The sequence below is a fragment of the Trachurus trachurus genome (genome assembly GCF_905171665.1).
Source record: "Trachurus trachurus genome assembly, chromosome: 9".
NCBI classification, from domain to species: Eukaryota; Metazoa; Chordata; class Actinopteri; order Carangiformes; family Carangidae; genus Trachurus; species Trachurus trachurus.
The window spans coordinates 35,692,240-35,836,418 of record NC_139895.1 but is presented as its reverse complement, the minus strand read 5'-3'; the positions used below and the strand labels follow the sequence as shown (position 1 = coordinate 35,836,418).

At 42.9% G+C, this 144,179-nt stretch overlaps 2 protein-coding genes across 4 annotated transcripts in view; both read left to right on the top strand.

Moving 5' to 3' along the window:
• The first annotated feature begins 25,964 nt into the window (after positions 1 to 25,964).
• Positions 25,965 to 127,449, top strand: sema4c (sema domain, immunoglobulin domain (Ig), transmembrane domain (TM) and short cytoplasmic domain, (semaphorin) 4C). Of its 3 annotated transcripts, none has more exons than XM_083978658.1 (17): positions 25,965 to 26,439; positions 60,903 to 61,039; positions 78,851 to 79,061; positions 95,772 to 95,926; positions 102,179 to 102,241; positions 104,216 to 104,314; positions 104,756 to 104,852; positions 105,344 to 105,463; positions 107,768 to 107,919; positions 111,015 to 111,190; positions 113,557 to 113,701; positions 114,295 to 114,508; positions 117,986 to 118,101; positions 119,831 to 119,988; positions 121,086 to 121,177; positions 121,428 to 124,010; positions 126,310 to 127,449. In XM_083978658.1, the coding sequence occupies exons 3-16, from the start codon at positions 78,938 to 78,940 to the stop codon at positions 122,324 to 122,326; spliced, it is 2,610 nt and encodes an 869-aa protein (XP_083834784.1). In that variant the 5' UTR covers positions 25,965 to 26,439; positions 60,903 to 61,039; positions 78,851 to 78,937; the 3' UTR covers positions 122,327 to 124,010; positions 126,310 to 127,449. The 3 variants fall into 3 exon arrangements, with proteins under 3 accessions (XP_083834784.1, XP_083834783.1, XP_083834785.1); XM_083978657.1 differs by having other exon boundaries at positions 78,847 to 79,061; XM_083978659.1 differs by lacking the exon at positions 60,903 to 61,039 and having other exon boundaries at positions 78,847 to 79,061.
• Positions 127,450 to 133,705: 6,256 nt separating this feature from the next.
• The window catches only part of cdca2 (cell division cycle associated 2), a gene marked incomplete at its 5' end in the record, with an annotated part of 16,162 nt that continues 5,688 nt past the window's right edge, over positions 133,706 to 144,179 (top strand). Inside the window, 7 exons of the mRNA XM_083978649.1 lie at positions 133,706 to 133,844; positions 134,190 to 134,326; positions 136,952 to 137,117; positions 137,472 to 137,626; positions 138,072 to 138,200; positions 142,759 to 142,888; positions 143,557 to 143,876. Coding sequence (XP_083834775.1) covers positions 133,706 to 133,844; positions 134,190 to 134,326; positions 136,952 to 137,117; positions 137,472 to 137,626; positions 138,072 to 138,200; positions 142,759 to 142,888; positions 143,557 to 143,876 — 1,176 coding nt within the window. The remainder of the gene's footprint in view (positions 133,845 to 134,189; positions 134,327 to 136,951; positions 137,118 to 137,471; positions 137,627 to 138,071; positions 138,201 to 142,758; positions 142,889 to 143,556; positions 143,877 to 144,179) is intronic.

Here is a 144,179-nt window from a genome sequence, read left to right as displayed (position 1 = left end):
GATTTTTGCTTTTTTCATATTGTGTATTTATAGTGTTAGAAACCTACAACCAAAGTCACAGTCACACTGTCTGTTATTGTGCTTCTTATGGATAGGACCGCAGTATAAAGTTTAGTTTTACTTGTTTTGACAGCCATTTACAGTTTTGCTTTTTGGATTCTCGAATGAACATTAACATCCCTGAATAATTACTGTAGCTTTTGACAATCACAACAGATTACAATTCCTTGTTCATTTAAGATAATTGCATTGTATTGGTAGATATGAGAAAAAAAGTAAATACAATTCTCCACGAATCTGCACAGAAACCACTGGCTTACTGATCAAACCCTCCGACTCTTCACAGCTCATAAACATTCTTTTGTTGTTTGAGCAACACACGCAAAATGCCAGATGAGCTTTTCCGAAAATGACCGAAAACTGTAATTCCAACATACCCCAAACAAAGACATCCATATAATCCACAATCTGTAAAGTTACCAATAACATGTGTGATGCTTTTTATATACTAAACCCATGCTAACAACTAACAGCACATAAATACACAGGCATAACCACACATTCACTCACAGGGGAATCAAAAGAATCAAACAAGTAAAAACAAAAAAAATCTCTGTGCAGTCATCCACACAAAACATACATTTAAACATGCTTACACACACTCACTCACCCACACACACACACACACACACACACACACACACACACACACACACACACACACACACACACACATACATAGTCTGAGTGTGTAGCCCACAGCCACAGCCCCGCCTACAGTATGTATCCACATCTCGGGGTGCCATTGTGCGCAGCCACTCAAGCAGGTAATTCACTGACAATGAATAAAATGAGATGTAATTATTTTCAAGCAGTCACTTGTTGAGCAAGACTGAATGGGCCTAGAAACATGTGTTGCTCCCAGACTCCATTATGATCGCGCTGCCGTGCGTTTTACAGTAGCCAGACAGAGGTTAAAGCTCCGCAATCAAATTGTATGCCAGCGTGTGCGAGCGTGTGAGTGTGTTTTCGAGGCGCAGTTAGATGGCAGTGTGGTGGAGTTAGCGAGGGGGAGTTAGTGGGGGGGCAGGGGGGGCTGGTGTGGTGATTGGAGGGGGGAGAAAGAAAGCCTCATGGCTACCATCACAGGAAATGGCCTGAGACATCCACTTCTCCGTCTCTCTGCCACCCACCCTCCATCTCTCTCACACTGTTGCTATCTCTTCTCTTATTCAACCCTTTCTCCTTCTCTGCCTCTTGAGCTTTCTCTCCCTCTCTATCTCCCCCTCTAAGCTTTTCTAAGATAGCTTTCTCATTCACTACCCATCTCTGTGCAGCTATTATCTGTTTTTGCCGCTCTTTTCCCCCCGTGGCCTCGCTTCTCGTTCTCCAGACCACAGATTTCTTCTCTCTCTGCCTCCCTCCTCGTGAGTCTGTTTTATTCTTCCTCTCCTTACACCAGTTCCTCACTCCTTCTATCCCCTATTCTCTCATTCTCCCTCTTTCTGAATTGCCTGTGCTGGCTCTCTCTCAGTCTGCTCCCTCCGGTGTGCCAGAACAGGTGGAGGACAAGCTGATAAGTCTCAGTTTGACACTTTTTCACCGGCAGCCATCGCTTGCTCCCTGATCCTGTGTTACTTGAAACACACCTTTACTGTTATCTGTGTGTATACATGGATCACACCATATCTATGTATATATATATGGCTGCATTACAGCCCGGAGAGATATATCCGCCGCCTTTGAACCGTTCACACAAAGACAGCTCTGCCTCGCTCACCACACCAAAGGAGCAATTCCACTTGATTTCATCCAGTTCTGTCTTGGTAATTTGCATCCTTTTTCCTCAGCTGCTCTCTTTTTTTTCTCTCTCTTTCTTGGCTTAGTGTCTTTCATCTGAAGGCAGTGCTCATAATACCCACGCATGCACAGAACTCCCGTCGCAGGGACACGCACAAGCGCACACACATCACGCTCTCGTATCTCTTATTGCATAGGCTGGATAAGGTTGAGCAGGACTGGAGTCAGATCATTTAACATATTACCAGCTCCCCGGGGTTCCTGTTTATGCCAGCTCACTCCAGAGCAGATGAGTGGGATTCCAGTAGCTGGTGTGCATTAAGCAGATCGGTGCATCTCCGGAGGGCCCCTGAGGACCTCTAGACGAGACAAATGCTCAAAGCGCGCAAAACACACTCAAAATATATTCACAAATTTAGGCTGCGGTAGGCTAGACACATGCAGATGGTGTGTAAACAACATGAATACTCAAGAAACACAGAAACACACATGCAAAGATGATTAAATCAGCATGTTCGTTAGCTGCCGACATAAAAGTTTAGAAGTAACATGAGCTCAGCAACAAACTTTTATCCTTTTACCCACCGTCAGCTGTCTCCAGCAGTGGAAGGCACATCTTGTCTCCGACTGAAGTTACCATGCCAACTAGCTAGCCCATCTCGTTACACTCGGTAGAGACTCGCTGCAGCCTCCAATCTGCCCTGAAGACGTAGCGCTGCTCAGAGGGCATATTAAAAACTCTTGTCTCGAAAATGCAATGATGGCTGAGGCTCTCATCAACTGACAGTCACCACCTGCTCCCGACGATAAATATAGTCTAGATATATCAGTGAGGGTGAGCCAGACTGACATATAAACATGTTTGAAGTCTACAGACATATTAGAAGCCCATGAGATTATAAAAGGCTCCTCTGTAATGAAGACATAAAGGCAGTGAAGCGCAAGTGTTCACTGGACAGTTGTAATGCGCCATGAATCATCTGCTATTGTCTTTGAACCCAGCTGAACACCTGTGGGAAATTTGGTTGGGAAATCATGTTGGACAGCGATCACTGCCACCATCCAAACAGCAAATGAGAAAATAATTTTTGGAAGAATGGTCCTCATCCCTCTGGTAAAGATCAGAGACTCAAAGCCAAGGAGAAGTGAGGCTGCACTGGTGGCTCAACACCTAACTAACCAATTTGTGTTGCTTTTTTATTTCAATTTGTCACCATTTGTGTTGTAGATACTCACAGAGATGTCATTATCTATATCTGTCTTTATCTGGTTGGCCCAAAAATGATCTGGATCAGTATTTGCATCCAGATTTAAAGGGGAACTATATGCAAAGCCATGGTTGTGTTTCCGCTGTTTTGCTAACCCTCCTCCTGGCCATGTGCATTTGTTTTCAACAAAGCCAGTTTGAAAGCAATCCATGGAGTGGTGGGATAATGTTATTTATCATAGCCTATGCGTTATGATGTGTATATATTTGTGTAGTTTTATCTGTCATAAACAAGAGATCAAGGGCGTTTGTGTTGCGGTGCCGCCGAGACAAGATCTGGGACACCGGAGCTGTGGTAATGCTCTTGCAAGGTTGGTTTTCAGCCAAGAGACGCTAGGAGGAAGGCAGAGAACCTCCATTCTCCCTTTAACAAGTTACAAGTCATTTATTTAACTATCACAATTAAAGCTGTTTAATTAAGGTAAACATGTAGCATAGTTAAGGTGGAAATCCTGCATAGTTCCTTTTTTAAATAGGAATTGTGCGTGGCCTATATAGAAATGGGTATATTCCACAGGAAGTTGATTAATTTCACTATCCTTGCAAGTTTCATTGTTTCTAGATGAGAAGGGATGCAATGGAATCACAAAGGAACGTTAGATTAAAGGGAATTATGTTAATTCCAGCAATACAGACATCTTCAAAGCATTAAATTGATATACCATTGCCATATAAATAATTATGAGATATACTTTCTACCTTTGCATACTCTACTTTTCATTTGTATCTCTCTCTCTTTCATCATCTTTATTTGAACTTAAGTTTTATGATTCATTTCAATAAGAAGTGAAACCAGTTTCTTTTCAATGGTAGAATGTACCACATGCAGCTAAAACAACAAGTTCTGGGTCGCTCAGGTGTCACATGATGGAGGATGTGCCATGAGGGCTTAGTCCTGGCTTCTAGATCAGAGCCAGTGACACTGCTCTGTCTGAGGAAACTCGGCCGCCTACTCTCTTCTCAACAGAGGAGCTAGAGGAAGCATATGACATCATTTTCTTCACTTTATTTTCCAAATAATAACAAGAGTATTTGGATGTGAAACTGATTTAGATCCATTTAGATATATTTCATTATTCTGAATACACATTTCCATCCATCCATCCATCCATTTTCATCCGCTTGATCCGGAGTCGGGTCGCGGGGGCAGCAGTCGGAGCAGGGATCCCCAAACTTCCCTCTCCCCGGACACTTCCTCCAGCTCTTCCGGGGGGACCCCAAGGCGTTCCCAGGCCAGCCGAGTGACGTAGTCACTCCAGCGTGTCCTGGGTCTTCCACGGGGCCTCCTCCCGGTGGGACATGCCCGGAACACCTCACGAGGGAGGCGTCCAGGGGGCATCCTATACAGGTGCCCGAGCCACCTCAGCTGGCTCCTCTCGATGTGGAGGAGCAGCGGCTCTACTCCGAGCTCCTCCCGGGTGACAGAGCTCCTCACCCTATCTCTAAGGGAGCGCCCCGCCACCCTGCGGAGGAAACTCATTTCGGCCGCTTGTATCCGGGATCCCGTTCTTTCGGTCATGACCCAGAGTTCATGACCATAGGTGAGGGTGGGAACGTAGATCGACCGGTAAATCGAGAGCTTTGCCTTTCGGCTCAGCTCCTTCTTCACCACGACGGACCGATACAATGACCGCATTACTGCGGCCGCCGCACCGATCCGCCTGTCGATCTCGCGCTCCGTTCTCCCCTCACTCGTGAACAGGACCCCAAGATACTTAAACTCCTCCACCTGAGGCAGGAACTCTCCCCCGACCTGGAGGGTGCAAGCCACCTTTTTCCGGTCGAGAACCATGGCCTCGGACTTAGAGGTGCTGATTCTCATCCCAGCTGCTTCACACTCGGCTGCAAACCGCCCCAGTGCATGCTGAAGGTCCTGGCTCGAGGGAGCCAACAAGACCACATCATCTGCAAAAAGCAGAGATGAAATCAAGTGGCTCCCGAACCGTACCCCCTCCGGCACTTGGCTGCGCCTAGAAATTCTGTCCATATAAATAATGAACAGAACCGGTGACAAAGGGCAGCCCTGCCGGAGTCCAACACGCACCGGGAACAGGTCTGACTTACTGCCGGCAATGCGAACCAAGCTCCTGCTCCGGTCATACAGGGACCGTACAGCCCTCAGCAGAGGGCCTCCGACCCCATACTCTCGGAGCACCTCCCACAGGATGCCACGTGGGACACGGTCGAAAGCCTTCTCCAAGTCCACAAAACACATGTGGACTGGTTGGGCAAACTCCCATGCACCCTCGAGCACCCTGCGGAGGGTGTAGAGCTGGTCCAGCGTTCCACGGCCAGGACGAAAACCGCATTGTTCCTCCTGAATCCGAGGTTCGACTATCGGCCGAATTCTCCTCTCCAGCACCCTGGAATAGACTTTCCCCGGGAGGCTGAGGAGTGTGATCCCCCGGTAGTTGGGACACACCCTCCGGTCCCCCTTTTTGAAGAGAGGGACCACCACCCCGGTCTGCCAGTCCAGAGGCACTGTCCCCGACTGCCACGCGATGCTGCAGAGGCGTGTCAGCCACGACAGCCCCGCAACATCCAGAGACTTGAGGTACTCAGGGCGGATCTCATCCACCCCCGGTGCCTTGCCACTGAGGAGCTTCCGGACTACCTCAGTGACTTCAGCTTGGGTGATGAATGCATCAACCTCTGAATCCTCAGCCTCTGCTTCCTCGACGGAAGGCGTGTCAGTGGGATTGAGGAGATCCTCGAAGTATTCCTTCCACCGTCCGACGATATCCCCAGTCGAGGTCAACAGCTCCCCTCCTCCACTGTAAACAGTGTTGGCGGAGCACTGCTTCCCCCTCCTGAGGCGTCGGATGGTTTGCCAGAATTTCCTCGAGGCCGACCGGTAGTCCTCCTCCATGACCTCCCCGAACTTTTCCCAGACCCGAGTTTTTGCTTCCGTGACCGCCCGGGCTGCAGTCCGCTTGGCCTGCCGGTACCCGTCAGCTGCCTCGGGAGTCCCCCGAGCTAGCCAGGCTCGGTAGGACTCCTTCTTCAGCTTGACGGCATCCCTTACTTCTGGTGTCCACCACCGGGTTCGGGGATTACCGCCGCGACAAGCGCCGGAGACCTTACGGCCACAGCTCCGGACGGCCGCGTCAACAATGGAAGTGGAGAACATGGTCCATTCAGACTCAATGTCTCCGGCTTCCCTCGGAATCCGGTCAAAGCTCTCCCGGAGGTGGGAGTTGAAGACCTCCCTGACAGGGGATTCTGCCAGACGTTCCCAGCAGACCCTCACGATACGCTTGGGTCTGCCAAGTCTGACCAGCTTCCTCCCCTGCCAGCGGATCCAGCTCACCACCAGGTGGTGATCAGTTGACAGCTCAGCCCCTCTCTTCACCCGAGTGTCCAAGACATACGGCCGGAGATCAGATGACACGACTACAAAGTCGATCATTGACCTCCGGCCTAGGGTGTCCTGGTGCCACGTGCACTGATGGACACCCTTATGCCTGAACATGGTGTTCGTTATGGACAAACTGTGGCTAGCACAGAAGTCCAATAACAAAACACCGCTCGGGTTCAGATCGGGGAGGCCGTTCCTCCCAATCACACCTCTCCAGGTAACACTGTCGCTGCCCACGTGGGCATTGAAGTCCCCCAGCAGAACGATGGAGTCCCCAGTTGGAGCGCTTTCCAGCACCCCTCCCAGGGCCTCCAGGAAGGCCGGGTACTCTGCACTGCCGTTCGGCCCGTAGGCCGAGACAACAGTGAGAGACCTATCCCCGACCCGAAGGCGCAGGGAAACGACCCTCTCGTTCAGTGGGGAGAACTCCAACACATGGCGGCTGAGCTGGGGGGCTATGAGCAAGCCCACACCAGCTCGCCGCCTCTCACCATGGGCAACTCCAGAGTGGAAGAGAGTCCAGCCTCTCTCAAGGAGTTGGGTTCCAGAGCCCAGGCTGTGCGTGGAGGTGAGCCCGACTATCTCTAGTCGATACCTCTCAGCCTCCCGCACGAGCTCAGGCTCTTTCCCCGCCAGCGAGGTGACATTCCATGTCCCTAAAGCCAGAGTCGTTGTCCGGGGATTGGGTCGCCGGGGCCCCCGCCCACGGCTGCCACCCAAAACACACGGCACCGGCCCCTCATGGTCCTTCCTGCGGGTGGTGGGCCTACTGGAAGGCGGGCCCACGTCGCTCCTTCGGGCTGGGCCCGGCCGGGTCCCGTGGGCGGAGACCCGGCCACCAGGCGCTCGCCTGCGAGCCCCAACCCCAGGCCTGGCTCCAGGGTGGGGCCCCGGTGACGCCGATCCGGGCGACGTGAACGTCCTCGATATTGTTCCACTCATGAGGGGTTTTGGAACCGCTCTTAGTCTGACCCGTCACCTAGGACCTGTTTGCCTTGGGAGACCCTACCAGGGGCATTAAGCCCCGGACAACATAGCTCCCAGGATCATTCGGGTGCTCAAACCCCTCCACCACGGTAAGGTGGCGGTTCAAGGAGGGGGTAAGGTGGCGGTTCAAGGAGGGGCATTATTCTGAATACACATTTCTATTTTAGAAATTAGCATCCACCTGGAGACGTCCGCAAGAGGAGTTACAGAGCTTGTCAAATATGCTAATAAGCAAATAAGCATCTAGCTTAATGCAGGTTGACATGTTTCATGCGCTAGTGCACTAGAGCAGAGTCAAAACACGCATAGATACTGATAATAACACAATGTTAAACAGCGGCGCAGAGTAACATTTGATTTTTTTTTTTTTTTCTGTATTCAAATCATTTTGAAAGATTTTTTCTATTGCAAAATACAGTATGATGCGAAGCAGAGACACACTATAGTACAGTTTTTTATACAATACAATCCCCTTACATCAAAACCTGCCTTTGTGAGTGTAGTTTCTACTTGTGCCTGAGAAGAACTGATTCTATATTATTATCTGAGACCATAATTTGCGATGCTGTTATGTCAGTAGAAGGTTGCAGATGTAGAGCTATTCACTGAAGAAACTCTCGTGGGATACACTAAACATTATACACACTCAACAAAAAATTGTGACAAAAAAAAAAGTGTAGGGGTCTGAATAATTAGTGAATGCACTTTGTCCACGGCTGCCTACGCAGAGACGTACCAACATGTGCATATACGCACCCCAACTCCACTCAGTTCTGTCAGCGTAGCTTGACCTTGTTACAGTAACAAGTCACATTGCTCGCCACACTCCAGTCAGCAGTGCGTTCACATGCTCCTCAGCACAACAAGGTCTCTATGCTGCTGCGTCCATGGGGAGGAGAAGTTCAAAATGTATCCAAAGGGCTCCGGCTGAGACAACAGAGGCCCGTGTTCTCCTGCTGCTGCTGCCGCTCTGCTCCCCTCCCCACCGGCCTGCTGGAGGGGAGCAGGGACACCGCTCTCAGGTTTCAAAAGGATTTTTTTCCCCCTCTTTTCTACCCAACTGGATCGAGGAAAATACAAACACTACACAAGGGTGTGTGTGTGCGGTAGGGCTGGGCCGATATGCTTTTGTGCCGATTCGATTCTCTAACGATTTTTGGGTCCCGATTCGATTTAAATCGCGATTCTGATTAAACAAGTATTGCGATTCGATTTTACCAAGTATTGCGATTTTATATTTCAATTATTGTGATTTTCTTTCCTTAAACAAGAGCAGGTTGAACCAAACACTTGACAATACATCATAAGTCATATTTACAAAAAACAATACACACATCACATCAGTTTGTCTGTTGTGTTCGTTTGTTCACATAGATATCTGTGAACAAACGAACACAACAGGCCGGTTTGACTTTGTTGAGTGTAATGGCACAGAATACATGATCGTACAATAAAGATTGGTCGTCCCAAAAAAAAAAAAAAAAAAAAGGTAAAACAAATAATAATAAAAAATCACCAGAAAAAAATTGTGATTAATATAAAAAGTGGCTGTGTTATAGCATTTGGAACAGATTTTGGAACAGTTCACAAAGCGCCCAGTGTGTGTGTGTGTGTGTGTGTGTGTGTGTGTGTTCAGGTCGCCAGTGGAGAGTCGCATGCTCTGTTCTCATCACCACCTGATCCCACCAGAGTCAGTGCAACACCACATGTGTGTGTGATTACGTGTACACATTATGAAAATGTGTATATAAAACAGTGGGGAGAAAAAAAAAAGTCACATGGAGTGGTTATGTCACAACAGTCACAGTCACAGTTGCCTCCATATGTGCCGTGTTATCCCGGCCTCCCTCCACTCACTCAGCTACAATAATGGCCGTGCCTTTTTCAAAACACCAGCACAATGTGTGTCCGTCACGTGGTGAAACCGAGCCCAGTCAGGGGATACCACCCTTGGGAATGACGGAGGGGGGATTTCAGTTCAGAACCAGGAAGTGTTTTGATGAAAGCTGCAGGGCTTTGGGGGAAGTTTCTCCACCCCTCCTCCTCCTCCTCCCTCTCCCTCTCCATTTTGCTTTCCCTGCCAGCTTAAACACATCTGTCCTGGCCTGACCACCGCCCGCCCCACCCCCCCTCAGCCCTGCAGCTGGAGCAGCTAGTCTGTGCCACCTTTAAGAAACATGTGAAGTGGATTTAAGCGCAGTGGAAGAGCACAAAGCATAAATATGATTAGAAAACATTAACCAGATTGCATATGAAAATTGAAAAGTGGGGGATTAGGGAAAGTAAAGTCTTAAAGCGAACATGATGTACAATGGTTGGGAGGTGTAGAAACCATAGCAACAACTGAAGGTAAGAGTGATTAATTAAGTTACCACAGATGCGTCTGTGGTTTGTGGTTAGTTATTATATAGGTTCCATGTAGATTTTAGTAAACAAACTGTCTGACAGAATCCCTCTGTTGGAACAAAACACTCTTTGTTAGAAGCTGCATTGACCACTGGAGGAGAAATCAGATGTGGCTGCTGCAAATGTATGTGCTTCAACTAACTACAGTCCTGCAAATATTAGGAGTTGGCTTGTAAAAAGGCATAGGTTAAGATCTTCCTTAAAACCACTGAAAAAAAAACATTAAAGAAGATGAGGACACCGCAAAATTAAGAGAAAAAGAAGATGGAAATGACACATTTCTGTTTGTCCATGATCTAACTGTGTATATTTTTTATTCCTTCCACATGCTAATAGAGAGCAGGTACTGTATATTCAACCGTCTTAAAGTCTAAATGTATTCACCACATATTCCATAGCCTCACCAGTGAAGACGTAAGCTTCTGACTACCACTAGCAAGGAAAATAATCTCTGGCAGCGAGTTGGGAATCAAGCAGAAAACCTCTGGTCCAGTGCCTCACCACCGACTACCCAACTCCTATCAAAATTATGCACGCCCCCCCGGCTGTAGAAAGTGGGACAGGTCTGGCTTTAAAGGAGGGCAAATGTAATGTACCTTCAGATGCCCCACATAAACCCTTCCTTCCAGTCATAAATATGACTTACAGTTTAACAGCAATCAGGTTGTTGTGGTTGAAAAATATCCAACGCTGTAACTGAAATCTGTTTTTTTATTTTATTTTTTTATTTTCAAACAGCATGCATTTCCTCAACAGCACGGACGATATCATGTATCAAAAACACAATTGATTGAAAAAATAAGATGTAAAAAGAAAAAAAAAACTGGCACTGTCAGAGATTAAAAAATGAAAATAAAAAAGCTCCCTCTTATTTGCAGCAGATATTGGTGCAGCTTCCCCGCTCCTAAAGATCATGTCTCTGCACTTCAGGCTACCACATTTAATATTGTTCGTATGTGCTCATCTTAGAATTACAATATTCCCATCAGAGTTTAAAGGCAGCATGACTATTGAAGCGCTGCTGCTGCTGCTGCTGCTGCTGCTGCTGCTGCTGCTGCTGCTGGTGACCCTCCTCTTCCCATTTCCACCCCCCATCCTCCCACCGCCCTCCCCTCTCAGGGTCTTACTGGGAGGGTTGTTAGAGAGCTGGTTGTGTTTTCTTTGTGCGGCCAGGCCTTGCTATCACATTACTGCACACATGCTGATGCAGCAGCTCCTGCAGTCGTCTCTCTCTCTCTCTCTCTCTCCACGCCTCCGCCCCAAACCCCTGTCCAAGCCCTTTTCATTGAGCGATACCAAACTATGGGAGTGAAACAAATTACTATTTCAATTTGAGTAATGCCACATTACAGTTTCTGATCACACAAAAAATAAGTTGTTACTTTTGTTATCGCCACTTCTAAATATAAGATTAAAGCTGAATTATCCAGGAAATACAGGCACCCTGATTAATTTTCACAGAATTAGTCATCATCTCCTCGCACATCGCGCTGAGCTCAGATGAGAAATGGCAGAAAAGTTGGCTTCGCCTGGAGGAAATTTTCTCTCAACTTTGATTTTATCAAGCAGCGCGGAGAGGATGAGAAATTAAGTCGAGTCCCAATTTTAGAGGATAAGAGGACGCAACTGGCAAATTTTACAGCTATAATAGCAAGGTCATTTAGTGGTGTACTTTTCTGAGGCAGTAATAAGCAGGCTTTTTTTAGCCTCTTGAAAGGAGTCCAAGTAATTGTAAGTTACATTACCTGGCAGATTAATCATGTCCTTCTTTGGCAGTTGCTTGGTCTTTTTGCAGTCAGAATCCTCAATGAATCAAGTGCCTCTCTTGTCAATGAGCAGGCAGAACAAACAGTTGTTCTAGGTTCACTCAACAAAATTAGAAACTGCTCAGAAATTACTGGTTGAGGGAAGGGTGCCGAGTCCTGAAGTTTTGAAAGATGCAAGACCGTCCTCAGGTTTAGTCATGTTTATGTTGGTGCAAAACCCCTTAAAGCAGAAGTAAGCGATCCGGTCGTTTGGGCTAATGCTGCGTTCCAGGCAGGCTTTTGAAACCGTAAGTTACAGCTTCAAGTCACAACTTACGACTTTGTAGCGTTCCAGGCAACCCGTAACTCGTGTTTTTCCGACCTGTTGCACCTGAAAGTCACTATAACGGCCACTCGTAACTTCCGACCCGTGAACTCGTACCAGATCGAACTGGTACGACTTCACAGGTCGGAAAAACACGAGTTACGGGTTGCCTTGAACGCACCATAACGTCTTGTCAGCTGATGGAGTTAGCAGCCCCCGCCCTCGTCATGGATCTATTGGTCCTCGTCCCTACGTCACCACATTCTCGCGCATCCCTTGGCTGCACACACAGAGAGGACCGCCCCTTTATGCCGTTCTCTCTCCTCATTGGATAAAACTTGTAGGATATGAGAAAAGTTTTCTCCTCGACTTACAGCAGAGCAGAGTGACTGACAGACCCGTGTTTCAGACCAAACACTCTATATATAAGTGATTGCTGTCGGAAGATAGAACTATTTAAGACTTATATTAACACAAAAATATCGCTTACTTCTGCTTTAACAATAAGTAACAGCAGAGACACATTATACATTTACCATGGTGATAACCGATGATGCCTCAGGTCTCCTCCACAACAAGATCTAGCTAATTAACCCAAGGCTAATTGATTTAGGAGCTAAGCTAACAAGACAAGCATTATGAGCACTAACACCTGCTAATCATTCCATATCAAAAACATGAACACAGACCCCTCAGTCTATTAACTGCACAGTGAACCAGATTATGTCTGATCCTCAAAGACAGCACCAACACCACAGATATGGCCTGGAGGTCATGTTCAACGACTCAAACTATATTTGTCACGAGGGAGGAGACGGGAGGCTAAAACATGAAACTGTCACATGTTTATTTCTACTGTTTGGTTTTAACATGGGAGGGGGGATGGGGATTAACTCGCTCCATTAACACGGTTTTGGAACCAGTCTCAGGAGGAAAATCAAGGAACTGCACTTTTTGGCTTTGCTTTCTGCTTGGATCAGACCACCCTCAAGTCCCCTCTGTGATTGTTGGGGTCCTTAGTGTTAGGGTCAGCTGAGTAGAACAGTTTGCAGCATTTGATGCTCAACCTCCATGTTTGTGTATTTTCCATCAGCTCTTTCTGCTTGGTGCAAACAAAGGCAAGTAAGGATAAAAGTCCATCACAGATATACAGTACTACTCCTGTGCATACTTACTGTAACTCTTTGTTTGATTTGTACACAGCTCTGATACAGAGACAGAACCTCTGCATATGGAAAATGCACTTTTGATATAAAAGTATTCTTAGTAAACCTCTCAAGGGTAAGCTCAATTTATAGCTACATTTTGGGAAACACAAAAAATACAATATGCAATAAACGATACAATTTTACAGCCCCCACAGATTTGGAAGTGCTTTCACAAGGTAAACACTTCTAATGTACAGTACAGAGTGAGAGCAAATATGTTGAACAGCTGTTAGCGAGAGTTTTTGGGTAATTTAATGAGAGGCTCTAATAACAAATCCAGTTTTTTTCTATGGTAACTGCAGTAGTTCAGCTAAAATCAACACAACGCTGGATTTATGACCAGCCAGGAAAAAAAAGATCCTAAGCTCCTTTTTTTCTCCTTTTTTTTTTGCCACCGGAGCTGTTTAACTGTACAAATACATCTAAAGCAGAAGGTCAAAAGAGATTTTCATATGATAAAGACGATGAAAGTGGGCGGGACAGGAAAGCTAGCAGCTTTGGTAGGCAGCCGCACAGCTACAGTAGTGTCCTCTGTAGCAGCAGACTGAAGCAAAAGCAAAAGGAAAAGGTTCAGTCAGAGTGTTTATTTTTCCTCCCAGCAGAAAAGGCCTTCATTGATGGTTTTGGATATGCTGCCCTTTTGGAGACATGGAGCGGTTTTGACCTGGCCTTTCTTTCCTTTTTCCTCACTTTCCTCCCCCTCCCTCTCTATCACCCAGGGGCTGGAGGGGAGCTTGTAAAGTCAGCAGCCATACATTGTGTTATAAAAATAATCCAAGTTTTATTGGCATTGCCATGGGAGGGTGGCATAGGAGGGAGGGGGGGTGAGGGTTAAGTGGTTATACAGCACAATTCACCTTTCTTAGCAGAGAGAAGTGCACTGTTACACTGCACTGACTCTGACTGCCCCACATGCACACACTGGAAGACAGAGGAGCTATTGGAAGTAACAGTGCTAATGTCTTGGAGATAGAGCACAAAGGTGGGAGTGTATTGACGTGTATGTGCGTTTCCGTGTGCATGCGAGGAGGCAGTATGTGTGAATCAGTGTGTGGGGGTATTAACAACATGCTGGTATTTAAACTGGTCCTCTAACAATGGGCCTTAAGTCTTTAGCCGGTGCCCACAGTCTGTCTACTAATGGTACCAGTCCACTCACTTACCCAGCAGGATGGAGACACTCCAGTGGCTTCACAAAGTGCCAGGAAACACTAAATATCACTAAGCAATGCTATAGACCCCTGTCTAAATGGCACAGCCACCAGTGCACTGCAAAAACTCAAAATCTTTCCAAGAATATCTGTCTTATTTCTTGTCAAAATGTCTGATTTCTAGTCAAAACTAAACTCTTTTCACTTTAAATAAGACTCATCACCTAAAAATTAACTTGTTTTTAGATCATTTTCACTTGTTTCAAACATAGGTTTCAAACTAATTTTCACTTGAAATAAGTATAGAAAAATCTCCCAGTGAAAGGAAGTTTTTTTGTGCTTGTAATAAGGAAGAAAAACTTGCTCAACTATCAGATTATATTATATTTTATTATCTAATTTGTGAATTAATTCTTTGTAACAAGGGGTAGACAATATAAGTTTGCTTCTTTCTGCCCCCTTTCATTCAAGAGTTACAGTATTGTCATTATTTTTATGAGTTTTATTTAATTTTTTTTTGTTTTTATGCTCGATAAATGAATGAAATAAATAAATAAACTAAACTAACTAAGATTTTCTACTTATTTCAAATGAAAATATGCTTGAAAGAAGTAAAGAGTGTCTAAAAACAAGCTACTTTTTAAATGTGATGAGTCTTATTTTAGGTATAATGAGATTTGTTTGACTAGAAATTGCATTTTGACTAGAAATAAGACAAATATTCTTGGTAAGACTTTGAGTTTTTGCAGTGTAAAGATTCCAGTTTTCTTTGTGTAGTAGGGTTTGATAAAGATTTACAGAAAGTTTTAAAGACCTATATTTTCCGTGAGGGAAGTAGATGTGTCAGACTAAACTCTGGGACCGTAGCAGCCGAGGTGTCTCGGGCTAAAGGCCATCATACAAGATGTGTCTGAGCAAGTTCAAACATCGTCCAAGGCATTTTGGTAGTGATATAATCACAGCCGTGCACAGCCAGGCCCACATGCGGCAGCTCCGCTTGAAGGACGAAAAGGCTCTAGAAGAAATTGATAGATTAGAAAAGGCCACGGTCAGTCATTTGTCTTTTGTTTTCCCTATCAGAGGCCTTCAGTGTTGCCGTGTTACTGGAGACAACATTATAAAGCATGAAAGATTGCCCAGCTTATGGGCATTTATGGCAAGTGTAAGTATTTTGACTGTTTTTCACGGCTGAGCGACTTGCCCTTTAGGATTGCTTAGATGCCTCGCAAAGGCATTGTGACGCCCATGACTCCAGAGAATGCAAGACATGGCGTAATGCAGGGGGCTTTTTCTTTTGGCTGAGAGAAAGAGGTTCAGTGTCCTCCTGTCATTGTCTGAGGGGCCATCCGGGGTCGCAGCAGTGGAAAATGCCCCCAGTGGGATGGGCAAGGTGTGGGAGGCATCAGCGGCTGTCTCTAGAATTCAAGCACCGTCAACCCTTCATATCTGTCTCATCCCCTAACAAGATGAACCTGTAAAATTAGCCCGCTGAAATGGATAGTTGTTACGGTGACAGAGGGAGCGCCGTGACAGGGATATTTGTCAGGAATTGGATTAAAGCAGATGGCTTTCTGAAACCTCAAACCAGTGTGATTAGATTTTCACTGTTGAACACTGACTGAAGGATGATTGCATTAGATGATACCACGAGGGGAGGTGTGGGGGGGGGGTTGGGGGATAGGCTACATACAACAACAAACTAGATTTGAGCAATGTGGCAGGACCGTAATCCTCTCTGCCCCCCATGCCCACATGGACGTCCTGTCAAACCATTGTCATCAGCGATTAAAAATATGCAGCAGATCAATGCCATCTGTAGATGTTGCATTATATTTAATCCACTGGGTCTTATATTTGGGTTTTTAGCCATGCTTGCAGCATTTTTCAAAGAATGCTAATGTCTGTCCACTATTTGTCCCCGGCTGAAATATAAATGTAAAACAAAAAAACAAAAAAACTAAATGGCTTGCACTCAACAAACTTGTATTATCTCATAGTTCAAAATGATGACTTCTGGCTCACATCTGCTGTTTTGAACGTCTCATATTGTCTCAACAACAGTTGGATGGATCGCCATGACATCTGGTGCAAACTGATAATATCAACCATGAGCCATGTTTGAGCTGAGCACTAATTGTTACCATGCTAACACTGGGCAAGACTGTCAACATGATATACATGCTAACATGTTAACTTCCTGATTACAAGCATGTTAGCATGCTAATGTTAGCATTGGGCCTCACAGTCTCATCGTCATTCCAAATGAACTACATCAAAATGTGACACAAACCAGTACATTCAATTAGAGTTGATACTTCTATAACAATGTGATCACACAACTGAATTTGGTACTTTTATTGGCACCCAGGGCTGTTGCTAGGAATTCTGGGCGCCCTGAAAGAATACTAAAGTGGGCCCCTGCCCCCTGACTTTTCCATTTTTTTTCTTAGACTACCTACGTATTATCTTTTTTTTTTATTTACCCTACTTTGTTTTGATGCTAATGCAACATTACTATGAGTATTAGTCAGGGTCTAATGCAGAATCATTCAGTCATACAAAGATTAGACTACTAGGGGTTTTTTGGGCCCTATGGTCGCTGGGCCCCTAGAATTATCATCACCTTTCTCCCCTATACAATGGCCCTGTTGGCACCAACCAAATTCCCACAGTAATCCAGATAACTGATTCACGTAAAATCAAACGGTAACACATTTTAGTACCCGAATGCACCCTCTTGTCCGTGAGAGAGTAGAGGAGTGTCTGGCTGATGCGAACACAGTGTTGGACGCACAAGAGCGTGATTGTGTAGCTTGATCGATTGTGATGGAGGAGGAGTCACCACTTCCTGTTAGTGAAGCTCATCAACATGTCAGACAAAGTCGAAGGTATGGCTACATTTTTCAAAATTCAATGCAGACTACGTTCGTTGCAATATTTGCGACGTTTAACTAAACACTAAATAATTCTCAAGGCTGATGACTACACAATTTTTGACAGCCTCAATGCAAAGGCTACGACTTCTGCAGCAGGCACCGTTGGCACGCCTGCAGCAGCCAGCGGCTCGTCACCTGCAGTCAGTATTATTGGAGAAGAAGTGGCGTTAGTATTTGATGAAGATGGCGGCAGTGACGATGACCATGCTTTACGCAAGGCAGCGTCAACTTCGTCAGCTCCAGGTAATTAATCAGGCTCAAATGTTTGGCGCTTTGTTCTTGTCATGGCTAACGTTAACTTGGCATTCTGACTTAATGCCTTAGTAGTTATTATTGGCTCGGTTCCACATATTCTCTAACAGTAATGTTAATGTTCCAGTCTTGTTTTGATTTACAGGTCTGTCTGTCCTATTGTCGACCTGCTCAGAAGTTACAGTGAGAGCTGCAACAGTGACCCTGTTTACTAAAGCTAAGGAGACTGCTTTACCTCGCCAGAGGCAAGGCATTTGTGGATAAAGGGATGATGTTGTGTTTCAAACAACAATAGTGTTTTGATATTGAGAAATAAATATTAAAAATTCTGAAATTTTTACTATTTCTTTTAACAAACAAAATAACTTAAACTAGCAGACAAAAAAAGTACCGAAAACAGGTACTGGTTCCCAGGAACCTGGTATCAGTACCATATTGGTAAAGCGCACCATATATTCATTCTTTAGATCTTGTATGTGTGGATTTTGGGACACAGCTTTAGTCTTGTTCAAATCGATCATGCATCCAATGTGAAATTCAGCTGCAGATAGAAAATGCATGGTCACAGAAACACACTCTCAGTGCTGGGGCTGGTACATCTCGCTGTATTCAACATTCGTGGCAGCTTTCTCTGAGCAAACAAGTGGATGCGAATGATGTGCATTCATAGCCAGCTACCAACAAGCCTGGGGCAAAAATTGGCCTTTTAAAAAGTGGCTCCATTTTGTTAAACCAAGGATTGTTTTCATTCACACCCCGGCCAAACTTTTGGCATCCCAAATGAGAATATCTGATATCTGCAGGCACAACCAGAGTCTATTCCTATGTATCTCCCTGCAAAAAAAAGAACAGAACAGTGTAGGAGTTAAGCTGCCCATGTATAATTTCTCTCATGTTTGCCAGCGTGTTTGCATATGCATAGTTCCCGAAGAAGATTCATCAACTAGACTTTGCGGCGAGGAGAGTGATGGAGCCGAGGGGAGGGAAGGGCACTCGCTGGCTGTTTATTATAGCCAGCAAGGGTCCAGGGGCGTAGCAGAAGATGGAGAGAAGAGGAGAGATGCAGGGGTCCCAGGGGCCCCAACCCTGCCTCCCACTGCAGTTTTTTTTCCCTCTGCACTGACAGACGGCGCGCTCTCACTTGGGGACTGTAGAAATCCCACTAATACAGTTTCCAGTGGAATTTAATAACCCCCTGAAACTATTCCTCTTTACATTAAGACAGTACATTAGCATAGTGTTATGCCATCAAGAGAGACAGAGCAGCAGTGAGGCAAACTAGATATCCAAATTAAGCTGAGATCCAGCACTGATTTATAGGCCTGGAGACTCTGTGAAATTAAGTGAAAGAAACCCGGGGCTGAACTAGTGGTTTATCTCTGTCATCAAGCTGATCTATCACCTCGACTTTTAAGAAAATTAAACTTCTTTCTAGTGTTGGAAAAACACCCTCCTTCACTGAACTGCCTTATTTTGGTGAAACCTGGCCTTATTGCTTCCTTACTAATCAAACGCCACAATTTTGAACTGCAGGTCAGAGCGGTAAGAAGAGCCATGTTTATGAAGCCGTAATGAAAAGCAGTTCCAAGGCGCTTCTTCTTTTTTTCTTCCCTCCCTAAAAATGCTCTGATTAAAACTTCTCTTGTCGCTTCCCATCTCCCTTTAATGAATATACAAGCCGAATGAAATAATGTTCTCTAGAGCTGTAATTTCCTTCTTTTGTGGAGGGGGGAGGAGGGAGCCGCTCATCACATGGGGCATGTTTTAATACACTTGTCTCAATAGATATTAACCACCAGGCAACTGCAGAGGCACTGAAACATTTGGGCCATTCGTTTCAAATGAAGACAGGAGATTTCTCCACTTCGTTCCACAAATGTTTACCCATGAAATTGCAATGAGATGAAATGTGACAGATCAGCAGCGGCTGAAAGCGGTTTTCTGTCAAAAAGCTAACGTTGCGAAAAGACCTTTAGATTGATTATGACAACTTTGGTTCTCCGCCGCTTAGAATCAAACTGCTACTGCTGGATGTTAAAACCATTCATTACTTTTCATTTCCATCTCTTTATGATCCAGATTATAGTCTAGGATCCTAATTCTGTTATAAGGTCAGTTCTGTCGACTTTAATAGGACTCGTGTCCGTCAAGCAGAGAATATGATACATATCTATTAAAGAGGTTGAAGTGTTTGGTTCCTCTTGTGCCTACATTCTTCAGCGTCACACATGTATTGACAGCTGTGTGATCCATCGTGCTGGTAAAGCCTCCCATTGACAATGGAAGGTAACACCAGGTAATGGAGGTAACAATTGTTTCCCATCTCTAACTATTCCCCAGGATGAATCTCAGCCAAAGTAAACCCAAAGTCTCATTGTGATGGAAAAGTCCAAACAGAGCAGAATGAGAGGAGCGATGTAAAGAGAGCAGAGGCTCTCGGGAGGTGACCTGTGCTCTGCCTCGTAATGAGACTTTACCCCACTTCTTCACCGCCTGGCCTGCTTTGCTTTCTACATTTGCCAGACTGTGTGCTAAAAAATGTTCCTGCGGCGGCTCGTCACTCTTTCAACCTTGGTACCACCAGTTCTGGGACATGTGAGATCTGGAAAATGGAGGAAAACAATGACACTGCATTTTGAATCAGCCAGTTAGGAATGGATAAAACCAAGATCTTTTTTTTTTTTTTTTTTCTCTCCTGCCTTGATGCTGAAGCTCTTTAGGGTTTAGTTCCCATCAATACCAGCAAAATCTCTTTCTCTGTTGTTGCTGGGGAAGATTGACCTGAATTGTGAATCACTAGAGTTAATCCCTCCTACGTTCACTATACGAAGAGCTGGATTTCTCGAGCCAGCCTCAAACAGACCATCCTAACAGTGTGGATTAAGTTGCATTCTGCATCAGGTTGGTGGCAGCTTGTACACTATAGATATTGTATGCCTTTTACTCTGAGTCTTGTTGCTTTCCTCTAAGTGATATAGGGAACATGAACATTCAGCAGCAGATAAACATGTAGTTTAAATGAAAAAGTCACATATTTTACATGTTTTCTGTATTTTATTGAAAACACCAAAGACTGGCGGATTTCAGGTTAACACATGAACCAAATCCTGCCAGGTTGGAGGTGGGGCCAGTTGGGTGGGGCATGGGGCCTGGGGCCTGGGGCATGGGGCCTGGGGCATGGCAGCCACTGACTGATTTGCTGTGACATCACAAAGTCCTGATGGATTGTTTTAATGCTTAGTATCTAAATAAAGGCTGTGTGCATCTTCTGTTGACTGAGGCTTTGACACTTTCACAGTATTAATATAGAATATATATAATATAGAACACTTTCCTGCTTTATAATCAAACAATAGGTGGACCGCTCGGCGCTCGCTTTATACAATATGAGATTTATCCAAGCAAATATCACATGTAATGACCTTTCACTGTAAAGAGCAGATATAATGTACTGAATATACCAACATAAAAATAAAGTAGACGAATAAAGTCACATAAAATGAAGTTGTGATGAGAAAAGTTTAATTCTTCCCCGGCTGTTCAGAATGCAGTCGTTGCACTTGTTGAAGCAAAACCGAAGTGTGTGGGGTTGGTGTCTGATTCAGTGAGACAGTCGTGAAAAGGTTAGAGCTGGCAGTGTGACTGACTCCTGGTCCAGTAGATGTTTTAGTCTGACAACAGCACTGAGGAGTCTGACAGCAGCAGGGACAAAGGACTTGTAGGAGCGCTCTTTTACACAGCGCAGGTGGAGCAGCCTGTCACTGACGGAGCTGCCCACAGCATTTAGAGTTTCCTGTTCTAGCCATCTCCTCCATGGACTCCGCAGAGGATCGTGGAACAGAGTCAGCACTCCTTATCAATCTCGTAGCGACCAAACAGCCGGACAGAGACAGATTGCCTCTTATCTGGAATAGTAAACAGTCTGAATGTTGGATTTAATATGTGATTTTAGCATCAGAAGTTCAACTCCCATTAAGTCTGTCTGCTGACTGGGAGCTGTTCAGAAAGCAATCTGAAAATTGATCTGTGCATTTTAATAGCCTATGCAGTAACCATGACAACATGTATGCACATCAGCCCATGAGTGCAGAGATTAGTTTGTCTTGGTGTCCTAAAAACATAAAGATGTGAAATCCTGTCATCCTTAGCTGTCAGTATTGAGAACATGCGGTCTAATCCTCCTCATAATCACTTCACTGACTCTTTATGACACCACAGAACATAAACATACACAGAAGAAGCAAGAAGTGCACTGATGGACAGCTGATAACACTTGGACCACACCTAAACAATGTAGGCTGTCTGTTTATTTCAGGGATTTTAAGCACCCAAAATGGAGACTTTTGGAAATTCTGCTGACATTGGTTTAGTTTGAGAAGTCAGGGGTTGTGCTGATATCTGATAGGGTAAATACACCAACCTTTGATATGATGATGCAGACACCTATGTCCACTTCTATTTTAGAAACCTGTACCCTGTTTACACAGCATGCACAGCTTTTGTACATGAGAAGTTTTTAATATAGACGTCAAAAAACAAAACAAAAATAACCATCTGCATGGAGAGTATTTTAATTTTATGATGTGACATGAAAGAAAACTTGTGTGACTACAGAAATAAATCCTAAAATAAATCCTGCAGACCAGCGAGTCCAGTGCGTTCTGCTGCAGATGTGACATACAGATGCAGTCTGAGCCACACAGACTGAACTTTATTTGATTTATTTAAGGACTTTCTAATCTGAAGATGATCTATTAAAGCTCCTCTACAGGAAAAATGCAAATCTGTATCTTTTTATCCTCTCGTATTAATTTCTGCAAGAAAAAAAACACATAACTACTGCAGCGCTGTAATTACATGCATATCCTTGTTATTATTGTTTATCAAATGCTGTAAAAACCCCGAGTAAGCGAGAGCTCTGAGCTGCTGACTCGCTATCAGCCGCTATCTCTCTCTGCCGCTCTGTCAGCCATTAGCCTATAATTTATGCTTTCACGCTCTCGAGGCCTCATGCGTGATGCAATGGCATTGCTTTATGCCAGAAAGTTTGTGCTTTCAGTCTATTGATGGCTGTACATTGACTGATAAACAGGAACGCTGACAAATTTGAGTGTTCCCTCACGCCCACTGCAGGTGTTCGAACAAAAAAAAGGAAAATGGGTATCAAAAAGCTCCCGCTAGAAAAGAGATGTAAATTAAACTCCAGAGCAGTTGGTATGAAATGTTATACACTTTTAAGTATTTGAAAAAAATAGAAAAAAAATAAGAGAGTGAGCCAGGCAGGCAGGCTTTGAAAGTGCTCTCACAGAGACAGTTCAAACAGCCATCCCTGACCATCTAACTAGAAGACTGAAGCCAAAGAATGAATATAATAGTGATAAAACCGGATCTGCCTTTTGGAAGAATTTAAATATTTCAAGCCGAGCAGAAAGAGTCAGTGCTGTCAGATTGGCACTGTGGATTCCTCAAGTATCTGAATGGCTTTTACAGGCCTGGGGGCCATGAAACTGTCTCTGCGTATAGGAAATTGAGAAAGAGCACGAGTTAAAAAAAAAAAAAGAAAAACACCCTATAAAGTTGTTCCGTATACTAAAATTTATTCCACGCCGTCTGCTGAATAGGCAGCACAGTACATCAATAACAAATTGAACCTGAGGTCAGGCGTGGAACTTCACACATGACTGCTCCCTCACATAATACATCTGAAGTCTATCTTATCCAACCTTGGGTGCAAATAATCCCTGCAAATTAATTTTCATCATAGTCTTTTATTTTGAAATGCTTTTGAAAAGCGCAGCACAAGAGAGAAGGTCAAGGTCTACGTAGGGTTTCTTGTGCTTTTATTTAAATTCCTAGAAGACCATATTTACCATACTGAGCATAACTTTCTAGCATGAAACCCACATTTTCTCATCAGTGTCTCTTGATGTGGCCCGAGGCCGCGCTGCTTCTCCTTTTCATCACTGAGCTGTTTTTAACACACTGTGGAATGAGAGTCGGACTCCAAATTAGTGTCCTAAATCCAAACTCATTAACTCTCAAAGCAAATAAATCTGTGCCAGAGCGTCTACAATCTAATGTGTGCTTGAGATTATGAGCGTTATAATTCAGCCTTGTTTATTTGGTAATCTGTCTGTGCGAGGATTTGGGGAACATTCTTTGCAGCGTCTCCGTACGGCGGCAAGTGAATTCAGCCAGTGAAGCATCAGCAGAGATGTGCAGACTGGTGAACACTGGTGAAATGCCGAATATTTTCTGCAGTGAACACACAGATGAGGTTCCCTTCACCTTTCCTTTGGGAAATCGCCATCTTCTCATCAGTTTATTGATTTGTGTTTGTGAGTTAACAGGCCCCATCGTGTCTGCAGCCACATCAATACTGACGGAGACAAAAATAATTTGTCATATTTTCTGTGCTAATGCATAGAGATTATCATTCTAATCTGTGCACTTAATCTTTAGATCATAATCCAAACTCTTGCCTGTTAATTTCTTGTTTTTGTTGTCTGCTCAGGATTATTTGTATTATTTAAAAATTCACAATTCCAACATGCAGCTGTTAACTCAGTACATTTTGTTTTATGTTTGTTTGCAGTGTAAATCAATTGAAAATGAGTCATTTGACACAGTTTACACTGACGCTTCCAGAGGAAGGCATGAGGGAAACCTCCCAGCATGCACTGGGCCAACAGACCGATCGCTATTCAGCCTTATGTGTGGCCCAGGTGAAAACAATGCAGGTTGGTGTGTTTGTTGGTTTGAAGCTGGTTTAGCCCTATGAATATGAATATCTGAAACTGACTGAGTGATAGTGAAGTTAACTGAGCATCTCATTGGTCAACACCTAGTGAGAAATAAACCTCTGTCTGTTCAGTATGCAAGATACATATGTCTAATTTTCTCTCTAAATGATCATTTTACAGGTAAATATAGCTCCAATCCTCAGTTCACAGCTCAGTTCTTGTCTTTAATTTATGCGACTGGTGATTTTTGTCAGATGACATCAGTGTTAGAAAACCAGGATTTTAGCAGAAGCAGAGCTGCTGCTTGCAAGTTAACGTGGGTGTTTCAGTTCAGCGACAAGAGAAAAAGAAAAAAAGATGTAAATGAGAACAGCTTTAATGGGAATTCAGCTGTATTAAAATACTTTATATCCAAGCACAGAGAGAGAAGGAGAGGTGCAGAAAGAGACAGGCTGACACTGGGCAGAGTGGAAATATGATGCGATGTCTATAGTGTTTACAGCAGCGGTCCTCCTATGTTTTGATCTAGTCTTATTTATCTGTTTTGAGTCTCAAACATTTGTTAAATTGGCAGAGTTACAAATTCAAACTCATTAACAGGCTACAACTTACAAAACATTCTCTACAAGTTCACATAATGGATATTCTGATTTGATTTGGGAGTATGCCTCTAATCTGCTTCTCCACAAAAGAAATGTTAAATTATATTATTGTAACAACTTCTAAAAACTGACATCTTTATTATTTTAACAATGTGTCTTGGTGCTTTCATACAGTATACATATCCATGCTCAACTTTGATTGTCGTAGCAGCTGATAAATAGAAATTCCTGCCTTGAGAGCGATCAATAATTGAAAGAAGCAGATAGATTCCCAATGTTGTCATGTGGAGACACATCAGACCCCAAAGTGTCTATTTCATAGAATCAATTATTGATTTTTATTTTGATTATTTTTTTAGATGAGACAAAAAAAATGGAATAGACAAGAAACTATGTTGGATTTGGTGCAAAGGGATCAAAGTGTCAAACACAGCAGATCATTTATATCTCCCTGTAACACCAGAGGATCTAATAATAACATCACTGTATTGATTCTGTATCGATCAACAGTGAAATATTGCTTTGGTCTATTTTCTTCTATAGAGAGAATTAAAATCAGGCTCAACTGCAGAGCAGGTTTGGAGTTAATGCCTTGCTCATTGGTTACAGGAGCAGGGCAGGAAGAGGAGCTTGAACCAGACCCTCCAGTACAACAATGGTCTCTTTAACCGCCATGCAGGCCACCCCACGCTCCACTTCATGCTCATTTGGCTGTGGGAGCCCGTTAACCAGGACCTCTGGGTGTCTGGGGTCAGACCCCAGGTTGGGAAGCACTTTGCAAAAAAACAGACCCTCCACTTTCCGCACAATGAACCGGTCTTAATCAAGCAGTGTAAATGGCTGCTGGGGGCCCCTCTTCTGTGTCGGGGCCCTTATTCTGGAGAGGCTAATGGGCGGAGACCTGTTTGTGTGCCTTTTTTGAAATCCTCCCCGGTCCCCGCTGTGATGCGTACTGCAGAAGTAGGCTGGGGGCGCACACACACACGCTGCAGCGCCACGCACCGCACACACACACACACACACATTTACACACACACATCAGTCGAGATTGGCACAGAGACGCAGCGCCACGACCACTCCGATCTAGCTGCTGGGTACGGACTGCTGAAACTTGAGCACAGAGACAGAGAGAGACAGAGAGAGAGAGAGGGGAACAGATCCATCCAGCTCGTCCTAGATAGTGGATTAAATTCACGCTCTCTTTTTTTCTTTCTTTCTTCCCCCTTTTCCCTTCCTCCTCCTCCTCCTCCTCCTCTGGTTTCGCGTTACAAAGCCTTGGGAGGGGAGTTACGCGGAGAGCCAGTTCCTCTGTGTAGAAACTGAATGACAGGATCATATGGCTCGATTTTTGCCTCAGCGTCGTAACATTTGAAATTTCTGAGGAAGGAAGACAAGAGAAGTGAAGAAACCGAGGGCGAATTCGTCCGAAAATTGATGAGGATGGACGTGGAATAATTTATAACTCTCGATTTAACAAACAAAAAAACAAAAAAAAAACAACAAACCCGAGATAACGGAAAAAGAAGAGAGGGACAGAGAGTGAGAGAGAGAAAGAGGGGAGGAAAGGATACTGGATCTGTCGTCAGAGGAAAAGCCGGAGAGGAAAGCGCAGGACGCGTTGGCTGCGATCATCCCCACCATCATCACCGTGATCAGAAGGTAAGTTTGGAGCCGTTCTTTAATTATCGCGATGGTGGCTGCGGTGCTGCGAGGTGGCTGGACGGATTAAAAGTAGACGAAGGAGGCAGAGGAGGTAGAAAAACATCCTCATCCCCGCGACGACTCTCCGGATCTCCAACTGTTGCCACGAAGCCCTCCCGTGTTTTTTCCTCTTTCTTTTCTTTTCCCCTTTCCTTGGAAATCAAGACGCTTTAAGGTAACAGTGCATGCGTTTTGCGTGGACAGATTATTGGAGGTGTTGCGTGGGGAGGGGAGGGAGGGGGGGTCGGTTCGTGGAGGTGGGGGGGCTCAGTGTGGTGCAACTTTATCTCCCCCTTTTTTTTTTTCGCGCAGTGTAAACACAGCGCACTGCGGTCAGGAGCTGCTGGAAGGGAATCAAGTCCGGGCTTTCACTCTAGTCTGTGTATATCTATATTATACTGCTCCATCTACACCGTCTTCATCTATGTACGCTATAATCTGCTTATTATGCACTGCCTGAGCCAGGGACACCACTTCATATGGCAGTATAGCCTGTGTGGGGCAATGTCTGTAAGTCTGGGGTGTGTGTGTGTATGTGTGTGTGTGTGTGTGTTGTGTCCTGTGATGAACTTTTAGGCTTCTTTTCTCTGCTTGGTCGTGTTTAGTATTTTCTGTGACATGATCCAATCAGTTTCCTGTCATGCTCCCTGCCCATGTTGTCTCCCTGGACAGAGTTTTTACAGTGTGTAGTTGAAGCACTTCCACAGCTGTATGGTTTGTATGGAGTTGTGCAGCATCCCACTGAAATAATGTGGAGTTTTTATTTTATTTTTTTCATGGAGTTCATTTTCATAGAGAGGTTGTACAGTAGTTGTCATATGTGTGACAGCCCTCATCCACTCCCAGAGCCATAAAAGCAATGAGTCCCTGCCTCTGTATTTCCTACTTGCTCAGCTGACACTCAAAAATTAAGCTCTTATGGTGACAATAATCCACTGACTTGAGATATTACTTTGGAGAGCTTTTTCCTTCTTATTCCCCTCCGCCTGATTTTTTTTCTTTTTTTTTTTGTTGCCTTAATGAAGTAAGCATTAGTTTCACTTGAGTGGGTATTGTAATTACTGAGGAGGAAGAGGGGGCAGGCGGTCACACTGGACAGTGAGCATGGGGAGGTGCTGGTGGGGTCCGCCTGTTTCCCTGCCTGTTTTTTTATTTTTTACAAGCTGAATATGGTGCCAGTGCCAGTTAACTAACAGACAGTACAGGGGGGAGCACAGCCCTACAAAGTGAAGACAGTAAAGGTTGTGGGTGAGTCAGTGGAGGCATGTTATTGCCATGTGGGAGGAGGAGGGGATTTATATGAGCGTCATTGTGTTTGAGGATCCACTGGCTGCTGTGATATTTGTATAGTTTTCCTCCTGAAGTTTGTCTTGGGATTTCTTTTCTTTTTTTTTATATACATATAATATTCATGAGCAGGTCGCTCTGTGTAGCCGCGTGTGTGTGTGTTTGTGTCACTATGTCATTTGCACAGATTAATGAAAGTGACATCCTGGTAAAAATTCTGCGTTAGCACAGAGCTGCAAGTTGACATTTGCAGTGTGGCGGGATGTAGCGGAGGATAATCCTTCCGAAATTCACTTGACTCACTTTTTAATTTGTGAAATCAAGTTCACAGACCTTTAAGAATACACATAATCCTTCCTATAAACACACAGAGTAGATTATACAAAACTGAAGCAGGATACAAGAAGAGATGTTTGGAAACCAATTTGGTTGTTTGAAGGATTCCTCCTGATCTGCTTTATTCTGAGTCGGGGGGGGGGCATTGAAAATCCAGTTTTATCCAGGGCAGTCGCAACAAAGACACACACACACACACAGACACACACATGCACACACACACACTTCCAGCCCTCTGGCCCCAGATGTTAATACCTCCATTGAGAGAGCCACAGGACTCCTGCCGACTCGATCTCTTCATTGTCGGACAGACAATGGACTCCACATCCTGATGGCCAGCCTCCTTCCCATCTTCCCTCACACACACACACTCCTCATGCTCCTTACACACACACATACACACACTCACTTAATCAGCACACAGTCAAGGCAGACAAAGAACCACATGCATCGCATACACATGCAAACAGGCGTGCTTTTACAGTCAGGCTTCAGGCATGCATGCGTGTGCCGGCTCACGTTATATATACAATGTACAGTGTTTTAGCGTTATTATTTTTGGTATTTGAACCTAAGTAGGGTGCATCATGGTGTTGTGCGTGTTTTCCTGCAGCTGTTCATTTCACTACAGGGCTTTAACAGCTATTTTCATAATGGTTAAATCAGCCTGTGTTTTTCCTCCATTGACAGATTCATTCTTTTGTCCATAAAGTGAAGAAAAGACCTCAAATGACATCTTCAAATATCACGTCTGCCCAACTCACTGTCTCAAACCCAAAGATGTTGAATTAACTGGGATATAAAACAAAGATAAGCTGTAAATCCTTAATGGGAAAAAGATAATTTCAGTATTTTGTTGTTTGAAAAGTGCCTCAAACAATGAATCAGTTATCTAAATTGTTGCAATCATTTTCTGCTTTAATCAGTTAATCACCGATCCCTCCAGTTCAACTTCACTATCTGTGTCAACGTGTGTGTGTTTTGGCGACTCCGTGCATGTGCGCACATATGTGACAGAAACTGTGTGTTTTGACACCAAAGGGCCAACGTTGCATCACAGCCGTTACATCATCACTGCACCAGATGTCTCCCGTCTGACTCTGCATTTGTGTGTATGTGTGTGTGTGTGTGTTTGTGTGTGTTCAATTGTCATCTCTGTGTCACATGCATCACGTCAATGCAACGGATCCTCTACAGCCCACATGGCGAGCAGCTGAATGCACGGTAAACTCGTGAAATAACGGGATGATTTCTGATTATGCAACTCCCAAAGATTCACACGCAGGAACACACACTTAGACCATTCAGCCCCGCGTTCATGGTGTAGTGAGAGCGTATGCGTCTCAATTCGCTAACGATAATGTGTTTTAGATGGTGGGAGAGGAGGAGGTTTTCTCTTTCTTTTTTTTTTCACAGCCTCTGCTGAGCAACAGTTGATGTGCCAGCTTCCCACAGGAGGGATTTCTTTCTTTTTTTTTTCAAAAACATCCTTTTCATCCCACCAACGATTTAATTCCCGCAATATCTGCTTTTCTTTTCTTGTAGAAATCTCCTTTAGAGGCAGATCTTGCTTTTGTGTTTGCTGGTTCAAACTGGTCTGGGTGTTGAGCTTCCTGCTAAAGCTGCGGAGAGTTCGCATCTCTGGCCTTGCCCTCTGCGTTCCGGTGCTGCTGGAAGAAGAAGAATTGTCCCGGCTCGTTTTTTTTTCTTTTTAATACTTCACGATTTCCACATTTGTGTGAGTGTGTGTGTGTTGAGCGTAGATATGGTTCATGGCAGGCCAGATGCAAGGTCTGGAGAGCTGAAGCAGATGGGTGTTTGTGTGTGTGTGTGTGTGTGTGTGTGTGAGCTGGAGGGAAACAGTGGGAGGCAGGGCCGAGCTGGAGAGGCCTGATGTTTAAAGAATAAGGACGGGAAGACGCTTGTTTACAGGAACGTGATGGTGAATGTGCTCCGGAGGGGTGCAGGGTCAAAGTGATATAAACCTTGTGTTTGTGTGTGTGCGAGCGTATGTGTGTGTTTGTGTGCGCGAGCGTATGTGATAAGTTTTTGAGCAAACTCCTGTCGTCGTTTCTGTTTTCCTTTGTAAGCTTTGGTCAAACTTAAGACCAAAAACCATGGACCTTGTAACTTCCGCTGGGATGTTGCTTCTCCTCCTTCCTCCCTCTGTTCCTGGGATGTGCTTTATTTCTCTCTGCCTTTCCTGTGGAGGATAAGCGTGTCAGAAGGCCCTTTGTGTTGTGTGCTGTGTCATTGACCTCTCTCCATTTCCACTATCTGTTATTTTGAAGAGGTGTCGAACTAGAAGAACAGCTCGCTCTGCTTCGTGCTTGCCTCGCCATCTTTCAGTACAGGTTGGCTGCAAACAAGTCCATGTGGTAGTTGACTTATTGCACTGTATTGCAGCTAGCATATAAAAATGTGCTCTTAATATTTAACAAAAATGATTCAGCATGCATCAGTCAAACTGATCTGAAATGTCACCGGCAAATTAACTTCGCAATGAGAAAGTAAAAATGTTTTTCAAGTGATTTGTTTTATCATTTATTTTTATGTTTTGCCGTCTCCTCACTACTTGGAATTGCTTTTTTTTAAATTCCAGCTGTGAGCAGCACCTCCATTTCCGTTGCACTGTGAGACATCAAGGTTTTTTTTTAAATTTGCATTAGAGAATCAAGTATGAACACACAACATCTCTGTTTCAGAATGAGGATGTGCGACTTCCGAGGGTTTTGTTTGCGCCCGTGTCATCTTCATGTGTGTTCCTTGGCACAACATCCAGTATGTTGATCTTGTTGTTTCCCCATTTCCTTTTTGTTTTCTTACATAATTCATTGATTTTACAACACCAGAGCACGACCGACTGATGTAGTCCACGAACACGAGCTGAGGTACACATACGTACACACTCACAAACACCACGCTGCACATCCTCCAGCCCCCTGGCCTTCTTAGTGGCTTTAAGGCCTGTTGAGAAGTTTCCGTCAGGCGCTGAGGATGGATCCAGAGGGTTTTGGCAGCAGCTGTGATTGCAGTTGTTCCGAGACGAGAAGCTTTTGCTCTTCTGCAACTTAGCCTTCCCTTTGAGCTCTCTCTCTCTTTCTCTCTCTCTCTGTCCCTCTCCCACTTATGCACACATATTTTTTTCCCTCTTCCTGTCTCACACTCGTTTCAGCTCAATTCGAGTAGCATAATGAGGTCATTTTTTTGCGTTGCCAGAGTGTCAGAAGTTGCCACTTGTGTAGCTCAACTTTAGTTCAGCAGACAAGTCCATATTCAGCACACTGTGAATGAAAACTGTGCTTCTATAGAACGCAGAGGAATCGTTTTTGGTGGCTTTCATAGAAGTGGCAGTACCCAGAATGCCCTGGGAACAGCTACTGGGGATCTTTTCCTCACTTCGATTCAGTTACATAAGATTATTATCAGCATTATTTCCCAAAATTAACATTATTGCCTAAAATTGATATGTATGTGTAGATCACAAACCAGCAATAAGTATTTGTCACCCTTCATGACTGATGCAGCTCCCCCTTTGGAGCAATCAATAAATAAATACTGCCCTGAGGGGGGGAGAAGTGTTTCCAGGAAAGTCAGAGTGGTGGAAAATCCAATATGGTGCATACTGATGTTCCTGGAGGCAAATCTGTGGAGCAAGAATAAGTGGATGTATCAGATCTTTTTCTTTCTTTCAGTGTGGAAGTTGTGTGTAACAGAGCTTTTCATTCTGGCCTGTAATTTCCCTTCTGATCAACATTATTTACAAGAAATGTCAGAATGCAGTGGTGAGAGAGGCATCACCCAAATCTGGTTACTGTTGCCTGAAACAACTGGACAAACAGACAGAGAGTAATCCCCTACACACCATCAGTAAAAAGCTTCTGTTTTCTTCAGCCCAACCATCTCTGTGTCTGCTTTTAAGTAGTAAGACTCCCTCTGAGAGCGGGGAGCCTTTAGAAGGAGCTCGGTGGAGATGCTATGGGTGGTTCCAGTCCTCTGCATTATTTATGAGCGGTAGAATGGAGGTGGAGGAGAGCCCTGACCTGCTTGTTTGTTACCAGCTGACCACTTTTGGCCATCTGCTGTCCGCTAGCCTCACTCTGTCTCTCTCTCTCTCTTTCTGTCTGTCTGTTTCTACCTCTCCCTCTCTCTCTATCCCACTATCTATCTATCTTCATGTTGCTGTGCTCTCTGGATGAATCTATCTATCAATAACTGGGTCTCCATCCAAGTTTTTATGTAAAACAGGACACAGAGAGTCAAAGAGGTTAAATGGATTTTGGTGCTTACTTGAGATGGAGTAGGGTTCTGTAAAAACAATGTCCCACAGAGTCAAGCCAGTGTCTCTCTTAAGTATTAAAATACACACAACATTAAACCTTCAGCTGTGTCTGTTTATGTATTTCTAGTTTCGTATTTTTTGTTCACTAAAGGAATATGAGGTTAGTTACAAAACCGGAGTCATGAAACAAAGCTTAAGCTGGACACATGTGGCTGTAAATAAACTACTCTCTTGACAACCTCTTGATATATTTCCCAACATGTCAAACTGGAACTGAAATTGACTATTCCATCTACAACTATTATGATAAATCTTAATAATTTACATTTTACTTAAAGCAGAAGTGAGTGATATATTTGTGTTAATATAAGTCTTAAATAGTTATATCTTCCGACAGCAATCACTTACATAGAGTGTTTGGACTGAAACACAGGTCTGTCAGTCACTCTGCTCTGCTCTGAGCCGAAGAGAAAACATTTATCGTATCCTACAGTTTTTATCCAATGAGGAGAGAGAACGGCATGCAGGGCTGTGTGTGCAGCCAAGGAACGCCGTGAATGTGGTGACGTAGCGACGAGGACTGTTATGGTGCGTTCAAGGAAACTCGTATTTTTCCGACCGTGAAGTCGTACCAGTTCGATCTGGTACGAGTTCACCGGTCGGAAGTTACGAGTGGCCGTTATAGTGACTTTCACCGGTAAAACAGGTCGGAAAAACACGAGTGGGTTGCCTGAAACGCTACAAAGTCGTAAGTTGTGACTTGAAGCTGTAATTTACGATTTCAAAAGCCTGCCTGGAACGCAGCATTAGCGAAAACGACCGGACCACTCACTTCTGCTTTAAGCCAAAATGTCATGTTTGTTGGTTTGAGCTCTCATTTGGGATTATTATCTGCTATTTGGCTTCATTGTACAGTGAATAATTTCAGTGTTTGTGAGTGTTGGTACGACAGAGAAAGACATTTTTGACAATACTTTGGGTTTAGGATAAAGCCTGAAAGATATTTTGCACTGTTCAACAATGAAACAACCAATAACCTTAGCTATCACAGCTAACTACCCCCTTAGATTATTATGAGATCTTCAAAGTGCTGAAAGCTAGATTTTTGACATCTTCCAGTGGGATAACCAGGTCTCTGTCTGCTCTCAGTCTGTAGCTAAACTAAGCTAAACTTATCCAGGCTAACAATATCCTGACTGCAGCCCTGTTTAACAAACAGTGATGTGAGCATTGTCGATCTTCTCATCTAACTCGTGGCAATCAGTGAGTTTTCATATTTCATTATCATTATTAAATCATCATTTGAGTCATTAAAGTTCATAGTCATTAAAGTATAGTGTCATTAAAGTCCATACTATCTGCATTTATGCAGTAGGATCCATCTATGTGTCGCATCTTCAGTCATGCAATGTGCTTTTCCAATCCAGTGACTGATTCAAAGATGAAGTCGGGGAGAAAAATCTTAATTATATTTGATACTTGTAGCAATTTCCTCCTCAGATAGCATCTTGACTCATCTTTCCCTTTTCATCTTGTTTCCTGTGCCCATTCTTGCTTTCTGGCTTTGGTTGAAATTGTGAAGCTGGACCGGAGCGAGACAGTAATATACCCGGCCAAAAACCTTGTCAGCGAGCCAACTGTGTTTCGGGGGCACCATGTAAGGTATTTAGTATGTTTTCCGAGGCCCCCGATGTGCCTGCTCATCAGCTGCTTGTTGTTTTGTTTGTCGCGACTCAGCAGATGTTTTCTGGCTCAGTTGGACGTGCAGTGTTTTGTGTACAGAGAGGACAACTGGAATTGTTCTCTCTTTTTTTTGTTATTCTGGTTGTGGTGACATGTCAAAGCTGTTTCGCCCCACTGTGAATGCACAGCTTCCTATTGTTTACCCTCAGTGGCAACATTGCTATGTACTTTTCATAGAGTATGTTTATGCATATTCAGCTCTTGCTTCTCGCTGTTTCCGGGCAATATTTCCTGGATAGTGCAAATGCAAATATGTATGCATGAGCAACAATAGATAACGATAAAAAAAAAAAAAAAAAAAAAAATACTGGTTGCGTCGACTGGACCGCTGAGATTGTGTTGCATTAATGTGTGCATGTGAATAATGATGTAGATGGGCAGTGGCGGGAGGGAAAAGGCCCCTAACCCCCGCTTCCCTCTGCTAACCAGAGCATAGTAGTTTGTTTTTATGACAGCCTTTTTTAGGCATTGTTCTGGTCCGATAGAGCTCACCCTCCCTACCGTGGGATTGGCCGTTAGTAAGCAGGAAGTGCCGGGAGCGCGCAGCTTGAGCACACACACACACTCACACACACACCGGCGTACTGTACTGTACTGCAGGCTCCACAGCCCCTCCTTAAACCATCGCCCCGCACTCACATATAAAGTTTGGGAAGGACAATAAAAAAAGTTGCCCTTCGGGTTGCAGACTGGTGTGCTCCAGCTTATCCAGGAAGGCGCTGCAGCCGGGTTAATGGCCGCTCTCCAGGGTAGGCACTACAGAGGAGCCCATGCAGGCTTATCAGCAGCAGGAGGGCCCCTACACGGCCCGCTCTCTCAGAGCTCCGTTGAGCTAGTGTGTGGGAGTTGCTTAGCTTTCATAGCTGTTAGGAGACCCAGAGCTATACTGCTTATTTCCTGCTGTGTTTGTTTAGTGTTAACTTGGCTTGTAGGAAAATCAAAGTTAGCTGTTAGCCCCTCCTTAATGAAAATATAGCTGTTTGCCCAGCACAGCACTTCTAATTGGAAATTCAAAGTTAGCTTACACTGGTAATACCGCACGGAAACCTGGCCCATTAAGACATAAAGGAAAGTCAATGCTACAATTAATTGTTGAGAAATCAATGCTTTGACTATTAAGTTTCTCTTTCTAATACCACAGGGGCCTTTTGGCACGTGTGAAGACAATGGCAAACAATGTGCGAAACTGTGTAAATATCTCCCCAGCCAAAGTGTATTTCTTTTCCCTTAATTGGAGATGTCCCAGCAAACAGCCAGCGTGATCTGTAAAAAAAAATGATTTAAAGTGCAGTGAGGAGGAGTGAGATGCCTTGCCCCCAGAGCGACTAATCAGATTTTGTCTCATGGATCCCAGTATGATGACTCCAGCATGATCTGAGCTCATGAGTCACCCCTTCCCTTTCTTCGTCTGTGGCAAAAAAGCAGGAACTGATACAGCCTTCACACAGGCTGCAGACCTGACTGCAGCAAGGTAACCTGTCACGGTTTGCTCTCACGAAAAGGTTTGTTAAACTCAAGCCTTTTTTTTTTGCCTTGAATGAGAAGTAAATACAGGCTGTACAGAATGGTGCTAAACCTGCTGTTTGTTTTTGTTGACGGTGCCACCTCTCCACCTACTCGTCTGCTTTTCCATATTGCCCGTGATGGATGCAATTAGATCCTGCAAGCGGGGCTAAGAATACCGCAGTAAATAGTCAATGTGATACCAAAATCAGGCTGACATGGCTTAATAATTTATCCTGATAACCGAGAAAGAGGAGAAACAGAAGACGAAGCGCTATGGCGTCACTGCGGTGATGCATATACTCCTCCACGCGCGGTGTACTGCACATCGTGTGCTGCCAAGTCCAACCAGAGAATGGGGCCACTAGGCGGATCATCTGGAGGAGTTAACCAGAGCTTGGTATCACACTCTGATACTTTAATACTTTATACCAAGGATCGAAACATGTCTCATCATCCAATAGCAAATCTTGACACCTATGGGATAAATCAGTAAATTGAATCATGAAGTGTCAGTGAACCAATAAGCATGTGGCGTGCTTAGACCATGTCTGATAATCCTGGAGTTTTTTTTGAATGTTCACAAATGTTTGAGCCGTCGATCTTAAAAACAAAACTACAGTAAAACTTCAGTTTGAACCATAATCTGTACTGTAGTCTTCCTTAAATGGATTTGATAGAATTACCGTAGTATTGTCAAAAAGTATCCTCAAGTAAAACAACAACAACATTTTTTATCCTTAGGCTTTTTCAGTGACCGTGGACATAAAGGCACAAAGATTTATTATGTTGCACAACCAACAAAGCTAAATCTAATTTACTGATGTTCATGCAACTTGGCATCGTATCAGCAGTATAAAGGCTAGCTTCCCACACTGACAGTGGTACAGTAGTAAGATGTTAACTTCTGTATATGTTACACACAGCTGCTGTAGCCACGCTGTTCTTTTTCCTCTTCGCAGCGAGGATTGTTGAGAGACAACATTACAGAAGCTGTAAGATAAACTCAATTGTTTTCTTCTTTTTAGTAAAACCAACAAACACATCTATACTGCAAATCCCTCTGCTTGTTGCCATCTTCACTCCCTGTCACAGTGCATGAAAGAAAAGCAACTATATGGAAAAAAAAACAACAACATTATCCCTGATTCTGTGATCAAACAAGGCAAAACAGAGTTTTCTTTGTTGCACCTCCAGTTTTATAAGCACACGTGGTGTTGCTTTGTATCAAGTAAACACAATCAGGGAAATATAATCAAAGCTCAATACGGCCTCATCACATGCGCTACATTTGGTCTGTGCTGTCTTGCTGCTATCAGCAGGTGAAGACCTACGCTGCATGGGAGCTTCCAAGAAAAGGCTGTTGTTGCATCAAATCTAATGTGCGGCCATTAAAGTCTGACTGCTTCACTGGCTAGCATCACTACCAGCTATGCAACACCCCTGGATATCAGTGCTAGTTCTGGTTAGCATCCTATTAGCCAGCACTAACCTCAGCTGCAGCTGTAATAGTAATGTCGATGAGGTGTTGGTCTGGTTTATGCACAGGGGAGGGGGGTGGGGGGGGGTTGAAAGAGAGAGAAAGACTCTGTGTTTGCCCCCTCGCCCGCCCCCATCCTGCTGCAGACTCACCTTTGACCCCCAGATGGCTGCACTCCCCTCTCTCTCTCCCCCCTGCTGCTCTTTTCCAGTCCACTGCCCCCTCCCTGAGTGCAGAGGGATGGAGAGAGCAGAGAGGGAAGCGAGACATGGGATGCTCAGTGGGATGAAGCCACAACAATATGACAGAGAGGAGATAAAAGAGGAGAAAAACAGAGATAGGGGGGAAAAAATACAAGGGTAAATAAAAAAAAAGAGAGAAAAGGGAAAAGTATGCAGGTTCCCAGGTTTGGTCCACTCCTAGAGAGACAGTGATTGGATAGAAAGAAACCATCCTACCCAGACAACAGCCCTGGGAAGCCCAGATAAGAACCGACCAGCAGTCAACAATTACACCATCAATTTCTAACCTGGCTTTCACCTTCTTTTTCTCACTCTCTTTCAATCTTTCTCATCTTTTGCTTCTAGGTATTCCCTCCTATTCTCCTGTCTCCCCTTTAGTCCCCAGTACTCCCTGTGTATTTTTGTAATAGACCTCTCTGTCATCTCCCTATGACTCACACACACACACACACACACACACACACACACACACACACACACACACACACACACACACACACACACACACACACACACACACACACACACACACACACACACACACACACACACACACACACACACACACACACACACACACACAGGCACACACACACTGAACATGCACTCTAGTTATTGTCTGACTCATGTATGCAGACATTCATGCTTTTGTGTGAGATTTTGAGGAATGGTATGATGCTATTATGTTGCTTTACATTCTTTCCTCCACCACACTGGTGTAAGGTGTGATGTGATCCCTCTATACTGCTAACATGTTATTGCATTACATGTTTCCAATGATAGAATGTACCTTACTGTAGATATAATACTTTTTAAGGGTTAGTTCTGTATAAGCAATACTTGGGCTACATCTGTAAAAATGCCAAACTGAGAAAAACAGCTTTTTGTGTTTTTTCTTGTTAGGTTTAAGCATCAAATTATGAATAACTACCAAGTCTATAATTGATTAGATAAAGGTGGACTGAATTAAATGTATTTTGTCTTTCTGACCATTTTTGACCGTTTTATGGCAGATACTGCACTTTTGCCTTGGTTTTGGTGCAGATACACATTGGTTTGGTATACGGCACTTTGCCTTGGTTTTACTCCAATGGAATTATAGAGTAAATTCTAGAATGTAGTGCAGTACTCTTTGCACTGCACTTTGCCTTGGTTTCACAGTGCTTCTTTGAATGGACAGCAAAATAAAAAAAGCCCAATAACTCTGGAGATTTTAGCAGTACCAATATCAAATTCTACCAGATTGAAGAGAATATGCCACACTTTTGATTGGTCAAAAAAAAAAGAAATTGAAAAACTGCAGATACTACACTTTGCTTTTGTAGGGCAGACATATTCTCCCATTTTTCAGGATTTTGCTGGAACATTCTTCATACAGCTGTCCATCAGAGTGAAAACACCCTTTTGAATAATTCAGACAACAGAGTGGTCGGCACTATCTGTCCTCTCATGAATGGACATGCACACCGACAATGTTGGGTATATGTTGTTCTTCTTTTATATGTCTCCTGTAACCTCATAGAAGCCAGATACTGTGATGATCCTCCATTTTTTTCAAGTTTAAAGGGATAGTTCAACATTTTGGCAAATTGGCCCATTGCCATAATCCCTATAGTCATAGCAGTAGGTTCGTTACCTTTAATTGTCGGTGCAAGCTATTTTTAGAACGGCGGAGCGGAGCAGCGAGCTGCTCAGGGCTATGCTATGGAGGCTAAGGGAATTTCTTGGTTTCCCTCATCAAACTCATCAAATACACAATCCAACAACTCAAAAACGCTGTCGTGGACAAGTTGTGAACTGCACATTCACCACACTATGAGATAATAACGGAACGTTACGAGTTGTTTTAGAGGTAAATACATGCAAAACCGCTGATGCGCGTAGCTTTCAGGGACAGTTTTTCAGCAGCAGTCTCTGTATTTACCTTGAAAACGGCTCAGTTTCCTAACGTTCCATTATTATCTCATAGCGTGGTGAATGTGCAGGTCACAACTTGTCCACCAGAGTGTTTTGGAGTTTTGGGATTTTGTATTGATGATGAGTTTGATGAGGGAAACCAATAAATTCCTTTAGCCTCCATAGCGTAGCTCTGAGCAGCTCACGGCTCTGCTCCACCGTTCTAAAAGTAGCTTGCACCAACAATTAAAGGTAACAAACCTACTGCTATGACTATAGGGATTATGGCAATGGGCCAATTTGCCAAAATGTTGAACTATCCCTTTAAACACTTCCAAGTCCCCGTGCCTAGTGGAGTGCAGCAGTAAAAACCGCTATGTGCTTCTGTTGTTCCCACCAAAAGCAAGAGGATGGCAGTCGGCTCCCGTCTGGCTGTCGCTCTCTCGCTCGCACCGCGTCCTGAGACATTTGCATGAAGCTGATACTCTCTGAACTTTCAACTGTAGTGTAGCAGAGCGCTGTGTGAATCAGTCAGGCACAGGAGGAGGGGGGGGGGGGGCACAGCACAGCACACACAGCTCATTCCCAATGAGTAGCAGCTGTCGTCCCAGCGTTTTCAATCTATATGTGTGAACACGTTTTGGAGAGGAGCGACAAACTGCTTCAAAGTGCGTACAGCTTGTGCACGTCATATACTCCATGATCAAATTAGAACCTATCAAGATAACCACAATCAAGATGGTTTTCAATGAGCAGAGAGGATTGTTACCCGCTATGTTTAGTTGAGGAACCAATCCAAATACTTCTACTACTTATTCTTTCATACACACACACACACACACACACACACATGCTAGCACAAACACACTCGTAACATCAGACAAATATAGAAAACCACGTGGATTTTCTCATGCACATAAACTCTCACCTGTACTAACACATTCACACTTTGCTTGCCAAACACATTTGCGCACACACCTTCATACACACACACACACACACACACACACACACACACACACACACACACACACACACACACACACAGTTTCACACGTCTCTATCTTCTTTCTCACACTCACACACACACAAAGACTCGTGGCATATGGAACAGTTTATCTCACAGTGTTTTTTTTTTTCATGCTTATTAGGCAAAGTCTTTTTTAGGAACACCAGGGAGGAGAAAAAAACTCTTTATTATGATTTTTTTTTTTGCCTGAGGTTACAGTGGCCACAGAGCACACACACATTCTCACAGAGGCATACAAACACATATAGGCTACTTTAACCCAATCAATAATAAGCCAACCTCTTAAAAATATGATAGATAGATAGATAGATAGATAGATAGATAGATAGATAGATAGATAGATAGATAGATAGATAGATAGATAGATAGATAGATAGATAGATAGATAGATAGATAGATAGATAGATAGATAGATAGATAGATAGATAGATATACTATGTAAGAAGCATTACAACTAAAAGCAAGAGGCGTCGTGTCAAATTGAAGCAATTGAGTTAAATCGCTTTCCGAAATTAAAATTCATTGACCGTCCATCCCTCCACTCCTCCATCCCTCCATCCCTCCATCCCTCCTGTCCTCTCATATCTCTGCAGCTGAATAGCTCTGATTTGTGTACCAGGATTAAATTCCTCAAATTTGTCTTTCACTCCCTGTGGGAGAAGACCGTACTTTTTAATTAATTGATTTTGAAATTAAGTTAGCTGCTGCGTGTGTGTGTGTGTAGGTGTGTGTGTGTGTGTGTGCGTGTGTGTGTGTGTGGTTGTGAAAGAGTTTTTCCCTGCCTTCCGAACACATAGCAGGCTAACAGTGACTGGTTGTTTGTTTTGCTGAGTGTGGGCCAGTATTTGTATCTGTGCCATTATGACTGTCTATTGTGAGACAAGCCAAGGAAATAAATGATGGACGAAGTGTAAAAATGATAAATTCTAGTTTTATGGGTACAAGACACAAGCTGGCACAGGCACTTCAAACAGAGCCCCTGTTTCTAGCATTTGCATAGAAGGCAAGAGGGGGGAGAAGAGGACAGTGTGGTGATGACAGGAAGGAAGGTAGTCAGTGCTCAGTATCAGTGTTGGTGAATAATGACACTGCAGCAGGTCCTGACCTGACACCTCCTGGGTTTTCAGGTCATATATGGAAACGTTCAGGTCAGATCGACAAGCACGTCTCCTGTTGCTTCACTCAGGGTATCTCTGGAAAGCTACAACTCCAACAGACACAGCATAGGAGTAAAGGATTTTATGCAATTGCTTCTTGACTGATTTCATTTTTCCCAGGTAAAAAAAAAAAAGTGGTTGCATCAGATTATAGGTCCGTATCTAGGTGGACTACAGTAGCAATGATACACAGCAGACTAGCCTTGATCAATTATGCATGCTAAACCACTCCACCTGTGTTTTCTTTTTAATACCCAAGACAAAACCAGGCTGCTGAACAAACAGCCCCTCCGCATGTGTTTTGACAGCTAAAGGTTCATTATTAATTCCTATCCTTGTTTACCAGATGGGTTGTCTGTAACTAACTTTGTCCAACTAAATTAAAGTTGCACAACAACTTACTAACAAAAAGTGCAGAAAATAATACCTCTGTCTATTGATAGTTTACATCAGCTGCAACTGCAAGAGTCCTACGCTAATTGTAGCTTAGCTAACTAACGTAGACATATACTCACTAGATGCCGCCTTCTGCTTCTCAGCGTACGTCAATAGTGCCGCCATCTTGGGACGGGGTTTCTGACCATAGACGTATGTCTGACAAGCAGTCAGACCCAGTCAGACCCTTGTAGAACAAATATATAAGTGTATGTATGCATTTGGGTGTGTGTTTGTATGTAAGTGTATGTTTAATATAAAAAAAATGTCTGACATTTATAATAAACCAAACGGCTTGAAAATTGGTTGAATATTCAGTGAGTTATTACCTCTGCCTCTGTTGACTAATGCAGTAAGTAGACACGGCTTCCCCCCACCCAAGATGGCGGCCGCGTTGACGTATTGTTCCAATGGACAACAGCATCAGAGGCATCTATGTGTCTATATATCTATGAGCTAACTAAGAGCTTTTAGCTGACAGTAGCAAGACATTTTTTCAGTACTTAAAGGGCCTAACAGCTTCATGTTAAAGGGACAACGAGGAGTTTCTCCATCGGCAGAACGAAAAATTCTACGACAATAAAAAAGTCTCATATTAATGCGGATGAATCTACATTACCCACACTTGTTAATGGGCTCATTTTTGATAAATATATAATTTTGTCTCTCGTTATTTTGTTATTATTAGTGGTGGTGGAAACGCTGGGCGAGCCGACCAGCGTTTCCTTACTTTCGGTTTCGCGAACGCTGCCCGGTGGAGTCTTGGGAATAACGCCGCCGAATCACTGCTTATGGTCGTAACTATGACGGTATCAGATCGTCTTCGAACCTCTTCGTTGTCCCTTTAAATTGCATTTATTGTGATTCAGAAAGTGAAGTGTAACATTTTAACTGTGTAAGTGAACAGGACATAAAACTATATTACGTATGATTCAGTGACAGGAGTGGGACTGGAAGGTTTAATTCAGGTCTAGCTAGCACATTACATGTATAGGGGGGAGGCGGGGGGGGGACTGTCATTTACTTCAGCAATTTGAATTGTGTCACTCCAGAGAGGAGGCTTGATGAAAGTGGAGGAGCCTTTAGGACAGAGACAGTTGGCAGCTGGATGAATCTCTTTGGTTCATTCTGATTAGATATCAAATCCAAGACAGGCAAATTACAGCAACTTCAATATGAGGCTTATGCCTGGTAACATGTGTGTGTTTAATTATAAGCCTGTGTCTCGCCCCGCTTTGTCTTTGTGTGTGATTGCTTGTGTGCGTGTGTGCATGTGTGTGTGTGTGTGTGTGAGATTTCTCTCCTTTGCAGCTGTGTGGACACTCGCTTTGTTGCACAGAGCTGCCGTTCTGTCGACTGCCGTGCGCATTATTTAGCGCACAAAACCGTGGTCTCTAGAGCTGCGTTCACTACTACCATGGTGTTGCCTCGGCTCTGGTGCTGCTGCTGCTGCATGCTGTCAGGCCCATGCCTTCTGTCGCAGTGTGTGTGTGTGTCTGTCTGCGTATGTGTGTATTTGTATTTCTGTTTCTTTGTGTCTGTGCCTTTTCCTTTGTTTCTTTGAGTTTGTGCGGCTGTTTCTTTGTGTCTGCAACAATGTGAGTGTGTGTTAACATTGTGTGCATCTTAAATCTCTTTGTGTCTGAATCTGAATGTGTGTTTTGTACCTGTTCCAGTGTGTGTCTTTGTGTGTTTGTGTGTCCTTGACTTTAAGTGTGTGAGGGTGTGTCTTTGTCTGAGTGCTTTGTGTCTGTATCTCCTTTAGTCTTATTAATTATATCTACATTTGTGGATCTACGTAAAATTAACAAACACATCTGCTGTGGCACCATGACACATAAAGTCTCTGTACTTGCTTATTCTTGTTTTGTTGAACATACCGCAGCATCACACACAGAGGCTCCCACGCACACACACGCACAGTACAGAGATCAACAAATGCATATTAATTAGGAGATATAGACACAAAGCGCACACACATACACAGTAATTAGTCTGAAGGCATTAAAAGCTTGCAGTGGGTCTCACCTGGGCTGTAGCAGTATGTTGGTTTACGTTTGCCGCACACTTAATCAGTCAAACAGTGGAGAAAGCGCACCAGAGTGTTGTTACCTAACTACAAAGGTGTCAGTGTGTATGTCACTGTGAGAGTGTGTGTCTGTGCTTGTAGAATCAGCAGTTGGAGTCTGTCTATTGACTTATTGGTTTTAGCAAAGGGATCATGAGATTGATCAGCACCTCATCATTCATTTAAATGGAGGAACTCCACAGGTATAGACACTATAGACCTGGGGGAGAAAAAGACAGAGAGGAGCAGCCTGAATGTCTGTATGTGTGTCTATATATTTGTTTTCTTTTTCATTTTGTTCAAAAAGTGACTTTATTCTGATGTCTGTGCCTGAAGTAGAAGTCTAGACATGGTTTGCCTTGTTTAGAGAAACTGAAAGCAGGGGCATGCACCTCAGGTAGCTGTGCTTTCAGTCTCTGTGTTAAAAGATATAACAGGATCTAAGTCATCTCTCTTTATTAATTTATAAGAAATGATAGATGCAGCCAGATTCATGCTTTCCACTTCAGACTAAAGTTAGTCCAACTGTTTCCCCTGGTTCCAGTCTTTATGCTAAGCTAACTGAATCTGCTTGGAGCTTCAAGTCCGTCGTGCAGACACGAGAGTGATATTGACATTTCATCACAGTCTTTGGAAGAAACCTAAAAAGTGTTTCCTAAAATGTCATATCACTCATTCAAAGAGTGAAGACTGAAAATAGACAGAGATGTAGTGTCAGGCAGATAAATAGACTGGAAAAAGGGGAGAAACAAGGAGGCAGAGAGAGAGAGACAGTCCAATAGACAGAAAAATAAAAAGTCAGAAAGTGCCAGATAGAACCGAGAAAAAGAGAAAATGGAGGTTGAAATAAATGAAAGAAAACAGAAAACTCATATTGAGGGAACGGGAGCCTGAGAGGTATCTGGAATGATGAAAGAGAGCCGGAGAAGTAAGATAGAGTGATGCAGACAAGAACGGGAAGAGCGGCAAATACTGCAGATAAAGAAGAGCGAGGCGGTGATTGTTGTCGTCAGCGGCTCTCTGACTTCTGCTCGGTGACCACAGGCCTCCTCTGCACTTCATTTATTGTCAGTCTTTATTTGATTTCTTTGTACCACTGTCATTTTCCCCCCTCTGCGTTTGCCACCCAGACACCCTGCCACTTTTGTTTTTCCATTGCAGCAGCAAAATGGCCTAGTTCTCTCCTCTAAACTTGACTTAAAGGGCCAGGGAGTGTTATTTTTCCCCTTTTTGGTGCAGTCGCCTATTTTTTTTTTTTTTTTATTCCTAAATCAGATGTTCCTTGAGTAACTGTTGATCAGTGTGCTGTGTTTGCTTTTAAAGGTTTGACTTTCACAACAATTTACCTCTACCAACTGAATTTGGATGATGTTTTCCCCTGAATGTCTCAGTGTGTGTCCTAATTTTCATATAATGTGATAGAAAAAAAAATCATGCGTCTTGAATTCGACACGTCCTTTTTAAAAAAAAACCAGCCTGCCTCTGCAGCACAGCCCTCCACTGGTGCAGATGTTGCTTCCACTTACCGGGCCGAAGACATTTTTCCATTTTAAATTGACTACTGAGCTTTTGATTCAGCCGCTGACAGCATGTGTCAGCCACCAGTGAGTGCCACATTTATTCAGAGGCAGGTTTGTTTATGTTGATATTATTCAGAATTGTTTGCAATTTGCGATGGCTGGAAAGTTGAAAAAAAAAGCACCCTGGTGACAAAACTACATGTGACGACTCTGTGCATGAATAAATTACAGGTTCTTAAAGTTGATCTTTATATTTCAGTCTGTATAAAAGTCTCCGTCTGTGATTGTGATGTAGATTAAGTAATGGTTTTCTATGCAGTTTCTGGGCTTCCTGCTTTAAAACCCTGCAGTGAAAGTTGCCTTAATGAGCTGCTAACCCTCCTTATACCGTTTTGTTGTATGGTAGTTATTGGCTGTCACATGGTGGTGTAAGAGCGGCTCCAGAGAATTTTCCACTCTGACAAAAATAAACTGTGTGGAGAACACCGGATCTGAGTTGTTCTTTTACAATTTAACAGTCAAATTCCTAAATCTTGAGTCTCCAAGGAAAGAGCTTCTTAAGATATTTACCTTGAAGATTCAAATCGGCCACATCTCCCGTTCTCTAACCCCCCCTCCCTCCCTCTTCCACTGAGGGAATTTATCCTTACAATGTTACACGGTAAGCTCTCTGCTCACATTGAATGGCCAGAAACTACATTTAGCAGGTAGCATTATACTTTAACACGGTCTCTCACTGTCCATTACTCCGGCATTGATTCCAGTTAGGCTCACATTGGAAATGGATAAAATGTAAGTGAGCCCAGGGTTTGAGTGGAGAGTTTAATCTTGTCTCCACCAGTCCTGACAGTCTGAAGCACGTTGAGCAATTGGCTACAGGCCCGCTGTGATCTCATGACGAGGTGATATAATCCCTGTTGGTCATGGTGTCTGGGCTGCCAGTTGTTTACCATTTAGTAAGCAGCAGCAGAGTGAGATGAATGTAAATGCCTGGCGTCGCCTCGCTGCTATTTTTGAGCAATCATTGAATTTACATCTATATATACATGCAGCATTATATATACACGCAGGCATAAGGTACAATGGTAAATATAGGCTCCCGTATGAATATGACAACACTTCAGTTTTGTGGCCCTGCACCAGAAAACGGGCCTGAGACTGTCCCGGGTCTGTCCAGGTCTGAGCTGTAGAACTTGTACCAACAACATAGTGTGCTCGAAACCCATTTGGCAACATTTGTGTTTGTACCCTCGCTGTCTGCCATCTCTCCACTCCGCAGCCTCCAAGAGAAGCACAAATATCATAAAACTGCTTCATTGAGGTGGAAAAAGAAATTGCTTCTCCACCAAAACGTTAAATGCAGCCCAACCAGAGCGAATGGTGAAATTCGCCAGCTGTTCTGCATTTACACAGCAAAGACGATGCAGTAAGGTCGAAATGTTGTCACATGTTCTGTTCCCCCGAGCTCCTCTGAAGATCTGGCATGACTTATTCATCCCTCTCGCCGGATTTACATCATGTAGGATATAACTTGCTGCGTTTTAACCGTGTCTGACGGTGGGGTTCATTAATCTGCCACACCCTTCGCTTCTCTCGCTTCAGCAAAATGATACAACACACGAGTGATTTCATATATTCTCAGTTCATAAAACTTTTATTTGTTTGTTTTACTTGAGCCTCACTGTCGTAAACACTCAGGGCGTTATGTAAGTCGGTCCCATGAAGCCTCCTCTGCAACAAGTAGCATCACGGGGAAGTAATGTGTCTTGTATTTGTCAGCAGCAGCGGCGGCGGCAGCAGTTTGTTTGTTTGGAATAACTAGAAGAATAAGCGCCGTGTGAACCGTGACGGTGACAGCCGGCGAGGCTTTAAAAGGAAAAGAGTGCCACCTACAGAAATGTCACTTCACAGGATACACGTTCAGGCCAACAACAAAACTGCATTGACATTTGGTTGCATAGCGATCCCAGAATAAAATAAAAGAAACCGTGTGGAAGTATCATCCTGCAGGAACAGTGGACAAGGCTCAACCAGACAGCGGTGAAGAGAAAACTCAGCCAAAAGGTGAAATTCATTGCTGCATTTTCTTTGTATTCACAAACGGAGCTCATGAGTTCCCCGCATTTTCCTCCCCATCTGCCTTGAAGACACTGAAATAAACACACTTAGCTCTTTTTGCACTGCACACAGGGTCATAAATGTTGCACAGCGATAGTCCCAGGTGAACACGGGTCATCAGACCAACACTGAGCTCTGAGTTCAAACCGCTGCCTCGTATAAAAGATTTGTCTGGGAGCGTTCAGGCACGTTATTAGGATGCCCTCTGGAGGTGTTCTGGGCATGTCCGACTTTTCAGGGGTTATATATCTTGAATTGGGAGCACCTTGGCGCACACTAGAAAGAATTCGACGATGTAGGTAGGGGAAGGAATATCTGGGATACAGTACTCACCCACCAGACTGTAGAGATGAAGAGGGAGCTAAAGCTTCATGGCCTCCTCATGAGCTTTGTGTGTATACAACCCCTGGCAACAATGATGGAATCACCACTCTTGGAGGGTTTTCATTTAGTTGTTTAATTTTGTAGAAAAGTATCACTTTCATCCAGTCATCTACAGTCAGTGATTGCTTTTCATTAGCCCACTGTAACCTTGTTTTTTCTGTTTAGGTGTAAATGATGACCTTTGTTTGTCTTTTCTGTAGTAAACCCCATCTCCTTCCGGCGGTTTCTTACAGTTCGGTCACAGACGTTGACTCCAGTTTCCACCCATTTGTTCCTCATTTGTTTTCTTCTGAATTTTCTGTTTTCAAAACACATTGCTTTACGTTTTCTATCTTGATGCTACCAGTGAGATTCCATAATATTTTCCTCAGATTTGAGTGATTACATATTTTTTTTCCTCTACTTGATCTAAAAGAAAATACAACAATTTTCTTTCTTGCTTTTTTTGTGTGTTTCTTAAAACCAGAAGGTTGGCATTTTGAATAAAAATTGTTTTGTGGCATGTCTGTGATTTGCCCTTTTTCTACAAAATTAAACAACTAAATGAACACCCTCCAAGAGTGGTGATTCCATCATTTTTGCCCCCGGGGTTGTAGAAACAAAAGGCACAATAATACTGGATACTGAGCTGCCACATATACAGTACAGTACTGGGATCTATCATAAGAACCAGATATAGTCCAAAATGCTTGCTTGGCTTTGTACCGGTGTGACTCAGACCAGCAAAGATGTGTCGGACTGTTGAGACCACAGGCTTCACCAGGAAGAAGGGATGCACACACCATCCTCCTTGACAAATGTAATTTAATGTTCATGATAACATCATATAGCATTATAAACTACTGTGCAGGGTCACAGCGCGCTGATACATGGATGTTTTACTGCAGTGATTCCAGGTCAGGCCCTAATGTTCCATCATAAGCCCCGCACAGCTACAGCCGCTCTCTCTCTCTCACAGCAAACAGCACGTGCAAATCCTCAGAGGTAAACATTTATAAGAAGATAAAGTCAAACCAAAACACACACACACACAAACACATCGAGTGAAGTCGCACATAACCCAACACACACATTCTTAAAGCCCCAGTGTTTAACTTCTTTGGCTTTTTATTAGCAAAATACGTATTTCACTGAAGTGGAATCACACCCGCATACAAATGAAAGCTTTCTGGTACCTTAGAATGAGTTGTTACAAGTCGTTACAAATACATAAGTGGGCGACGCACCGAACCGAGGCGGCCATGTTGCTTCGCCATTTTATACGTTGAGTGGCAGCGTGAACGTAGGTAACCACGGAAACTCAGCGGAGCTGTGGGCTCGGCCTGTTACAACTTTCACCACTGTGTAGTGTGAGGAAGGACGGAGGCACTGGTGTTGCATTCAGGTGCAGTCAGGCAGACGTCATTTTACTCGACGAGAGAAAGACGGTAAAACGTACAATACGACATCACCATGACAACATATTGTCAGGCCTGTATTGTTTTGCCTCGTGCTGGCGGACCACTTGTTTACATAGACGCTTGTTTATCCTGTTACATGCAGCGTCTGTTGTCTGTCTGACGTCTGCCCCATTTCACCTGAATGCAACATCAAGAATACGTTCAGATATGCAACCGCACCGCTAGATGGGGGGATTCCTACACATTATACCTTTAAGCTTTGATACAAATTTGAGTTCCTTTCCACTACTTCTCTTCCCCTGACTCACACACACACACACACACACACACACACACACACACACACACACACACCTGTCCTCCTCCCTTAGGCACGTCTTGGAGCAAACCATCCCTCTCCTCTCCTGTCAGTGGGAACAAATGAGCCGGGGCATGTTTCTTAGTGTGTGTCTGAGCGTGTGTGCAGGGCAAACTTCCTGTCTGTCTGGCCTTCTTCTCTTTTGCTGTACCCCAAAACACACACACACACACACACACACACACATACCTTGCTCCGCACTGTTACCCTCTGACAGATCACTGACATGCCGTCTCTAGGCCATCCTCTACTGCGGGTGTGTGTGCATGGGGTTACAGACAACCCACCCGACCCCCCCTTGCCACCCACCCCACCACCACCACCCACCCCACCCCTCCCCTCTGTGTCAGTCTGGCAATTGCCGTCTCTCAAGGAGCGAAGAAAGGGAGGGCAAGGGCCTTGATGTGAGTGTGTTTGTTGTCAGAGGGTTTATTAATAAAGATGACCTCAGCCAGAGTTGCTCAGAGGGTTTGTGTGTGTGAGAGGGTGTGTTTTTTTCCTTTTGTCTTTCCTTCTTTTACTCTCTCTATGTGACGCCTTCATATCGTCAAATAATTATTTCTTTGAGACAAAGAATTCCATTTTCCTTCCCCTGCCTTATCTCCTTCTCCTTCCTCGTTCTGTAGAAACAGTCTGAGGTTGTCGCACTTGTTTGTGTGGACTCCTAATGCGTCTTTGCGTGCATGGAAGTCATCTGTGTGTGTGTGTGTGGGTGTAATGGGGATAATCCGTCTTGATCTAACTCCTTTGTGTCTCAGCGTCCGTGGATGTGATTATGTGCTTCATTATGTTGGGGCTAAACAGGTTGAGTCCACTGCGTGCGTGTGTGCAGACGTCAGTCACCTGCTGTGTGTTTAGAAGAACAGATGTCCTCGTAAGAATAGAAAGATGAGTAATTTCCGTCCACGCACCGGGTCTCCCTGCCTGTCATCGCCGCGACTGTCCGTCTCTGTCCGCGGCTGAGTGATGTGACTGCAGTCGAAGCGTAGGCTGGGATGGATTTGTCCAGGTTGTAAGTTGTCATACTCTTTGGGGAACTACTTTCCACTGAATAAATAGTCCCTATGAAAACTTTTGACAGCAATATTCTGTAAAAAAAAATATATATATATATATCTGGACCTGGATGATGTTTCTTTAACAAGGTGCATCTGTTCTGTTCACATGAAGTGCAGCGATGCTCAGGGAACTCCTACAGCGTATCGAGCGTATCAGGACAGTAAGCAGAGATGTAACTGGGAGCTGAACCTCAGTCGTCTGACAGCCCCCTCTAGGTTTTGGCCACTCAATCGATTCATACACTGACATAGAAATGTCACTATACATCACTTCGTGAACCACTACCATCAGGCCTAGTTGGCTGTAACAAGTGCAAATAACTTTTAACAACCAGTATAACATATTCTGTCCAACAACCAGAACTTTTAAAAACTGTTATATGCAGGACCTCCACTGAGCATCTCCTATACTACTGCAGGTGGCTGGGAGAGGATATATTTGCATTGCAGCAGGCAGGACTTTTTGTTATTGTGGCGTTACACCCTGTCACCCAGCCCCTTTCAGCTGCAGTGGCTGCTCCAGCAGCGCAGGCCCTCCTCATGGTTTTTCCATGATATTGTGTTGCTCTTCCTGTGTTGATGTGTCGTGGCAGGACTGATGAAGCTTTTAACCAACAGCAGATAAGGGGGAAGATAAAAAAAAAACTAAAATTATCTGCAGGAGCAGATAGCGAAATGGGTTCAAAGAAAACATATATGTAATTTGGGTGAACTGACCCTTTAAAGATAAATATAAGCTCAGACAGGTCAGGAAAGGTTGATAAACTGTGTGGAGTCATGTTAGGTTGAGGTAGACGTCAGTGCTGGGAGGTGATCTCATTTGTTTAGCTGTCAAACTCCCCTCTGCATCTGTCCCCCAGGGCCGGAGCAAGAGCCTGAGCAGGACAGCCAGCCAAGCAGCGCGGCCCCCAGGGGCCCAGCAGTTACCATGGTGGGGGATGGCGGCCTGTATTTTGCCCTCTGCCTCCCCCCACTATAATGAACACAGAGGCCATTAGGGACAGGGTCCTCCTGCAGGCGGGGAGAGCCACATAATGAGATGATGTGCTGAGCTCATGCTGCTACTTTCACCTACACACACAAACAAGGACACAAGCAGAGGAGCAGATGCAAGTACTACTCACATGTGTACAAATTAAGTAACCCAAACACACAGTACCAAGTGGGGAAGTATGAATCTACACACACACACACACACCGACTTGCACACACAGATGCAAGAAGCGACTCAGGCTCACATACAGTGACATCAAAGATTTTTACAATTTGTTGCTTCACAGCCTCCAAACAGAATTCTTCCACCCTGAGGCTTTCCCAACATTAATAGAAGGGAAACGGATAGGGGGGGGGGGGGGGGGGGCAAATACTGACAGAAAGTTAAAGACGGGAAGAAGATTCGCGACAATCGATTAATGAAACAATAATTAATCAATCTATTTTGATAATCAAATAATAGAAAAAAAAAGTCAAATTCTTTGATTTCAGCTTCTTAAAAGTGAATATTTCTGGTTTCTTTGTCCCTTTATGACAATAAACTGAGTCTCTCTTTGGTTTGGGAAACACTGATGAAGACTTTTGAAGATTTTTTAACATCGTATTGACCAAACAATTAATCGATTATTTCTTTACATAATCAACAGATTAATCGATAATGAAAATAATCGTTAGTTGCATCCCTACTTTCAGCATTACATTGATGCGAAGCTGCTGGAGGAGAACACAGTCAGCGGCCTTGCATGGCCTGTAGTCAGCGCCCAGACTTGCAGCCTGTTGAGAATGAGGGGAAGAGGTCACCATCCAGCGTGACAGAGCTTCAACAGTTCTGTATAGAAGAGTGGGCAAATGTTGCACTGTGTAGGTGTGCAGCGTTGGTAGAGCTGCATCTAAACAGACTCAAGGCTGGAATTAAATCAGAAGGTGGTTCTTAGAGCAATTCTTTACTGGAGGTTGTTTAAAAAAAAAAAAAAGGTTTCAGAAGTGTTGTGTCGTTTTCTTTTACCTGCATGATGTTGTAGGTTGCATTGAGTAAATAGAACTGGAAATTTTTTGTTTTTATTCCAGGCCGCAAAGCAACAAAATGTGAATGTTTTTGAAAGGGGAGGTCTTTCTTTTCTATAGCCACCGTATTAGTCTTTAACCTCCCTCTCTGTCAATAATCTTCCACTCATGTATGGTTCCCCGGCTGCTTGCTATTTCAGCTGCAGAGCCCGACCCTCAGCCGGCTACATTTTGTTGGACACACGGCAGCAGCAGTGAGAGGAAAGCTAATGAAACAGGATATCCCTGCCGATGGGTGCTGCACAGGGGAAGAAGAAAAAGCACAATTGCCATGACCTTGACTAAATCTATAAAATCACAGCGTATGCAGAGAAGGGCTGTATGTTTACTCACTTTACTTATTCACTGGTGGGAGCAATTGTTCTTTAGGGGTCAACTCAAGGCCTGATATGCCCAAGTAACTACCCCGCAAGTCCAAGGCTGAGACACAAGTACATTTTTTAATTCTTCTGTTTTGTCTGAAAATCAAGGATGTTTATTTGCGGAGGCGTTTCCTGTTGGCAGATATATGGAATCAACACACACGTCTGTTTTATAATTTAACAATCAGTCGCAACTTCATCAGTGTTGGTGCAACTGTTCTCTAGTATACCATGTTTCATTTATTTAAAAACCTGACATGCATAAACATTACAGGCACCTTATTACCCTCCCATCAATGGTTGGTTGTGAAAAACTCCATTTCCAGTAAAACCTAGAAACTTATATGCTCTTTTGACATTTTCATGTGGAGTTTGAACCATTTACCGAATAAATTCACAATGATAAATATTCAAATACCCCAGAGACTCCAAGACTGTGGTTTATTATTGTATTTATCTATTTGTTTCGGGTTAGAGTTAGGGTTAGGGTCATATAAAATGCTCCAAAAACTAACTTAATGATTTAATCAGTTTTGATGCAAAAAAAACCCCATAAAAATAATAACACACATTATATAACACATCTGGTCTGGGATCGCTGTGGGATCCCTCAGGAGGACTTGGAGACCCACCCTCTGATAAGTGATAGAAGATGCATGCATGGATGGATGGATGGATGATTTATTATTGCAGCTGTAACAAAACAGCACAGATCATTTACAGATGGTCAAACAAGCATTTTGACACTGATTGGCATCAAGATTAACGTGTTTACTTGTGTATTTTTACTGCACCTTGTGAGTGTTCACACCTTCACCGAGCTTTTCACTAGATGGAGAGGTTTACTTGTGAGTTGACACCCACGAGTGGTGAGAAAAGCAGAGATCAGGAGTGTAAGTGGTCCAATGAAGAAGGCCTGTGTGGAACGTTGCAGGTTTTATTGGAGGGCACCTCAGCAGAAGGGATTTGTTAGGCTTTACCCCAGTATGAGACAAATATTAGGATAAACCTCCTCACTGCCCTGGGCCTTGTTGTGAAAAGGCCAGGGCCCAAGCTAGTGCTTTACCATCACATCCTCCCACTTATGTAAACAGATGTCTAATACAGCACACTCACACACACACACACACACATGCATGCATGCACAACTGAGGCCTCCCAACCCCATGCACTCACCCCCACTCATTTTACAAGGCTTTCCTCTTCTCATGCACATACACTGCACTTACACTTCAAAAACACACTTCACTTCAGGTGAATGAACTCTCTGTTCTCTTGGATTGATTTCATCACTTTTCACTTTCAAAACAGATAAAACCCGGCGGAGTACGTGCCTTTGATATAAAGCACTCATACATATGTTGTGGATCTACTGACAAATGTGAGAGTTTTACACTCTCTGTGTGTCTCTCCCCCAGTTGGGCTCACACACCAGGTGCTGCTCAGTATTTGGTGTCCACTACGGCTCCTGTGTGTTCTGGCAGCACTCAGCTCCTCAGCTCAAAACAAATATCAGTTGCCAAAAGCACTGATGCAGGCTCTTCGCTTCACACAGGAAATGAGTGGATAATAGTGGGAAGGTCCCACTTCACTGAAAAAAAAAAATTCAATCACAATCATTTTATCTGTCGACACCAACAAGTGCAGAGGGGGCTTTTTTTCATCCCTGTTCAGAGACAATAGGACTGGAAATCTCTCGTTCGCACCGCCAGAAACTTGGTGGATGTATTCTGACAGACTGCGGCGCCAGAGGCTTTGATAGCATCTGTGCTGTGGGCCGCACTTACAGAGTTCGCAACTGGCAAAGCAAATATTTTCCTCTGGCACACTGGTAACGTTAGCGAGGTCATCAAGTGTAGCAAAACTCTTACTATCCATCTGCCCAGTGGGCGCAACCATTCTCAGGTGATTTCTGACTGATAAATGTTGTAGAGCTGTGGTTCCTATAACCTGTGGGCCCAGCTCCTTGGCCGACCGGATACGCCGTGTTTTTAACGCTTTAGAAGTGAATTCTTATTTTTATTATTTGAATGTTGAAACGCTTCTGTTGATTTTGGCCAACCACCACGACAAGAAAAAACTAATTTCATTTGGCCTCTGTCTTTGCGGTTGGATGTGAGCCACCAACATTTCTTCAAGACTTTGAAGTGGGTCCCTGAGGACTGTGTCCCTTTGGAATTGATATTTTCAATAACTCTTCCACATTATTGGTACCTTTCTCTAATTAAGTGCCTATCATTAAGGTGGTATAAATTGCTGTGATTGCAAGGATAATTATATTGCTTCAGAAATCAATTCTAGGCCATTGCTTAGAGCAAATTCTGGGTTGCCAGGTTGTGAAAAATCTTTTAATAACACCCTGTGTTAAAACCTTTATTCATAATAAAGCTGTAGCCTAAATAAAATGCTTAATCAGTGATCATACAGTCCAATTAGTTAAAACGATTTCTTACAGTGCATGGCATAAGTTTTTTATGTTTATTAATATTTATAATAGATCTATAAAGCTTTAGTCAATCATCTAATTACATCAAGGAAGACATTAATAACAGCTTTTTAAAAAAAAACATGTACAGTGTAATTAAATTTCACATTGTTAGAGTAGAGCGACTGTTAAAATGTCAGTATTGATCTTTAAAGCCAGAAATCTCCCAAAGTCTATAAGAGCAGAGTAGTTGTACAGAGCAGACATAATATTTCATGGAGAGGCCAAAGCATGAAGAAGACAAATGCTACACCTTCAGCTGTATAACACTCATTTCTATGGTACACTGAATAATCGATCCTTCAGTTGAGTATGGATTGACGACCCTCATGAGGGATCTCTGTGGGAATTGACTCTGTCATGCCTTGGCGTTGATAATGGACCCAGCAAATGGCGGCCATCTCTAATTTTAGCTTGTAAATCACGACCCATGAGTAATGTGCTGCACTTACAGGGGTCAGAGTTTACAAGTGAATCACTCTGGAGGACAAAGTCAGAAAAGTCCGGCTTTGCAGCTCAGTCTTTTTTGTTTTCAAGGGGGGGGGTGGGGGAGAGCCGTTGTTGTTGTGTCGGTGGTGTGGGTGGGGTGATAAGTTGGCATTCATCGCTCAGATGCAGCTCTGACCTTGGCCAGATGTCCAGCAAGATGGATTGTGTGTGCGTACACGCGTGGATGTGTGTGTTGGCGGCCAGGTTTTCGGAGAGTGCTCGGCTCTAATATGGACTGGCAGGCATTTTGTTGGGCTTTATTGCCACATGCCTCTTCCAATCCTGCTGCTGATTAGAGCTGCCATCACTGGCACGCACACACACACACACACATACACACACACAGACCACATGCGCGCGCTCTTACGATGCAGACTCGCACACTTTGGCACACGCTCAAAGCTCGGGCCTTTGCATGTGATTAGCATCCAATTGCGTTGTCTTGTGCAGTGATCAAACAGAGCGTGGAGTTGTGCTCTTGTCGAGGCCGATGGGAGGAAGTGACGGCTACATCATCGCTCCACTTTTATTCTGCTCATCAGGGTGCTGTCAGCTTAGACAATGTCAAATTTGGTGCAAGGCAATTAAAGGCCCATGCAGGCTCATATAGACACTGCATGCTCACATCATGCAACACACATCCTCCCACACACACACACACACACACACATGTATTTACAATAAGCATGCAGGCGATTAGCTGAGAAAGTGCAGGTTTAAACTGTTAGTCATTGCTGATTCACGAGCGGCTGGCTGGCTTCCACACAGCCACTCACTGTGCTGCCTGTCAAACACACAGGCAGCCAGCACCTGGAGGTGTGTGTGTGTGAGTGTGTGTGTGTGCAGGTGTTCTTGAAATGCTGTTTTTTAACCAGACTCTGTCACTCCGCCCCGCTCTCTGCTCCGTGGCCTCGTGTGTATGTGTGTGTCTGCCTGCGTCTATGCTTGGGGACTATATGTTATGGGCCTCGGTTTGTGTGCAGACGTTCATCCATATTTATGTGTGTATGTGTGTGTGTGGGTTTGTGTGTGTATGTGTGTGTAAGTGTGGAGCCTTGCAGGCTTTTTGGCTGCTGTGTTCTCCTGGATGAGGCCAATGGAAAGCTGAGGTCTGGATGACTTACTTATTTAGGAAAAATCTCCCAAAGATGGCCAGTATGCTGCTGTGTTGTCACATAGTTGTGTGTGTGTGTGTGTGTGTGTGTGTGTGTGTGTGTGTGTGTGTGTGTGTGTGTGTGTGTGTGTGTGTGTGTGTGTGTGTGTGTGTGTGTGTGTGTGTGTGTGTGTGTGTGTGTGTGTGTGTGTGTGTGTGTGTGTGTGTGTGTGTGTGTGTGTAGTGTGTGTGTGTGCATAGGTATCCCAGCCAGTAGCCTCAGTAGCAGCAGTATATTTCATCTTGGAGAGTCATTTTTCCTAACAGCCTTTAAAGTTATTCTGCTGCTGGTAAAGCCTCAGCAGACGGGCCGTCGGTTCAGTCCCAGGTGGAGACACTCACCGAAGGGTTAAACGCTCTACCAGAGGCGTTACACACACACACACACACACACACACACACACACACACACACACACACACACACACACACACACACACACACACACACACACACACACACACACACAAACACACACTCACACTCATATGGTGAGTTAGCCACAGCCATGAGGTCCCTGATTAAGTCCGAATTCACTTTACAGCATATTTAATTAAACTAACTGGATTTCTGAGACCCCACCACCAAATAGAGTTTCGTATTTTTTACGTAACTCGGCCTTTATTTTCTTGCAGGATCCACCCAGAGTCTTCGGGTGCTCTCTCCTTTTAGAAAAACAAGTCAATAGCTGGTTTCAGATTGTCGCTGCCCAATTAAAACCATGAAGGATTAAATTATCCCTTTATGGGTTGAGAACATTTTTTCCACTTTTAAGTTAAAAAAAAAAACAGTTAAAAACATATTGGATTGTTTGGAAACTGCCATGTCACAAAATAAAAAAACAGGGTTGTTTTACTTTTACTTCCACAGGACATTTAGAAAAAAAAAAAAAAGTCTGAACCAGAGAGGGTTTTAAAAGATTTCACATTTGATTTTTCTAACAGCTTTGTGATGGTCTTACCCAGAATATGAGGTTGTGTGCGTGTGTGTGTCTGGCTTCAGTCAATATAGACTGATGGACATCACAGCTTTTCTCGTCAATATAGTGCAGCACACTGTGCACAAAATGTAGCAGAGTTTTCCAGTGCCTGCTTTATTGACAGCAGTGAATGAACTATGATGGTGTCAGAGGTTTGGCTGCTGCCATTGTGCGCTCCCCGTGTGTAACAGTAGCCGACCCATACGTTACTGACAGTGTCCGCTTGGCCCGCGGCGCTCTCAATTGTGATTAGTGTGCCGCTGATGCTGACATGAATCTTGGCCTCTAGACACACACACACACACACACACACACACACACACACACACATATGCGGATAAAAGTGTACACACAAACACAGACTTGGCTGGGACTCGGCAGTTAGTTATGTGATCTGCAGCGTGAACCGTGGGATCCAATGAATGCCAGCCTCGAGCATTCAGGTGTGTGTGTGTGTGTGTGCGTGTGTACTGTAGATGTGTGAGGTGAGGTCAGAGAGTGTGTTTAATGTGTGTGTATTAAAGCAGCACAAGTACAGTACAATGAAATCAAGTTAATCCACACACATTTTCACATCAGGCTCAGTGTTGGTCCACACGCTGCTGTGCTCATGCCACAGCAGGAAGGAGCCACCTTGACAGCACTGAACCACAAAGGGCAAACCTATCCTAGCTTGTTAACTCGACTGCATCATCCACTTCTACATCACAATGATTTTCAGACAGCTGTCAACTGTTTTTTGTTTTGTTTGTTTTGTTTTTTACTTTATGGTATTTTTCTTTTAGCTAACAGCTTTCTTAAAAAATAGGTGCACAAGTTTGGACCACAACTGTTCTCTTTCAACCATAGACTGTGAAAAGAATGGACGTAGCATCCGTGACGTCACCCATTGGTTTTGGGGAGTCGTTTTTGTGACTCAAATATGGCGGCCTAAACTGCGCCATGTTGGATTGGCCGGCCGAGAACCCGCCCACTGGCCTCGAAGCAGCCTGTCTCCGGACCGCTCCGGACCTGTCACTCAACGTTTCCGTGCCCTAATTGGCCAGAGTTTTAACCTAATAACAGTAAAACGGTAGAGTTAAAAAAAAATTCACCCCCCTCAGAGTGTGTGCGGGGGTAGAAACTATCGGTTGAGACCAAAAAACGTGCTGACACCAGGCTTTTAACATGTTTATTGAGGATGTAAAGTCGGCGATTTTAACATGGGGGTCTATGGAGAATGCTGCTTTCTGACACCAGCCCCCAGAGGAAGCCAGGGGGATTGCAGTTTTTTGAACGCGGAAGTGAGCTTCACTTCTCAGACCGACAACTGCCCCCTTGCTTTCAACTCTTGTTGTTATAGTAGGATATAGGACACAATATCTTATCTGTCATACAAAATAGACAAGTAACATGGAAAAAAGAACACCAGATAAACAAGTCCTGTTCAAAGTTAGTTGTGATAGGTTAAGTCAAGATACCTTGATATAAATGTATGGGGGACATTTTTCTAAGCTGTTTGAGGCATTTTTCATGTAATCTCTGCTTCAAATTGGCTTTACTGACATGACAGATGAGTAATTTCAGTCCAGTTATCAAATGAATACAGTACAGACGATTAGCAATAAAAAAAATGGAATAATATGTAAGTACCATATACGTAGAATAGATTATGATGAAAGCAATTTAATGACAATTATATTGTCAGGACATGTGCTACTAATGTAATCACTCTATCGTTTCTCTTTTGTGTGACAGCAGTTTATATATTTTCCAGCTCACGCTGCAGGCTGCTTTTCATAGACAGGGGCAGTTTCTGAGGCTCAGAGACATGGATAAACTGGGGATATATGCTATATTGCTTAGTTTTTCAAAGAAAAACCTCTCAAATCTCAAACCTCAAATCCCTGTATGTCTCACAGAACAGTAGGACGTGTGATTCTGTGTCACCATGTATCTGTATCTGCCTGTGGAAGGCCTGTTTCTACTTACTTAGTCTGGTGGCCAGGTACTCTGCTGTCATGTGCTCTCTCTTCAGGGTTAAATAGGCCTCTAATCTATTTTGTGACTTAGTGGTTTTGTTCCAATATTTGATATAACCTTCTTTTCATTTTGAGATGATTGTGTTGGGCCAGATTGTGTTTGGTGTCTGTCCACAAGCTCTGCTCACAAACACCAGAGCTCAAGGATCAGCTGGCAGAGAGGGGTCTCTTGTTCTTCTCTTTGGATGCTCATCTTTTGTTCTTATCTTTGTAAATATCTGTCTCACTCATCTTTCAAACTTTGAATCCTCAACTCGATTGTTTCTGTGTGACTGATCTCTTGTTTGCAGAGACACAAAGTCATGGCGACTCATTAAACTGCACATTTGCTTTGAAAATTCCAAATCTTTTCAACTTTTAACACAGTTAAACAACAATTGGTTTGCTGAACTACAGCTCCTATGGCCTCTTGCATACTGTGTTGGCGGTTAGCTCGGTAGCTACAGTAGTTCACCCAAGAGCCAGATGTTTCCAGAGTTTTAATGCGTCTGTGTATGTGTGCGTTTGTGTGTGTGTGTGTATACTTCCACCTGTCACTGATTACCCCCTCTCTTCTTCTTCTCTGTCTCTCTTTTAGCCCAATGTGACCTTCATCTGGGTTGCGTGTCTCTACTCAACATTCACGAAGAAGACTGAAGCAAAAAAAAAAAAAAAAACTGAAGGGGAGATTAAGAAGAAAGCACACAGACGCGCGAGGGAGGAGAAGAAAAACAAGTAAGAAAGTAAAAACAGAACAAAGGGTGGAGAAGAAAAACAGCAGCATCTTTGCTGCCTCCTCTGAAACCTTCCACGGCAAACAGCACGACTGGCAGAGTGAATCAGAGGAGGAGAAAAGAGGAAAGAAAGGGAGAGGTGTGGTGAGGCATGTAAAATGTGCAAAGAATCAAAAAAATAAGAAGGTGGATACGAGGAGGGGAAAAGGAAGCCTTGCAAGGGCGGGGGAGGGGTGAGTTGTCAAAACAGGATGTGGAAATTACAGACATTTTCAGGTACTCCCGGAAAGAAATTATTTTGGTGCAAGACAAAGAGAAAAGGCAGAGGGAGCGGGAGTTCAGAAGGATAGGGAAAGAAAAGATTGAATGTGGATTTCAGATATCAGAGCATCATGTTAACAAGAGGGGGGGGGGGGGGTTGCACCTTTTCCTGATTGCGTATGTGTGAGTGAAAGTGTGGTGGCCAGATTTCGCCCGAAGCACCAAAAGTAGAAGAATGAAGAAAACAGAAGTGACCACGCACAGAATTACAACTTCAGTTTTAGTGAATCATGAATTTTGTGACGCGTGATAAAAGCAAGAGGTAATTTTTTCACTTTAAGTTTCATTTACTCACTGAAATATATCGAGCTGACTAAAGTCTGGGGAGAGAAGTTGAGAGGCTGAGCCTTTAGTTATGACTCTCTGCTCACAGCACATTTTATGGCAGCTGGTGTTTTATAGCCTCTTGTCCTGGTTTTGCCTCTCAGGCGACAGGCAGCCCGGCCTAGTCTGACTGGAATACTTCCATACCGTACCGTAGTAGTTTTCCTACTGTGAGCTAGAAGCAGAGATCAATACCAGCCTCATATCTGGAAGTCAGGTAGCAGTTACCTTAGCTTAGCTTAGCTTAGCATGACTTATGGATACAGGGAAACAGAAAAGAAAAGGTCCCACCAGAACCTCCAAAGATAACCAAAGTATCAAGAGGACACGTTCTCCATTATTCTAAATTAGATAATTGAATTGTAAAAAGAAATAGCAGCGACACAGTTGTGAATAAAGCAGCATGACCGCGGTCACACAATGTCACCGTCACTGACTGGAAATGAAATGTAGCTGTAGCTGTGAATAATTTAACAACTGTAATAGTTCACTTTGGGTTTTGGTTAGAAACACCATAATTGTGGAGCAAAAAACATGCACCCAAATGACACAAGTAGTTCTACCTTTTAATATAAAAGTCAAATAACATCCCCTGTATCTAGGTTACAGGGATGTTATCTATGGAGGTAAGAGTGGTGTCAATCTTCTTACAGTATGTTCCTCTTGACAGCAGCGTGAATTCTAAATTTAGCCTTCCTGTTTTTACTGTAGGTGGTAGGCCTATGTATTTACAAACACATTTGCAATATGAGAAATAGACGCAGAATAACTACAGTAATACACAGTGAATAAGAGGCCTTTGTGGCTTTGACTGCTGAGATATGAAAAGATGAAACAACAAAAGAGAAACAAGAAGATTTGATGTATATTTTTAATTCAGAAGATGTAACCGGACACAAACCAAAGTTATTTCTGAGCAATCCTTGTTGTAAAGACCATTGTATCATGTATTTGTAGTAGCTCTTACATGACAGCTTGTATGCTCATATAATCGAGGGTTAGAATCCACAACCAACAGTCCACTGCTGCCTTTACCTCTAAAACCAAACCCCTCCTACAGTGTATGGTACGCTGGATATCACCATGTGTGATATGCGCATGTGAGAGTGTGTGTAAGTTAGTATAGGTGGCCATTAGGGCGCGTCTCTCATTTACAATCAGCTGTCTGTTTGATGGAGCGTCTGGGAGCTGCGGCAGACTTCACTAAATTGCCTTCGATAAAAAAAAGTTATTTGTATCCCAACTTTAACCTGCAGAATACACAGACATATGGGCTTAAACACACACATACACACTCTCAAACATAGATATGTATACTATACTATGATGACAACGACAAATCCTCTCACACACATAAACACCAAAAGTGAGGGAAAAAACAGCCTCCGGCAACACCGCTCCATTTCCTCAGTCCATATTTCTCAAAAAAGCAAGTGTGTGCATGTGTGTGTGTCTCTCTCATCACAATGCACTTATCCCTCGTTCTCTCTAATAATTCTGAATCTCTCTCTCTCTCTCTCTCTGGCTGTCTGTCTCACACTCTCTATCTGTGTCTTTCACAGTGTGTGTTTATCTCTGTGAGGATATTGGTTGCCAATCATAAATAGCTTTCTCTCTGACAAGGTGCCGTCACAGACGCCAAGAGCTCGGGGGAGGAGGTGGGGGTGCGGGAGGGAGGGAGGGAGGGAGGGTGAGAAAGGTGGAAGAATGGAGGATATGACAGTGAGAGGGGAGAGATAGAGAGAGCAATAGAGGGAGGAAGAGGAAGAGGAGGAAGAGAGTGGAATGAAGCAAGAGCGATGGAGGTGGAGGTTATGCACATCAAGGTATAGTGTGACAGGTGTCAGATATATGCAGAAATAAATGTACTCCACTTATATACACACACCCCCATGCACACTCAATCACACAGCAGAAATTGAAATGTTGGTGCGCGCTAACACAGTCCTACACACTGAGAGGCATGCAGTACAACACGAGCTGCTACTGTAAATTCTCAGATAGCGACGGGCGCTTTCATTTATCTCTCGCTGCTGAGGGAAACCGGCAAGAGTATTTTATCATATTTTAGATACCATCTCCTTCTTTTCTCATCTGTGCCTGGTTTAATTTGCTGGGTGCTGCTAACGCTAACATAACACTTCTTCCCCCGTTTGCCTGTTGCCCTGATGAATGGAATCTAATGTACGTTAACACGGCGCAGTCTCCCTCAGAACAACAACAGGGACACTCTGTTGCTCCGAGTTTCTCTCATGTAACAAAATTACTGTTTTAATTTCACTCTGTGTTTTTTTTTCCTCTTCCAGTCACTTCCAGCATTCTTGTTTTTTTTTATTTTTCCATTTTTTTTATTGCTACTCCACATTGGCTGCAATGGTTTTTCACTTTAAAAGTGTTTCAGCGCCTAAGGGGCTGTGATCCTTAAGGCAGCTTCTCTCTGAAGGAAAAAAAACAAAAAAGAGACAAAGTAGAAAAAAAAGCAATTGGAATACATTAGTGACTAAGAGCTCAGCTTTGGTTTCAGGACTAGCTTGACATTTTGGGAAATACGCCTTTTCACTTAGTTGTGGGGATTTATGAGGAGATTCATACCGTGTACGTAAATTAAACATAAAGTATAGAGTAAGCAGCTAATTGGCTGCGTCTCAAAAGCACATGGACTCACTTATAAAACTACACCTGGGCTTTTTGTGAATGAAACACATGACGTAACACAGTTTGTTGATTAAAACTGTTTTAAATATTCAGAGGTGTCAATACATTATTTTTTTATTTCCTCATATTCATTCATGTATTCTTAACAACGTTTCACTGATCCTACATCTTTCTGAAGTGATTGGACATAATCAGTGGATTAAAACTCAGAACCTTAATGCTGAATGTAATTCCCTTTGAGTGATTTACCCCCCTCCCTCCCAGCTGTTAGGAGGTCTTTATTTGTTTGTGCTGATCAGGGCCTTTTCTTGGATGCTGGCTGTTATTTGAGATCTTATAATCTATAACTGTTCTGGCAGTACACGCATTTGAGTGACACAGACATATACTCTTGGCCAAGTACATGTCCAGTCCCTACACACACACACACACACACACCCAGGTTCCCCTCCATCAGTTTTGATGAGGTGAACCTTCTGCATCTTGCATTCCTCCGTCCTCTCCCCCTCTCCACGCAGCAGCAGTCCTTGTCTCTCAATCGATCCCAGCTTATCTTCCCGTAAACCTGGACCTTTTTTCTCTCCTCCTCGCCCTGCCACCTCCTACCCTTCTCTCCTTCCTTCTCATTGCTATCGATCAGCCTATGTGTTCAACAAAGTAGAGAGCAGGCAGCGGTTAATGTAGAGCCAGGCCGGAGGAGCGTTGCTTGTGGTTCACGTATCACCTTTCCCTCCTAATGGGCCCAATCAGGCTCTAATAGACCCGGGGCTGGAGCACTCTCTTCTCATTCCTCTCACCTTACACTTATGGTCTCTTCAAACAAATATCTCCACTAACTGATCTGAGAGCTGTCAATGGCAGATTTCTCCTCAAATTTATTCATCCAGGGAAGGATTTTTGCTTCTGCTGAGTGTGCACGAGCGCCTTGTCGGAAACGTCCTGCTTTGCATTTTTCACAGTAATGCACATTCATTCCTTGGGATCTGCCCCATACGAACCACAGTCTGCTAATTTTGGCCACTGGGACCTGCCCAGTACTGGAAACTGAACTCTTTCATCGTTTCCTGTCTTCTCTCAGTCAGTGAACACACTGAATCTAGCTGGGTTAACTGCCTTGCTGAAGGGCACCTTCATTGTTGACTAGTTGTTGAGTCAGAGTTCTCCTCTACAGCTTTCACCTGCCTTTCAAGGGTTTGAATGGCTTATGAATAAAAAATAAAAGAATAAGAGTGTTATCAAGGGAGATGAACAAGGTTGCACAGTTCAGTGTTGACAGTGAGACAACACAGTTTCTCATTATAAAGTTAGAGGAAACATAAATGAATATGCTATAAGCTGCCTGCTAATCTTCCTTGAGCTAATATTATTCAACTATTGGACCAACCAGTATTCAGTTACAGATGAACATTGATTCTCTCACAAATGAAAGGTTACATTTGATATCAAGGAGTTTGTTGCTGCAGCCTCTGTTGGTCTTATATGACCAGCACACAGCAGCTAAAAAAAAGCTAAAAGAAAGTAGAAGAGCACAAAGAGCAGTCTGACAAGCTGTAAACCCTCCTCCTGAATGATTCCCACCCTTTGAGCAAAACACAGTTCCTGCAAGGGAAGATATGAAGGACAAAAAAACAACACTGCTGCTGCAATGAAAATGATGCTGCAAATTTCTTTTGTTCTTCTTTCTCTGACATTATAACACGTTCATTTTAATTTCTGGTGCAAAAATCAGAGGAAATAACTGGCAGACACAGAGATTCAAGTCAACAAGGGTTTGGATTTAGTTACAATACAAGTTGGCCCGTTAAATTAAACAGTAATTTTTAATGAATGACACTTTGGGAAATAATTTAGCAAATTTTGTTTCCTCAAAATAATGTTACTTATCCATGCTTTGTTGAACACTTGACTTCAGACATCAGAGCCTTCATGTTCTGAGCCGTGTTTATCCTCTGTTTGGGGATGTTCACATGTTCCCATATCTTAACTGAAATTATTCTTTAATATATATAGGCTCCAACTACAATCTATAGTTGTTTTTCATCCACACTTGCAGGGTGCATAACCACAGATCAGTTCAGGCCAAATTTCAATCACTTTTATCCAAGTACTGCAAGTCTGTTTGGAAAGCTATGAAACTGTATAAGCAGATAAACAAACTCAACTTTACCATGAAAGCCTCAGCCCACAAAGTCATGCTGACCCTCAACATTTACACTACACTCAGTCATATCTTTTCCTTTCAGTCCTGTTTTTTTCCTCCTTTGCCTCTCCCATTCTATTCATCTCTCTGTCAGTGTTAGCTTGCCTCCCTCCATCCCTACCTGCCTGCCCGTCATTGATGTGTGTGTGTGGGCTGTTTCTATAGGAGTCCAGCTAGGTGTAACCTTTCTGCCCTGTGGCACCTCACTGGGATCCAGGGCTCTGGGCTCAGCGTGAACTCCTGAACTCATCCCCCCGAAAGAAACGCTCAAATAACGAAGCCCGAACCGAAAGGACAGAACAGATAGAGTGGGAGGGGAAAGCGAAAGAGCGCTACTGGACAATTAGCCCCCCAAGGAGCGTAGTAGGCGGTCTCCCCAAGCCAAAATACCCGTACACTGTGAGCATCCGAGGGACCCGGCAACCAGAGAGAGAGAAGCGAGAAGCAAGAGGGAGATAGCTAGTGTGGGCGTGTGTGTGTCATAGTGTTTTGCATTCGCACGCCCAGCGGTTGTTGTTTCAAAATGAGACAGTGCGTCGGGAGCCCGCAGGCATCAATATGACCATTTCTATTATTCAGAGCTGATTACGGCGCTAAATCGTACAGTGGTGAATACTTTTTTAATGAGCTCTGAAATACAACTGAGAAACTTTGTCAGCTTTTTTGTTTGTCTGATTCTGGCTGTGGGCGGAAATAGTGTATTTGATTAGTGCACTGGTGTGTGAGGAGCAGGTTGCAACATATGAGTGGGGAGATGTTAGTGCATCTGTGGGTGTTCACAGGACGCATGATTAAATAGTTGTTCCATGTTTCCTAGGCTGATGCAGTGCATGTACATGTATTATCTTCATGTGTTTATGTGGATACAGATACACAGTATATAGTATGTAAATGTGTGCTGTGCAGGGTTTCCTGCTGTGAATCCAGACCACTGGATTGAGAGAGATCTGATCGACCTATGGTGCACATGGACGATTGCGCACACCCATATCTGCCTATTGATGACAGGTCAGAGTGCTGTCCCAGCATCCCCCCACGGGCCAGAACATAGGGCAAGCCGGGGCGGAGTGCACGTGAGTTGTACTCATCAGAAACAACATATGCTGGGCCGTGGAGGACAAGGTCACCCGGAGAAGTAGAGGGGGGGGAGCCCAAATGGAGCGGCTGTTTGAGAGAGAGCAGAATACAGACAATGTGTCTGCTCGCACTTAACTAACCTGGTTATTGTTGGCTTTCTGCAGTAATTACATTTCTTAAATGGCAAGTAAACCAAAAATCTGGTTTCCTCTATCAGGTTAGAGGAATAAGAGAAATCTGTAGTTAGATTGTGAGTCTCTCGCTGACCTAAATGTACTCGCATAGCAGTTTTTTTCCAGCTGTCTGTGTGCCATATAATATCGCAGACAAAAGCTCCAGCAGCCAATGTGATTAATCCAGACAAACGCAACACGTCACCTTGATAATCAGACTGTATTTTCATGTTCATGAAAGCAAGTTCTCACTTGTACTATTTTGGGGTTGTTTTGTGCCAGCCAATCAGTCGTGACTGATATGTCAGGTAATGAACGGCTGATTAAATGTGCTCTCCTTGTTATTAATTTCAAAGCTTTAATTGGCTCGCTTGTTTTCTTTATTATTGCATTTATCAAGAGAAACAAATAGTTATATATCTCATGATGTAGGAATTAAAGTGTGTTGTTGAGTATCTGCAGTTCGATTAGTGGCCATGTCTGATAAGTGACTGATTTCTGGTTTTATCAGAGAGACTGATGTACGGATGAAATGAGTTCCTGTAATGATTGGTTGGATTATATCCATGGACATCTGGGGAACAGGTTTGTGGAACGATGATTAAAAGTTTTCATCTTCATTTCAAACTCATTATAGTTCTTTTGAGTTCATTATCACTTCTTTAAGACACTTAATAACAGTTAACTAAGTGGTTCCACAGATTCAGATAGTCAAAGACAGATATTTCTGCTGTGGCTTTAAATGCTCCAGCATGTTCACCAACTGTTTAGTATCTGTCTTTGCTTTGGTGCTGAGCTGGAAGTATCTGTTTAGCTGTAACAGCTGTCTTCTGTGGCCGGCTACAACCTTGATAAGAGCAGAGAGAAGTTGCAGGCTGCCAAACTAAACCATCAAGATTAAAAAACAAAATGCTTGGAGCTAAGAGGGACTGCAGATTTGGTTAATGATAACGTGTTCCAAATTACGTGTTATCCGTCGACCCATTGTTAATACAAAATATTTGTTGGTGCAGCTTTAATATCTGATCAGTATTTGGTTCTTTATCGTCGAAACTTTCCTATCACAGTTGTGAAATCCCCCCCTCCTCCCCCACCTTCCCAGAATGTGCGAGCATGTCTTCCATCGGGCGTGCGTCCACCGCAACAAGAGATGAGCCACAGATGGTCTCGCTGTCTGTTAAACTGGACATCGTTCTCTCTGGTTTCGACTGGCCTGCGCCTCCTCCTCTATCGCTTCCTCAGGTCTGAGCAGGTGTTTGGCCCGCAGTCAGAGTCCAAATCACATCCATTTCATCTGTAATCAGCTGGAGCCCCTGGCACTGATGGAGGAGATCAGAGCGCCGATCAAAGAATTATAAGCCCACCACGCCTGACCAGCCGACCATGACACGGACAAGGCAGCAGGGGGGACGGGGGGGACGGGAGGGGGATGGGGGAGGGAGTGAGATCTACAGTAGGGATGAAAGGAGCGAAGATGGAGATTTGAAGGCCTGCATAATCTCCCAGGGGAGAGACATGAAAGCGCAGCATGCTGGGTGGAGGCAGCAGTGATGGAGGCTGAGATGGTATACTGCAAGTTCTCCTGGGATTTTCTTTTTCTTTTCTTTTTTTTTCTTCTCTTTTTAACATTTCCATCAATTTGCAATAGGTTGTTTAAAGTCAAATTCTGCGCTCGGTTCCGCTTCAGTTTGAGGTAATTAGGACGGGAAGTGAATTCCAATCACCATGTGGAAGGAAAGTCAATGACATTAACTTGACGCTTTTAGAAATGGCTTGATGTCCTGGCACTGCTTAGAAAACCCTTGATTGTATGCAAATATAGAAAGTCATGTGCTCAGGTGCATGAAAACTGATGGGTGGTTCACATATTGATGGTAGTGGCTTTAAAGGGCCATGTCGGACACTTTGTAGAGGTTTTTTTTTTTTTTTTTTTTATTAGAGGAAGACAATACAAGCCAGATCACAGTCTTTCACATTCATCTGGATTCACAAACACACACACACACACACACACACACACACAGTGCATGCAGCTGATCAAACTGCTCTTTGATTATCAGTCTTTCATCTGTGCCAGCTCAACACAAACACACTGCACAATCTGCCAGCACATCATCCACGCACGCACGCACACACACACACACACACACACACACACACACACACACACACACACCGCTCTTTTATGTGAGGTGGTCAGCATAAAGACTCAACACGCCTGTTTGTAACATCTGTATTCACAGATATGCTAGTTAATGCTATCACTTCAATGCAGACTCACTGGGGCTTGGGATTGCTTTCAAGCGTTCATTCAAACCATGCAGAATTTCATAGAAAACCCCCGTCCGTCTGTACTCTACCTGCTGTAATTGTTCACCTGTGTCTTTGTACCAAGACTCTCAGATGCTGAGTGTGCAGGCTGTGGGAGGGTGAGTGCATGTTTCACTGTCAGTAGAGTGTCCGCTCTCCGCCTGCTTTATGTCAGTGCATAGGAAAGAGCTTTTTAGCAAGATGTAGAGCCGTGTCTCTCTTTACTTCGGCCCTGTTGCGTGCTCGGCTCTGCAGCTCCGTGTGAGTAAGTGAGAAGTATTAGCAAAGAAAATGCTGACTTTGATGTTGACCGCCCTCACTTTACATCCCACAAGTCATCTCAGTCAGTCGGACAGTGCTGTTAGATGATATTTTATCAGCCATTCTTCTCTTTGACTTGAACCCTGGGCTTTGAAATGTTTGGTCTTTGATGCCACTCCACAATCAGAGCTGTTATATGTTTATACATTCTTATTTCAGGCATTTAGTTAAAGCTGTCTTACAGGCTCCCTGCTTAGTCCACAGACTCCTCTATAACATTTTGAACCCTTCAGAATACATTTGAATCGCATAAATGAAGCCAAGTTAACCTGGGTCACAAATTATCATTTTGCAAAGAATCTTGGGAGATCATGTTTTGTACATTTTTACTTTTTCAAAGTGAAGTTAAAACAGTGACCTGTGCCAACAATCACACTTTACCTCTTTTGAGACCCATATTATTCTTTTTCATTGAGGTCTTTTATAACAAGGATTCTTCATCACATTATCAAGTAATTACAAAAAATTGCTTCGTTGGTTAGTGAAATCATTTCATCCGGTTTTCAGTAGAAATGTCTGTATTGTAGAGTAGTGTGCCCACCTTACTCTGTGATGCTGACACTCCTTTCCAGAAAGAAAAACGCACTACATTCATTTTTTCCCCCAGTGTCTCCTTTTCTCACTTTTTAAAACTGGAGTTTACATCCACGCTGAGAGCTCAGTGTGGCTGTTGCCTACTTAGCCACAGCAGGGCTTTGAGCTAAATGCTAACATCTGTCCCACAATGACAGTGATGCGTGCCAAGATGCAGCGGGTAATGTTTACCATATTCACCATCTTAGTCTGGCGTGTTACTAAACACAAACCACAGCTGAGTTTTTGCAGGTATTTGGTCATAAACTGGTTACATAAAACTAAAATTTTGGTCTGGGGATGAAAAAGTAATAATAAATTAGAACATCTATTCTAAATTATTGCCATTCCATCTGGACCAGAGCAGTTGGACCAAGCATCAGGTTGACACAGCTACAGTGCAGCATGGCTAAATATGACCCAGTAATAGATCAGTCAACACCTTTTTTTGAATTTCAATAATCCAATGTTGGAAATCACTCCTAAGCTGCATCAGAAGCTGCTTCATAGCCAATCATAATACGCCAGATCTCCTGATTTTCAGAGGAGGGAGAGAAGGTATAAAGGCCAGGAAACTCTCTCTCTCTCTCTCTCTCCCCTCCGTCCAAGAGGTGTGAAATCGTTTGATCCAGCTCGTTCTATTTAGGTGTAACAGCTTTTGTATGCGAGAGTTTGCACTTGTGTGTGTTTTTTTAATGGTGCCGGAGCAATAAAAGGTGGAGGGATTGGGGGAGGGAGCAAGGTCGAAGGCAGGAAGGAAGGAAGGAAGGAAGGAAGAGAGCTGCTGTGTTTGTTTTGCAGGGAGGCGAAAGGGGAGATGAAGGGTGGGGGTGGGGGGGATTGTCCTGCAGCCCATCCCTCTGTATGTGTGTGTGTGTGTGTGTGTGTGTGGGGGGGGGGGGGGGGGGGGGGGGGGGGGAGTTAGGGGTTAATGGACATTAAGTCTGTCCCAGTGTGATAGTCGGGGTGCAGGCTGCTGGGCCATGTGCCCCGGCTCGCTTTAACCGGCTCAAGGGTCAGAGGTCGAGGTCTGAAGTCAAACAATGCCTGCGAGGACTAGCAATCAGCTGGGACAGCAGCAGAGGTCAGTGTGTGTGTGTGTGTGTGTGTGTGTAGTAATGTGGGCTGCCAGGAAGGTAGAGGTGGGGAAAAATGAAGGGCAGGAAGAGGACAGTGGGAAACAGAGAGATGCAGCGGGGAAGAAAAGAGGACAGACAGATGGGGGCTGAAAACCTTCCTCGTCTCTTCCTTCCTGTCTTCCGCCCTTTTTGTAAGAAGAACCCTGCTTTGCGTCTCCCTGCAGGGATTCATCTTACCTCCAACTACACGCTGACAAGAAACACACACACACACACACAAGAAGACAGACGTGCCAATGAAATGACACAAATCGACAGGCAGCAGCCAAAACACACACCGCTCAGCAACCCAATCAGAACATGTGGCCTATTTCTCTGTATGTTTTAATGAGCTCTCCATTGTGGAGTGCTGACTGATATTATTAGGCTGCCATGTCTCAGCTCATTAGCTAAACCAGGCTCAACAACAACACCAGCAGCTAAAAGATGATTTGATACCGCCTGCAGAGTTATGTGACACCACAGGACCTTAAAGAGGCGGCGGTGAGAGACGGATCAGCCGAGTTAATTTGGTCATCAGGGGGAGAGCGAGGCTGCGCCCTCGCTCCTCACAGCGCACGCAGGGATCGTAAGAGTTGCTTTGAAAGAGAGAGAATAGAAAAGAAAAAGAAAATAAAAATTCATCACAGACTTGACTTGAGCCGCCTCTCCCGGCGTTCATAAAGTTCCCTGCAGAGAGTGCAGTTTTTAGAGGCGTCAAGAGAAGTAGTCAACACGGAATGGAAAACAATCCTGCAGCTAGCTAATCTGTTCTTAGTTGATTGTTATTGCTCCGTGGTGAACGACTCCATTTCTGCATTGGCACTGTATGGATTCCCTCTGCTGTATGCTATTAAAGCAGCTAAATGGATCACACTGACTCACCATGCCTCTGCTGCTTTTCCAATAGTTGGTGGTACAGATACTGCTCATGCTCTTAAAACTAATACTGCTGTTGGCCAGGTCATTTATTAGCACGTTAACCGCTAGCTGACCACTGTGGGCCATGCGAGCTGTTATTACGCTATGATGTTGTTACATTCAACAGTTGTTGAATACTCACTATGCAGTAACATTACAATGTTGTGTATATGTTAAAGGGATAGTTCAACATTTTGAACTACAGAAACGGAGTTGTTTTCAAGGTAAATTCATGCAAAACCACTGATGTTTGTTGCCGTTGGTGGCATTTGCCTCAAAAACAACTCTGTCTCGTAATGCTCCGTTATTATCTCATAGTGTGGTGAATGTGCAGGTCACAACTCGTCCACCAGAGAGTTTTGGAGTTGTTGGATTGTGTATTTGATGTGTTTCATGAGGGAAACCAAGAAATTAGCCTCCGTAGCGTACTGTAGCTCTGAGCAGCTTCTAAAAACAGCTTGCACCGACAATTAAAGGTAACGAACGTACTCCTAAAACTATAGGGATTATGGCAATGGGCCAGTTTGCCAAAATGTTGAACTATCCATTCAACATGATACAGTATAATTGGATGCTGCTACAGTATATTTCCATGAAACCATAGCACCCATTTTAACTGCATTTTTAAATTTTTCAACCAGAGAAAGTAAATGACTTGTCTCTTCCATTCACGACCATCAAAACGATGCAGAATGAGTAGAGTCGACCATAGTGTAAATTACCCAGTGGCTCTGAAGGTTATTTCACCCAGTTCAATAGAACAGATCCTTGGGGCTTACAAAGCCACTTAGCTTTATCCTAACACCATAACAAGTGCACAGATCAGAGGAGAGCTGACGTTAATGAGTGTGGCTCATCCCTGTATCGGCCTCAATCAGGCTCCTCGGTCAGGTGCAGGGTTGACGTGGAGGTCGGCAGGTAGCAGTTAGGTGTGTCACCTCACCACCGTCTTAAATAGATTGAGACTCTATTGATAGGATTATAATTCTACAGATGGAGAGCTGGTCCAGACCATCAATACAGGCCGGTATCCTGGTTTCAACTATTTATTGGAGGAAGGGTATAGTCTCCTCATCGCTTTGCATCGATCTGATGTTTTTGTCTTATCAATACTTTTTATCTCCGGTTGAGCCGAAGCTTCAGCAGATAAGTCACATATCATGTACATCATGATTAATTTACCGAGTGTCTTTCCACCACACTCCTAACTGATTTTTTTTTTTGTTTACCTCAGTCAAGCATAAAAAATATTTTTTGCAACATTTCATGATTTCTTTAAATTATTAAGTTTTTTTTCTCTCTTTTTTTCTAAATTAAACTACATAATGGGTACTTTTACTTATCTTAGTGTCTGCAACACTTTTACTACATTTTTTATTGTACCAATGAATCTTTTACTTCAAACTAGTGGATTGTGAAGAATTTTCTTCTCCACAAGAGCAGCAGGTTAAACTTTTTTTGTTTTGTTTTTCCAGTTGCCCTACGGAAACATTATTTCAATTGCAATTTATTATTTTTTGTTTACTACAATATAATTGAGCTGTGTCCTTTTGGAAAGTAGATAACTCCTTGATGAAGATGATTTACTGAAAGCAATTTAACATTATTTATTTGTTTGGATTGTTACACAACTATTTCTTACAAATCCTAATGGGGTAACTTTTAGAGTGTTACAGGGGTTCCCATTCACTTCAACACAGACAGACTCCACTATAGTCCATATAGTTTAAAAATGTATTTCAGGATGTAATGGCAATAGCAACCTTCAAGATTTTACCGTCATGTTTTCAAAAGCTTTGAATATTCAATAGGTATTAAATTGTATTTTGTCTGTTGGTCATGTGACCACTGCTTGTAGGTCATATTAGTCCCTGAAGTCTCATCTCTCTCTACAGTATCTACCACTTAGGACAAAGAGGGTTTTAAGAGGTCACTTCGTGCACCATTAAAACCCTGTTCATTTGCTGAATTTGAAGATGCTGTATTCTGCTTTGGTATTTGGCAATTATTTATGATAAACAGGAGTGTGTTTGCAATAGCGGTGAAATGGAAAGAGAGGAAGATAAAGTAAAATAGGAAGTCAATAAAAGACAAAGGAGAAATGAGAATAAGGTACACGTCACGTTATTTTAACTTTCATCCAACAGGCAGAAGCCTCGACTCTCCACCTCCTTCGCCGCCTCTCCCTCCTCGTCTGCCCCTGTAGTGTTTACACGCTGCCTCTTCTCTTAATCCGACCTTCAGGATGCCAACTTCACTTTGTTGCATCTCAGCACAGAGATGGAGCATCTTGGAGAGGAGACAAAACATGAAAAATTGCATGCCTCCCCCAACATCTCAAATGTGTTTTTCTTTCTTTTTCGCTCTCTTTTTTTCTCATCCTTTCAGCCCTTCATCCCTCGCTCCCTCCCTCCCTCCCTCCATCTCAATCTCTTCACGGCTCACTCATGCGTTGGCCGGCGAGGCCTCCAGCATCGATCCAATAAAGCTGGTAGTCGGCACTGCGAGGCTTGGAGAGCTTTCACCCAAACCTAGCATTTAAGCACGCTCATTTAACAGCACGTCGCCATGATCTGATCTGCGGGTGGAGGGTGGAGGGTGGAGGCGGAGGGGGAGTATTATTTTCCTCTCAAAAGTGTAATCAATAACAGTCACATTGGTTGGAAATGGGCACGTAGACACACACGCATGCACACACACACCTCTCCAAATCTCAATTACCTCCCCTGCCAATCTGCCAAATAGACCAAAATGTTTGTTTGCCAGCTCTGAAACTTAATATTCACATGTGGGAAGAGGCGAGGAAGAGGGAGTGGGAGACGTGAAATGTGCTACACATGCATAGGTATTTTCTTTCTTTGGCTGCGTTAAAGTAAACACAGGTTGACATTTTGTGCCTGTTTAAAAGTCAATGGGTTCCCTTCTCCAATGAGCACACATCATCAAAGGCGTCGTTTTACTCGCCGATAAGCAGCAGCAGCAGCAGCAGGTGTGGAAGGGAGAGATTACAGATGGTGTGTGTGGTGCATTTAGCTTCTTATGAAGGTATTTAGTCCTCATAAGAACACCAACATCGATGAATATCCATCATTCCTCTTATCAGCAGCAGATAGGCTGAAGTTCCCTCACTGGTTTGGGGTCTTATTGAGTTGGAGTTGGATCTCTTCAAGTTGAAATCATGGTCTGTTCAGTAAATAACCCAGCCAAGCCATGCAGATAGTTTTGGTTTTGCATGCTGAGGTTTTTCTTTAGATACTCATCTCTGAGATTTCTGCTGCCATTTGAATACAATAGAAGTGAACGGAAATTTTTGCTTATGGTGCCTACAGCATTTAAAAATGACATTTCAATTTGACAGTGTCCCCTCTTTCCAAGAATACCACAGTATGAAGAGCTGTCAAAAAGAACTACTTTCTGCTGACAAAAAATAGTCCCTTCTACGAAAACACTGGACAGACCGTTATGTCGATTATCCTAAGACTTTAGTCTGCTTCAGACAAAGTGCTTATCAGATTACGTAACAGGGAAATAATAAAATCCTCTTTCCAGTTCCGTAATCAGACAGGACTGCTTTTTTTTTTGATAATTTCTTTCGAAACAGACAATCCTGCATAACTGCACTATGATTGGCCTTGTGATGTAAGAGTTAGGTACAGTTTGAACTTCTCTCTCAAGTTACCTTTTCTAACCCTTCACACAACTTCTTTGCATAAGTGTAACCCAGTGAAGCACCATGGAAGCCTTTGATAAGAGATGGAAAGCCTACACTGCAAAAATTCAAATATCTAACCAAGAATATTTGTCTTATTTCTAGTCAAAATGTCGTTTCTAGTCAAAACAAATCTCATTATACTTCAAATAAGACTCACCACATAAAAAGTAGCTTGTTTTTAGACACTTTTTTTTTACTTCTTTCAAGCATATTTTTACTTGAAATAAGTAGAAAAATCTAATAGTGGAGCAGTCTTTTCTTCCTTATTACAAGCACAAAAAAATTTGCTTTCACTGGCAGATTTTTCTACTTATTTCAAGTAAATTTGTTTGAAACAAGTGAAAATGATCTAAAAGCAAGTTAATTTTTAGGTGATGAGTCTTATTTTAAGTGGAAAGAGATAAGGGTTGACTAGAAATTTGACATTTTGACAAGAAATAAGACAGGTATTCTTGGAAAGATTTTGAGTTTTTGCAGTGTACTTTTGATTTATACTGTTAATTACAGTACATGGAGGTCATGGAGGCATCCTGGACACAGATGTGATAACAGACTTTTGTGCAAACACATCATACAATCTAGTTTGTTTCAAGCGTGATTAGGCCTTCAGTCATATGGTTCCATCAGGCATTTAACTTCAACAGTGGCAGTGATGTAAACACAACAGCCAGGTGAAACCATGGTGAACAATATGTGCAGATCCGTTTCACCAATTTTCACGGTGGCTAGCAGCTCACTCGTCCTCCCATGTTGCTGCGTGGGTGCTCTTTAACTACATCTGATGATATAATAGACGCTGTGTCTGGTTGTTGCTGCAGAGGGAAGTTTATCACTGTGAGAAATACAAATAAAATCCCATTCATCTCCACTGTTTTGTCCATTGTCAGCAGAAATCTCACATCCTAAATCATGGGAAAATATCTGTGAGGTTAAATGTCACAAGAGAAGTTCTTTTTTTTTTCTTTTTTGTAATTTGGATGAATCGACTTATTTCAGCAATAAATCTCACTTGGAAGAAGAACAAGTAGAACATGTTGTTTCTTTCTTAGCACATGGGGGTTTGTTAGCATAGGTAGCTCACTAATGAATCCAATGATGACATTCATCTAATATAATTAAAAAAGTTATTTTCACACTCAAACACTCCTCTAATGAAACTTCTGATGAAAAAGTAATTAATTTATTTAATGCTGCTCATGGCTGATTTAACAGTTACTTGTTAATAAGTGACGTGCTTCATCTTGGATGAGTGCACTCAACACATTTCTGCCACTTATTGATGTCACGGAGTTCATACTTACAGTGTGTGTGTGTGTGTGTGTGTGTGTGTGTGTGAGTGTGTGAGTGTGTGAGTGTGTGCGTGTAGTATTTTAATGTGAAATTCCACTTCTCATCCTGTGCATCAGTCTCACCTGCAGCCCAGTAACAAGTCAATCATCCTGTGCTGTTATTGGACTGTAATGCCGCTCTGTAGCTGCACACTTGACATGTTCATTAGGTATAAACCAATTCATTTACAACACAGTGCTATTGGATTGTCCTTGCCTCGACATTCATTTCCTAACACATTGGTGTTTGATGCGTTGCCAACGCCAATTAACTTTGATAACTCAGCCCCAGTTTAATATACTGCTGCTGAATTGGCTTGACAAGAGTGCAGCGATAAGCTATTTCTGCGCTTTTTTGAGTGCCGATAGCTGGATTATCGCTCAGAGTGAGGGAGGGACAGGGAGAACTTTCCTGCATAACCCCCAAGGCCAAAAGTCATTAAAATGTTTGCTTTTGTTTTTGTTGGCAGACACTCACACTCAGAGGAACATACACCGATTATAGCTGCGTCCTTGTTGGCTTCAATGATTTGCATAACTCATTTCTGTTTTACATTATTGTGGATTTCGATGACTGTGTTCAGTTTTATAGACCTACATGCTTTCAGAGTCAGAAATTTATCTTTCAGCGCAGCTTGGATGTATAAACCACTCTGTGTGGCTCGTGCATGTTTTAAACACTTTTGCGACAAAATTGTCTCTGATGAACAACCCAGTCAATAAGGAAAGTGAATTGCTGCTTCTAGCTGATGTCTTGGTTTTTCCTCTCCGCCAGGCAGGCTGCCAGAAGCCCGGCCGCTCCCTCGAGTCCCTCCGATCAACTGATTGATCCCCCCCGATCCATCACTCGACACCGGTCCCGGCGAATGGGAGCTGACATGGGAGCCATGGGCGGGACAAAGGTCCTGCTCCTGGTAATTCTGGTTGGATGGGAGAAGTCGGTGGGCCTCAACTGGAACCCAATCCCACGCAAGACTGTTCGATACAAGGGTGAGTGACCAGTGTAATGCCAGTTGATAGAGGGGTTCGACCTCAGTGGCCACTAAAACATTTCAGTGAAAGCCTGACTTTAAAAAAAAAAAACATAATGCGGCAATTCCTTCAAGTCACAGTAGAATCCAGTGCCCCTCCGTTAGCTGCTCATGTACTCACACTAAGTTGTCAAAAACATGTCAAACCCTCTTTTCTTATCCTGTAAAACTGGATATGTTTATACAGAGTTTATCACCCTGTTAAGGCAGCAAGCTAATCCCCCATCGTTTATCACTGTTAGCTTAGTTAGCCAGATAGGTTTGTGCTCACACACGCTTTCTGTGCTGAATACTTAACAAGCTTTCAGTTTGGTATATAATACGGATAATAATAAAGATGTTTTAGTCCATATGCAATAGACATTTGTACCTATAAGATGTGATAGCTCCTCCCATTTTGGACTGTCCAGCTGTCCTTTCCCTGAGAGGTGAGCAGGTGTAAAGACAAACTGTTGTCATGAGACATGCAGCCTGGACATGTTTTTGGAAATGCGCCATGGTAACTGTTGGACCTCACAAAGCAGATTAAACAGGCTGACAGCTGTTTGTGGTGATTTACCAGGTCGGACATCTGATTCAAAGCTGATAAGACAATGTATTCCATTACAACAATCAGGGAAGGGATAATGATTTCTGACGAGGCCTATACTTTGACCCCCAGCAGAACAATATATCGGTCTAATCCTCGTGCTCAAACTGTATTTGCGCTATTTATCTCGGCCCTTCTCTTTAGCCAAGCCCAGCTTTCTTCACTGAACAATGCCAATTGTTGCAAGATGAGAAATAGTCTTTTTTTTTTTTAATCCCTCAGAGGGGAAGTGCTGCATTCTCTCTCTTGGGGATTATGGAAATACCATAAAGAGAGGAGGAAAAAAATATGTGGAGAAAAGCTACATTTTCTCACCTCTCTGTACCACCTATGCTACCTTTCATCCCATATCTATCCCTCCTTTCCGTTCTCTTCCTCCTCTTTCTTTCTCCCATTCATCCCTCCCCTCTCTCCCTTCTTTGCTTTGTATGCTGCGGCTCATCGCATGAACCCGAAATGCTCTCATGGCGTTTTCACAAAGAGCTCCGATTTCAGCCACTCTCGAGGAGAATGGCGCGTGGTGGTGGTGGTGTGTGAGGATATTTCAAAAGCTGCTTTCTCATACCGCTATCGCCCATCCCCCCCACCCCTCCCCTCCCCTCCTCTTCTCCCTCTTTTTCCACACAGCCCTCCTTCCTCCTCATCCCTCCAACGCTACAGGCATCACTGGTGTTGTGGTGAGATGTGAGGACATGAGAATGGAGGGGAAAAACAATCGATAGGGCATCAATAGTTTCTGGTGAAACGCTCCAGTGTGACAATGCGAAGCCAGTGTGTTGGCAGGGCAGAGCAGCCCCAGATCCACGCTGCACTTTGGCCAGCGCTCAGTTGTGGTAAAGACTAAGCAGACAGGGCAAACAGGGACAGCTGCACACATGTGGTCTTATGTGAAAGAAGCAAAAAAAGAAAAGAATCTCATTTTTTGGTATTTTTCTGAATAAATTTGCCTGTCAAGACAAGATAACGCCATTTGCTTCAAGTCTAGCTGTACTGTCTGAAATAAAAGCCCTGTCATGAAACACGGGAGAAGGCAGATCACGTCACTCGTATCGTACTTGATTTGAGTGTGGCACTTGAGCGCAGAACGATTCTTGACGCAAATTGATTTGCATTGGAAACAAGTGGGATTATCTTACCCGTTGACAGATTTCTCCACTTGGTTAAAGAAAAATGAGATTTTCGGGCGCAATACCGGGTTAAATGACTTATATGGATGGATTCTCGCAACAGTGCTGAGGAGGAGATATTATGAAAGAGGTGAAATGGAAAAACAAAGCTGCAGAAAGACGGAGAGATGGATTGGAGTGGAGGGGGGGGGGTTGAAACGAAAAGAGAGAGAGAAGATATATAATGGAAAGAAAGCAGCAAGGAGAAGAACGGTTGAGAAGCACACAGAGAGAGAGACTGGGAGAGAGAGGCCAGTCACTAACTGCCTTAAAAGGACAGAAAGTAGCTTCAGACGAATGACAGAGAAAGGAAAACACACACACACACACACACACACACACACACACACACACACACTCCTTCTCTCTCTCTCTCCGCAGGCCGTTTACCTTGTGTTTCATTTTGCATGGAAGCATCTACCTTCCCATACAAACGCACAGCATCCATATTAACGTCTGATTGTGTGTGTGTGTGTGTGTGTGTGTGTGTGTGTGTGTGTGTGTGTGTGTGTGTGTGTGTGTGTGTGTGTGTGTGTGTGTGTGTGTGTGTGTGTGTGTGTGTGTGTGTGTGTGTGTGTGTGGAAGGGAGGGAGAGAGAGCGAGAGAAGTGCAGTTTGCATGCAGTGTGAGTTTTCAAGACAGAAACGAGAAGACAAGGCAATAAAAAACAAGAGTGAGAGAAAATGTGAGGGCACAGAGGGCGTGTGTGTTTATACCTATTTGTGTTGAGAGGGAGTGTGTGTGTGTGTGTGTGTGTGTGTGTGTGAGTGTGTGTGAGTGTAGCTGCGTGTCTGTCTATCTAATCCCCTTTGTTTATATGTGTGTGTCAGTGTGTGTACTGCTTAGGCTGGCAGTCTGAGGGATTTGGAGCTCCGGGGCAGCACAGGAGGGGTGTGTATGCGTATGTGTGTGTGTGTGTGTGTGTATGTGTGTGTGTAAGTTGGGGATGGGTTATGGTTGGGTAGAGATGGCTAAAGCGATAATATTCCCCCCCACCCCTGCCCAACCTCCACCTCCACCTCCGCCCCCACCAACATCAACACCACCACCGCCCAACAATTACAGCAGGTTTAGATGAGGTTGCAGAAAAAAAAGCAAGCATCCCCTCTCTCTTTCTCTCTCTCTCTCTTAATCTATTCACTTCTTCTCCGTCTCCTACTTTTTAAAAGTCATGTGTTGACATTTTAAATCATAGGCTGTTGTTATCCTTCACCAGCCGCTCATCACATTTATGGAGAGAAAGAAAGAAAGAAAAATCAGTGTTGGTTCCTAATGAGACGTTTTATGTACATGCATTATATATGGTCTTCATAAAGCTCCTAATGAGTGTTGTAATTTACATACTTTTCATTTTTGTCGCATATTCTCTCATTCTATTCACTGACAAGGTGCATGTGTCTTGATTTCCTTTCTCTTTTATGTGGATTATAATTCATACTTATGTTCACATTGTACACGTTTCTTATCCATCATTGTTTGCATATACAATACATTTTTATCTAATGTTAAAGCATAAGTCTGATGTTATTCCCCATTTACATTTGGGCTAGATTTTATTTTAGACCAAAATACCAGCATGCTAATCCATCTTTCAGTACTTTCTGACTCAGCTACCTTGTTTGTACAGCACTCAGCCCCAAGTCTGTTGGCTCCAACTGTAGATGTAAATCTTCGACTATAGTTTAAGTCATTTTATAAATCAGCTGGGTAGCCTACTGTAGTTTATGTTAGTGAACAAACAGTAGTTCTCAGGGGCCATTTTCAGTTGGGGATTAATAGACATTTCAAATATTTACCGCATCAGGGCTATATGTGAGATTAACATAACATAAATGAAGTCAGCCATATTTATGGTAATTAAGGAGCATGCCACCCAGTGCAACAGTGTAGTGAATGGAGCTCTGACACAGCAGCCTTTTGAGAGCTATCAGCAGGTCTCAGTGGGAGTGGGTATCAAATCCCACAGTCCAACATAGGCCTCTAATTGTCTACATGGCAGCACTTAATTTCCTATCAAATGGTCCATCATTCAGACAATTCTTGCCTCCTATGGTCGGAATGACGGTGTTTTTTTCTTTTTTTTAAACATCCTGCCTTTCCGATAATTAATAACATATTTTTTCCTCAAATGTTTTTGCACTGGTTGGGCTTAGGCAATGATGAAAGGAGTTGGTTAAGTTTAGTAAAAAGACCAGTTAGAGGCTAGACAGGCCAGATAAGGACAATAAAGGTCTTTTAAGTTAAGTTTAAGTTCAGATAGATAGAGAGAGTCCAGATAAGTAGGAGGGAGTCACCTGTTGAGTAAAGCACATTTCCTTATATTGAAAGCCTTGTGGCATGTCGGAATGGTGGTAGGCTATGTCGGAGTGGTGGGATGTCAGAATGACAGCATGTAACCGTCCTAAATAAGTAATTATTATTATGCTAACCTAACTGCTAGCTTGCTTTAAGCTACCTGAATTAAGAAAAGGCAGCTATGTCTTTTGAGAAAACCCTTACCACACTGTCTGTGGCACGGCCTCATTGATTGGACGATAATGGCGTAACATTAGCTCTTTGCTAACGCTGCTCTTAGCTAACAGAGTTGAAGTGGCTCCATCTGGGATTTTGTTTTTCCTTTTAGCAACACACTGTTTATGTTGCCGTTGATTTTTTTTGTTGAGTCTTTGTACTGATGAACGTGGTAATCCCAGCCATCATCTTGTCTGTCTGTTGGTGCCAAACACATCTTTCCCTCCTGCCGGCACAGCACGAACGTCTGCTGCACCAGCACCGCTCATTTAAAGTGTTATGTTGTCACGAGTTTTTTTGATGTTCAATTTTTTTGGTGTTGAGGATGAAGTCAAATCATTTATGCATCATAAGGCTCTGCCCAGGTGTAATAATGACCTAAATCACTTTTTCTTAACAATGACCGGAAAAGTAGTGAAATGACAATATTGTTAGTTAAAGGGATAGTTCACCCAAAATTCAAATTTCACTCATTATCTACTCACCTTCATGTCGACTAAGAGCTGTGAGAATTTTCAGAGTCCTCCATGCCTTCTCTGAGTTACGGGGGGGTCCGCACAGCAGTATTTGTCCATATAATGGTTGTCAATGGATACCAACTTTCTTCGTCCAAAAAGAATCTGACACAGGAAGAGCAGTGAACTGAGACACTGGGAGCTTCCGCTACAAACAAGCTTAAAATATAGACTTATTTAATTTTTTTCGGAACAATTTCTCATGTCGGGGCTTCAATACAAGAGGGACATTACAAACGAGCACTACGGAGGTATTTGGATGTTTTTTGGTGTGTCTTTTTGGACGAAGAAAGTTGGTAACCATTGATTGATGAGTAGATAATGAGTGAAATTTGGATTTTGGGTGAACCATCACTTTAACAGCAGTAGGCTATATATATTAAGCACAGCAGCTGTTAAAGCCCTGTGTGTAATGAATTAGCATTTTCTTCTTTCACTTATAAATTCAACTTCTGTTGAATCGAAGTGCAGTTGCAAGTTAAAAGCCTCATGTCTGCAGGTCTGGTGGAATCAATTCAAGGTTGTGTGTTTTCATTGAGCTTGTTGACAATAAGAGAAATAGGACCTGCATCATCCTTATAACTAAAAGGTTCAAGCAGAGGATTTCATATCCTTTCTCTCTCTTGTTTCCTGCCTTTCACCTCTTCTCCTTTTGTTCTCTGTCTCTGTGACTTACCTACTCTGTCTTTTCCTCCCATTTGTTAATGAACTGGCCACAGCTGATTGGAGTATCCATTATGTTGTTTTAAAGCTATTTCACGCTCTTAACCTGGCCCATTTCCACTCACCAAAGAATGTGCTTCAGTTGATAGCGCCACTGTCTTCTCCCACTCACCTTTTATCTCTTTTTCCTCCCTCTTTCTCCCTGTCTTTTTTTTTTTTTTTTTTTTTGGCCTTCTTCTGGTGCATTTGTACACACAAACGCGCCTCAGCCCAGCCTAACAGCAGAGGCCAGTAAGCCAAAACTATGACAAAACACAGCAGCTGTGGTTAAACAAAGAAAGAAAGAAAGAAAGAAAAGAGGAAGAAAAGAAAGACAGAGAGAAGAAAGCAGGAGAAATAAGATCCCTTAGAAACTTGATGCTGCTTTTGAAAATCTAGCCAGCATTTATGTAGCAAATGAGCCCTGCATCTTTAAAGAAAAGCCAAAGCAAATTCATGCCTCTTGATTTAGTAAAGGAAAGACAGAATGAGAGATGGTGGGAGAAAAAAAACAGAGAAGGAGAGTGGAAAAGGGCTGGGCCTCTGACCTCCAGAAACCTCCCTCCCTCCCTCCCTTTCTCTCACTCAACCTTTCTTTTTTTTTCTCCCCCTCTGTCTGTCTCTCTGCCGTATCTCCCCATACCCTCCAATTACAGTAATGAGTGGTTGAGAGAGAGGCAGAGGAGGAGGCAGAGAGAGGCTGTGCGTGACTGGGAGGATAGATGGGGGAGGGACGGAAGAAGGAGATTCATCACTGTTTTTTTTTATCTGCATTGAGTGTCACTCATCCTCTGACCCTGCGCTGATTGGTCAGTGAAGATTAACAGCCGGGACCAGATGTCAGGACCCGGAGTGGTCTGTGTTGTCATACTGACTTTGTGAGAGCTGACGTGTGGGCAAGTGGGCACATGGATTAAAATGAAAATGCTGCTCTGAGGAGGCTGCATTTATCCAAAGCAACCTCTAGGGCCGTGATTTATACCTATTTATATTGTATTAGAAAGCCATCACCTCTCTCCATTTCACATGGAGGAACAAAAGAACATCCCACATAGGCATGAGTCACTGCCAGATACGTGAAATGTACGGCATCATGTGTGAAAATAACATACAATATCACATGTCATAGATTCATACACTGTATGTGGCTGTTTGGATGTTTCACATGATGACACATGTGATTTATCACATGTGAAACAGCACTTTAGATGCTGCACATGTTTTTTGTGGGAGTCTTAACACATGAAAAGAATCTCATGACACAAGCACACTTGGTTGTCACATGTGCTGGTTGTTTCCTGTGTTGTTTTTCCCTCAATCAGTACACAAGGCTGACTTTGTAGCCTGTGAAATGAACCGACATATGAGAGTATTAAAGTATTGGACACATTAGAGTATATTAAAGTAATTTCTCCGCCTTGTGTGGGCCACCTTATGACGGCCTTCATATTGCAGCTATTCTGGCAGATGCAGTGATTGCAGTAGGTAAAGAAAGAAAGATGATGACGGTGTGATTTTGTCTCGGGTCTTGACTCTCGTATCAAACAAACATGTTCTCTTACATCTGGAGAACATGATTTAAAGAGCGGGCTGTCTTTGTAGCACCACAGTGCTCATGCTGCTGACAATACACAACAACAATGTGGCAGGAGCTCCTGCGATTTGGCTGTTGCACTGGGCCATGTTGCAGTTTCTATTATACACTAACACTGCCCATCCCAAAGAAAAGTCACACTCTAATATTTTGTTGGACCGCCTTTAGCTTTGATTACGGCATACATTAGCTGTGGCATTGTTTCGATAAGATTCTGCAATGTCACAACATTTATTCCCGTCCAGAGTTGAATTAATTTTTCAAAGATTGTCACTGGGTTTAAGGTCTGGACTCTGTGGTCACATTGGACCACATTTCTTCCTTGAAGAAGATGATTCCCCACTCTCCTTTCAGTTTTTAATAATGCGTTGGACAGTTCTTAACCCAATTGTCTCCGAAATCTCCTAAAATGTTTTATTTGCTTGATTCCTGCCAATAATTTGACCCTTCTGAAACAGATTAACATCTTCTCCACAACCACAGGATGTGTCTACAACATGGTTGTTTAAGAAATGAGACTGCATCAGTTAAGGTTAAATAAGTTGTTGCCATCTTAAACATAATCATCCATACAGTAATTATCCAATGGGAGGCTCTTACCTATTAGCTTGGTTAAATCCAAGTGGTGACTTTTATTTTTTGGACGATTACTGTAGTTATGCGGCCATATTTACAAACATCTAAGGTATTTTATAGTAGGAGGATACACTATCACTAGTTTAGTATTTCATGGTTTTTCTCATCACTTTTCAGTTGAAGAAGAATTGCCCTTGTTGTGTTGTCATTTCTGGCATTTTTTTAGCAAATCAAATTCCAAAGCTACAGCAGAGTAGTGTGCTTCACCACTCCAGCTCCACAGGTACCCCCCCTCGTTGTGTGTGTCATTGCCACGGCAACTTTGTGTAAAAAAAAAAAGGCTCTCCCTCTCCCCAGCTTGCTCCCGCCTCTGTAGCAGTCATACATGCCGAACCATGACGCTGGAATGGAAAAGCCTCACTTGTGGCATCAACCAGCTCTTGATTTGTTCTGCTTGTTGTGGATTGCAATGACCCCCCACCGAGCGAGGCTGTTCCACCCCCCTACCCCCCTCCATCCCCATGGCCACCGCCGCCACCACCACTCTTCCTCTCCCGCTTTCATCCCCCCCCTTCTTCATCTCCCCCTCCCTCCACCCCACCCCTCCAGTATGCTGGCTTGTTCACTTGTTGTGTTAATCCACTTTTTTTCTTTTCTTTTTTTTTACCACTTCCTCTCCTCCCACTCTCCCATCCCTTCATCTCACACTCTTCTAATTCTGTTGAATTTCACTCACAAACAATAATGATAATGCTGTGTAGGAAATACAAATGCCACACAACCGATAAATAAGGGCTTACACATTTAAGCCACACAGAGAGGAGTAATTATTCAGCTCAAAAAAGACACTTTAATTATGTATTCATCAATGTGCTTAGGTTTAGACTTTACAACGAACTGATTCGATCCTGAGCGAGTTCTGCATGGATTCCTTCTGTCTGTATAAAACTATGTCATTCACTCTTAATTTACTATAACATTTAATCTATATTAACCTAAATGCAGCCCATAATTTGCACAAAGTATGTTTGCAGATGCAGCCAGTAAAATCATGAACATCTTCCCCCATCTCGTCTCTCTCTCTCTCTCTCTCTCTCTCTCTCTCTCTCTCTCTCTCTCTATCTCCAATGCTCTCATTCTGTCTTCCATCTGACTCTCCTGTGAACTTGTCGTCTGTTCAGCAGACAAAGCCCGTGCATCCATGTGGGAGTGTGCGTGTGCGCGTGTCTTTGTGCGAGCAGTGCTGCGTTATTTTTTTTTCTTCAAAGAGGGTATACCTGCTCGGATGCAGGTCTGACAGTGCTCTGCATGCATGCTCGGGTATATCTGCATGTCTGTGTGGGCACTGCACAATGTCTCTCCCTCCCTCTGTCTGTCTCCGTCTGCCGCTCATTCGCTGTTTGTCGCTGCTTCAAAGATCTCCCCAAAATAGGCCTTTAATCATAGTTTGGTGTGTGAGTGGCTCGGTGGTTAGAAGCTATAAGCAGAGGCTGGGTGTATTTATAGCAGGCAGGGAGGGGGAAGCTGGAAAGCCGATGGAGGCAGATCACAGACCAGAGACCCGGTTCAAGACCTTTTGCGAGGCCGGGCCGTGGAGCAACAGGCCGTTGGCCCTGCTGCTCCCCCCCCTCCTCCTCCTCCTCCTCCTCCTCCACACCGCATCGCAGCTCTGTTCGGTCCAGCTTGGTTTGGCTCGGTTTGGTTTGGGTGTGCACATGCATACATACGCAGCTGTATGCAAGATACAAGCACAGACACGTAAACGCAGCTCACTTGAGATAGTGAATCCATCAAGGTGAATGTTGTAACGCCACAATGTTCGATACATTAGAGCTGAATGCTTGAGTGAAGAAATGATCCACTTCACATTAAAGGTCTCCTGGAGACAAACATCTTGACAGTGTGTCATTATTGTTGCATGGCACGATAATTGAACAGTGGAACGTTATGAAGGACACTGTGTTGTCTGGCCAACATCAAAAACACAACAAAATGATGGTCAAGTCTCAAATTCTGGAGCTTCAAGTACTAAAGCAGAAAAGCAGAGATGTTCTAGACAGCCTTGTTAATAAAAGCATCAGTTATGTGTCATTGAAAGTGCTGAGAAAATAATATTGTCCACTTCAACATCATACTACACTTTTCCTCAACAGAGTTTGAATGTACTTTAAAGGGATAGTTCAACATTTTGGCAAATTGGCCATTGCCATAATCCCTATAGTTTTAGGAGTAGGTTCGTTACCTTTATTTGTCGGTGCAAGCTGTTTTTAGAACGGTGGAGCAGAGCCGCGAGCTGCTACGGAGGCTAATGGGATTTCTTGGTTTCCTACATCAAACTCATAAAATACACAAACTTGCACCGATAGTTAAAGGTAACAAACCTACAGTACTCCCAAGACTACTGGGATTATGGCAATGGGCCAATTTGCCAAAATGCTGAACTTTCTCTGTAACATGTTGTACTTTTTTTGTACACTACATTTATAGTTACTGTGAATATTAACACTTTATGACCCAGATCACCTTACCCCAGACTTTTCTCTGAGGGCTTTTAGGGCTTGTGTGGCCTTTATGTGTGCATTTCTTGAGACTTCCCAAGAGGAATTACCCACAGTTAACAGTGTTGTGATGTTAAACACAGCAAGCAAAACCAGACGCATTGAAATCAGGAAACAATGGAAAAAGAGCAAACACATTTTTTGAATCAGATTTATCTCGGTTCCTATAAAATAAAGCTTCCATGAGTTTAAACTAATGGTCTAAAATGTGTAAAAGTGCTTGTGCAGCTCCTTTTAAGACCATTCATCTTCATGTTTTCTGAATCAGTTTGTGTTCCAGCTACTAAAATGATATATTTAATGTATTTACTTCAACATCAGACCACATATTTATCTTCAGTTTCTCTTCTTACATTCCAAACAAAGCTTTATTTAAATCTCTATATTGTTATTAGAGATATTAGCCACTCTCACAAATTCAGACACACACACAAACACAGCATCTTTGACAGCCTCAGTCTCTATCATCTGTTTCCTCTCCTTCTTTCTGCCTCTGCCCTTTTGTTTGTATTCCTCCATCATCTGGTGGAGTCATTACACCTCCCTCATCTCTGCCCTCTGTTTCTTATTCACCCTCTTTTATTTATAATCTTCCTTTTCTTCTGATCCCAATCTGTTGTCCTCAAGCATCAAAGGCCTTGTAATTTATTGCAAACGGTCCTCACACACGCACACACACACTCACCATGTCTTCAAAGTGATGGACAAGTCTCAAAGCCTCCCCTACATGGACTACAGGCATATTAATGCGTTGCTGCTAGTTGAAGTCATGTTGAATTCAGTCCCATGCAGCTGTAAAAACATCTTAAAATTCAGTTTTCTCTTAAACCTACAGATACTGTTTACATGAATTTAAATGAACACATTCAAACAAACACACACACACACGTACACACCTCCCTTGCACATCATTACCGACGAGCCACAGGTGTAGACGGAGTTGTTTCTGTTAGAGAGAAACCCACAAACAAGCAGGTTACAACCTCACACGCGCGCATGCACAAAGCATGCACGGACACACAACAGGTAGCCTCAGGGCTGCCACAGTGTGGTGGCAGATGGTAAGTGCGTCTGGCCGTATCGCCTCTTAATGACAGAGCCGCTGATCACTTCAAACAAGCCACTCGGAGCAAAACTTTCCCTCTGTTGGTGGAGAGACGTTCGAGTCACTGAGCAGGCGCCCTGGAGACCTGTTCAGGGCTCTGCATGGTGTGTGTGTGTGTGTGCGCGTGTGTGTACGTGCGTGTTTTTGTGCAAATGCAATGTGTCTTTTTAGTCTGCACATAAATTGTGTATTTTCAGCGTACGGATTTGCAGCATTGATTCAACACTGATTTGTGTGTATTTCTGTGTATGTGTGTGTGTGTGTGTGTGTACTTGTATAGCTATACTTGTGAGGACCAGTTTGAGTTTTTAACCATCATAGTGAGGACCTTTTTTGAAAGTGAGGACATTTTGCCCGATTCTCACTTTCACTGAGGGTTAAGACTTTATAATAACTAGGTTATTATAATTATGTTTAAATTAGGTTAAGAGTGATGGTTAAGGTCAGACATTTGTTTTGGATGGTTAAGGTTAGGGTAAGGGGCTAGGGAATACATTATGGCAATGAGTGTCCTCACAAAGATAGCCATACAAACATGTGTGTGTGTGTGTGTGTGTGTGTGTGTGTGTGTGTGTGTGTGTGTGTGTGTGTGTGTGTGTGTGTGTGTGTGTGTGTGTGTGTGTGTCAGTAAAAGTGTGTCAGCTCTGGAGTTTTTTTGCCTGGCTGTGTGGAACAGCAGATGTGCTCAGTTCTCCCCTGAGGATGCTGCTTCTCTCTCTCTCTCCCCCTCTCTGTCTCACTCATCTAGCTCGCCCATCCGTACATACCCTCCAATGTTTATACACCACTGCTCTTCAGATAATAAGCTGACTTCAGTACTTATCCCCCCTTCCTTCCTTTGGTTACTAATTCCCCCGCTCTCTTCTTCTATCTCTCTCTCCGTCTCTGTCTGTTACAACATGTCGCCTCTCAGCTTTTTTTTTTTTTTTTTTCACCTGAATGTGTCCAGATTGCCTGTGATGTTTGCTGTATACGCTCACAGTCAACCGCACACGCACACAGATGGAAATTGGTTAGCATCAGGGAACCACTGGAGGGTTTTATTGCTCCATGTTGACTCAGAGGTTTGTTAGACTTTAATATCAGTTTTACCCTCATTAAAAAAAAAAGTCTGGGGTCAGGGGCCACTGGCCAACTCGGTCTCTAAAGGGGACTTTTGAAAATGTGATACTGCAGCCAGGAAATTAAATGATAGATGTAAAATAAAAGATAAATCTGGAGGGGTATGTGAAATTGTCGAACGCTGACAACCTGAAGCTGCAGAATAAAAACTCATTCTTGTTTTTGTTTTTTTTATTTTGTCAGTTCAGGTCTTATTGATACAACACTCAGCCAGACTAGAAGTTATCTCAGGGCACTTTTCATATAAAGCTCCAGTACTCTTCATTTTATTTGCAGAGATCTAACAGCCCACCATGCACAGCAGTGGATGATGGTGGTGATAGTGGAAAACCTCTCTTCTTTGCTCTAAGACACTAAGATCATTGCGCAGTGTTGAACGTGACATTTTTATAAAAGCAGAAGCTCATCATCTTTTAAAGCTGTCTTGGTCAGAAATGATGAACTGTATAAGCTCATCTCTATGATGAGGCATGGAGAGGATTTAGAGTAAGAATTCAGAAAAAAAACTGGAAAAACAAATAAGCAGGTCAGGAAAGTTTTCAACATCTGGCAGGTGGGGGTTGAATAGATCTAGAGATTGACAGTGGAAACTTACCAGCTTGTTCGACCACATCACACATGTTCTTTCACACTTTGCTTCTGGTTCCTGTTCGCTCAAAAGCTCACCTTGTTTTTTTTTTATTATAATTATTTTGAGAAAAACAAGCGATGCTGCTTCTCTGTAAGAATGAAAAGCATCCCTTACTGTGCAGCAGGTAATGAGAGGGATCATCTTGCATATTAATCAGCGGGCAGAAGTGGCTTGAGTAACTTGGCAGTTTAATGGTCCCCAGGGTATTTTAATGGTTAAACAGTCACCATCAGGCTTTCAGTAACAAGCTTCCTTCCCTTTGTCTCTCTCTCTCTGCACACACACACACACATAGACACACGTTCCTTTATTATGTACAGGCTTCTCCATGTATTAGTCTGTGTAGGCCTAACTAGGCCACAGCGTCACACCAGCGTTTGGTCACACCATAAATCACACCAGTTCCTGCAGTTTCCCTCCCTGGATTTCAGCTGCTGTGTTCAGGCACGGGCAATGATTAAAGAAGTGACAAATATTCACACTACAGAAAAACAAAAATATGTAATAATCTTTGTCAGTTTACGAGATCACACGATCACGCTGTCGTCGGCTTGAGTTTTGCACACGTTCTCTCAGTCTGGGCTGAAAGAGGAGAGGAGAGAGAGGAGGGAAGGGGAGAGGAGAGGAGAGGAGAGGAGAGGAGAGGAGAGGAGAGGAGAGGAGAGGAGAGGAGAGGAGAGGAGAGGGGAACAAGGTGACACTACAAGCAACAAGACTGTGCATAATGAAGACTAAACACCATCCTTTCTCTCTTTCCTCCTGTCTTTGTCTTGCTTTCTTCTCTGCTCTGCACCAGTAGTTTGTCGGTATGCTAGTCAGATGATTTGAACAGTGTGCTTTTGGGTGTGCGTGTTTGTGTGTTTGTGTACGGCAAGTGCATCTTTGTTAAATTTCGATTAAAAACAAAAGTCGGCTCTGTTTTCTTTCCGACACACCCTGCAGAGAGAACCATGGAGACAGTTAGTTTCTTTTCCCTAATCTTTTTGTGGCTGTTTGTGCTGGTCCGCCAGCTGCAAATATGAGGAACAATCCCAGAAATAACAGCAAATCTTTAAACATGTGAGACAATCCTGAGATAACTCGCATCGATTCAGCTGTTGGATGTCACAGGATCAATAACCGGGTTTATGAGGGGGCTAATATTCTGTTAACATGCTGAGTGATGGCCCAATCAGAGTAAAAGGCCCCACTAAGGCCTTGTATTAAAATGCTATCTGCATCTGGATGTGCACAGCAGATAATGAACTAATCACACTCGCAGATTTACACCCATTATTAGTGAGCATTTATAAGCATTGTTGCGCTCTGCATTCTGCCCACGTTGTCATTGGGATCACATTTCCCATTTGCAATAATGCTGCGAGCTCCAACTCTAAATCCTTGTATTGTTGTGTATAGGTGTTCTGCAGAGCCTGGATTAAGCTGCTGCTCCTCTACAGAAAGAGTCCTCTCAATGCTGCAATGCTGAGTTTTTTATGTCCTTTAACAATCTGCAGTCTAAAAGCTGTGTTAAACTGAGGCAAGACTCTGTTTAGGTTCTTTTCCCCCAAAACAAGATTAGCCGTTTTTTGTCAATTTGAAAATTACCACTCCTAATGGAATTCCTATTGAACAGGAGTATGATTACAAACATCTGGCTCGACAACAAACTCACCGTTAAAACTCGCATTAAAGCCCGGGCTGATTGAAGCTTGTGAGGATTTATTTCTCTCATTGATGGAGGTGATTGTGATTCTGCACAGACCTGCAGCTTCTCTGTCATTCTCAGAATCTGTTTTCATCAATATCCTGCTTTTAAAAAGCTCCCGACGCTGCCTGAGTGCGCTGTGGGATTGATGGACGGTGGCTGTAGTGGTGCACGCCTCCGCGCCCTTCGTCAAAACAAGGGCTGGTCCGAGAGAGAGCGCATCATTGCCTCTTGTTTATTTGCTCAGCTTTTCCAAATAGACTCGCCACCTTATCGCACTTCTGACATGCAGATCTGGAACTTATCAGACCCCCCCCCCCCGAAGACCGGCTTCTTCTCCAAGGTTCTCAAAGTAAATACGGAGCTTGGGACGCTTTCAGTGCACAGCTCCATCCTGCAGGAATAGTTTACAGCAGATCTTGGAGATAGACACTGTGGTTAGTTTCAGCAAAACAATTAAGGCCTGATGAGTTAAAATCATGCAACTTGAAGTTGTTGTGGTGATGTTTTGAGAGATTTTCTTGCAGGTTAATCTTTAATTTGAGGACTTGAGCTTCTCACAGTGTATTAAAGGAGAATTCCTGTCATTTTCTAAGTAACGCTCTACAGCTCTAGGTCCCCGAGTGCGACCATAGGAAAAAAGCCGAGAAAAATATGTGCAGCTCTCCTCCTGCTAGCTGTGCTACACTGCAGTTATATACCTCTATAAGATGCTCAAAATATCACTACACATGCTTTGCAACATCCACCAGTTCCTTACCACATAACTCTGTTTAATATGAGAGAGCAGTGTTAATGTGTGTTTATCACGTAGCCTACCTCTGTTTACTCTAGTTTCCTGGGTAGACCTTACTAATTGACTGTTGAGCTTGGGACTGTTTCCATATCAACAAAGACTAAAACGCGAGGGAAACATGGATTTAGGAGGGAAAAAAAGATTTTGGATGGGAAAAAAGCATCAATATGAATATAACTGTTTTTTTACCCATCCAAATCATCATCAACAATCCTTTTCTTCCTCCTAAATCCATGTTTTCCTTGCGTTTTTGTCTTTGTTGATATGGAAACAGTCCCGAGCTCGACAGTCGAGGACCTAGAGCTGTAGAGCATTACTTCTTAGAAAATGACCGGAATTCTCCTTTAATTGATAATCATTCTAAATGTACATCGGTACTTTCATAGTTAACCACATAGTGGAGGTGTAAATGAGGTCAAATTGAATCTTATAGCCACTTAAGTGGCATGAGAGGCCCGTTACAAGGCAATTCCCATTTCACTAGCCAAAGTGTTAATGCTTGAACCTGCGTTAATTGATTTTTCGGCCACCAGGGGGCAGCGCAACGAGCTGTAAACATGACATTATTAAATGAGCTCCTCTATAAAGTTGATGTGGCGAACGTGTAAACAAAAACAAGTTCAGTGCAGACACTGAGGAATACCAGCGTTCCTTTGGACCTGTGCAAATATGAGTCCAATATTAACCTCCTCCTCTGAGCCCCACGCCTGGTGCTGATGGGAAAATCAGACTTGTTATCTGCTAAAGTTCCTTTTAAATATGAAATGTATAACAGCTTAAAGGATTAAAAGGAAAGAACTGAGGCAATGTTTGCAAACTGACATGGTTGAAGTTCATGAGTAAGATGAGCTCTGCTCCTAATGAGGAGACGAAACGTGGGAGAGACGTGTGCAAGCTGGATGAATGACATTTAAGCTATAGGCTGCGAGCAAGCCTCAGTGCTGTGATTAAGCTGAAACATTAACTAATTTCAACAAGTTAAGTGTGAAATGTTCTTCTCAGGTTTGTTTTTTTAGTCTGTCAGCACGTCAGCTGACAGGAAAGATGAGATATTTTGCAGGCGAGGTGTGATCGGTGATGTAATGATGAGTTTGTGTGTCTCTCTCCCTCTCTAAAGATGTGCTGAACGGCATGGCGAGGTTCAGCGTCCAGGGCGTGTTCAACTACAGCATGCTGACTCTGTCCGACCACGAGAGGGTCCTGTACGTGGGGGCACGGGAGACGCTGTTCGCCCTGGACCCCAACGACATCAGCAGACAGCTCCGACGACAGGTAACAGCACACAACACACAATGTAGAAACACACAAACACAAGTCTTTAAATCCCCATCAATGCGGGGGACTGAATGGACTCAGAATGGACAAGAAACTGTTTAAAGGAAAATAATCATATCCATAACACTGCTCGACTGTCACTACAAACACCCACACACGGGGCTTTTGTAGAAATTAACTTGCATAAGATTTAATATCACACAGCTTCAAGACGGACAGCTCAGTAACAAACAGTATCATCTCCTCCACACAGCCTGCTAACTGAGCATGCCACAGATAAACACTTGTTTCAACTACTTCATTGAAAGACACCACATTTCATTTTGAAATAAACTTGAATTATTACATGAAAGTATGTAAGATATAACAAAGGTTCAGCTCGGATAAGCAGGATGAGAACCGAAACCACCAGCGCAATCTCTGCCTGTACCACCAACCCATTAGTTTACAGACTTTATTTTTTATTATATTATATCTTGTATTATTTTCATTCTGATTCATTTTTTCTTAACTCAAGGACACTTAAGAACACTCAGAAAAAAACAACTCTGGCGGGTAATCAAAGATTCTTCACAGTGCCATAAAAAAGTGGACTGAGTCACACACTACTGTTGGGTCTTTTATTGGTCTGGCCCATATTTCTTTTATGAAATTTTCAGGCCTTGTAGAAGCTAATAATGTACAAACTGTCAATTTGATACATCCTCAAAATGTATTAGTGTGTCCTCCTTGAAGGGTCAGAAATATCGTAAAATGTATTAATTGCTGCTGGCAGCTGAGAGCTTTATGCCGGCCGGCAATATATCAACATTTCCAAAGCAGAGCACCACCTTGATTTGGTTGAATAAAGTGCTTTTTTACAGGATAAATCAAAAATTACAAAACAGACGTCTTATGAATGTTTTTCAGCCCTGGGGGGAAAAAATCATTGACTCCAAAACAAACAGGAATTTGACAAGTCAAGAACGGAGTATGTCAATGAATAATGTTAATTTTATGAAAATAAAAAGTAAAAGAAGGGGTTACTAAGATAAAGATGATATCTGTAAATACTTCATATATTGTTGTAAGATAGTTAATAGATACAGAAATACACATGCCGTCAGTTTAGATGTTTTTTTGTACCAACTTCAAGCTTCATATTTCTTTTAATATATTCTTATACACCTAATTGAATTTGTTAGTATTTCTGTAGCATGAGCGGATTAAGAGCAGGTCAAGCATTTTAGCTTGAGAGCCAATATTAAACAAAGTTAGGCCTAATTGGTTGCTTAGAAGTCTGCAGACATCAGGCCTCTGTCTTCATTTTCATTCAAATCAACATCATCCATTGATGTATTCTGTTCTTGACTTGTCTGTAACCTTTTTTTAAAACATGACAGACCTTTTCTTGGGGAGTGAAGAAATAAACTTGGAACGTTTTTCTTGACCTACTGAAAGTTAAAGTATGAGCCTTTATAATTCAGAATATTTTAAATAATGTATTCAGTTATATTTGGTGACTTCTAAGGTGGATATTATATTATTATATATTTTCAGCTCCATATATAGAATGGGGATTTTTACAGTATCATTATATATATAGGGGAATTAGTTGAGCTGTTCTCTGACATTTTGCCAAGCTATTACTTTAATTTGGGCTTTATTTATTTTATCTGGTGCTAAAAGCCTCCAACACCAGTATAGTGTGAGTGCACTGCCAAATATTAGGATTGTAATATGTGCAGCTATTGGCTCCAATATTTCTCTTCTATCAGCACAAAACATATCCACTGTGAATGTGTGGGAGTGCACAGGCGCTCAGACACGTATACGCTTACGCAGACATTGGCCCTGTTTCTCAGACTTTATGATGCACTTATTCAATCATGCTTTTTTTATTGTCCTTGTTTTAATTTGTGGATCTTGTTTTCCTGTGAAGCACTCTGGGGAAAACCGTTAAAAGCACTAAATAAATACCCTTGACTTGACCTGATACACACACACACACACACTTCCAGGCTCAGAGAGACGCTATAAGCCTCGGAGACTCGATCTGGTTTTGCCTTGTTTCCTCGGTAATTGGTCCATATTGCAATCAATACAATTACTGCAGTCCGATGAAGGCATAGCGAGCAGCCTACAGCGGTTTGGGAATTGTTATCTGTAATGAGCAGTTATTAGATGCACACACTCGCACACACTCACACACACAGGCGCAGGCTGTGTGTGTGAGGACTATGACTTACAGTAATGATAAGACCACCTGTTGTCGGCCCCCAGTGTGAGATCCAGAGGGAGGGAGCCAACGCAGAAAAAAATGACTGAGCAAGGACGAGGGAGCAGTCCATCCCCTCTGTCACCATCTGCCCATCACTCTCTCACCCCTCCTCCTCCTCCCTCCATCCTTTAACTGCTTCTTTTCTCACTTCTTCGCCGCTGACGCACTCACTGTCCGTCTTCATTACTTTCGTGTCCGTCTTCCTCCCTGGATGCTTTTAGGAGACACACAGTTCCTGTTTGCGTTTGAAGTGTTTTCTACCACACAAATTGGTTATTTCATGTGACTGATTGTTTTAATTTTCCGCTTTAACAAGAATAACAAATAAACATAATGATGTACAGCCAATTAATGTACTGTAACACCATCAATTAAACTAGACTGAACAAAATGATATTAATAAACACATGGATAAATTATATAAAGATAGAAAATATCCTCCACACAGTCCCTATAGGACCTCTGGACAACTCCATGTGAATGACATTAAGAAATGTTAGAACATCTTGTCTAATGGCCTGAGTGCGTGGGGGCTTTTGAAGGTGCTGCAGTCATTTTCTTAGAGGCTGTTCAGCCTGCCATCGCTTCACGTCTCTGACATTTAGCAACCTGAAATTAAGAAAGGCGTCATTTATTTCTGTTCTTTCACCTGATGATTGTGGACTGTTTTATTCATTCATAATTTAATTTAATAATTGGGTTGAGTTATTCCATGTGGTACAGTAACTGGGGCACCACTGATACATGTTTTCCCCTGTTCCCAGCATTATACTTTACAAAGCCATTCACCAGTCCCGCACCGCAAGTTTGAATAACATGAAATGTGATTCACATTTCCACCTCTTCATGAGCTACGAATCACATTTTTTAAGATCTTACGTGGGCTTGCACCCCCACCATTGATGCTGTTTGTTGTCCAAAAGGACAGCAGCAGCAGGACAACAAGGGCAACTACCAGCAGAGATGGGACTTGTGGAGTCATCAAGTCATCTCCCTGCCATGTATTTGATCTGCTCAGTCACTGAACCTGCTGTTGAACTCAGCTGGTTTAGTGCATGAGCAGAACAAATACATGGCATGGAGATGACTTGACTCCACAAGTCCCATCTCTGAATACCAGAGGAGAATGTGTTGTTCAGTACAGGCGCAGCAAGTTTGGTCTCCTCAATTAGAGCCACTCACTACTGGAATAGTCTACCCACTGATTTAAGAGAGACCACAAATACTTAACTTTACTTTGAAACATAAACTGAAGACAAGCAAATCAGACATGTAACCATAAGTAGTCAAACCATCTCATCTTTAGCGCTGTCTCCACACACATACACACACAAGCTCACATATTGTTTTATATACATGTTATTTCCGTATTGTATTTATACAGGTTATTATAGGCTGCATTTTATTGTATACACTATGATGTTAACTTTTAAAATTAGCCACATTGGCTAACTCTGGCACATTTACATTGATGGTAAAACTGACATGTTAATTAGTAATATGCACACTGTCCCTGTTCAATATGAACTGAATTGAATTGAATGACACTTAAAGCAGAAGTAAGCGATCCGGTCGTTTTCGCTAATGCTGCGTTCCAGGCAGGCTTTTGAAACCGTAAATTACAGCTTCAAGTCACAACTTACGACTTTGTAGCGTTTCAGGCAACCCACTCGTGTTTTTCCGACCTGTTTTACCGGTGAAAGTCACTATAACGGCCACTTGTAACTTCCGACCCGTGAAGTCGTAACAGATCGAACTGGTACGACTTCACAGGTTGGAAATACATGAGTTAAGGGCTGCCTTGAACGCACCATAACAGTCCTCGTCCCTACGTCACCACATTCACGCGCATCCCTTGGCTGCACACACAGCCCTTCATGCCGTTCTCTCTCCTCATTGGATAAAAACTGTAGGATACGATAAATGTTTTCTCCTGGGCTCAGAGCAGAGCAGAGTGACTGACAGACCCGTGTTTCAGACCAAACACTCTATGTAAGTGATTGCTGTCGGAAGATATAACTATTTAAGACTTATATTAACACAAATATATTGCTTACTTCTGCTTTAAGGCAGTTACTTGAGAACCACACTTCAGGATCTTTCTTTTTTTTATTATTAATCTATAACTGACCAAAGTGTAGATTTATAAGCAGAGATGCAGCGTGAGATATAACATCAGAGATTAAGCACGTGCCTTTAAAAACGCTGAACCCAAGTGGCCATGTAATAGCACTGAGTTCCTTCCCAAAATAAATGTTTCCACTTCATTTTCAGCAGCTGAGACCTTCTCAGTGACCGCATCAGATACCACTGTTAACAGCACTTATTTTCTACAAGTCATTTGTCGCAACCAAAATTCTGAGATAAAGACACACCAATTTGAAGAGGGCTGAAAAATTTCCGTGCTGGCTTTTGCTTATAATTATTTATTCTGGCAGATGTGTCTTTGTAGTAGGACTTGTCATTAACATTGAGCTCCTTCTCGCTGTCAATGTGCCACTGTTTCTTTTTTTCTTTTTTTTATAAAGTACCTGATCTTAGTGGAACAAACAGAGACTGATTGTAAAATAAAGCTCAGAGTGACAAGTGGCAAATAAGTACCAATCAAGTGCTGTTAAATGTGATCTGGTCTTAGTTCAAAAGTCCATTAGTTAAAACCACAGAGGCTTCAGGTAATAATTCACATCTACTCACCCAGATCATTAATTCACTTATTAAATCTTAACCATTATAACGCCATAATTTCTCCAGTGAGCGTAGGGAGCAATTGATATTCAGTGGACAGCAGTCATGAGGGTGTAAGGTGAATAATTTTCTTCTGACTTGCCAGTAAAATATTATAATATCAGATAGGAATTGGAACAAAATTTATTTCATCTGGAAACTTTTTTCATGTTCAAATATTGAACAACTTTGTATGAATATTGGATTACACAAAAGTTCATTTTCATGAACAACCAGGTGCTTCCTTTCTATTCAACACCATGAAAAGTCAGATTTATCATCCTATATAAAAGTAAAAGTTATTCACATTTATGACCGCTGGTATGTGGCAGTAATCCATTGTTTGATTGCTGCTGGTTTAAATCCAGTCAACTAAAACAGAGTTTAATTCTGAAATCGCGGCAGCTCTCAGCCCGTAATGGCCAGTGTAATTATTTCTAATGATGTGGAAACTCCTCAGTAAACACAGTTTATATTTTAGACCCCTGTCAATAGAGTGAAGTTCAGCCATGTGTCGCACAGTCATTAAAAAAAGGAGCTACTGTAAATAACACTAAATAGCCATCATCGTAAAAGGTAGAGTGGACACAAGTTGCACCTCTCCTTTTGTATTTTGTACTCCTTCACATGACTGCACATTGTGGTTGGTCTGTTAACCCAACAGTGTTATAGGGGGCTCTGCTGCAGTCGGAACCTCACAGTTTCCTACCGATGTGTGTGATGTGTTTGATGCCAGAGACTGAACCTGAGTCCCTGCAGAGCTGCTTTGTCCCTGCACCACCTGGGCAGCTCAGTCTGTGGGCAATTTTCAAATTAAAGAATATTTTGAAATTTGGTTTGAAAAATAGTTTTCCAGAAACTATGTCGTGCTTGTTTGGTTTTATCCTCTCATTTCTGGGACATTACTTTGCCTTTTATAGTGCATCTGTGCTGTATTTAGATTTTTCAGCACCAAATACACTGGTAAAAATGTGCTTTTTATGAGTCTGTGGTTGTTGCTATAGTTACAGCAGCTGGTGGTCAAGCATGCAGAGCCTATTGGTCGAGTTAAGCAAAATGGCAACAAGGAAAGTGTGAATGTGTTGTAGCCATGAGGTGTCACCACACATATTCTATCAGAGAGAAATGAGATGATGTTGTTTAAGCATCAATTTACTATCTGCATTATTTTACTGTCCAAATCAATGAAAGAAAAAAGATACAAAATATACGTATGGAATGTGTTGCAGACCTCATCTTTCTCTCTCTCTCTCTCTCTCCTCCAGATTGACTGGCCGGCTCCGCAGGATAAGAAGAGAGAGTGTGTCGCCAAGGGGAAGAACAACCAGGTAACCTGGATTTTAGCTGACAGAGTTTCTGGAGTTACACACTGGCAGGAGTTTTTAAGACAGTGTCTTATTAGAGCACCATTACTCACTTTATTTTACTCAATTACATTTATTAAGTCAGTTTGGAGTTGGAAACTGGAAACCTTCCAGTCATTGCATTAGCACACAGTCAAGTGCATCTTCCAGACAGGTTTAGCATCAGCAACTTTAAGGTGCTTCAATTCAGGGAGTGTTTAGTCTTGAACATTAAATATCTGTATGGTTCCAATTGCTCCAAAAAAAAAAAAAAAAAAAAAATCTAATATGCGATAAAGAGATAAGTAATCACAAACAAAATGCAACACAGGAAGTGTCCCAGCCAATACAATACACTTTAAGCCATAGCACATTAAATAAACACTGTAATTACATCTTATCAACTCAAGTGTTGATCAGTCTAACTCTCAAGAAGAAGCTGTGACTTTAATGAGTGTATAAAGATGCACCACAGCCGGAGCAGCAGTCTTCAATCAGATGGAAACGTGCAACACATCTTATCATGATTTTTGACTCTTGCCAAATATTCTATAACGATAATGTAATTCCAGCCTGAACACATACACAGCGAACACCCCCCCCCCCACCTCGCCATGCTTTGCTTTAGTCTCAGCACGAGCCCTTCACTGCTTAGGCTGCATAATGTACATTTGCAAGAAATCTCTTTAAATATTTTATAGAATCCCACGGAGCGTTTTGAAACGGGGCTAAAACTCCTCTCGTTGCACAACACTAACTTTTCATGTGGTTTAAAAACAGAAAGGGGAAATAGTTCAGTGGCGACGTGCAGCGGGCAGCATCACTACTAAACTGAAGTCGAAAATACATGTTGAGAAATTAGTAGAACTGGAGGTTTCAAACTACTTCCAAACGGTCATTAAAAGTTAACTAATATTCAAAATTCACCGTCGGAAAATCAACAGTTTCCCTGGTTTTTTGGTGCAGTTTTTTCTTAAATCATGCAGGATGGGCTGTGATCATTTAGCTAAAGCAAAAGCACATTTATTCTGCACATCTCCACAGTCCAAATCTGTGATTGCCTTTACACAGAAGGTAACAGGGATTTACTTTTGAGTAACCATATGGTGTTTACACTGTCCGTCATTATATTTAATGATTAGTCTTTTTATGCAGTGTTGTAGTTGAGGGCTTGAAAAAGCCTGTCGTCTCATCCTGATTATCCCCGGTGGTTTTCAAGAGCTGTAAAAATGAATTTTTAGAAAATCAAATTGCTTGTATTACCATGACAGATATTGTTTTTGCTGCTGCAGTGGCAACATCAACTGGATGCACTGAATTATTCATTCCTCTAGTACGCATCATGAGTGAGCATCTGTTTCCAATTCCATTCAAAGAGCTTTAGTGTTCATCACAGTGCAGGCATTAAAGGGCACTTCCCATGAAACAGTGCATATATTATACTGTTAACTCACATTGCTCTCCTATCCTTTTGAGTGGAAACAATCTGTTGCTTTTTCCTGTTTACTCGAAATGATACAGAGATAATGCGGTTGTGTCACCACGTCATCTATTACGTGGTGTTCTCAGTACACGCTGAACACTTGCATAGCACCGTTTAAGTTACTGAATAATAAATAAAAACAAATAGATACTTCATTGAAGCCCTCAATGAGCAGCGTCTACCTGGTTTTAAACCTAAAAGATAAGAAATGCTTGATGTTTGTGTTGGCACAACCTGGTCTCGTTACTGTCACGCGTTTTTGATAGAAGGATATTAGATGGTATGATATTGTCTGGTTTCAAGGTTATTGAGGTATTTCAGATGAAAGAAACCCCATTTAAACGTTATAGTAAAACTAAATCTCAGAGGATGTGCCACTGTGCTGTATGGACTGGGCTTCACCTTAGCAGAGGACAAAACGGCAGCAGGGCTCTTTGACAGCAGCACTCTAACAATTCCTTCTGCCTCTGTCACAGACTGAGTGCTTCAACTACATCCGCTTCCTGCAGAGCTACAACCACACGCACCTCTACACCTGTGGCACTTACGCCTTCCAGCCCAAATGTACCTATGTGGTGAGTATGCATTAGTATGTCTGTGTGTGTGTGTGTGTGTGTGTGTATGTGTGTGTGTCTCTATGTGTAGTATGCACATCTTTCCCTGGAAAGAGAGTTGTTACATTACTGTGAGCCAGTGCTGACAGGTGTCAACTTGAGATCTGACCGGAGGCTAAGACCACCGTGTGATAAAATAAAAATAAAGGCAAAGGGGAAAAAAATCTCACACTGTGTTAGCACAATGTGTGAATGCTAGAGTGTGTGTGTGTGTGTGTGTATCTGCATAGTTATGATGCTGATGCGACGGGACATCATGGTGAAGGGTGAAGCTATGGTCCTTGTTACGGACAGACACAGCTCGCAGCTGTGTCATATGGGTTATAATACATACTGACCACAAACCACCTGTTTTACTCATTGTGTGTGTATGTATGTGTGTGTGTACGTGTGTGTGTGCAGAATGCAGATAATTTTTCCCTCAACAATACTGCCCTGGAAGATGGGAAAGGCAAATGCCCCTATGACCCTGCCAAGGGGCACACCGGCCTGATAGTGGGTAAGTATGCCTGCCCTGCACACACATAGCTTGACATGCAAATGCAGCATTTTGTATGTTTCTGAACATGTTTAATTATCATTAAAGGGCCATTTCACCACCAAAAGAAAGATTAATCCTCCGTTGTAAATCTACTGACATTTACGTCAACACTAAACACACAGCCAGCCCCTGTTTTTCCATCCCAGCGGTCTTTATATTGGAGTGAGCAGGCCCATATTTTTACAGCCCTAACAGAGGCATAAAATGTGCATCAGATCTCCACAAACCGCTCTTGCAGCATTTCCCATCTGTTTTGGAGCCATATGATTGCTCTGAGAGTCCACAAGTCTAATTTCACTCTGCGTGCTGCGTTCACTTCAGCGTGGACATCTCCATTGACTTTACAAGCATTGTTGGTTCTCTTTTTGTATCCCTCTGGTGAACCGCTGACCTTCACTCTGTGTATGCCTGTGAGAAAAAAAAACAAAGCTTGTGTTTTGTTGGTGCAGATAAGGAGCTATACTCAGCGACACTTAACAACTTCCTGGGTACGGAGCCAGTCATTCTGAGGAACCTGGGCCAACAGCACTACAGCATGAAGAGCGAATACCTGCCCGCCTGGCTCAATGGTGAGTGAAAGAGAGTGAAAGCAAAGACGGAGAAAGAAGTGGCGCAGAGAGAGGGGAAAGGGGACGAATGGCAGGAGGTCCCAGCTCACAGCAGTGTTTACACAGCTTACTAGTCTGTTAGCTTATAACCGCTGGAAGTCAACATGCTGTAGCCTACGTTAGAGCAGATAAATCCGCTTTTGGAAAAACACTGAAAGAAAATAAGTGCCATACTGACTACAGTACAATGACGCCCATTATTGTGGGGTTTTTTATTCCATGGCAGTGGAAGTGTGAATATAACAGTTGTGATTGTATTTCAGCCTTGTCCTAACCTTCGTCTAGTATTAGCTTTCTGCTACCATCTCTTGTGCTCGGGTCGGTTTTGACCCGAGTCTTAAATCAGCTGTAAAACACACTAAATACCTTTTTTTCCATCCAATTTGCCTTTCTTCTCTCCGTTACATTGTTAGGCTTCCTTATCCATGAAAATATTGGTTCTGATATTTTTTGGTGTGGTTCCCTGGGCCTTTTTTGTCAGTTTACCCCTTGGCTTCAATTGAACCTTCCTCTTGTCAGCTTTCTGCTACCATCTCTTGTGTTAGGGTCGGATTTGACCCGAGTCTTACTGTAAATCAGCTGTAAAACACACGAAAAACAATAGTTTATCATTCAATTTGTTTCTCATCTCTTGGTTACGTTGTTAGGCTTCCTCATCCATGAGAAAGTTGGTTTTGCACTTATGACTTCACTTTTAACTCTACGTATTGTTCTTATCATTATAACCGGGTCAAAATTGACCCTACACCACAAAAAAACATAATTTTAACCAGAGCATTTTAGAATTCTGTGGGGAAAAAGAGTTTTATTTTGTTTAAATAGAGGTTCCTGACAAAGTCAAAAAGCCTTGATGCTATAAACAAATTTATGTGGTACTTTTATGCATTTAAAACCTGAAAACCGGTCACTGGTGACCTGAACACAAGGGGAAAGTTAAAGAAGCCTGGTTACTGACATGCAGCTAAGTTTGAGTCATGAAACCTCATCACACCAAATGTGAAACCTCGTCCACCTCTACAGCTTCATTGTTTTTATATCCTCTATGACTAATGTAACTGTTACTAATTTTGTAAGGTTATATATCTATTCTTAGAATTCATGAATGGAATCCGGATTGTACTTGAGATATTTTTTTTTTTCTGAGACGCTGCAACACTGAAAAATGACTTATGTGTTCAAATAAAAGAAATCCCATTAGGCTTGATAACAGCCACTTCTATTTAACAGAATTTCATTAAGTAAAAATAGGGACCAGGAACATGCAAAAAGAACAAGAGAAGGAGAAATGAGTTGCAGGAAATGAAGTGCAGGACCTGTGTGACGGATCGTTATCTTTTTGGGAGGTGTGTGTATGTGTGTGTGTGTGTGTGTGGGTGTGTGGGTGGGGGGTGAATTGAGAAATGAATGGTAGAGAGGAGGATGAAGTCGCAGCGGGAAAAATGGGTGATGAAAGAACAGGCATTAGGATTGGTGATGAAAAGATAGAGAGGGAGGTGAGGAGAATGGAGGGGGAGGACAGGGAAACATACAGATGAGGCTGAGGTTTAAGGGTTTGATGCGCACGTTTTTTTATTCATGCTGATATAGAGGGTTTATTAAAAACCCAGACCTGTGATGAGGCTCGCCTCACGTTAATCCAAGGTCCCTCTGACCAGTCTAAAAGCATTTAATTGGCCTGGGTTTCAGTAGAGCTGAAGTATCCCGTGATGGCTTGTAAAATGCTACTTCATACTGAAAAAGAACAGACCATCTGTGGAATAAGTGCATTTGTATAATTTAAAATGAAAAAAACTTTCTTTTAAAAATGGTTGAAATTTAAGCCCTCAGCTCCCTCCGTCCAGAAATGCAAGTATCTCACTTTTATTTAAAAAAATATATATCACTCACAACCTAATGAGGACTGGATATAGAGAGAATCTGAGACAGATGGGAGGGAGGACGTGAGAGGAAGTGAGAAACACAAAATGGACCGCTAATAGGGAGCAGTGGAGAGACAGAGAGCGAGAAATGACTGGAGGAGAGATGAGGCGAAGGAGAGAGTGATGATAGAAAATAGACAGAGAGGTGAGAAGAGGTGGCAGAGAATGAGATGGAGGTGTCAAGCTTGTGTGTCGAGGAGTGTGCGTGTGTCTGGTCCAAATGCACTTTCAGACAGAGCATGTCTGTTTGTTCATTACTCACATACTGTATGTCTTCGCTACTGCCTGTGAATACACTTTCTGAGACAATACTCTTTCATGTGTGTGTGTGTGTGTGTGTGTGCAGAGCCGGACTTTGTAGGTTCAGCTCTGGTGAGGGAGAGCAGCGGCAGCAAGGAGGGCGACGATGACAAGATTTACTTCTTCTTCAGCGAGAGAGCGCTGGAGTTGGACTGTGACACGGAGCTGACTGTGGCCAGAGTCGCCCGCGTCTGCAAGGTACCACTTCAGTTTGTTATCAGCACTGATCTCAGAGCAGATTCAATTAAAAACCCTTTTAAAACTGCCTCACTCTCTCTCTCTTTTACTCTCTTTCTCTATCTCTCTGTCTTGCTGTGAGGAAAATCCGTGGGAGTGTATTAAAGCACAAACAGTAATCAATCTGCAAGTGACTATTGAAGATGGCACGGGGCCAGATCTGTGCACACAGAACAAGTTTGGACTGCAGAAATCATAGTTTCATGCACACTTGGTTCGGAATCAGCTGTTTTCTCTTTCCTCCAGCTGTTTTGGCAGCTGTTCCTGAGCACTTAATAATGTGAGACAGCACTCTCTAACGGTTTTGGGCTCGCAGACTTAAACAGGACTTTCCCAGCAGCTGATATAGTTGTTATACATACAGCTATATGTAGAAAGTAAATATATATAAATACACCTGTAAATGTGACAAAGCACCCTGGGAATAACCTGATGTCACTGATGAAACAGGATGTTGCTTTATTTTCAGGTCAGATCCAGTGTCGCTCGCTCTAGTTTTAGCGTGACTTTCATGTGAACTGCCAAAAACAGAGCGCTCACAGCTTTTTTCACCGCTAAATGGAAGCTCTGTTCTGCACTTAAACTAAGACACACACTATTTCCCTAGAGGGTTTGGATTTTTTATGACTCTCCAGTATTCACTTTTGCACTGATTAACTCAAATTTCTCATTTCACCAACGCTGAATTTCCACACTGTACATATTTGTCAGATCATCTGGCAAATTGAAAATTAACTTGCATTTTCTGCTAATATGTCATGTTAGAGAAACATTCTGAACAGCCTGTTATAAAAAAGCTTTTTTAATAAGTTTAAATAAGTTTCTTTCTGCCTTAAAACAGAGTTTATATCAATAGCAGGCAGCAGCAGAGAGAAAATAGCTGTGCTGCACCTTAATTAAACCCACAACAACAAGATGACAGTTTACTCACAACGTGTTATGCAAAGACAATTACATTGACATAGATCTATTTGGTAATTAATGCATTAATTTGCTTAATGAATGGCCTCGTTAGGATAGCTGATTAGGTTTGATATACCACAGTGATCATGGCCTGGCTTCAGACGTCTTTTTGTTTTGTTTTTGTTGAGACTTCGGGAGCTTTCTTTTTACATTGTGTGATTCAGCACACACAACGAGAGTTCAGCGTCATGTCTGAGCCCATCTCATCTCAAAGACCTTTAAACCGAGCAAAATAGATACAGATTGTTAACGGTCTGAGGTGATGCGTGCAATTAAGTGTACAATACATGCACTGTTTTATGGGAAGTGCCCTTTAATTTCTGTACTGTGATGAACAATAAAGCTATTTGAATCAAATTAGAAACAGATGCTCACATATGATGTGTACTGGAGCAATGAATAATAGAGGGCGTCCTGCTGATATTGTAGCACAAGGTCTATAACTCACTGCTGTAATATGAGAATTTCCATTTTTAATTCCATTTTCACAGTTTATGCAATCACTGAGGATAATAAGAATGGGACATATCCGCTCAATGGGCCTCTTATGGGCCCTTTGTCTCTTTCACATACTATTGATTGTTATTATTTATCCTGCAGGAGATTGGATCCACCTATGCTGCTGGCCTGACCTTATTTATGTATGATATATGGATGTAAAGGGTTAGGGTTAATGAGAAGCAACATAAACAGCAGCGGCACAAAGCAAAGTGACCATGAGACCAAGAGTACCACATAGAAAGTGTTTCTCTGTCCACTTCAGCCTGTTGCTCCTGTAACCACACACACGCAGTATGTCACAGCATGTAGAGGATTCCAAGGTCCAGCCAGAACAAGATTTTCTCTAGCAACATTATTCTAAAGGGCACGTTGGGCGCATGGTGCAGAGAGCTGAGTGGAGGCTAAGGACTGGCCAGCGGGATTAACTGAAGCCCCTCCAGGCATGTTTTTAAGCACTTGAAAAAATAATAGGCTTTAATAGATAATGTGTCTAATATACTTCCTGGCACAAAACTGGTTCATTATTACCATAAAAAATATTCTTGCATCAATTCTTCTCCCTCATTGAAGAGCTACAAATCTATGAATATGCAAATGTTTTTCATTTTCAAAGTTGAAGTGCTGGACAAAAGATGTCTCCAGCTTCAATGAGCGGTCCATTGTGACCAAAAGGTTTTCACACTGGGCCATGAATGGTTCCAGCTACTGAGGTGGTTTAAGGTCGCCTGTAAAAAACAGCATACGATTTGGACTCTAAAGTCAAGTAACAATAACCTTGCTGAAAAGCTTATTGGGAATCTGTACTCAAGTATTTCATTGATGAAGACCCACTCAACAGATTATATAAAACAAAAATGGGAAAGAGAGTTGGAAATTGTAATCTCCCCAGAGGAATGGACTGCCATAATACACACCCAGATGTCGACCACAAACTCACAGTGTTGGAGATGCTTTTGCTGGAAGAACTTGGTGAGGTTTTTCATAACCCCCAAAATAAACCAGACCCAATGCTGGAGACAATGCGGACAATTAATGGCAGACCATACTCATATTTTTTGGACCTGCCCCGCCTTGCAACCTTTCTGGACCCAAGTACAAGCTACAACAAAGAGGATTCTGGGATTTGATATTGACTTCACTTGTGTTTCATTTTATTTGGGGAATATATCAAAGGATCTGCATAACAGGGATAGATATTTATTAAAGATCCTCATGGCAGCAAGTAAAAAAAAAAGCAATAACCAGATGCTGGCTTCTTAGAGAACCTCCCTCCCTGAACCTATGGAAAAATATAATAAATGATATATACTGTATGGAACGTATAACTTTCACTTTGAGATTACAGAAGGAAAAGGGGAAAGATTACTGGGCGAAATGGGTTACATACCTAGCCGACGGCTGAAATAGACTGTGAACAAAAGTTTATCACCCTGTGGCGAGCACTTATGTGTATTATTAAATGTGACTAAATGTTTGTATATGACCTCATGTTTGTATATGAAAAAAAAAAACCTTGCTGAAAAGCATTTTATAAATCCAAAATCCACTTCATCCATTGATAAAACCACATCTGTCCTGTCTCTCTCTCTCAGGGGGATCTGGGAGGTACCAGGACCCTGCAGAAGAAGTGGACCACTTTCCAGAAAGCTCGTCTGGAGTGTTCCCTCCCCGAGCGTCACGTCTCCTTCAACAACCTGAGGGCCGTCTTCACCCTGCCGGGGCAGGACTGGAGGACCACCACCTTCTACGGCATCTTCCACGCCCAGTGGTGAGTCAGAGCGCGCTGACGTGGACTCGTATAGAGGCTGTCGATGGAATTTAATTTCAGTCAATGTGATTTAATTACCACATGTGCCATCTGCCGTCAGAGCAAGACTCGACATCACGTTGCCAACATGTCAGTTCTGGGCTTTTTATTAAAATCATGGGTCAGCCAGTCTCAGGCTCTGATATGATGGCTCTAATTATGCACTCTGTGTGATTAGGTATTTACTGTGTAATTGGGCCTTTAATAAAATAGCCCTTAGCTGACACTAATGTGAGATAGTTGGAGTGGATACAGCTCAAGTGTGCTTGAACGTGTTTTACTGGGTTTTATCAGTTATTTAATGTCGGGGTTATTTCAGATGACAGTGGATCAGACTGATTCATGAAGCACAAAGAGGAAAACATTTCATTCAAAGCTTTTGAAAAACGTTTAGCTGGTTAAATTAGCTCCTCTGACTCACTGTATTGGAGTAGTTGGTCTAAGCCTGGTTTATTTTACTGTTTACTTGTTATGCTTTTATTTTTGAGTCTTACTGTTGCTTAAAGGGACAACGAGGAGTTTTGGAAAAGCTCGACCAGCATCTCCGCCACCACTAATAATAACAAAATAACGATAGAGACAAAACGATATATTTATCGAAAATGGGCCCATTAACAAGTGTGGGTAGCGTAGATTCATCCACATTAACGTGAGACTTTTTTATAACCAAATAGAAACTCCTTGTTGTCCCTTTAAATTGACTATTTTTTCTTCATGGGAGCAGAAATTCATCATTTTAGGACCCAGGTCTTCTGTGAATTGCTTCTCTTTAAAATTTGTGGGGCTGATCAGGGAGAACTAATTCTGTTGTGGTTGTTTTCTTTTGTTTCTCAGCTTGATAAATCAGTGTAGATGTATGAAACAAACTTTTCTTCTTTTCCTTTTTAAAAAAAAAAAAAGTTAGGAGTGAACGAACATCAAGGGAGTAGCATGATAATGAAACTATAGATTAAAAGTGGTGACTACAGTACTGTAACTTAGATTTAATAAGGAGGTGTGGCATTATTAGTGGAGTGAAGATTGACATTTGCTGGACTGTAGAACACACAGTAATGAGTAACTTATCAACAAAGGAAAAGGGGTGAGGGCAGGAGGGTTTCTTTGGGTGCAAAGTTGGAGAGTGACTACTGTGTCTCCGGGCGGTGCCCTTTGATGTGCGTCTTTTGTGCTCTTCAGTAAGATATCATATCATAAAGTGAACCCTCTTTGAACTTCAGGCTTTGTTTCTTCATTCAGAGCTCCTACTGCTGCCAAAAAAAAAAAAAAAGTGCTAATCCTGTGTGACTCGCTGGGGATTCCTTAAAGCCCCCTGGCTTTGATAGAGATAACATTAAGATAATTGGACATTATGTAAATGATGACTCCGAGTTCAAGCCATAATCTGAGTGAACAGGCTGCCTTTTTAACATGCTAAGACTTCAGCGCTGTCCTTTGGTTCTGACGTTCACCTCATAAAACCCATGACACTGCTGCACATTAACAGTGTTGATCCAGACTGGAAGAGCTCCCCCTCCGCAGGACAAATCAGATTATGTGAATTAATGGACACAACCTCCCTTTTTTCCTGTTTACAGCTTTCAAAGAAAGTAACATTTCATGGCAGCAGCACGCTCTGCATTTTAAGTCGGACTGGGGCTGAGAACCTGCAGTTAAGACTGTGAATTATGGGAGTTTGCTACTTCCTGACTGCAAGACATCCTGCTGAAAAGTCAATCCAGCTTATTTGTAACACTATGTCCTTGCATCAGTATGACAGTGACTTAGTTTGAGAGCTAAATAAGAAAAAAAGATGTTTTCATTGCGGTGATTCAGCACGGAAATCAAATCTGTTTGTGAGATGATGAGAATGAGTGTGATTTAATGTGTCTCGGTCATGTGTCGATACTCAATTTTAGTCCCACTTGGGGTCTGAAATTGGACTGCAAAAAAAGAAGTACCACCAACCTTACCTTCAAATGAAATGTGTTTGCTGAATCACAGCACCAGCTGATTGATTTCACTGGCCGATGAAATGTAGTGCATCAATTTGTACATCGCTTTGCTTTGCTGCAGCAAGAGTGGAGACATGTCAATGTACCTAATCATTGTAGCTCATTCAATAGAGGACAGTTAAGGCTGTAGGTTTAATATTCATGTGATTACTACAAATATCAAAACATATCATAGTTCATATTTCCTTCTTTCGACAAGCAACAGATACTTTTGTTTTTCCATATTGTTTAGTATAGTTTTGTATTTCAGTCTAGCTGTTATTGGATGTGACAGGTAATCTGACAAAGTTTTCTTTTACACATCACTAATTCCCGCACTTTGCTGCCGTGTTTCAGGGGTGACGTGGACGTGTCGGCTGTGTGCCAGTACCAGATCAGTGATGTGAAGAAGGTGTTTGAAGGAGCCTACAAGGAGTACAGGGAGGCGTCTCAGAGGTGGGGGCGCTACACCGGCCCCAACGTAGTCCCACGGCCCGGATCGGTAAGAAACCTCAAACCATTTACCGGCAACAACGAGATGTGAAATCTTGATCATGCAGATATTTTCAACAACTTTCGGGAAGCAAGAAAATGGCAGGGGTTAGTTTTTTTTCATAATGTTAGATTTGTATGCACCCGCTTATTTTATTTATTTATTTATTTATTTAAACCGCTTCTTAAAAGGAGGGATGAGTGGGCAGAAAAATAAAAGAGTGAGAGGGAGGGGAGGTATGGGTGGCATAGGGTTGGGCTGGAAGTGAAAAGCAGCAAAAGCTGGCACGACACAAAAAGCAAAGTGCGTAATGAACCAGGATGAAAGGAAAGGGAAGCGGAGGAAGGGGTGGAATGGCAGGCGGAGGTGAGAGCGAGAGCGAGGGAAAGATGGAGAAGAAGAGGAGGAGGAGGAGGGCGGTCGTCTCCTAGCCAACTCACCATGCCAGCCCTGTGCCAGCTGCAGCGAAGAAGGTTCCTCCTCTTCCTCTTTCTCACTCTTGACCCCTCTCTCTCCCTTCCTTTGGTCCTTCCCTCGCTTCCTTCCCTCGCTTCCTCCTCCCTCCCCCCCGGTCTCTCCGTCCTTCCCTGTCTGTGCTGCAGTGTATAACCAACTTGGACAGGGAGAACGGCTACAACAGCTCTCTGCAGCTGCCTGACGCCACGCTCAACTTTGCCAAGAAGCACCCGCTGATGGAGGACAAAGCTCTGGCTCGCCCCCTGCTGCTCACCAAGGGAGTCAACTTCACCAGGCTGGCAGTGGACCGGGTCAGCGCCCTGGACCAGCGGGCCTACAACATGCTCTTCATCGGCACAGGTACAGATGACATGAGGGGCCCCTAAAACAACTGTTCGCTCCATCAGTCTGAGCCCAAACTTCATAACTCTGTTCCTTAATCACCCAAATGTCTGTTCTCAGATCATATTAGCTCAGATTTTTTCAGCTTTATAGTTTTCCTGGCTTCAAACTTTAAGTTTCATGATCTTTTCCAACCTCTGCAAACTTTTACACTGGAGTGTACTGTGGCATACTCTTGCTATTCAGTTATTGATCTTTACAGTGCACATATCTGATGTGTATCAGTGTGTGTATATGCAATGTACATTGAAATGTTCCCCAGTACATTTAGACCAAGTCTGTACAACCTGGTATCTACAAACTCAAGCTAAGGTTGAAGCTTGTATGTTTTACAGGGTTGTATTATTGGATGGTGTGATACAATATTTTGTGTTCCTGTTACTTTGCTCACCTACTTTAAGTATGGTGCTCTGTCAGTGTAGCAGTGAAAAACACATCCTAGGTGCACAGCCTTTCTTCTAATTTGGCTGTTCCACCACTGTGTATGTGTATGTGTGTGTGTATGTGTGTGTGGGTTGAGGCGAGCTGCACACAGCATGTGTTGAGGAGATGAGAGCTTACAGGCCACAGCAGCAGACAGGGACAGGTACTGGCATTAGGTACGGTGGCACAAAACAACATGCCATCTGGCCACACTTCAGCTGGGTTTCAATTAAGGACTTGATTTGCATGCTGAGATCCATCTTCATGCATCAAATGAAACATTACGTATGTGCGACTTAATTAATATCTCCAGTCAGGAGCCATCAGGCCCCATTTGCAGGTGTCCTGTTTTGGCACGCGGACCAGGAATCAGCCGGGGCCCCTTCCCGCCTCCCGGAGCCTTAATCCTGAATGACACACAACTGACAGTGGATTTCGGGGAATGTGAATTTGAATGCAGCCAATCTCATGAATGGAGAGAGATGCAGCTACTTACAATTCAGACCACTGCAGCAGCAGAGTGACTGTGGCAACTGACAGTGTGACAACAGCGGACTCGGGGCTTCACTGCTGGCAACCAGGGAGGCCAACGCAGGCGAACGCACGCACATCGCAGACACACGCACACACTCTCACACACTTGCAAATTGATACGCACTGCACACACACACACACACACACACTCAGATATACGCGCTCACACTCCCTGAGCCAAGTGCAGTCATCCCCGCTTGTCGTGCTTCACAGCACAAACTCAACAGGGCCCCTGGCAGACGTGCGCTCATGGTGCCAATTGGGCTGCGGGCTTGATTAGCTATTAGCTGCAGCATAGCGACAGCTGATGTGAAAAGAGAGAGAAGAGGAGCACTTGCCGAGACTGTTTTTTTTTCTTTTTTTCTGAAAAACCAGGCTACAGGATTGAGGGATTAGCTGACACTGGTCCCTGAAGCCGCGTGAGGCGAGTGTGATGATATGCCTGCCGCTTGCTATGCCGTGTTTGTGCGTGTGTGCACGAGCATTTTATTTTCTCAAGCCTCCTGTTTGGCTGAAGGGTCGCTCTTCATATTATCCGTGACGGTCTCTTAATCAAAGGACCACACAGGACAGCACAGGACAGCACACGTCAGCACGTAACACTATACGTAGATACACAAGACGCACTCCGTGGCTAACCCATCAGCTGTGGCGGAAACACCTTTCATCACAGTTGGTCCAGCCTTGTTCACAGTGTTGTACATGAGAGGAACACAGTGGCTCCTCTTCCTCCACCTCCTCCTAGAGCAGGGCTGTCCAAACTTTTTTGCAGGGCCAGATTTGGCGAGGTGAAAATGTGTGGGGGCCGACCATTCAGCCTGACATCTTTGGAACCATTAACATTAAATGCAAATGAACTATTTCATACATTTTTTTTTATTGCAAATGTCATTCTTTTCATTTCTTCACATAGAATAGAAATAAATCTAAACAAGTTTTTACCAAAATCACTCTGCTTTTCATATTTGAACACCACATAAAATGAAGAAAAAGTCTGTCTGAAAAAAAGGAAGCTTAAACATAGGTTCATTTGAAACATTGCATATTATATTTTATATTATATTATATTAGATTTTAGAAATGGTCTTTTTAAAGGTTGCCTTGTACAATCTGGCAGAGGGACAGTCGATGGAAACTAACTTTTTAAGCTAATTCGGGTGCATTTACATGTGTTTTTTCTACAATGTTTATTAATGTGCATTGTCCCTTTCAAATAAACTAAACTGAAAGGGTCAAGGGTCGCGTGGCTAGAGTGCGGTCACAGGTCTGCTGCCATCTTCTGGTGAAATATAAAATAGGTTTTTTTTGTACACACGCAATTGGCCCCCGGGCCGGACTGTGGACATGCTTTTCAAAAGTCTCTCATCATTTTCCCTTCAAACAAGGTCTTAAAAGGCCACTAACGGCGTCTCAACTTGTTTTAACTAGTTTCTGGCTGCAGCTGTAAGCTCTGTCAGAAGAAGTTGTTTTCTTTCTCATTTTCTGTCTTTCTCAGGTGCAGAGTAGCATGAAATTCTGGAGCAGCCGGTGTTAAAGTTTCACAAATTGAAGCTGATGAAAGTTGCAGACGACTTGATGGCTCCGTAGCTATGTGCATTTGTTATGATGTATGTGACCGCACACTTGATATTTGCTGCAGAGAGTAGAGTGCTTTCCTCCTGTCTTTAATAGACCTTTCTGCCGTTTTTCTTGCCAGCTGTCTGTCACGACTTACTGGAGCACCAAAATATCATTAATGTTATTAGTTTCGCCTGCGTTTTTTTTTTTTGTTACAAGTCAAAAATAAAGCATTAAAGCTTAAAAAAGCTATTGCCTCGGGTTAGTGATAGACTAGCTAATAGGCATCACAAGGTACAGCATGAACCAGCAGCCGCTGAGGAGCACTGTCAGTATTTTTTGGCAATCACCAAGGAGAGAGAAAGTGTGAGCATACACAATAAGTTTGCGCTTTAATATTTAAATCAATTGTTATGGCATCAAAGGAGTGTGTTTGTATATTATAATAACTCTTCATTAATATTTAAATGAGCGTCTCTGCAGCCACAGATGTGAGTTGGTGAATATTTCCATCAATATTTAAGTGAAATCCTGTGGAGTCACAGGTGTTTGTTTACAGATCATTAATATTCAAATTGACGGATGCGCTGTCATACGTGTATGGGTAGATTTATCATAGCATGTCATTATTATTCAAATGAGCTAGTGTGCAGTCGCAGGTGTGTGTAGTGTGTATGTGTGTGCGTGGAGATCCTTTTCATCTGTCTATGGTATATGAATGAACTGTTTGACTGTCAAAGGTTGTGTGTGTTTTCTGGGTAGTTTGTAATGGGACTGGATGAATATATATGTTTTTTTATGCATTCCATGAAAATCTGCCCTGAAGGGATGAGGAGAATGAAGTGGAATTGAAAGTTTGAGTGAACACAACAGATGCCAGGTGAACTGAATCCTCTCTCCTCTTTCTCCTCCGTGCTGCAGCGGAGGGCTGGCTGCAGAGAGTGGTGATCCTCAACTCCGAGCCCCACGTGATAGAGGAGATCCAGCTGTTTGAGACGGCCCAGCCGGTGGACAGCCTGACCATTTCCCACAACAAGGTAAGGAAAAACCGTGAGGGAGGGGGGGCAAGAAGAGGCGTCTCGGCTGGTTTCCAGGCATATGTTCCCTCGGATTTACACACTGTCATCAATTCACTCGTCACGGCCTGGGCTTACCTGTCGAAGCGCTTGGAAAATGACTTCTGTGGCCTTGGAGGAGCTCTGTCAAGCCGAGAAAATTATCCCCTGATGTCACTGTGGTTATCTACACTACAAATCTTCAATTGAAAATCAGCATTACATTGACACTGATGGTACCACACACACTGTCTAAAGAGAGGACAGATTCCAGCGTTTTGGGAGCTGGATGCAAAAAATAACTAAAACTAAAAAACTCAGGCTGACTACTTTGTTGGTTTTTTGTGAACAGGAATCACAGAAACCAAACCTGTTAAGGGGATGGGACATGGTCCAGGGAGGAAAATCTTACATTTTTAGTGCAGATCCAGGAATTTCTTTTTTTTATCACTCTCTTTAACATCGCAACTTACTTTATGGATGTTGAAGTAAAAGGTCAGACACATTAATGGTGTTTAGATCTATGTATTTGTACAGTTTTGTGCAGGTCCAGACAATATCTGGCTCTAGGAAGATAATGTTGAATCGTTCCTTTTTCCTTGATATTCTTCTAATACAATAGCTACACAGGATTATTTGCAGGTATGCGCTCTGCTGAGTGCCATTGAACTTTGAATCTGTTTCTTGTGAGTCCCTCATCTTAATGAAAACAGTAAAGTGAATGGATTTACTTGAAAAGAGTTATCTTGTGTCGTCAAACCAACATCTCAAGGAATGTGTGTTGGAGATGCACTTTCCTAGAAGGTCGAACACAGAAAATTGTGATTTTGGAAATGTTGGTTTTGGAAAGTAATTCAATAATTGTCGCACCTAACCTCACTGTGAGAAAAGTTTGAGTGTAGTGGAGGTGTTCAGATTTTGACGGATTAACAAATCTTTATGGTATCTCAGGAAAAACTTTCCTTGTTTTATCGTCCAGCACATCTGGATTTCATTAGATCATATTCCTCAAAGGTAGTTTTGGACGTCTGTCAGTTCGTCTTTCTCTTGTTCCACCTGTTCATTGGTATTCAGCGATACGTCGTCTCCGTTAATGCCCTTCTTTACAAGACACTCGCTATCACAGATCCATTGACAACAGATAAGCAGTCAGCACAGTGCCATTGACCTGCTGCCACTCAGCAGATGTTTTTATCAGCGCTGGCCTTTTTCAGATCAAATGTCATCTCATGAATCCAAAGCCCCCTTCACAATAACAGTGATTACAATCCTTCGGCGCGGTGGGGGAATTGAACCTCTGCCCCCGTTGTTTTCTCAATCTCTCGGTGTGTTGACACCGGCCGTGTCCCCGTGGCTCTATGATGGCATGTCCGCCGATCGATGCAGTTTTGACGGGGCGTTCCCAACCCCCGAAAGCCCGCTGCTTATCTCATTAATGCTGGCTTAGCTGCGACCAGACATTTTATAACAGCTTCTGCAAAAAAGAGCACAACCCAGATTGGATTGGAAGAGGGTCAGGGGAGTGAATGTTATTGTAATTGAGAGTGATTATCCCATTATCTCCTCTAACCCCAAACTGAGTCACTCTCCCTCTCTCTCTCTGTTTATCTTTCTTCTTCTTTTTTTCATCTCTCTGGTTTCTGTCTCTGGATGGATCTGTTCTTTGTCTTCTTCCTCCGTTCCGTCTTCTTCGCGCTCTCTTTCTCTATAGAAGTACTTGTACATTGGCTCCCGTTCAGAAGTTCTCCAGCTGCCCTTGGCTAACTGCAGCCGCTATCAGTCTCAGCCAGACTGTCTGCTTGCACGGGACCCCTACTGCGCCTGGGACAGCGAGGGTCGAGCCTGCGTCCGCATCGACCTCCACCGCGGGTGAGATGGGAACCCATGTGCACCCATGCATTCATACTGTACAGTATATATGAGGATGAAATCATTTGAGATTTTCAAGATTTGGTATTGACACTGCTGAGTGCACATATTCATCTTGTATACAAACCCACGGTAATATTTTTAACTGGAGCTCTATATAACAAGCTGCTCCTTGTTAAAGGGATAGTTCACCCAAAATTCAAATTTCACTCATTATCTACTCACTCTCATGTTGACTAAGAGCTGTGAGAAATTTCAGAGTCCTCCGTGCCTTCTCTGAGTTATGAGGGGGTCCGCGCAGCAGTATTTGTCCATATAATGATTGTGAATGGATACCAACTTTCTTCGTCCAAAAAGACACACCAAAAAACATCCAAATACCTCTATGCTGCTCGTCTGTAATGTCCCTCTTGTATTGAAGCCCCGAAATGCAAAATTGTTCAGAAAAAAATTAAATAAGTCTATATTTTAAGCTTGTTTGTAGCGGAAGCTCCCAGTGGTTCGCTGCTCTTCCTGTGTCAGTGCAAATACCGGCAGAACAATTTCTCATGTCGGGGCTTCAATACAAGAGGGACATTACAGACGAGCAGTATGGAGGTATTTGGATGTTTTTTGGTGTGTCTTTTTGGACGAAGAAAGTTGGTATCCATTGACAACCATTATATAGACAAATACTGCTGCGTGGACCCCCCCCGTAACTCCGAGAAGGCACGGAGGACTCTGAAAATTCTGACAGCTCTTAGTCGACATGAGGGTGAGTAGATAATGAGTGAAATTAGAATTTTGGGTGAACTATCCCTTTAACCTTGAGAAACATGTTACTATAAAACATATGGACACGCTGCGTTGAGGGAGAAAACATCTGTATATCAGAGGGGAGGATGACATATACCAGACCTAAGTTCGACTAAAAGGCTGACGTATCAGTCTAATTAAGCATATTTAAATCTTATCTGAAGCTAAAATGTTGAAATTGTCTTGTGAATAATTGTCTGGCCTTGTTTTGAGGGGATTACTATAGATTTAGATTTAGAAACGTCTCTTAGTTCTGGGGAGAAACCATTATTAATCTGCTTCCTGCCCTCTCCTATACCCAGGTCCACCTCCTCCCTGTCACAGGACCTCATGTTGGAACGGTTCAGTCGGGGAAAAAACAAGTTTGATAAGACCGTCTTCGTCCCGAGCCCCGGTGAGTACGGGGGCCACACCACAGCAGTGGCCCCTTGTGGGAATTGATTGTCAGTGCAGAGGAAAGTCCAGGGGCAAAGAAAGAGAATGGACTCGTCTCAGTGAATATATTTGGATTGAGCTGAATAAATTGAATTAAGCAGAAGACAAGTGGCTTCTGCAGAATATGAATTGGAATTAATACGGATGATGTTTAACCCCCCGGTCGTGTCCATTCTCCCCCTATCCCCACCTCTCCTGTCTCTCTGCAGAGCACTCTCACGTGAGGAATGTAACGGTGGTTGTAGGGTCTGACATGGTGCTGCCTTGCCAGCTGGTCTCCAACCTGGCTCAGCCCTGCTGGGCCCTCAATGAACACGAGCTCCAGTTGGGAGACCCCGAGGCCGAAGGGCCGCGCTTCGACCGGACCCTGAAAGCCCTCGTCATCCCTAAAGCGGAGCAGATGGAGGCCGGCCGCTACACCTGCTACTCCGAGGAGCAGGGGGTCAAGTTTCAGACGGAGCGCTACCAGGTGGCCGTGGTGGCCAGCGCTACGGTGGTGATGCAGGCGCGGGCCCCAGACAGCAGCATGGGGCTGTTCTGGGTGCTGGTCATCACCCTGGGGGCGGCGTGCCTGCTGCTCCTCGTGGCGGCCCTGTACCTGCGCAGGAGGCTGAAGCTGGCGCTGGGGAAGGGAGCCGACATGAAACCCCTGGAGAGCACCCTGGTGTACCCCATCACCCTGCCCAAGGAGCCGCCCACCTTCGTGCCCAGCAAGATGCCCAGCGACGAGGACCGCTTCTGGGAAACGGGCGCCAACTACTACTACTCGGACGGCTCGCTGAAGATCGTTCCCGGTCACGCCCTGGGGCCCACCAGCGTCAGCAGCACGGCGTCGCCCAGCGCCATCCCCGGCCAGCCCATCCACTCCCCCAGCCGTCTCAGCCTTACCAACATTCGAGGATCCGGTAGCAACGGCTACATCCGCCTCAACCTGAGCACAGCGGGGGAGGAGAGGGCTAGCGGTGCCGGCGCTGGGGGCGGCGGGCTGCAGGGGGGCCTGGGCATGAGCGGGAACGACTACTCCAGCCCCTTCAAGGAAGAGCTGAGGCGCACGCTGCAGCAGAGGAGCGTGTTGCCCGACGCCAACCCAGAGGAGTCGTCCGTCTAGGCCTGTCCTCCTCCACCTCCATCCCCCGAGTTGGAAAAACAAAAAAAAACAAAACAACCAACCTACCTCCCTCCTCGCGAGGATGCCTGCTCTCTCTCTCTCCTTCAGCAACAAGCTGTCAGTTCCCCCCATGTTGTCTCTCTCTCTCTCGCTCTGCCAATGCCTGTTTGGCGGCTCACTGTAGACATTTATAGCACACAGCATGTTCAATTTACACACTCATACACCGTGTTCGCTAACATGCGCTCCTGTAATTATTGTGTTGCGGGCGGCATCGCCACTTGTGTAAATTGTGTATTTAAAAAAGGCTGAACGCAGAGAGCACCTCGAGTATGGAAATCAAACAGACGGCATTCAAACTGTGGCACGTTTTTTTTTTTTTTTTTTCTTTTTTACATGGAGTGGACCATGTAAAGGCTGACGAACAGCAAGTGCAAACGACCGGAAATATCGAACTGCTTCTTTGTCCCTCTTTTCCTTTGAGACTTTTTCTCAGCTTACTGCACTTAAAAAAAGTGGAAGCACGTCTTCCGTTTTTGTATTTGTGAGCCATGAGTGTGAGAGCGGTATAAAAAAAAAGAAGACTAATTAATCTCAAAGCAAGACGACAATCATGTCCCTATAGCAGAAGCTCTGTGGGACGGAGAGGAGAGGAGAGAGAGCGAGAGACAAAGAGAGAGGAAATTAAATGGAAAATGAAGAGAATTGAAGTCAAAGGCGCAGTGGGGTTTTCAAATGAAGGACAATCTCTCAAGACTTTCTCTGCTCAATTTGTACCCCCCCCCCCCAACATTGTATTTACCCACGGAGAAAGTCCTCGATCCCTTCCACTTTAATTTGTTGTGATGGTTGGTTTGTTAAGACTTTTCTCGTTGTTCTTTTTTCTCGTTGTTGTTTTTTTTTCTATGTCTTACGGACTACAGCGGTGTTGAAGCGGTTGTCGAGCGGCTCGCGGCTGCTGCCCCCCTCTGTGAATGACAAATGTGAGGGCGAGCGAGCTTCTGCGACTCGTTGGGGCCCACGCACGGTGACTTTGAAACCGCACGTTCAAGTCCAATATACTACAAGTGCACTCCACAACACACACATCGCATTAACAGCAGTGTAGAAGCGACATGCGCTGCGGCTGGGCTCCGTTGGACGTTTTGCTCATCTCCTTAAGGAAAGAAAAAAGGCTATTTGCATTCAGCTCTTTGCAGCGGAACAATGATTGCACACTTAATTCCAAATTGAGGTTGACATGAAGACATTAGGCATGGAGAATGTAGTTGAAACCCTCACTGTTGCGACCGCTTTGGATGTCTCAATAAGTGCTTTATATCTTATGTGTTTGGTGAGGGTGGTAACTTGCACTGCCATGATGGAAAGTACCCCTCCCACACACACACGCATTCACACACACTCACAGTCCTATGAATGCCGACCATGCTTGACTGGAGTGGGGTCGTGACGCACCCTTGAACCCCCCCCCCCTCCTTCTTACCGAAGCCCAGAGACTGACCCAGGGCTACTGTGGACTCATACAGAGGAAGAGCACTGTAAAACACACCACCATTAAAATAAGACAGACACGCTATGTTGAATGACGAATGGACAGACAGACGGACGGACGGATGGACTGATTGCTGCTGTGCTGAAAAACTACTGGCTCTCCGTGCAGGAAGCAGCCATGAACCAGTGACAGGTATTGTTCCACTTATTAAATTCAAGCTATAACAGGTTTAAACAAAAAGCCCATAACCTCTTGATGATTTCCAATGTGGTGCTGAACTTATCGCTAAGTGGAACAATTCAACATTTGGGGAAATATATTTATTTTCTTTCTCGGTGAGATTTAGACAGGCAGATCAATACCGCTGCCACATCTGTCCGTTGAATATAAAGCTGCAGCCCTTGTCCAGTTAGCTTCACTTAGACAGAAAAACTAAAAGCAGGGGAACACAAGCTCAGTAAGTAACACAGTACAAGCTGTTTGTTTAATCCACAGAAAATCAAAGTGTAAGAAAAATGACCAACTGGCCAAAGAAATTGTCCAGCACAAACCAAATAGCAGTTTACTTATTTGGCAGAAGCTTTTTAACTTCCAAGCCAGGGGCAACACCAAAGCGTCATTCAGTACAACAGCAGACACTGAAGCAACTACCACTTACTAAATCTGTTCAGTAAGACAGAGTGCAGGGAGATCAGGTAAAGAAGTGCAGCGGGCATGCTCAGTAAGTGCTGGTTATGGTGTTAGAAGAGTGAGGAGAGGAGGTGCTCTCAAAAGAGATGAGTGTTCAAGAGATTCTTGAAGATTGAGAGGGGACGCCTCTGCTGTGGAGTGAGCCAGTATCGCTGTTTCCAGGCTTTATGCTAACCCAAAGTCACCTGGCTCCAGCTACCAGACAGACATTAGAGTGCTATTAGACTTCTCATCTAATTCTCAAGGAAGTGAATATATGCCGCTAGAAATGTCAATCTACATTAAAATGATGAGACAGTGCAAATCATCATTAGTTGGTTGGTAACATCACTTAGCAACACGTTCTGTTAAGTGATGGGAAGGGGATAATAAGAATATGAAGCGGTGCAATTACAGCAAATGGCCTTTAAACTCAATATGACTAATATACATGTATGAGGATGAGTGCAGCATCCAATCATCTACTCTTTGCACTTCTTATAAGAGCAGGGACAGTAGTCAATGGTGGTGAGAGGAAGAGATTAGCCATGCTAGAAGATGTAGGGACGGTCAGTCGGCCTTAAAAGGATAGTTCAACATTTTGACAAGTTGGCCCATTGCCATGATCCCTGTAGTTTTAGGAGTAGGTTCGTTACCTTTAATTGTCGGTGCAAGCTATTTTTAGAACAGCGGAGCAGAGCCGTAAGCTGTTCAGAGATACGCTACGGAGGCTAATGGGATTTCTTGGTTTCCCTCATCAAACTCATCAAATACACAATCCAACAACTCCAAAACGCTCTCATGGACAAGTTGTGACCTGCACAACTTGACCACGAGAGTGTTTTGGAGTTGTTGGATTGTGTACTATTTGTGTATTGTGAACCTACTCCTAAAAGAGATTATGGCAATGGGCCAATTTGCCAAAATGTTGAACTATCCCTTTAAACTACTATTATTATTATCATTAAGCTTGGTTTAGGATGTATTGTTGTGATTTTTGTGATCTATTGACCTTTCACAAGCAGGTAAAAAGTTTGATTTGTTCATGCAGTGCCTTGTTCTTCTTGTTTATGTTTTGTTTATTGCAGGTTACCAATTGAGCTAGTGGGCATTATAAACATTACTGAACATCTGCTGAATGGCTTTGACGTTGTGAGCATGTTAGCATGATGATATTAACAGCTTCTTCACTTTCTGTACTTTGGGAACAGCATCACGTACATCCTGGCATTGCTGTATGAACTTATGCATCATACATTATGACCAGTCTCACAGTCTCAGTCAGACGCTCTCCTGGTGCACTAAAGTCTAGAGGGGCAGGTGCATTTAATCTACTTTCAAGGCAAACGATAAAGAAAAGTGCCGGCACGCTGCCTAAGGCCACCCGCTAAAACGTCTTTGAAAATGAAAATGTTTCCATCTTCCAGAGATCAAAGGAGGCCGACTTAAGGATGATCTTTGTCAGACTGAAACATCTGTTTAATAACAAGATACAGGCAGATTACTGGACCTCTGAAAACCAGCAGTTCTAACATTCATTTCAGCTGAAAAGTCTCATATGAACTTATAAATCTTATATCTATTATATTTGTATCATTCCCTTACAATGACTTGCACAAACCAATGTGCTCAGAGTGTCTGATGGTGGTGTGATGATGTCCTAGAAAATCTAACCTAGTTTCTGATCTGATTTCAGGAATACTGTTACCACTGGTAACATGACAAATTAAAGTAATACAGTCATATTGGGCCAAGGTTTTTTGGTTTGTTTGCTGTTACTAACTTTATATTTTTTGTCCTCTTTCTATGCTTCTTCCATCAGGGGTGGCTTTTGTTTTTTGGGACGTGCCTGTTGGGACCAGAGGAGCACAGCAAGAGGGAAGGAGAGGACAAAATGCTTTGGGTTTTTTTGCCTCGTGGTGTACAGATCGCTGAGAGAGATGTAGAATATCAAATACGATCCCAATGTTGAAGAGGTACTCGGCCATCAGCACTCCATCCTAGTGTTGCATGATCCTCTGCAAGTGGACTGTACATCTTTGATATGATCATCTTGTACAAGTGCATCATTTTGATCGATCATTTTTGGACTTTTACAGACACTAATATTGTGGAAAACTAATGCTCTCTTTGACAAACAAAAAAACAAAAAAAAACAACAACTAAATATGTCTGATTTTATGGTTCAAGGATTGTACAGAAATTCATGGCTGCATTTCAACATGTTTACTTTTTCTGTGCCTCTTCACCTTTTGAAAAAGCCAAAGTAGACTGCAGTTGCTTTTGTTCTTGTTGAAAAGACTTAAATTAATTTTTCTTTGACTCCAGATCGATATTTAAATTGCAGCAGTCCGTCCTCTTTGCTACACTGAGCTGATGTCTGCAACGTTTCTGCATATTTTATCTGCAGCTAAATTTTTCCCTCAAGCAAAACACAGAAGAGGCTTGATGCTGATGGACTTCCTGTTTGCTTCCTGTTTACATGTCAGTCATGATCTGCTGGATCCAGTTCTTTATGCCCTCACTTTATCAAAGGCTGAATAAATGTACCAAAAAGAAAAACAATTATTTAATTTGTCAGCTCCTGAAAATCCAAATATGTTTGCTGCTGAAGGACTTAAATCTGCCAACTTTGAAGTATTAATTTCCCTGAAGCAGAAAGCTAAAAACACATTAGCTCCTTACACTGGTACTTGGTTATGTCTTAATATATTTCCCTTTTTAAAAATCAGGCATTAATTTTAATACAACATGTTGCAAAAACTAAAACGATAAAGGAAAACACATCTCGAACGTGAAAAAAAGCATGTGTTGTGCACTTAATGTGCATTTTCCTCTTAGAAATTTGTTCGCTGATAATATTTTCTATCACATGAGGCTTTAAGTTCTGCTGTTTTTTTCCACATTAATATGTGTTATTATTCTACTATCAATCCAATTTTATTTTTGCCCCATTTTTGCTTGTCTGTTATTGATCTTTTATGTTTGTTTTTAAAATATGTTAAGTAACTTATTTCACTTGTACAAACATGTTGATATTTATTATCATTGTACATATGTCCTTATTTTTTATAAGTGTATATATACACAAATAAAAATAGAGATATACCCAAGGTGTGTGAGTTTGTTTGTCAGGTCACAGGAACTCAGCCTTTGATAACAGTTATGATAATGTTTCTGTGGCTCTGAAAAAACACTTATTGAATCATAGTTATCAGAGGTATCTTAGCCATAGTTGTCACACAGGATCTGACAAAAACAAGGTGGAAATTGGAAAATGTAGGATTTGTGTTTTTTAGACCTTGGCTCACCTCAGCACATTTTCACCTCCACTGATTCAGTTTTGATTTCATTTGATGTCTTTTCTCAGTCTCCAGTGCGCACCACTGCATTGCTGAAGTGCTTCTTTAACATATATTCAGAAAGTTACACTTAAGTACACAGTGTTATAGATTTGTTCTTTAAAGCAGTGATTCCTCAATAGGGATTCAGTTATACATTTGTGTTTTGAAGAAAAACCAACACGTATGGTGTTGTGTGGGAAGCTTTTCTGTCTTAATGAATATGTCTGAATGAACAACCAGCTACAACAGACTGAAAACATCCCTGGCATGACCTGTGTTCGCTGTACCAATTATCACCAAGTGGTGAGAGTGACTGGAGATGTGGTGATGGATTAATGACTGAATGTCCAGCCTCTGCAGTCAGAGCGGTGTCAATGTGGTGCTACAAACACACACAGGACAGAATCTACTGGATGAAAAGGAGGGGAAAAAATGTTTTCACTTTAATATCTCGCTTCATTCATTGACAGCCATTACCCTTATGACAACAGTGAGACTATATACACAGCCCGTCCAAAAAAAAAAGTTACACACTCTAATTTTTCATTGGGCCGCCTTTAGCTTTGATTACGGCTCACATTTGCTGTGGCATCGTTTTGATAAGCTTCTGCAATGCCACAACATTTGTTTCCGTCCAGAGTTTTTCAAAGATTCTCAATGGGGTTCAGGTCTGGACTCTGTGGTCACATTGGACCACGTTTCTTCCTTGAAGATGATGGTTCCCCACTATCCTACCAGTTTTTAATAATGCGTTGGACAGTTCTTAACCCAGTTTTAGTCTCAGAAATCTCCTTAGATGTTTTATTTGCTTGATGCCAATAATTTGACCCTTCTGAAATATATTAACATATTTTCCACGACCACAGGATGTGTCTGACATGGTTGTTTAAGACAGTGGTTCCCAACCTGGGGGGCCCGACCCCCCAAGGGGGGCGCCAAAGATCCAGGGGGGGTCGCGAAGCCCTCTTGATTTTAAGGGGTTTCATAATTTGAATGTAATTAAAATGTTAAATAAATGAGTAGGCTAAGCATTTAATTCATATATGTGACAAAATCAACTAAATTCAAGGGCCACATTAAACATTTATTTGTGTATTTAAATAGATAAATAAATTATAGGCCTATATCACGAGGAACAGAGCGTGTGTGGAACAATGAGAAAAACCTGTGTAAAATTACAACATATTCTTCAGAACTTGTACTTTTAAAAACACAATTGTGTTTTACACAATTGTGTTTTTAAAAGTACAAGTAAAAGTTATGACGTTCCTTATTTTATTTTTCATCGGGGTGGGGGTGGGGGGGTCCCCAACGTTTACAATGGTAAAAATATGGGTCCCTTTAGAAAAAGGTTGGGAACCACTGGTTTAAGAAATAAGACTGCATCAGTTAAGATTAAATAAGTTGTTGCCATGCTTAAAGCAGAAGTAAGCGATCTGGTCGTTTTGGCTAACTTCTTGTCAGCAGATGGAGTTAGCAGTCCCCGCCCTCGTCCCTACGTCACCACATTCACGCGCATCCCTTGGCTGCACACACAGAGAGGACCGCCCCTTTATGCCGTTCTCTCCCCTCATTGGATAAAGGTTGTAGGATACAAGGAAAGTTTTCTCCTGGGCTTACAGCAGAGCAGAGTGACTGACAGACCCGTGTTTCAGACCAAACACTCTATATAAGTGATTGCTGTCGGAAGATATAACTATTTAAGACTTATATTAACACAAACATTCCGCTTACTTCTGCTTTAAACATAATCATTATCCAATGTATACCTTAGTTAAATCCAAGTGGTGACTTTTTTTTGGACGGGCAGTGTATAAGAGAATTGAAACATAATGAATGCCTATTTTTCTAACAAAAAAAGAAAAAAAAAGTCTGTTATGGTGTGTATGTGTGGGCCTGACCTCCCACTCCTGACTCCTCTCCACACCTGCATTCTCCAGAAGTGCTGCTCATCACCTCATCAGGACCACTGTTCAAGTGCCTCAACAGCCATCTAGTGAATCAATGTCAATTGTTTCTAGTTGCTTGTCCATGAATCAGTTGCTTAACCTCTTCTCCTCTGGAACCCAGCGCCAGACACTTCACACCACCGCCCCCGCCCCTCACTCAGCCTGAGGAGGTGCATCCCTCCTCACCCAACCCTCAGTTATTCTCACATATAAAGAATTACAAATATATTACAGCCCATGTTTTTTATCATTGAAAAACTACAAACAATGATTTCTTAATGTTTTCTGTGAGCAACTACAATCTAAATGGTTTGCAAAATCCCATGTGTCATTATGTCGGTGATTTTTGTGCCAATATAAGACTTCCTGCTTTTTAAATAGTAAACGTCTCATTTTGTGCATGAGCTCAGACACATACGCTGTTATTTCACCTGTGAATGTCTGCAGCTGTTCCATTTCCCCAGCCTGTGCTGCACAACAACAACAACAGTCAAGCCTCTTGCATAGCCTTGTTTGGTGTCAACAGAAGAAGCCACACGTCTCATGTGGTCGACAGTCCCAGCTGTGGAGAGAGGCTCACGGTTCCATCTGATGTCGGTGTACTCTGCAGCGCCGCAACTCCCAAACCTCACAAAAGGAGGATCTATGTGTGTGTACTGAGCTTTTCAAGAGTAATACACAGTTCATCCGCTGGTTGGGGATTGTTGGTTTTCAGTCTCACAGGGCAGGCTGAGAGTGATGTGAAACTATCTTAAACCAAATGAAAATATTGGTATCTAGAGTTTAATACATTTTAGTTGCTTTTCCTTGAGATGCCATTCATTCATGTGGCTTGTTTGACTTTTAACCAGCTGAACATCACTGCTTCCTTTTTTTATCTATATCTTCACCATTGAAAGATCAAATAGAAAAGCAAGTGAATAGATATAGCTACAAAGTTCTATATGGCTCCAAGCCGTCGTGAACCCAAAGCCCTTATCTCTGTTATGTGTGTTGAACAGTTTGCTACACTCTGCAACTTCCATCAAGGAAATGCTGATAGCTACCTATCTGGCTGACAGATTGTGGGAGTTTTCACTTTGAGCATCAGGTCAGCTGTGAACCAAAAGAGAGACGTTGCAGTGAAGCTCCAGCTGTTTGGTTTCAATGCGGCAGATGGGGCCCTACAGTCGAGCAAATTCTAATCCAACTGGACCACTGGCTATCTATCTATCTATCTATCTATCTATCTATCTATCTATCTATCTATATCTATCTATCTATCTATCTATCTATCTATCTATGTAAACGTCATTAGACTCCAGGACCTGAGGGAAAAAGGAAGAAAGCATGGCTCAGTGTGAGAGCCACTCATAGAATTTGTTGGCAATAACAAATTACTAGGCTTCATATGCTACAGAATAACAGCAATGAAGTCCTTTAATAATAAATAATAATAATTTTGATTTATATAGCGCCTTTCAAGACACCCAAGGAGCAGTTTGGGTGTCCTTTACGTAACTTGACGACACAAAACAAAATGAATTTGAATCAAAGCTGCTTCACTGGTATGAAGGTTTAGAAAAACATACAGCACATTCTCCTCCATCTCCTTGGAGCATTATGCACTGTCTTTTTTTTTTTAAAGATGTAATTTAGCTCACTGAATTCTCAGTTGGGAAATGGAAGTAAACATCCCTTATTTTTAATTGAATGATTCATATTGTAGGGGTGTGCATCTCTGTCTGTATCACCTGTCCAACACTGACCACATGTTCTGTTTTCTTTCAGTTGCCATGGATTCTTGTTGTCCTTGTTCGATTGCCAGTGTTTGGTGGCTGAGCTTGGACCTGGTCAGGTTCTGCCCCTGCTTTCTATCTGACCGTTAAGAATCGTTCTGCCAATTTATAATCTCTGTTTAGGGACTGATAACAGTCTCATCTACTTTCCAGTGTTTCAATAGGTTTGTCTGCGTTGTGTTAAAATGTGGTTTACGCTGATGGCTGTTTGGAAAGCAGCGCTGGCAAAGGGGACTCTTTTCTGGGCTCAGCTCTTGGGCTTGGAGGGCTTTGGAATGGAGAGTGTCTGGGGGGCTGGATTTAAGGTGCTTAAAAATGTGAGTAGCCTACTCTCCTTTGAATGTTAAACATCAATGGGTATCAGCCTGGTTCTGCTCGACAGGCATTTGTTGTTGTTTTTCTTTGTACATGTAAAATGTAGGCTATCTGCTGTATTCTGCATGTAGAAATTCTGCTGGGTGTTTTTTTCCCAGAGGGTGCAGCTGTGACAGTTGATGGAGTGGACCCCTCATCAGCGCATGAGCAGGAAAACACTATCAGATATTTGATGACATATTTAAATTTACATTTTGGAGTTTAAAAAATGCATTTAGAGCTTTTTCTTCAGTGCATTCACTTCAGTTTTTTATGTTGTAATTTAGGTTGCCTATAGTGCATTATACTCAATGATTAGGCTACATGATTTCCTGGCATCTGTTTGTTTTCTTCATATTTACTGCCAGGGCCCACTTCTGACACTGTTTTTCTGAGTCCAGCTGTGTAAGCTGAATAAAGTCTGGTGCAGTTGTTGTTCAGCTGAGCTCAAGTAGTGCTCAGAGGAAGCAGGGGGAGGGACTATCCATTCATCTACGCTGCTTTGACTGTGGGACATCACATGGTCTGTTATCAAGCATTTCTATTGGCCAGTTCATATTAAATAAGTTCCGGTCCCTTTTCAAGCCCTTAAAAATACGGAAGTTAGTTCCTTCTAACGATGCACTTTCCCATTTATTATGGGCAGTTTTTAAACGGAACGGTTTCGAGTGTTTCAAATATTATCTTTTTGAATAATCGAACAAGTCTGCAAAGTATATAGCGTAGTTTATGGTTGTATAAAAATACTTACAAATGTGGCAGAGTTTTTCCGCGGAGCGATCTATGTGCCGCTACCGCCGGGCTCTTCCGTGGAGCGTGGTTTGAATCACCCTCTGCTGCTCTTTTATGACGTTTTTTATTTTTTATGAACATGCATTGAGAAATTAATGCCTTTTACCTGGTATTTTAGTCGTTTTATAGATATTTTAACAGCACACCTCCCTGTCATTTACCTTACATACACCAGGTAAGTGATAAACTTGCTGTCACTCCGTATGAATACTACTGTTGCTGTGAGCTAAGTTAACGTCCAGTATCAGGAGACAATCGTTCAACAGCTATGTTGTTTTATTTCTCCTGGACAGTAACGTCCCTGGCTGTCGTCTACTGTTAGCTGTCACATGTTAGAGACGCATTCAGTACATTGTATGTATTTAGTAACTGAATTATTATGATGCCCATGCGTAAAGTTTTGAGTTGTTTTTCTACGTTAACGGGGGATATTAGGCTAACTACTTTAGCATCCAGCTAACAGCACACAACGAGTCAAGGACACACACTTACAACGTTATGGACTCAACATGAACTTTTGTTCATGCAAAATGTTGAATTCATATTCTATTCACTGTATTTGCCATCAAGCCAGAGGATACTGTGGAAATGCAGCTGACCAATCCTCTGCTGTTATCCATCTTCAACTAACGTTACTTAGCATGGTTGATACTGTAACGTTACAGTCCTTTTTGGTTAGAGCTACTTTATTGATCCCAGGCTGAAGAATTATTGTGTCACAGCAGCAAGCATTCACACACGGTGTAATGTCAAATAGAAAAGTAAAAGAATAAAATAGAAAGAGTTTGACTAAAAGTATACACATAACTTAAGAGAACAAGAGGTAGTAAGTTACGTACAAAAGGCTACATATTATATACAACAAAAGCTACATGTTATATAGGACAGATATACAGTGTTTTTGTTTGTAAAAAATGTATTGATAAACATTTAACTTGTCTATGCAGATGGCAACCTCAGAGATGAGCAGGACTGACGCTGAGGGAGATCAGAGGGAGAAGATGTTGTCCCCCTCTGAAGAGGATGCCCCCCCTGTTTTAGGTGGCACCTCAGACCCCCTGAGTTTCTCCAAGCTCACACCTCATCAGTTTGGCATCTCTGTCCAGAGTTTTACGCCAGCAACATCATCAAAACGCAAAGGTGAGACGACTGGTCCTTGTTCGTTGCTAAACAACTAAGACCATCGCATACAGAGTTTGTATTGTTCTGTTGTATGCAGCCACCACAGGAAGAGGCCATGGGAAATGCTGTAGAAATAGTTGATGGGTTTGTTGAAATCTGTAATATTAGGATTTAAACATTTCTAGTTTAAATTCTAGATTTAAACATGACCATACCAAGCCATATTGCAGGCAAAACTGTTATCAAAAGAGCAACAGGTTTCCCCCTAAGTACCACAGATTTATAAAACATAGCCCTAAGTAAAAGCCTACAATGTTTCTATTCAATGTTAATAAAGTCATATGCTTCCTCCTCTGCCTCTAGATAAGTCTCGTCTAGCACAAATAAAGGCAAGGCGACAGTCCAGTATTGGTGTCCGGGGCTCCCCAGAAACAAACTCCCTGATTCGCTTCATTGCACAACAGAGAATGAAGACTCCACCATCCCATCAAACTCCAGAGGTGAGATGCATCTCAGGATGCAGTTTAGCAAGTCTTGCAGCTCAGTCATGTCGTTTGAGTAGTTTGGTGATCAGTATTGAAGCTGACATGTCATTTTGATTTTGTACATGATGACTCTCTGTCAGAGACGCACAAGGACTGTCACTACTAAAACTACATACAGTTATTAATTAGTGCATACATATTTATATATACTGAGCTGAACTTTTGCCTTTAACAAAATATCTCTGATTCCCTTATGCTTCAGCAGTTAATTAGAGATGAGTTGAAACTGGATCAGCCCATTGAACCCAGCAGCAAATTCATCAACTTTAATAATGCATAGACACACACACTGATGCATTTATATTTTAAAGTCTATTTAACCCAATAATTATAAATGAAATTTATATTTATTGTCAAACATGCTTGCGATTCTGCTCTGTCTGCAGTTATATGGTAATTATTGCAGGTGAACTGATGATGCTGGAGTGTAGGCTGATAGGATAATGATATTTGGTGCAGGAAAACACTGATAGCCAATTAATTGGTTGATAGCCCACAAAAAACTGACATTGTTGTAAAAGAACAAGTCTGCGAGTTGGAGGTATTTAGTAAAAATGTCAATATTCAATGTTTTAAACTAGTTATGTAGTTGTCCTGTTTGCTGTAGTGCAACGTGTCTATTATAAGGCAGTAGTCTTTCTGTATTTATTTCCTGATGTAAATTTTTTTCAAAGTTAAGATGGTAATGCTTCGATGTAATATGAATGCATTTTAATACCTGCAGTGAGAGAGATAAAGCAGCAAACCTCTGTGGCCCGTTATCTTTTCCTATTCTCATAGATTAGACTGAATTGTAGACACACACACACACACAGTGGCTGGTTAATCCTGATTGCATTTCCACATGTTTCTCAATGAACTCAATAATATCCCATTGGAAACAGATCTAAAATGTCAATAGATTAAGAAAGAATGAAGAACCTCGTTCAGTATCAGATCTCAGCAAACTTAATGTTTGGCACAGAAATAATGAAACTTTCCAAAATGTCAGTTTTGAATGTCTTCTAGTTGGATTACCACTAGACAAGCTCCGATGTTTTTGGTTTTATCAATATTGTCTGTCAGCACAGATTCTTAATAGGCAGCTTGCATAAGATATCTGCCTGAGCGCACTGGAGGTGTGCACTAAAAGGCCAGATGGAGTGAATTTTCTCACGAGCACAAATGACTGGTATGATGGATTTGAATGAAAGCTGAGCATGTATTTCGCATTACAAATTTAGACAGACAGCGGTAACTAAGGTGATGTTAAAAAGATATGTTTTTCAGTCAACACACTCGGCAGCAGAATGTCCCATATTTAGGGGGCAGAGACAGTAAGCTAGCCTAAAGCTAGGACTCTGTGATATAAGAGGGGAAAGGCCATTTAAAAACTACGAGAAGAACTTTTATAAGTTACTTGAGGTATAAGAAATATGAATACATTAAAATATCATTGTATCTTCTGACGTGAAGGGCTGTATCAACGTTTAATCTATAGATTACATGATAACAGTCCTTGACATTGCACAAAATGTAGTACTGTGTTGTTGGATGTAAGAACATTGAAATACAAATACAGGTGCAACTGTCTAAATGCATAGAAATAATATGACTTTTGTTTTAAATGCAATCACCTGGCTTACAGTATCCCAATCACAAGATATATATTCAACCACCTGATATGTGTTGTATGGCAAGATTCTGGTCAATACACAGCCCTGTAATTAACAAGACAGCAGTATAAATTGTGTGCAACAGGAGTTGTTGTTGAAACATTTTCTGAAAACACTGGGGGTTGGTGTGCAGCTAAACTACATAGCTGTTGGCCAGTACACAGAGCTCTACAGTAAATAAATGTGAATGAACTTTTCAGCATCTTGCTGGCTTAGTGGAGGTCTCACCATTGTAATGTTCCACAAATGATAAAAGATTTTTTTTTTTAGTTGAGATCAGAATTTACATTGACACCAATGTTTCTTGTTTTAATGTCTGAAAGGCCCGGTGCCCTGGTGCCCTGGTTTAGCAAGAGCAAGATCTCTCAAGATATGTTTTGGGTGAACTAGGAGGATCTGAGTCTTATCTTCATTTAGCCATGTGATGATGACAGAGCTGTGAGTATTTGGAGCACAGCGAGCCTAGCGTGAACAGCAGAGCAGGGTATCATGTTGCCAAAGTGGTTTAAGAAGTTTCTGTGGACTTTTTGTCATTTTTTCCACCGTGAAAAGCAATTCTCAAGTCCGCAGGCGGTGAGTCTGATTCTAAAGAGATACATTTTTCAGTCATAATTCACTTCAGGGAAAGAATTCTTTTACTGCCTTGTGTGAATTGTAATGACAGAATATTCTCAAGGTGCTTAAATAGCAAACTGTAATATTCCTGGAAGTGTGTCTTCTTAGTATTAAGGCCAAACCTCTTCTTGCTTAGTGGGGGTACAGGCCCCCATTCAAATTCATCATGTAGGGTTGTGTAATGATGTGGTGCTGCCTCCCACTAATACTACTCCCGTGATTTCCTAAGAGTATGACTTGTCAATCTGCATCACTGAACAGATATGTTTGGGGGTTTTTTTTCCTTCTTCTTTGCTGTGTCAACTCTCAGCATGTCAGGAGAAGCCCCTTCCTTCCGCGGGTCGCATCCACGCTGCGGGAGAAGATGGCCTCCTTCCAGCGCTTGATGGATGAGGAGGAGAGTGAGGTCTGTGATCCGATGCCAAGCCAGGACAGAAACATTGGAGGATGCATCAAGACAAGAGATTATCTGTCTGGTGAGGCTGCCTCATTGCCACAGGATTAATAGTTTCATCTCTGGAAGAGGATCTATGCCAGTAGGATTTCTTTATGATGTCTGCAGGCACCGTTCAAAGCAGTGGATTAATGCATAGCACACTTAAGGCCCAACTCTGACAACAGACATTACTTTTTAAGCTCGGTCAGCCTATTAAATGAGCCGCTTTCTGAGGTCTTTGTTTCTGAAGTGAGGCTGTATGTCTATTATTTTTGATCAAGTCTGTCTTGACCTTTTTTCAGCATTAATGCTCACTCCGTGTGATGTTTTTAGTCAGCCTAAATGTCTCCAAGTCTCATTTGTTTTTGAATGTTTATGTAATATTATTTCTCAGACGGGAGCAACATTGATGGAGCCAAGGAGAACCACCCACCCCTGATGACGCCCACACCCAAAAAGAGGAGGTGCCTGGGCCCCCTGGAAGCCTGCGAGGTGCAGATTAGAGAGGCCGGAGCTCCCATGCTCCACTTCAATTTGAAGGAGCAGAAGGTACACTCACTCTGACCATGTTTTGACTTGACTGCTGTAAATAATTTAACTAAAAGGTTTTTACCTCTGTGCACTTGGCTTCCATTGAATCCGCCGATTATTTTTAACTTCTCTATGAATGGTAGATGTCAGTGCTACACAGGTCTTTTCAACTACAAGCACCCGAAAAGAGAAAAACAGCACTCACAAAGCAAGTTTGATTTTAAGTGCTGGGTACTGGGGTTTATTTATTAATGCATTTTCTTCATCTTTGTTTTTCACCATGGAGCTTTTACTCCTATTGTGTGAATAGCATAATCAGATTTTAAATATTCTATATCACTCAAACACACCAAAAGAGCAGTTTGGTAAATGTGATATGTTCTGTCCCTATGAGAGAAGTGTTCTTGCGGTGGTGTTGCAGTGCAGAATGAAAGCAGCAGGATTTCCTTTATTATGTCCACAGGAGGCTGACGAACCAGTGACACAAGGACCACTGCAATCCAGAAAGACTGTGGACGAGGCCCAAGCTGGGCTTATTTCACCAGCCCGACATGATGCGTTTCAGGCCTGTACCCCCACTAAGGAAGAACAGGTCTGGTCTTAATCCCCCCACACACACACACACACACACACAGAGAAAAGTTGGTGCCATTACAAAAATCCCCATGGCTTGAATTAACAAAGTGAAACGACATGAATTGATATTTGTATCTTAAACTAACCCAGCACACAAGTTAGTAAAACGTGTACTGGCAGGGAGTAGAGACCAGACGGTGACTGTCTGCCATCTTAAAGCAGAAGTAAGTGGTCCGGTCGTTTTCGCTAATGCTGCGTTCCAGGCAGGCTTTTGAAATCGTAAATTACAGCTTCAAGTCACAACTTACGACTTTGTAGCGTTCCAGGCAACCCACTCGTGTTTTTCTGACCTGTTTTACCGGTGAAAGTCACTATAACGGCCACTCGTAACTTCTGACCCGTGAACTCGTACCAGATCGAACTGGTACGACTTCACGGTCGGAAAAATTACGAGTTTCCTTGAACGCACCATAACAGTCCTCGTCCCTACGTCGCCACATTCACGGCGTCCCTTGGCTGCACACACAGCCCTGCATGCCGTTCTCTCTCCTCATTGGATAAAAACTGTAGGATACGATAAATGTTTTCTCTTCGGCTCAGAGCAGAGCAGAGGGACTGACAGACCCGTGTTTCGGTCCAAACACTCTATGTAAGTGATTGCTGTCGGAAGATATAACTATTTAAGACTTATATTAACACAAATATAACACTTACTTCTGCTTTAACCAACAATTGTCAAGTTGAAAGTACTCAATGTGTGATCATGCAAGCAATGGACAGTGCCAAACCTAAACATGTCACTAGATTTAGTCGAGCACTGTTTAGGGCTGCAACAAGTGGCATATTTTACTATCAGAATGTTCAAAGTAGTACTCGAGCACTCTGATGCCGCCCAAACCGAGCAAGTATTCGAGTACTTGGATATCGGCTACAGCCATAACTCTGTTATATTGCAGTTCTTGCTTTCATCTAAGATGTAATAGCCCAAGTTGATCTTACCAGCCTTTGTTTGGCCATATGAGAGCTGTATTGAAAACATTTCCATTTTGAAATCACATCTTCCCCCAGAGGACCACTGGTAGACTTTTATTATGAAGCAGCTGTAGAGCTGGCAGTTGATTTATCATGGAGGTCAGCGCTGATTGTAGTTGCCGTAAAAAAAAATGGTCAAGACAGAAAAATGTTTCAATTTAAAACAGGTGCACTTTCTCTGAGTGAACTGGGAATCAGATTAATATCTGATCAAGCGATGTGAATGTAGGAGCTGAGAGAGCAACACTACTAAAATAAATGATACTAGACTCCTTCATCACTCCCCTTTGTCAGTGGATCGGATTTAATGATGGAGTTTTACAATTTTGGAAATGCACATTTTTAAAATTCAAGATTCAGCCACCTCCATTACAGTAAAGCACTGCATTCTTGGCCTCACCTGAACAACAGCTATACAGATATAGTGTGGGATTGACAGTCTCATCTAATTCTCAGCAACAAAATGTATTTTCTGAACCTTATATGGCAAAAGAAGAAAAAAAAACATTTCTACGGGGGTTCATATGAATGGACTAAATCAAGACAATTAAAGCAGCAAAGGGAAATGGATCTCCATTGAAGAGTGTGACAGGTTCACACCCAGTTGCTGTCCTATCCAGACCTGGGCCTATAACCTAGGGCTGGACGATTATGGCAAAAATCATAATCACGATTATTTTGGTCAATATTGAAATCACGATTATTTACACAATTATGGGGGGGGGGGGGACTATGCAGGATTTATAGCTTGACTATGCTACATTATTACCTTAAATAAACAGTGCCAATGTGTGTTTAAGGTTTTTAAGTTTATAATTTTAAACATTTATTCAAAATGTATTTAAAACTTCTTCTTTTTTTTTTTTTTAAGTTTTATGATCCAGCAGCAGAAACTATACAGGGTGTTTAGCTTAACTTTTCTACATTTTTACCTTGAATAAACAGATTTGGAGTAATTGTCATGGTTTAACTTATTAAGAGGGAGAATGGAGGCTCTCTGCTTCCGTGTGTGTCGCTTATTGCGTCTCTGGGATGAAATCCAACCTGGGAAGATCAGAGCCTCCGCCCCGCTGCGCTGTCCCAGCTCTCGTCAAAAACGCACCCCATAACTTTTTTTTTTTTTTGACGCGCCCCATAAGTGATCTCTTGTTTATGACAGATTAAACTACACAAATACACGTCGTAACATCATATAACGTTATCCGCCGCTCTACAGATTGCTTTGTAAACATATGCACATGTAGCCTACGGGCCGGGGGAAGAGGAGGAGGAGGGTTGTTGTTGTGCGGCCGCTTTGAGGAGACGAGCGAGTGTTTTAAATGATTATTTCCCGTTCATTCGTCCTGAGCGGTGGCCGCTGCTCTCTCTTCACTGGCGCTGATTTTTAAATGCCGCCGTCAACACACGAGTGGACTCGTCCACAGCATTAACTGAGAGAGGAGTGCAGTGCAGGCTCGGGGGCGGAAGCGCGCATGTGTGTTTTTCAGAATAAAACACCAATAGACAAAAAAATAATCGTTTTTCTTCGATTACAGTGTTTTTATGATCGTGAGAAGCCAAAATCGTAATCACGATCAAAATTCGATTAATCGTCCAGCCCTACTATAACCTATTGTACTGATAATTATTTTATTTTGACAGTTTGTGTTTTAACTGACGAAGCTTTTCTAGCTTTGGTCACATGATGCTACTCATGTATGAGTGAGGCTGCTCTGCAGTGAAATTAGGTTTCCATTTGGAATAGTAAACTGTTTTGGGGTGTCTGTGGAACACAGAACAGAATCTTAGGACTAACTAGACTGGCAGAGTGGAGAAGGCGTTCTATCAATGTGGCCAGGATGTATTTGTGTTAACATTTCCAAAAGCATGTGGCCGCAGGGCTCCAGAGTCCAGACTGCCCCTAAAATTTGAGACGGTGCAAGTAAATTTTTCATCTACTTGCATGGGTGCCTTCCAAGTCGATTTATAGTGTGCATCCCTAAATTTTCTGGTTGCGCTCCTAAAATTTTCAGTTTGGGGCCACTGTGCTCCTAGTAAAAAAAAAAAAGCTAGTCTGGAGCCCTGATGTGGCCACATGTGGCCTGGACCACCACCAAATATGGTCTGAATCATCTAAAAATGTACCCTGAATGTGGCTGCGTTCACCCAGTGGAGAACATAAAGCTCCACTTTGAGAATCACCTGAGAGATTTGTTAATTCCAGGTCTGAAGAGGGATAGCGGACAGTGAGATATACACACACACACACACACACACACACACACACAGTGAGATGAGATTAGATGAGATGAGATCAGAGTAGAGACAGTCAAAACAGAAGACGGAAGAGGGAAAGGGTTAGAAAAAGATGTGTTGAAGCAGCTCATTTGTTAATGTGTGTTGAGATCAGTAATTAGAAAAAATGGCTGAGACTGTTAAGATTTGAAAAGGAGTTAACACAAAGAAGAAAAAGGAGAAACTCAGGATACATTTGTTTGGCTACCATTTTTTAAAAATTAGGCACTTCCTTTTTCAAAAGCCTTTTGCTGTGTATTAATTGTTATTTAGAGCGCTAATTCCCCTTGAAATGAGAGAACAAACATTTAATTATTAGGGTACAATGTTAGGACAGTTAGTGTAGGAATTGTTTTTATTCATTGAATTTAAACAAATGTTCATACACAGAGAAAAACTCACATTCAGTGAACAGTCAGCAGGGAGCAGGGAGCTCTAGCGTACGTCGGCCTCCAGCACGTGCTGCAACAGAATCTTTATTCACATGTTTCAAACATGAAAAGACCAAAAATGAAAGAGCGCTAGGCAGAGATGAATGAACGCAACGATATTGTCGCTTCAGGCGCTCGTTCATCGCCATGGTGCTGCTGTGGTACCGGTTCTTCTGCTGCACGTGTTCACAACCCGACGGTGTGTTGTACGTGTTGACGTATTCACGTCATCGACGTAATCAATTAGGTCAATTAATCGGGACAGCCCTAAACAAATAATCCCTCTATATCAACGTGATGACGTATGTGTCGGAGGCAACCATGCTAGAGCACCCTTGGGCTCAGGGTAATGAAGAAGAAGAAGTAAAATACTTTATTCATTCCCTGGGGGGAAATTCAAATTGTCCAGCAGCTTACATAACCTAAAATGATATAATATACACCAAGTAAACGTGTATAGCCTAGCAAATGGCTTTGTGCATTTTGATGGCAGCAGGAGTCTCTTCCTGTTGTGCAGGTCAGGGAGATGAGCCTGTTACTGCGGCTGCTCCTCTGACCTGTGAGAGTCTTGTGTAGAGGGTGTTCGGGGCTTTCTCCGTTTCAATGAAAAAACCTCTTCTCTTGAAAAGTGTAAGTGCGGGCCAGCGGGGGACCGGGGAGGGGGGGGGGGGGGGGGGGGGATTCGTACTTCAGCACAGTACGGAACAACTGGCCTTAGTGTGAGTGCACCCTCAGACACATTTCTATAAAACTTACTGTACCTAACAATGTGTTTTGTGAAGCTGCTCAAAGTACTTTCCACCAGAATGGGGGATCTCATGGATTCTCTCCCTGCAGGACGGTGTCTTTGAACTCATGAGCCCCGGCCAGCTGCCACCTGATGATCCTGCAGCAGCCTCACCAGCTCAGTCTGCCTCCCCTGTCAACATCCCCTCTGTCTCTTCTCTGCTGGAGAAGAAGCCCACAGGTAAACCCACTGTTCTCTGTGGCCGCGTTAGAGTAGCTGGCCTTTTATCTAGTTTAGTTTGCCATTTGAGGCCAGGCCGGATGCTGTGTATCCAGGCTCCATACCAGGAGAGTGTCCATCCTGCATGTTCACAGGAAATTCACCACCAACCTTTTGAGTTTTTCAGTGTTGGAGAACATTATTATGTATTTTAGCTAGTGTCTATGCAGTGTTTTAGTGATGATCTATGCATATTTGTTAATACAGAATAGATGTAGGGTTTCAGTCTGTTGACGTTCCACTCCAGTCCATTTCAGCACATAAGCAAAGCTTTACACACAGGTCATCTGCCTCTTACTCTTGTCGATCAACTGTGTCTGTGAAACCCTGGAAATCACTAAGTACCTACTTGTTGCCATAGAAACACTCCAGAGACATTGGGGAGTTCCAAAAATGGAGTGAAAAGTTTACATCGACCAAAGTTTCAGTTTTGCAAGGCAGCAGCGAGGATCTATTGTAAAACTTTTCTTTTGTTTGTACACAATCCATCATTTTCTACATGAGATTAGAAAAATTCATTAATCTGACCTCAATCTTTGGGCCAAATTTTATGATGACACAGGAAACTCTGATCCAAAGATTTGGTATTATAACAGGCTCATTCATTCAAGATTTTCCTCTCTGTCCAGGAGAGGGCGAGTCCACTGGGATTTCCTCGGTGAGGAAGAAGGTGCGTTTTGGAGGTCCGCTCTCACCTGAGTTCTTCGACAAGAACCTGCCCCCCAGCACCCCGCTTCAGAAGGGGGCCACACCGGCCCGAGCGCCAACACCTGGTCAAGGCACACTGCGCTCGCTGCTCAAGACGCCGCAGAGGAGCGAATCCAAGACACATGGGGCTCAGCCAGACCTCAGCAGCCCCACCATGTTTGGCGCCTCTCCTACATTTGCGTTCTCTCGCCGCTGCAGTTTGCAGCTCGCGGGCGAGGACGGTGAAGAGAAGTTTGACAAGGTAGACAAGATGCCAATTTTGATTTTTATTGAATATAATAGTTCCAGTGTTGATCGTTAACTGTGAGATAACCTGGACAGTTTGGCAGCACATGGCCACAAACATCCAGGAAATTAGACCAGATTAGATTTTTGTTCTATGTCCTGACACTGTAGCCCTGTTTTTCCTCGTATGCATGTATGTTAAAGTTTAATACAGTATCGAAGTTGTGTTCTTTATTTATCCTCACTGATAAAAACCATGATATGACCCACTATCATGTCTAGTGTATGTCTAGAAAATCTCAATAGTACATGTTAAAAT

Bases quoted from the DNA above. Each gene is read 5' to 3' on its own strand.
- sema4c (XM_083978659.1), top strand. From the start codon at position 78,938: ATGGGAGCTGACATGGGAGCCATGGGCGGGACAAAGGTCCTGCTCCTG. The intron at 95,927-102,178 runs GTAACAGCACAC...TCTCTCCTCCAG, and splicing joins GCAGACAGCTCCGACGACAG to ATTGACTGGCCGGCTCCGCA. The intron at 111,191-113,556 runs GTGAGTCAGAGC...GCCGTGTTTCAG, and splicing joins GGCATCTTCCACGCCCAGTG to GGGTGACGTGGACGTGTCGG.